We start from the raw sequence: 144,179 nt of genomic DNA, 5'->3' as shown, positions 1-144,179 counted from the left end.
CAATTAGAAATGATCCTTTTTTTTTCCTTTCTTTTTGGTATTCTTGCATCTAGTCTTTGTTTAGTGATTTTGTTGTTTTCCTCCCCCAATTATTTAATGATATTGACTTTTGTTATTCTTAATTGACTTAGAATTGTCAATGCAGTTTTATTTGTCCCATTATTGTTGTGGAAATTCTTGATGTTGATATGACACATATTGATAAAGAAATTTTTTTGTGTGTTTATTTGTAGTGTAACGAAAAAGTAAAAAAAAAATTAGTGTAATAATTTTGTTATTGTTGCACCATGTATTTGGTAAAATTCATTTTAGAAATCTTATGTGTTATTCTCAAATCCGTTTGTTATTTTTACTTTGGTCATTCTATTACAAATAACTGCCATCTCCACCATCAGATTTTTAGCTAATTTGAGCTTTTTTGGTAAGTTTTTACTTTTTTTTAGTTGATCATCTTTAAAGAAAATAACAATAAAAGAATAAGACAAAATTTAATTTACTCTAGAGTATCATTATGCTAGTAATGTTTTTATGTATAGATAATTAAGGAACTTGATTGTGTTGGAATTCCAATTATTCTTATGTCTAGCCTCTTAGATTAATTTTTGGAGGTGCAAATGATAGTCTGGCCATCCCCCCTCCACCACTATCTACCAATGAAAAAAAAAAGGGGTAAGTGTTTGCATTGGTTTGAATAATTCTCATTTTTTGCTTAAATCTTTCATATAAGCAATGCTTAGTTCATTTAACATTTTTTAATTAATCTTTTGTTTTTTTTCCACTTTTAGTTTCTTCGTGATTTTGAGATTGCACAAATTTTATTACATAACACCAGATTAAGTTTATGTTATGGGAACAACAAACGTAATGCCTAAGGTGCCCCCACTTTTGCCCAATTAAGCACAACACCACATAAACTTCTCAATAGGGTTGGTTTCTATGATAAAGTCATTAGTATTTGTAATGCAAGCTTTAATGAAGAATGAACTTTTAAATTTCATTAGTATGTACAATACATGGAACAGGAAAATAATGAATTTATCTATACAAGTTTTGAACAATAGTTTGTTGAATAGTTGTGTATAATTACTCAATAATTTTCGTAGTTTAAATATGTCAATGCCATCTTCATTCTGAAAAGTGAGAGATTGGGACCATCTTTCTACCATCTCTTCTTTGCACATGACCTCATTCTTTTTGGTCAAGATTCCTTTGTCAATGCATGTGCCATTGACGACGTTCTATCCAAATTCTACCAGCTATTTGGGTAAAAAGTGAGTACGTACAAATCTAGAATTCTCTTCTCCAAAAATACGCCTATAGAGGCTCAGTCCACTGTTTGCAATGTCTTAGGCATGATGGAAACCAACCAATTCAATAAATATTTGGGGTTTCCCCTAAAATTTGTGAACCAAGGTCAGAGGGACTTTGATTTTATTATCCAAAAATTTTAGAAAATGCTGGCTAGGAGGCAAGCAAACCTTCTCTCCCTTACAGGCAAAAAAGTACTCATCCAATCCTCCTCTTCTGCTATACCTGACTATGTCATGCAAGGAGCCCTATTACGAAGAAAGTATGCAAAGAAATTGACAAAGCAAATAGGAACTTTCTTTGGGCTCAACCACCGAGAAAAAGAAGTTCCACCTAGTGAAATAAGGCACTATCACCCTTCCCAAAGACATAGGAGGGCTAGGTCTTTAGGCAGCCAAACCTAGGAATCTTTCTTTACTTGCCAAACTCTCTTAGAGACTTATAAATGATGGAGACTCTCCTTAGGCTCGGGTTCTTAAAGCCAAGTACATAAACAACCTTCCCCCTCATCCTTGGAAAAAGCCAACCTCTAGCTCTAAAACTTGGGCTGCCTGTATGGCTTCAAAGTCCCTTTTAGACTCAAGTCTAAGGAAAGTTGTAGGTAATGGAAATACTACCTCCTTTTGGAGAGATCATTGGACCATCGTATGTCCTCTCTACTCTTGCATTCATGGCCTTCTAAATTTCAATGGAGAGAACCTCACAGTTAGGGATGCCCGAATTAATGATGATTGGAATTGGGACCTTATCTCCCTTGCGTGTCCCCCTAACATCAAGTCCATCCTACAAGCCACTCACATAAACTCCCTGGAATGACTTTGATTTAAAAGTGATAGGTAAACATAGAGCAATAGACCTATTTCATAAAATATTTACGTTTTTAGACCCTTTAAACACAACTAGTTTAACCTAGTTATTTAGCTAAGTGATTAACTTAGGTAAATTATGCAGATCTAGGTTAACACATATAAATCATATCATTGTAAAGTGCGAAAAATAAAGAACACAACAATATGATGACCCAAGAAAACCAAACCGGTAAAAAACCTGATAAGGATTTAACCTAGCTATCCTCAAGGTAAAACTGAATCCACTATGAAAGAATTGAAATTTACACAATAGCGACTTAGACCACTAACATCCTATTGCTACCTCAAGTAGGAAACTTACTACCACGACCACGTGACAACTCCGAGTCCATGGACTACTTCTTTCTTGAATTCCCAGTAAGCACAAGCACAAGCACTCCCGCTTGTATATCTTTAAGCTCTTGAATCTGCAACTGAATTGATCACCAAACTCTTGACATCAATCTAGATTTTGATAACCTTAAGTGTATGTGAAGGCAAACACCCCTAAATCTCACAAAAGATTCACACACACAGCATAAAGAGTAACAAAAGACTTAGAGAGCTTTTGGGTACAAAACCCTAAATCTACAAAAAAGGCACACTCTTCTCTCTCTTAAAAGTCTTCTAAAAACGTGCTTAGGGTTTCCTTTATATACTAGAAGAAGTAGACCTAAAACCCTAATCCTTAATGGGCTTGAACTGCTGTTTGGGCCGACTTAAAATTCTGCAGAAAATTTCTGATCCACGATTCTCGATCGATCGAGTCTATTCTTCGATCGATCGAGCCTTGTAGAAATAAAACAGTAATTTCCTGCAATTACTCAATTCCAAACTTACATTAAACCAAATTTTGAGCAAGTCTAAACCTAGATTAAATGTTTTGATCACGGTTTGCTAACATAACAAATTGAAGTTCTAATACATTTAAACCTAAAGTCTTAGAACCCAACAAAATAAATAAAAACAAATAACAAAATCAACAAGCATAAGAGCATCCGCATCAGTGGATGCAAATTTTTTGTAAATTTGCACATCTAAAACTTACTTTTTCTATTTTACACTTTCATTTTTACAAAACACCCACATCAGTTTATCTATTATACACATTTATTCAATAAAATATTCATTCTTTTAAAATTTTTTATTATTTCCTTCACCCTTCACACTTCTCTTGAAATCCTCTCACACATAACCCACACCATCAACAATCAATCCACAATCATCAAGCACAGCCATTGTAGACCGTGCACCATCATCAGCCACTGATCAAAACCCAGATCATCAAGCACCATCATCAAATTCTCCCTTCACCCATTGATCAAACAAAGAATAAAAACCATCAGAACCCCAAAAATTTCATCAAAACCATCAAAGAAGGCGGCGGGTTTGAAGTTCAGGGAATCGAGGATGTAGGAGACCATGAGGCCAACGGTTAGGACTGGCGAGCACGGCGATTCCACCGAGGTTGAGGAGGAAAGCAGCGTAGGGGATGAGGGCGATGGCGAAGGATGTTGCTCCAAGGCAGGGGTCGAGAGTTTTTGAGCAATCTGGAAGAGGATCTGAGTTTTTGAGCGTTGTAGGCAAAGGATGTTGCTCCGGCGACATCATTTTGGCTAGCCGAAATATCATATTGAAGAGAAGGATCTGAGAGCAACAGAGACAAGGAGAGGGACTAAGATAGAATGAGAGAGAGGTGAGAGAGTGAGGTGAAGGAGAGAGAAAACAAAAATCTAAAATATTAGATACAAGATCTACAATAACCATGCATGTTTGGCTTTGAGTTTGTAATGTTGGCAAACTATGATAAAAACTAAGTCTCATTGGTTTAGAATGGTTTACATTGAAGTCCAAGCCAAAAAAATCAAGTTCAGGATGAAAAAAAGTGAGTTGCAATTTGGTCCTCTCGATTGCTATTCGATTCCTCTCGATCAATCAAAAGTCACAGATCGGCAAAAATCAGCAAATGTAAAAAGGCCATAACTTATCCGTTTGAAGCCCAAATCGTGATCCGTTTTTTCCAGTATTTAAAGGACATTATAAGCTAACCTTAGAAGGGGTTTTTAGATTTTTTTTTTTTGAGAGAATAGAGTGCATCTTGTGCCTCTTTTGTAGATCTAGGGTTTTGTACCTAAAAGCTCTCTAGAGTCTTTGTTAAGTTGTGTGATGAATCTTTTGTGAGATCTGAGAGGTGTTTACCTTCATACACACACATTGAGCTATCAAGATCAAGATTCACATCAAGAACTTGATGGTTGATTCAGTTGCTGCATAAATAACATTTAAGAAGATCAAGATTCACAAGTAGGAGAACTTGTGGTTACTGCAGATCTAAGAAAGAAGTAGTCCACGGACTCGGAGCTATCACCTGGTCGTAGTAGTAAGTTTTCTACTCGAGGTAGTAATAGAATGTTAGTGGTCTAAGTTCTATTGTACAAACTTCAATTCTTTCATAGTGAATTTACTTTTTACCTTGAGGATAGCTAGGTTAAATCCTCCCCAAGTTTTTACTAGTTTGGTTTTCCTAGGTCATCAGATCTTTGTGTTCTTTATATTTTCCGTTGCTTTACATGATATGATTGTTTTGTTTTAACTTAGATTTGAATAATAAACCTAAGATTCACTTGGTTACTTAATTAGGTTAAACAATCTAGTTTTTACAGGGATCTAAAACTTAACAGTGCATATATGCATGATTACTGTAGCAAATGTGCAAATATGGACACTTTTAGAAGTTCTGATGTGGAGTATTTTCTAGGCAAAATGTGTAAAATTAGTGTCGTTTTTTATTATGCAAGACTTTGCATCCACTGATGTAGATGCTCTAAAAAGTTTGAAAGTTACTATCCTTCTACAGTAACATACATCTATTACGTATTATTGAATTGTCATGTTTGTGTTAAAGGGATGCCCCCTTTTACATATATAAAGCAAGCATTCTTAAATAAACAGCTTCCTTCTACATGGATTTATAGAATCCAACTCTCTTAAATGCGAAAGAAGACTTGAAAAGTTAGGAGTAGAGCATTTTAGGAGCAAACTTGAAGAAAGAGAAAAAGAAGAGTATGAAACGGTGACAACACAAAAATACTAAGGTTTGAGATTGATTTGTTTTGCCTTTGATTTTATTTTTGCTTTGGTTGTTGATAAAAAGAGAGATTTTTCAACCGTGAGAGTTTATGTTTTTTTTTTTTTTTTAAGGAACTATGATAGAGAGACTATGAATTCTAGAATGAACAAGACTTAGGTACAGTATTTAGGTGATATTCTATAGGTTCCCCTTTTAAGATTTTGCCATGTGAATTTTTTCTCATAGGATGGAAGTCTATTTTTTAGTTAAGTAGCCACATAACTGAAATTTAAGAGAGAAACCTAAGAAATAGTACCTAAGGTACTATACCGAAGTTTTTTCCTTCTAGAACTCCTACTCATTGAGAAAAGGAACAGTCAGAATTTTTTTTTTTTTTGTTGCATTTCTTGGTGTCACTGATTATATAAAAAAATTATTTTAAAATTTTATTTATTAGGTTGTTGAAGTGCACTAATTACAGTCATTGCTATATCAATTGTAAAAGTTTTGGTCTAAAATTTTATAATAACTGTAGCATTTTTATTTTTTTATTTGGGTATGTGTATATAGTTAAAAAAAATCTATTAGTCAATATTTGAGGCTTTCTTCCTTTTGGGAGCCATAAGCAATTGCATCACTTGCCACTATGGTAGAGCCAGCCCTGATAATCAGCTGTTCAAACTATAAATTCTCCATTATATGTTACTCGCTCAAGATCTTATTAGCTATATAGATGGTACTTTTGGTTTATAAGAAAAGATTAACAAATCGTGATTTTTATAAAATTATATCTAGACATATTATAATGTCATGATGGATAGGTTGGTCATATTTTACTATATAATCTAAGGTTGCGTTTGACAATATGTAAAATATTTTCTGAGTGTAAAATATTTTCAATTGTTTGTCTATGTTGTAAAAAATTCGTAAGAAAATTATTTTTCGTGTTTGGTTTAGCATGTAAAAACCTATTTTCATAAGCCTAACTACCACAACCACCACCATAAACCTAGCCTCCACCGACCACTATAAACCCAGCCACAATCAACCACCACATAACCAATAAACTTGAAAAAATCATAACCAACAAACCCACCACTGATCCACCATTGAAACCCACAACAAACCCATCATACACCCTGCAAAAACTCACCCCAGCCATCGTTGAAACCCACAACAAACTCATCACATAACTTGAAAAAAAAATCCCATCCTAACCATCGATCCACCATCCCCAAGAACAAATTTTTTTTTATTTAAAAGGCTAAAATTATAAATCCAAAGAGGGCAACGAGATTGATGAGGTGGCGACGGTGTGGGTGGGCGACGAGTTATAGATTGATGACATGCAGTTCAAGATTCAGCCTCGGTGGGTCATAGGGAAAGATAGAGAAAGAGAGAGGACAAGAAGAGGAAGAGATGGAAGAGAGAAGAGAGGAGGAAATGGTAGATTGGCGAGAGGAGGTAGTGATGGGTCGGCGAGTGGAGGCAACGGCGGAGGTGGATTAGTGGTGGCACGAGCTGGGTCTCTCTCTCTCTCGTTCCTTTGGCTTGGTGTGTGTCAGTGAGGACAGTGGAAATTGATTGAAGGTAAAATTACTATGTAACCCAATTTCCGAGTCTAAAAGGTTTGACTTACGATCAACTGAAATGGATTTTTAGTTTGACCGTATTTTCATGTGCACCCAAACACACTCAAGGGAGTAAAATGTTTTCCTAATTTCCATTTCAACCGAAACAAACACAACCTAAGTAATCATGTGATTTCTAAATTTGAAGAGTTATATATTGCGGGATTTATTCAAATGAAAAAAGGTTTGCTTTTTTCATTTCATTTTATTTTATATATCCACTTTGTGATATATGAGAAAGAAAGAAAGAGATGTCAATCTATGTTTTGGAGAAAAATATACCTATAAGAGTTAAATCACATACATTTGTATAGTAAATTACAAAATATACATGGTAACAACTAGGTCTAATAGTTCTCACACTATAAAATAAAAGAGAACTTTTTTTATTGAATTGTGTTTTTTTACGTATCTCACTATATATAATATCCAACCACAAAATATATTATGTTACACTACAAAAAACTTCTAAATTAAAACACAATTTCATAAAAAATATATTGACTTTTAAAAAATATACAATCTAATATATTAATTTAATAGTTATCCAATAAAAAAAAAAACATATCAAATTTTTCCACGCATTGAACAGGTCTGTGACTAATAATAATAATAATAATAATAATAATAATAGTATTATCTAAAACTTGGGTTATTTTATGTTTCATGAAATGGTTTTCTATCATTTTTTTTACGTGACCCTCACTTTATTCATAGGCTAGCTCCATTTAACAATGAAAATTTAACCTTAAATGCTTGCTACATAACAAAATTCGTAACTCAATTGTCTATTACATTTCAGCCTCTTGGAGTTATTCCTTGTCTTAGTGTATAAGGGCCCAAGCCCACCCTTGGGCCATTGTTCTGTGAGTTCTGTCTATTATACTTGTATTGTTGTACTATACCCTGCATTTACTACCTTGTACTCTGTTTTGATAACTTGATTGTTTGGTAACTTAGGACAGTATGGTAGAGGAGTTTGAGTAATGTTGTTTAGGTATTTTTAATATACGTGTGAGTGAAAATATGTGTGAAAATGTGTGTAATATTATTTAAAATGTGAAAATGTGTGTTAAAACTAAGCTACCAAACAGGACCTTAAAATTAAGAAAGTGAATATCGTACTGAAAAATGTATCGTACCAATCATCAAATTAATAGTCACACTCCTCTAAAATGTACTGAAAAAATACTGTGTTGTCCCATGAAATATTGGCATTTTGGTTGGTACCGTAAAAAATTAGAAAAAAATGTTAGAAAACTGTAAAAATTTGAGGAAAAAAAAAAAATTTAAGCTGCTATATTGGGTTTATGTACTTAGACTAATAATTAGTCTTTAAAATATGTGAATTTTTAAATTTTATGTTGATAAACATAAAAATTAATATCCAGACTTACATAAATAAATACAAACATATACATACATATATAGTAGTAATTCCAAAATAGTACACCAATAATATTTCATTCCCCTAGCCAAACCAAAACAATATCTGGTATAAAATTGACTTTCTTGATTAGAAACTTAAATGTTTTTTTTGGAAACACTAGAAGATAACAGTTGAACTACAACTTATAAGGCTCTTAATTTTACTTCCTTGTACTATTAGTCACATTTGATTCTATTTATTATTATTATACTAGCATGTAACACATGCAAATACATGAATACATTTAAAATTAAACACAATTTTTATTATAAAAATATAAATAATTACTCAAACTATTAAAAAAAATAACATGTAACATATGCATACGTATAGATACATTTAAAATTAAATACAATTTTTATCATAAAAATATAAATAATTAGTCAACTTATTTTAAAAAAATACACATAATTAGTCACGTATTAAAATTCTTATCTAAATTTAATACTACTTATAATTATTATTTTTTTCTAAATTTTAATAAAATAGAACATGTGGTTATTTTTATTGAGTATATGTGAATTGTGATTGATTTTTTTTGTATTTTTTAATTTATTTTATAGTTCATTCATATTAGATTCTTAGTATTTTACACTCATTAACTCACTAGGAACAAAGATTAAAAAACTTAAGTGGACACATGGCACAAACTTAAATGGATAAAAATAGTATGATCTCCACATAAATGTAGACACATGACAAAAAAATTGAATTCAAATTCTAATTGAAGTTTCTCTAAGCTTCACCTCTCTCTCTCTCTCTCTCTCTCTCTCTCTCTCTCTATATATATATATATATATATTTTTTTTTTTTTTAACTGGGTGTCCAATGGTTTGATACCATATTGGAATTGAGAAAGTATATTTCTATATTTGTCAAATGAATAAACTTTGAATGAAAATTTTCAGAATATTGTAGTTGCAATCAAATATAATGCGACCTAAAAAATAAAGCACATTTACATGCAGAAATTCGGAAGACGATTTCTAAGTGCATCTCTTGTCTAGTTATTATTTTGTAAATTTAGTTTTAAACAACTAAGAACCAACATAAGACTGAATATCATAATTATGATAAACAACAGTTGAACATTATGTAAGCACATTGAACTTATAATTAACGTACAAAAGAAGCCTGTGTCATTGTGTATGAAAACATCAAACAAGTACCAAGGGAAATTTCTTAATTATGATTCCTTATGAAAGAAAGAAAAAATCAAGGGAAGAACGCATTAGACCAAAGAGCATTGTGACTGTTATCTTTAATTGGCAACATCATCTCATCTCCACCAAAGAGCATTGAAGGTAGCTACAGCGCTCTCCAGGACAAGAGAGTGAAAGAAATAATATTTTAATCCAACCGGTATTTTTTAATACAGAAAAAGGTTTTGGAGTTGCTACAGCGCTCTCCAGCACAAGAGAGCTACTGTAGCAACTCTAGAAAAAAAAAAAGAAAAAAAAAGAAAAAAGATTTAAAGGTTACTGGAGTATGATTTTTCTGTTTTTACTCTCCGTTATAGAGCCTATTGGAGATGCTCTAATGTTATTTGATTTTCAACCATTCATATTGGTTTGGAAGTGTTGAATTATTGAGATTCTCTACCTACCCCTATTAGAACATCATAATTCATAAAGAGTACCTAGCTCCCCCGTAAATCCTTCTCAAAAAATAAAATAAAATAAAACTCCTCCTATAAATACAAGCTTCCCCTGCACTAACAACCCAAGTGAACACAACACATTCAAAACATTCTTCATACTTAAGGCTCTCATCACTTGAAAACTAGCTATCTGTGCCATTAATCAAGCTCGCTAGAGTCATGGCCTACAACAAGCAGAGAAAATCTCCATCTTTCTCTTTCTTCAGCATCTTCAAAGCTAGGAAGCCTCGGAGAGAAGATGATTCATATGATGATGCAAAGAGTACAACCAAGATATATCCAAGTGATTCTGACAAGAGCCATTACGTAGCTGACCGCAAGGTTGATATAAAGGCTGGAGTTTACATCGAAAGAATCCACACAATCCACAAAAACAATCTCGTGGCTTCTGAAAGCCAAACTATGGGTGGACACCAATCTGTCACGGTTTATGAAGCTGAAAATGAAAAGGCTTGATCAAATATGTCTATGTTTCTGGTTTCCTACTGTAATATTCTTTAGTACTCTTGCTTCCAGTTTGTCAATCAAAATCGTTTTGAAATAAATAAGATGAATATTTGTTTGTATATAAGCTTTTTTATTTTCCACAATATTACAGAGAACTTACTAAGTTACATGTAGTCTCTTCAATTCATTCTTGTGATTTTTGGATAATTTTGGTTCACTGGCTTTACACTCTCCTAATTAACACGATCTTTAGCTGTTGTGGAGAGAGATATTCTTTTTCCAGAAAATTACGACAGCAATATGCTTAAAGTAGTCATTGGGGTCAAGTTTCAATACTGCTTGAACTTCATCAATATGCATGAGTTTGGGCATCTTTGGGAACCTTATTGGGCTAACCATCATTGCCTAATTAGATCAATCTTGTCATTTAGTATATTGTTACAGGAACCAAGAAGCTTCCTAGCTAAAGCTTATAAAAATGTCAGGATATACATTTAAATTAACCAGTGTGGAACTCTCCAATGTATTCTTAAGAACACAGAAGAAGAGGAAGGTAATGAGAGAAAGCATGAGTTCAAGTTACTGCTTAAGAACTTCAACAATGAAAAAATCAGCATATTAATGGCATCTAATTTGCTATTGGGTTCACCAAGCTATAAAAAGTCGACCATTTGCAATCATGAAGAAACATAATAATTAAAATTTAAAGAACTTTAGTGCCTGTGATCTGGAATTTCAAATATCATATGACATTCTTTGGTTTGGCTTCACTAGATCTATGCTAGAGCAATTTAAATAATTAAGCTGCTGAATATTCTTGAGTTAACCATTTGCAAGCAACATAATGGCTAATACTACACAATTCACTGGTCAATAAATTAAGATGCGGTTTGTATTAGCCAAGTAGAATTTGGAATCGTAAGTACAATCCCATGAAGAGGGGTTGTGATTTATTCCGCACAATTATTGTACATGGGACATGTTATTGTTGTCAAGTTGTCCATTCTCTTTCTTTCTTTTTCTCCTTTCTTTTGGGTTTTTGTTTTATCTTTACATTACTCATTCTTTTTATTCAGTCGTAACTAGCACTTCATAACTTTGCAGAACAACACCACACATAATGTCTGTTCTGACTCCAGAATGATTTTTGCTAAAAACAAAAAAGAAAATAAAGAGAAGAATAATATACTACTAATGTCCTTGAATGATTAAAACCCATTAAATCTCGACCAGAAACAGAGAATGAAGCTCATGTTATAGGTCACACCTTAGTAATAATTCAAGACTAGAATTGGCCAAACAATTGGTGGGGGTTGTTTTGAAATCTCGAGTCACATCCAGGACAATCATGCGAGAGAATCTGCAGTTGGCATGCATCATATTACAGTACTGAAGGACTTGGAATGTCAAGATTTTAGTAGCTTTCCCTTGTGTGAGTTGTGACCCCTAAAAGAATCATGCTATATATATATATATTCAATATTCTTTACCTTGGTAAAAACTACAAAATTCTTCAGTACTTGAGCCTAATTCAATGTGTCATTCTTCAGTCATGCACTTAATTATTCAACTATTTTAGAGGTTGCTTAGCATATAATTTTTGGACATGCATTTCAAATTTTGGCCTGAGGTTGTATACATTGCATTGCTGTCTTCTACTAGGTCAAGACATATTAAGTACCAAAAATAAAGGATACATTCATGGTGAAATTTTAAAGACGTAGTAAAAACCTGCATGTGCTAATTTCAGAAATACTTTTTGTTGTGTCTTCTCTGTCTCTCTCTTTTTCTTTACCACTCTCTGAATGATTCCTCCAACAACATAAAACATGGTTCCCCCTATTATGAATGTCAATCAATTCAAAATATGAGAAAGTGAAACAAGTCATGGGGGATGCTGTGTGCTTTGTAATTTGAACAACCAATAGCTGTATGGAATGGTGACCATTAAATTAGCAAATAGTTTGTGTTTTCTTTTTTATGAGATCCCTGGTGAATTTGGATGGCTCTCAAATATAAATGTGCCGCCTTAAACAATTGACTCTTTTAAACCCTTCAAATTCGTCCTTTTGTACTCCACTATAATAATTAATTAATTTACAAGAAAAGAATCTGAATCCTATTTCTCTTTCCTATGATGTTACTGAAGATATTTCTGGAAGCCTCTTAGTTCTTTCTTTTGGCCACCCTCTGCTCATATATTATATATCACAATAAATTAAAAGCCTTCTTTTGGAAAAAATCTTGCCCTTTTCTTTTTCATTTTCTATGAATGATGAAATTTCAATAAAGAAAAAAAATATAAGATTCTTCTCATTTACAATCTGTTACAAAATATCTATGTGAGTGGGAAATATATATTTTGCTCTCCAGCTAAGGAACTTTATCTAATATTCAAATAACACAATCCATGGTCCATGACTAAATCAAAGAAAACCTCTTTACTATTTTTAAGCTAAAGTAATCGGGCAAGGTTTTACATGTATAGCACTATATTCAGGCGATATATACTTTTGTGATGCCCTCGTAAAAATAAATAAATAAATCAAGCAGCATGCCATGCAATTAACCAACAATAATGGCACAGTGAGAATGAAGATATATATATTGTGGTTCAAAGCATTGAATGTGCGTGCAACTGCATGCATGTCACCTGATGTATAGGTCATGCAATTGTAAAGCCATAGTCATATGGAACATGTTATTGTGTAGGTGTGGGAGCAAATTTCATATTTATAATGCAAAAAATACAGAGAATTTTCATATAAGCTACTCCATGGATATTAGGTACTTGCATAGTTGCTGGGTCTTCTAAAAGGTATTCCAAATTTCCAATGTCTTGGACTCAATCTCCTCCACCTAGAGGACAACTTTAAATCATGGACAGTCAATATGGCTATGGAATCTGGTATGTAGAAATGATGCCTCTTAACATGTAGTGATCCATAAACGCCAAGAAGTGGTTAGTCTATATAATATTATTCAATGTATTTAAAGTACAAGTATCATAGCCAGTAGCCACTAGCTAGGAAAGTAACTCCAAGTAATAAAGTTTTAATTCCTCCATTTACTGCCTTAATAATTGGCAAGGAGTCATGTTGAGTGCGCAATATGCATGTGGGATATTCTTCCTTTGAATTCAAGTCACCAAGTAGACTTCAACAATTCACAGAATCAAGTCAATAAACTCCCCCAGACCAATCCTTCACCCTACAGTTCCTCAACTGCATCTTTGAATTAGTATATGCAGAATTGATACCTTCATGCCCCCATCCTAAACACTTCTACTATCTACATGTTTGTTTTACTTATTCCTTTTTACTTTTCAGGCAAGTGATTCATTGAAACAAATCTACGAAACATTTAGAACACAAAATATCCTCACAAAGCAGCCCAATATATGTTGGAGTCACTTATTACAATTTACAACCAATACATATCACCTGTTTCATTTTGTTTTATTGGTATGTTACAGATGTACCTAGTAGGTTTTAAACTCACGACCTCACCTTCCAACTAATTATTATAGGAGAAGGAAGTGCCAATTGAGCTATAGCTCATTGGCACATTTCTTCTTAATTACCAAGAACTTGCCAATCCTTGCATATCATCATGAATTCTCATTCAACCCCTGCCAACCTTGCTGGCTAATTACCATCCGGCCAAAGGATTCAGACAACAATTTTGCTTCTTAAATTATACAATTTTTGAAGGCGACCATTAAATTTGAACAAATCTAAAATATGTGGATAATTACCACATGAAAAATGACAGAAGCATCATTCAGTTGGGTACAAATACATGGAAAGTATTGTATGCATCAGATAATTAATCAGTTGATCTACTTCATAATTTGGAAATTTAAGCTTGGATGAAGCTGTTGTTTCAAATCCACATCTAATTTAATTGATATTATTATATGCAATCTTCTTGATATCTCTAAATAGATTCACAGAATTGAATGGAAAGAACTACCTGAATAGGTCACAGATTAGATTCATATCAGATACTAACTTACAATGAAAAGGATGGATCAAAGGAAAACGCGTTCCAATTAACTTCTTACCATGTAGGCATAAACACATATAGTAAGTAACCTAAGTTTTTCATGTATTATGCAGGGGAACCAAAATAGGCATGACCTGGCTTTTGTGGCTCAGGTTTTTGTGCAATGGCACCATATGAATGCACTGGCTTAAGATATGAATTAAGTTTAGAAGGAGTGCAAACTTTTTCATGTTTCTTTCACTTCACTAGCCATTCTTTCTTCCAAATGACTAATAAAATAGTGCAAGAAAGCATGTAACATGAGACGTGTGAACTGTAATAATAATAATATTGTCTAAAACATGGGTTATTTATGTTTCATGCAAATGGTTTTCTATCATATATTTTTTTCTATTAATTTTTTTTGAACATATTTTTTTCTATTAAATAGTCACGAGACCCTCACTTTCTTATAAGGCTAGCTCCATTTAACAATGGAAATTTAACCTTAAATGCTAGCTGCATAACAAAATTCGTAACTCAATTGTCAATTACATTTCTGCCTCTTGGAGTTATTCCTTGTGTTTCAGGGCCCAAGCCCACTCTTGGGCCATATTAGTGTCTATTATACTTGTATTATTGTACTGTACCCTCATAATGCATTTACTACTTGTACTCTGTTTTGATAACTTGATTATTGGGTGATTTAAATCATAGAAGTCTATATCAAATCGGGAAAAATATATCATAACAGTTATTAAATCAATAATCTCTAAAGTGTAGCGAAACAATACCGGGTTGTACCGGGATATTTTGGGTTTTCTGCCGGTACTATTATTTTGGTTGGTACAATAAAAAAATTTAAAAAAAAAGTTAGAAAATTGTAAAAAAATTGGGAAAAAAAAACATGATCAAGCTGATATATTGGGTTTATGTACTTAGACTAATATTTAGGATTATAAAATATGTGAATTTTAAATTTTATGTTGATAAACATAAAAATTAATATCCATCCTTATATAAATAAATACAAACACACACACACATATATATATATATATAACAGTAATCCAAAAATGGTACACCGATAATATTTCATTCGTCTAGTCAAACCAAAACAGTATATTGTACAAAATTGACTCTCTTGATTTGAACTTTAAATGTTTCCATTGGAACTTGGAAATACCTTAAGATATCCATTGAACTACATCTTACAAGGCTCTTAATTATACTATTAGTTACATTTGATACTATTTATTATTATTATATTTTGTTAACTGGGTGTCCAATGCTTTGATACCACATTGAAATTGAGAAATATATTTCTATATTTGTCAAATGGATAACCTTTGAATTAAAATTTTGCGAACATTGCAGTTGCAACTTGCAACCAAATAAAGCGACGTAAAAAAGTAAAGCTCATTTACATACAGAAATTTGGAAGAAGATTTCGAAGTGCATCTCTTGTTTAGTTTTTATTTTGTTTAATTTAGTTTTAAACAAATAAGAAAGAACACTGAATACCTTAGATGGTCATTCAAATTATATGATTGAATAGAAAGATATTGACAAATTTAAGAACCAACATAAGACTGAATATCATAATTATGATAAACAACAGTTGAACATTATTTTAAGTACATTGAACTTATAATTAACGCACAAAAGAAACCTGTGTCATCGTGTATGAAAACACCAAACATGTACATAATGGAAATTGCTAAATTATGATTCTGTAAGATTTTTTATTTTTTATTTTAAATCAAGGGAAGAAGGCATTAGACCAAAGAGCATTGTGACTGTTATCTCCAAATGGCAGCATCATCTCATCTCCGCCAAACCCCATGTTGTTCTCTTGTGGGAGATTCATCATATCCATGAACCATTGCTGCCTCTGCATGGTGTCCATGTTCATCTCAAAACCTGGAGTCCTCTGATGATGATCATGAGGCTGCTGCACATTATTCATCTCTGATGGAGTAGTACTAGTACTAGTACTCCCCACCATCGTTCCTTCTGTTTTTGCAGCAGCTGGTTCACCTTGGACTTGCTTTTGAGCCACTTTGTTGAGTTGACCAATCCTTCTATATATATTCTTCAAATTCTGATCAATCAACCACCCAAGATCATTCAAGTCCATCATGGTTAAGTTGTGCAGGCTTTTTCCAGTCAGGCTTTGGAACATGACCTCTGTCATCTCCTTCTCCCGGTTGTCTTTCTGTTGTTTTTTCAACTGCTCATTAGCTTTGGCAATCCTTTGCTTCAGGAAACTCTCCTGGTTGACCATTTTTTTAGTCTGTTCCATTTCAGGCATGTTCTTGAATAGTCCAAGAACATGTTGAATGCCATGCTCAGAAGCCCAAACTTCAGGTTGAGAATCATATGGGCTATAAATAATGGCGCAGGACTTAATGCCACATAGAGTGCTCAGCTCACTTACTTTCTTCAACAGCCCCTTCTTCCTTTTCTTGAAGGTAGCTTTTCTAGCAGAGTCATTTGTGATGTATGCAAGCTTGACCTTCTTTCTAGTCATGTCTGATAGAAAAGGCGAACAATAACAAGAAACAATATGGAAGTTGAAACCTTTTTCTTTTTTGTGTATACTTTCTTGCCCCAAGCAGACTATGCTATATATAAAGCTGCAAGAGATTGTAGATTAATACAAGAAGATTTTTCTCTTGTATATCCTGGTTGGAGATATTAATGAGCACTTAATGGTTTGTGTTGGGTGCACACATTGCAAATCATGTTGAATTTGGGCTAACAATTGGGCATTTTTCAATAAGTTTGAGCTGTAAATATGAGGGTTGAGAAGGGATTTTGTCATTAATGATATTGGTGGTGCTCTCACAACAATTGTAATGCTTATCAATATAGGATATTATGAAATCTCAGCAGAGGATAGTGTTGCTGTAATGCAATATAGAGAATTTATTAGGGTGAGTTGGTTGGGGAATCTATGTGATTCTCTGTTTTGGATGAGAGACAGCTTATCTTATTTGCATTATGAAATATTGATTCACTCATAGTCATAACCGTTGGATTTTTGGGGATGATTGTGTAGACCTCATTGACACAATGAATTATCACAGTCTTTGCTGTGCCTCATTCATGCATCAAATGTGATATCTTTTTAATAATTATGGTAATGAAGCAATTTCATATATGCAATATATATAAATGAATGTGTATTAATGACTATATAAAAAAATGCGTAAGATGCTAATTTTAGATAGGCCATTTTGGATATATGTTAGTTTTTTTAAAACCTTCTCCTCTCTCCCCTTGTGTGTGTTAAAATACTTTAGTATTCTAAAAAAAAATGACAATTTTAAATTATATTTTTTGTAACGTGGAAGTGATATGATCTCCACCTGTTTATAAAGACAAAGTTTTTTATTTTTTATTTAAAAAAAAACACTAGCTTATTATACAAGGCATAAAAAATTATTATCTTATTATAGAGTGTTGAAAGTTGAAACAATGCATAAGATATATAATCATACTATAAATCTTTAGCTCGATCCACCAATAAACTTCATAATATGCACAAAGCACAATGACGAAGCCAAAATTTTAGTTCTGAGGGCAAGATTGAAAGAAAAATTAATTTTAAAAAAAATTAATTGATATTAATAACAAAATAAATAAATTGATTCTCTATTATGGAATTTTGACATTTCTCCATACATAAAAATAAAAGAAAACAAAAATAAATAGTTAAATAAAACCAAATGAATAGTTGATAAAAATATGTAGATTGAAACAAGTAATTTGATTTAAAAATAAATTAATGTTAAAATGTTAAAAATATAAAAATGTCTTTCAAAATTGTATCCTAACCACCTTGAAAATTGTAAATGGTAAATAATAAAATAGTGTAAGTAGTGAGTCTAAATAGCTAATTATTTGTATACCATATAAGACAATTATAACAAAGTGTTAGTCAATGTATGGTACACTCACTATACATTATTGTTCTGTTAAAACGCGTGAATAACAATGAAAACACAAATTTGAGTCTTATGCAGGACCAAACAAATTTATTTCAATTAGAAAAAGACGAAAAAATGGTATGTACTTATATGGCTGTTTGGCGTAAATGAAAAGTGTAAACAGCCATATAAGTACATTGGCAAGTAATATACATTGACAAGTAATATTTTCAAGCTATGAATGCAAACGAGACCATGTAAGATGTTAAACATAGACTAAGATGAGTTATATTATATGTCCCTTCATTTAATCACCCGTTTAGTTTTTTGAGAGAACTAAAGTAGTCAGTTGCCCCTTAACAAAATGGCAATATATATATAGTTGTGTTCAAGTTATATCTAGTGTAACTATAGGTAATATTACACCATTGAATAACTTGCTATTGAATTTATAATTTGAAAATCTCTCCGTTGAATTACTTGGTTTATATGTTCTTAACATACATGCCAAATTTTATGAGAATCAAATGTTATTTATAATTCAATCCATAATCTCATTTTCTATGTATTGTTTTAAACCATAAAAACTTAAATTTAAATAATTGACTGATGACATGGTTATTGATCTTTGATCATCTTGAAATTTTGCAAGCCTAGAGAATATACAAAGATAATGTAATTCAATGATGAATTTGTCAAAATTTGCATCCAATTAAAAAATATTGAATTGTGTAACATTATTTAAAGTAACACTAAGTGTAACTCTAAGCAATGTTACACCACTTAATAACTTGTTATTGAATTCATATTTTAAGAATCTCATTGTTGAATTATATGTGCTTAACATGCATGCATGCCCATTTTCATGCCAATCGGATATTATTTACTATGTGATTCTTAAACTCGTCTTTTATAAATTATTTTAAATTACAAAAACTTGAATTTAAATAATTGATTGATAACATGACTAGTAATCTTTAATTACCGTGAAATTCAACGGTAGATTTGTCAAAATTTACATCTAATAATAAGTTATTAAGTAGTGTAATATCGCTTAGAGTTACACTAGGTGTAACTTGAACTCAACTATATATATTGTAAATGCTCATTTTTTGCAAGCCTAGAAGAGAGGAAGGCCCAAAGTCATGGACTAAAGAAAGTATTGTGAAAGTGTCATTAAGCGAGTGGCAGGAACAACGAACAGTGGGTCTAACAAGCAAATAAATGGATTCTGAATAAATAAGTGGGCCTAAAAAGGCCCGGAAGAAAGTAACCACGGACCCATGAGTTGTATGGATGTGGAAAAGTGATAATGGGTCATAGTTGCTATGGCAAACCCAAAGTAGTGCAAGAAAAGAAACTAAGGGGCTGTGGAAAACCCATGAGCCCCAAGGAAAAAATGAGAAATACTTGGGCTGAGGAAGCCCAAGAAGTTTGTAAAAGCCCATGGGAGACGTAGAATTGAAAAAAGTCCGAGGACGCCCGAGAGAGTAAGTGGGTCAAGGACTCCCAAATGGAAGTAGGTGGGACAATAGGAGCCCGCAAGTAACAAAAGGGCCCAGTGAGATCATTGGGCCTTTGGAGAAAGAATGAACAAAAAAGGTCCAAAGTGGCCCAGCAGGCTTGGGGTCAAGTAGGCCTCATGGCAGGCGTGACAGAATTGTGTGGTAGGAAGCAAGTAACGGGGGCTGGGAATAAAGGCTTGGAATGGCCCACGAACAAGCATGGCCCAATCCTCAGAAGATGCAAGCCATTAATGAAAAGTCGGGCGAAATAGCTCATGTCGAAAGAAGCCAAAAACGAGCAGCAGGCTGGGCAGTTTGACGTTCAGACCGCGGCAGACAAATGAACAGCAGGCAGGATTTGAACGAGCATGGAGGTAAGGCACGCGCAAAACCCAAGCACCACCAACCTATACCCAGCCAATACAGGAAATGGTGAGGTCATGGGTTAGAGGTAAGGGGGTATGGTCTAGCGGTGGGGAGGAGGAAAAACCCATCTTTGTGTTTCCTAGTCAAGCCCTTTTGGAAGCAATGTTCTGCTGAGAAGGCATGCGAACCAAAAGAGGCAAGGTTGATTGGGAACCACCAGGTGCATGCCGTGAGGGGTAAAGGGAAGGGGAGTATTCACTCCATGGTAGGTAGGAATGCCTCAAGGAGTGAGCAAAACAAAAAAGCCTTCTCTGACTGAGGCAGGCTGACACTGGCTGGATGACTACCAGTCAGTGATGGTCGGCAAAGAAGCTCATGCTAGATAAAAACGGTCAAGGGCTAAAATGGTAAAAAGCCAAGCACGGCTGGCCCTATATAAGAAGCCCTACAGTGCACAACTAGGGGACGGGATGTGAAGGGGAACCTCTGTAAAATAGCGGCAAGAATCATAGAAAACAGGGGAATAAGAAAATGCAGCGGAGAAAGGAGAGAAAGGACAAAAAGAAAAAGAGTAAAAAAGAAAAGGAAAGGATTAAAAGAAACAGAAGCAAGAAAGAAACAGAGTGAATGAAGTGATTGGCATGCACCGAATGGATTAATCTCCCTCTCCCCTTCCAACCCATGCTCTCTGTTAACCAAATAAATAAATAAAAAAAAGGGAAGAAATCCCATTCAACCCAAGTCACTTAGGCCCGTTCCTTCAAAGCAACTAATTTCCCCTCAGAGAAATTAGTCGCGTTGAGGGAGTGGTTCCCTTTCCTGATGCAAGCTCTGTAAAACGGCCCATCGTGGCAGACTAACATTTGTTTCTTTAATACGCTCCTTACTCTCCATCTAACATTCATTATTCTGATACTATAGTGTAAAACGGTCACCCTTCATTGAGGCCCATTGACTATATTGCTTAAATCTTTATTATTGTCTTTTCTTATTTATCATATCTGCCTGCTATAGCTAACGTGATAATTCTGCCTGCTGTAAAGATCTAATCACCAAATGACATTGTTTGTGCACCAGCCGGGCCAGGAAGGTTTGTTCTCGGACCGGTCCCAACTCCTCAACCTAGAAGAAAATCTTGGGCCTAGTGTAGCAGCGAGCAGTCTAGCCCAACACTTGCAAAAAAGGCCCACACACACACACACACATATATATAACAGCATAGTAAGTTAGTGACAATTAGCAAGTCGCCATTACATATTTATTTATTTATTTTTATTATTATGATATGTTAAGTATATATCTATTAGTTTCTCCAAAAAAAAAAAAAAGAGAGAGAGAGAGTATATATTCTTTTATTTTATTCCCTCTCAGTGTAGGGTATTTGAAATTGAAATGAAAAAATAGGGTAAGGTTTTTGTCCAGTGGAAATTTCCACTGGACACGTCCAGATTCGGACACATGTCCAAGAGTGGACACGTGTCCACCATCCAACGTGTCTAGTGGAAACTTCCACTGGATACAAGCCACACCCGAAAAAATATACAACAATAAATAATCAATCATTTAGCCAACCTTTAAAAAAAATATATAAATAATCATTTATCCGAACCAACTTACGACAAGCCGTTTAATGATTGCAAGATTAAGGGCACCGTCTTGCACGTGAAGCACAACATTACAACAAAGCTCAAAAAAGTCCACACTCCTTAGTGAAAAAGAGTGGGAAATTTTATAAACACAAAACCCTTCAATTCAAATCTTGCAATTGCCTCTCAGATCTATACCTTTGCTATAATCCATTGTTGTCAATTGTCATCCTTTGCCGGTTTAACTAAACAAAAGGTAGTTTCTCTCTCTCTCTCTCTCTCTCTCTCTCTCTTGTTAGAAATTTTGAAAGTTCTTATTTCCGTTTGTTTCCTGAGAAAATGAGTAAAAAGCTTGAATCTTTATGTGCTGTGTTGCTCTATTTTCCCAAATGGAAAACACCCAGTTCTTAAATTTTGATTTATCTTTCTTTCGTACACTTTTTCAGCAACCAAATGGTGTTTTCTCTGGAAATTCCATTAAAAAAATTTATAATTTGGCACACTGTTTTCCATTATTCCGTTCAATCACCACTTGTATTACTCAGAAAATTTTTAATATCTGTGTTATTTGCATTTCAAAAAGAGTGTTCTTAATAATTGGCACTGTTTCTATTGTTCCCTTCAGTCACCTTTTGTATTACATAGACAATGTTTTCTTATTTGTGTTCTTTGGCACTGTTTCATTGTTCCCTTCAGTTTCCTTTTGTATTAAATAGACAATGTTTTCATATCTGTGTTTTTTGGCACTGTTTCCGTTGTTTCTTCAATCGCCATTTGTATCCATGTTTCCCTTGTCCTGTTATATAAGCTGCATTGTATTTTATCTGAAAAAGGGATTTTGGTTTTGTAGGAAAGGATGAAAGTCAAGATTTTATGTATCCTTTTCATGACATTGCGCTTCGTTGTATGGTTTTCACATATTAAATGATTGATGTTGTTTATATAGTTGTATAATTATTATTAGACTGTATGCTTTCTTGAATGTTTATTGGAGTAAGATGAATCCTCTGCATTGAGTATGGTAGATAATTGTTGGGCTTCTATGATTATTGAATTTCCCATATTGTACTTCATTTATGTGTATTAAGTTCACATTTAGTCGGTATGAATTCCAGATATTACAAAATTTTCGGTCCATTGAATTGTGATCATATTGCAAAAAGCCCCCTTGATGCTATAAATCAATTTAAGTTTGTGCATAAAATTTAAAAAATTTCCTTCTTATTATCAACTCTATTATCAAACTATAGGTTTTAGTTTACAACCCTAGCTCATTCCCATTTTGGGCATATAGGTTGGTTTGATCGTTCCACATGTGATTAGTTTTAGTATTTTGATAGTAATAGGACAATCCCATTTTACATGGTTGATATTGGAGCTTCTCCAAAGGGATCTAAATATCTTATTATATTGATTGTTACCTTATTGGTATAAACTTGAAGTTCATTTGTTGGTGATATAATATATCTTGAGCAATTTATGGAAGCAGTTTTCCCTTGATTCAATCTCTCTTGCAAATATTTTCCTGGGCTCTCAAATAGAGTATGTTCTCTTTCATATTTATTATTTTCTTAAATGAACTGTACATTTCTTAGTTACTAGCTGTTTTCTTTTTCTATTTTCCCTGCTCTGTTCTGTACACAGCTAGTGTATTGGGATTGCTTCTCTTATAATAAATTTATTTACTTATCAAAAAATAATTAATAATGTGATTCAGGTGTTAATGTGTAAATGTAAACAATTGAAAATTGAAGTTTTTAGGTTGGATAAAATATTTCTGTTATTTTAAAGATTGTTCAGAATTGTCATATTTTGGAACTCTTTATGCAATTCCATCACTGCGTACATTAGGTTCGTTTTTATTTATTTATTTAAAAAAACATTTTCCTACGGAGTCATAATTCTTTAACTTTGTATTTATGGTAGATGGCATGCTGTTGCTTCTTGGACTTGGGATGCCCAGGATGAAACATGTGGGATTTGTAGGATGGCCTTTGATGGCTGTTGTCCAGATTGTAAGCTCTCTGGGGATGATTGCCCACTAAGTAAGTACATTACTTATTTAACAATGTTCCACTTTGTCTTCATGTCTTGCCATTTTACAACTATTTCTTCTGCTGTTGAATTCCCAAAGTTTTTAGTTGTTGACCTATAATTTATAATTAGAAAATAAAATAAAATAAAAACCTGGATACCGTGCCTTCTTTTTTGTATGTTTAAACATTTTCTGATGGTCTTGCTTGAATCAGTCAAGCGGCATCATATACATAATATGAATTGCTTTATGGAACAATTGCATATACAATATATAGTGCATAGTTAGCCTAAATGCTTGAGCATTTAGATTTTCCTTACTTGGTTCTTTGAACTTCCTATATTTGAGTTTCAGACAACTACCATGGGATCTTATGCTGACCCTACTATGGCATGTTGCACATTGTTAGTAGTGCACAACCCCCAGATTGGTTCCCATTACTATGTGGTCTTTTTATAGTTTTTATAGTGCATGTACATTGGAGGTGAGTTTCGTAGAGCTATTTGAAAATGTGCTCTCTAAAATAGTTATGGTTTTGATAATTGCTTAATGAAAATGGATTGTTGAAAAAGTTGAGATAGTTTGGTAAAATCTTTTAAAAAGTGCAGTTTTAATAATTTTGTGTTTGACTAACTCTTATCAAAACTGCAATATGAGGAGTAAGTTACCAAAAAGGACAATTTTTTTATATAAAAAAATGTGATCAGATTATAAGAGCTAAATTTGGGGTCTTGAGAAAAAGAAGACAGTTCAGGAAAAAGGGGTGTAATTGCAATAGTAATATTTAAAACACCAAAGTTGTGTTTTGAAATGGAGCTCAAGACCACCATTTTCGCGGTCAAATGGCTTGCCAAACATCCAAATAAGGAAATGTGGTTTCAGTAAGCGTGGTTTTGTTCACAGAACACGCCACTAAATGGGCAACAGGTGGAAAACCAATTTGTTGTGGTGCACTATGAGTTAATTTCTCTTTCCACATTTTCTTTGATGGAATTCCTAGACTTGTTGTGTCTATGCCATTAATATCACAGCTTGGATCTTTTATCATTCTCATTTTTTTTTTCACTTCACTGTTATAAGTTTTGTATACTTCCTGCATACACATTTCAGTTTTAATAAATTGCAATAACTTATAAAAATAAAAATAAAAATAAAAAAAGAAAGAAAGAAAAAAAACTATGTTAAATTTGGGGGTATTGGTTAAGTTATGGATACTAGATCTCTGATTTGCGTATCAATTAACCTTGATACTACCATAAGACAAAGGATAGAATACGCCCTCCCCATGTCCCACACACACACACACACACACACAATGAAGGTGACGAGGTAGTATCAGACCATGTGTACTACTGTATAGTGATACATATCGAAAATCGGAGCTTCTCAACATTCAAAAAAGCCTATCCCTTTTGAAAGCCATTTATAAGTAAACAGCTTCTTAGGAGATATAAACTTCTGTCCAAGCTAAGTATCTTAAGTTATTTTAAATAGTTAAAATGACTTCAAACTAAGGCTTGCAATTTTGATTGTCTCTAGTTTCTAACAAAATTTGGTTGAGCCCATGTTCTTCCCCCAATACATATGGCATCTCATGAAGTAAAACTATCACAAGTATCTAATACTTACTTTTGTTGAACTTGGTTCGTAGTATATTTACACACCTGTGACATAATGCTTTTTTTTTTTTTTTCTTTATCTCTGTGGAGTTCACATAGCCACGAAGAATTCATCTTTTCTTTTCTGGTGTGTTTGTCATTGAGATATGAGAAAAAAATAAAAATCCTTCAAAGTCATGTTAAGTAACAATATTTCAAAGGTAGAGAATCACATTCATGATGTAGTTTTCAACTAGGAGTTGGGAATTTCTTCTTAATTTCCTTAATTTGATATTGTATGTCCTTAAAAGTTGTTAGTTGATTTGGTATATTAGTGAAAGATTGCATTCCTTTTCCGCTTTCATTTGTTCCTTTTGTATGTATTCTTCCTGTAGAAACAATAGAATCTTCTTATGGCAAGAAATAATAATGTTTGTTTTGATCCTATGATATTGCAGTTTGGAGTGCATGCAACCATGCATTCTATCTCCAGTGCATCCTAAAATGGGTGAGTTCACAGAGCTCTCAAGCACATTGCCCCATGTGCCGTAGGGAATGGCAGTTCAAAGAATAAGAGAGAAATTCAATGACAAATATTTGTTGTTTATTGTTAGGCGTAAATGCACTTTAGTTTTTACATTTTGGCTTTTTTTCGTTTTAGTCCTTACATTTTTATTTTACCACTTTTAATCCCTAAACCAATTATCGCGTGTTATTTTAGTCTTTTCCGTCAGTCAACAAACAGAAATAACTGAGGTGACTAACGGAATGATTAAAATATTATTAAAAATTTACCGTAGCACTCATCAAATAAAATAATAAAAAAAATCTAAAAAATATATCAAGATCTATGTTCAAGAACACAAACCCAAATTTTAAACATAAAAACACATGCCCAGATTTTCTTGCATTTTCTTGTCAACCAAACACAAACACAAATCGATCTCCAGCAAGAACACAAACACAAACCTAGCAACAGATCTTCTAAGATTTTCTCAAACCACAAAACTCAGATATATAAAATCACAACTGAAACCTAGATTTTTTCATCTTTCAATCAACAACGAAACCTCCAGCAAATAAAATTCATAAACCCAAAAACCAAATTCATAAATCCAAAAAATTCAACATAAAAACACCCCAATAAAAAAAATCATAAATTCCAAAGCCTCCATCTTTAAACCCAAGCAAAATCATTTCTCAATTCTTTTTCAGTCTTTGTTTGGTTGCCAAGAAAATGAAAGAATAAAAATTTGGATAGCACCATCAAAGTGAGGCAAATCTTTGATCTGGATGCTTTAGTTTTCAATCACTATAGTGTATTATATCTATGTTATGAGAAACGAAAAGCTTCGTTCTTGAAAATCTACTTTAGAAATCTTTAAAAACCATGAATACACCAAACAATTGAGGTGTTTGATAATCACAATAGTAAAATTATTAGTACAAAATGTCATGTTCCTCTTTTAGATGGGTGGGTGGATGTTGGTAAAGCTCATTTGTTTCTCAAATTGGTGAAACTACCATTTTGGCTGCTTATGACCTTTTGTTTTTGTCATTGTTGATTGATGATGTTAATATCTTACTACTACCCAATGTGGAAATAATTTTGCTTCCACGTGCCACCTTGTTGCTTTCTCAAGCTTTTTTTATATTTTACAATGTTGATGATATCTACTTGAACTATAGCCTTCCTATCATAACAGAAAATTAAGGTGGTGGTTGAGATCATGCATTCAAGACCGACCACCAACATCATATATAGTCTTAATCATAAATACCAAATACGAATTGTGCACAAACCAAACCAAATGGCCATAAATCAAATCCAAAAGTTGCAACACATCAAGAGAGAGCAAATCACCAAACCACAAAGCCAAGACCAAGTGGCAACAAAATCTCTCTCACTATCCCAATTTGCAACCCACAAATATCAAAGAACCAAACCAAGACACCTCTAATTTTATTAGTGGCAACAACCCAGAGAGAAAGCCTCTTTTTACACACGAATAACCAAAATTATGGCTCTCTAATTCTCTCCTCAATTTCCTCATAAGAGTATTAGCATTGAGGGGTGTAAAACCCCCCAAGTTGCCCACCAAACCCGTAAAAAGAAGCTCCATCCGAGAATTGGAACCTAAAAATATTTTGCGACATGCTACAATAAGTTTGGGTTTATAGAACTTGCCGTAGCAGGATGGGAACTTACGTTTCCCATTTTTTAATATATTTTCTCTTTCTTTCATTACTCTTTTCTCTCTATTTACTCTCCCTTTATTTCTTCTATCTATTTCGTGTTTCTTTCAGTCTTTCCTTTCACTTTTCTTTCTATCTCAAGTGGTGCAATGTTGGTTTGACCAATGGGTTGTGGATTTTGAGTTCTATGGGTCGTGGGTTTCGGTGAGGCGAGGTGGGTTGTTGGTGGGTCATGGGTATTGCGGTGGTGGTGGTGTGGGTTTGGAAGTGGATCAGTGAGGTGGATGTGTTGGTGTTTCTGAGGTGGATGAGTGGTTCGGTGGTGGCTAGAGTTTGGCCAGATCGTTTCTGGGTTTGCCGTCGTGGGTGTGCTCGCCTTGGATCTAAGTTTTGCTCACCATGGGTTTGCCGCCATGGGTCTAGTTTGCTCGCTGTGGGTCTGCTTTGCCGCTGTGGGTATTCTACCGTGGGTATGGTTGTGGGTTTACCAAAGAGAGAGAAAAAAGAAGAGAAAAATGAGAATTGTTTATATTATTTAACGTTGAAGTTTATATTATTTTAATGTGTTATATATATAAATAGAAACTATAATGTTGGATAAATTGTAAAATAAGATGGTAAAATAAATAAAGTATGTTTTTGAGGATGAAAAATAGAACTTTTTTGCATTCTCTAACGCTAATGCTCTAACATTTATATTTATACAAGTGTAAGTATCAAAAACCAAGAGAGGCTAGACTTCTTTTCCACACATTCCACACACAAAGGAGAATCACTCCTATTTCAATAAAACTCAAAATTTAGGAGACAAACTTTTCACCATTTAAGAGAATCAAATCAGTGTGCTAACCATATAGCATATCTTAGACGTCATTTGCAGTGTAAGAAAATGAAACTCCTCTAAAAGTTCTAAAAACACACATGTGAGCCACAATTTGTCTACCAAGAGGTACAAGACTTAAATTTGTGCTTTCTTCTCTATTTTTTTTTTCAATCTTACAAATTAATTGGTTTCATTGTTCTAGATTGAAAAATTTAAAAAAAAAAAGAAAACCAAAGGCCATGCTGGCCAAACCTTTTATTTCAGCCGATATCGGATTTATAAATTAAAAAAAAAAATCATGTGCGACACATAAATCTTTAAATTTATTTATATAAGTTTAATGGAGAAAGGAAAACTTTTTTTTAAGAAAGAAGATTGATAAAATTTTATCCAATCAATTGGGAAAATCAACAAGTACAAAACTAGCAATTTCTAAATACTAATAAAGGAGAAGAGAACTTTGCTCTCCTAGCTAAAGCATGAGCAAAACATTAACCTAATGGAGAAAGAAAAATTTAAACCAACCAAATCAAACATTACCCTAATGGAGCAATACATCAACACATGGCAAATGTATTGCATCAATAAGTTAGAAGGCAAATTATATTTGAATCAAGCACATTTTGCAGTGCAACATGGCAAGCCTGCTAGTAAAATGTGAGGAACATACTTGTTTCTTAAATTCAAAAACAAAAAAGCCCCAATCACATTATAGTTACCAACATTTTCTTAGCTTCCAAACAGATTATTAACATATAATTGAAATTTAAAGATAAAAACTAACATATTTCTTTGATATCAAAATTAAATCAGTGTGCTAACCATATGGCACATCTTGGACATCGCTTGTAGTATAAAAAAAATGTAACTCTAGACAGAATCCATTCCAAGGGGCTAAAGTGTTGCTTAGAGGCGAAGCTATTACCCAATACTATAGAAAAGATTTCTAAGGAGATGAAACTAAAGAACATGTGACCTACAAAACGATTAAGGCAGTTGACACTAATGCATTAGTCATCCATCATGACAACTTGAATATGCTATTTGGTTTTTATTTTTTTATTTTTTTTAATCTCAACAAATCTTCTCTATGTATACTATAGTTTTTATGGATAAAAACACACCCTAAGAGGAAAAAATAAAAAAGATTTGTTGACATAAAAAAACCAAATAACACATTTAAATGACCAATGCATTAATGTCAACCACTTTAAACCTGTTATAAGTTACATGTTCTTTTTTATTTAGTCTCCTTAAAAACCTTCTCTACAGTATTAGGTAGTAGCTTCGCCTTTATGCAACACTTTAACCCCTTGGAATAGATTCTGTCTAGAATTTCATTTTCTTACACTACAAGCAACATGCAAGACGTGCCATATGATTAGCACACCAATTCAATTCAATATCAAAGAAATATGTTATTATCTTTAAATTTCATTTATATGTTGATAATCTGTTTAAGAGCTAAGAAAATGTGGGCAACTATAATGTAATTAGGGCTTTTTTGTTTCTGAATTTAGGAAACAAGTATAATACTCTCAATTTAAAAAGATAAAAAATTAAAGATATATTCCTCACATTCTACTAGTAGGATCACCACACTACACTGCAAAATTGAATCTCATATGTTTCCATAAGCAGTATTTAAGATACAATTATCTATGTTCTACCCTAATAAGATGATAAGATGACTTGGGGGCTAAAATCACAAATTAAGCTAATTGCAATACCATGTTGATTTAACTGAGTTTAAATTAGAAAATATGTGTATGATCCCTGCCATCTCACAAAAATTATTCCTAAATTTCATCATTAACACTTAACCATTTCCTTTCTAGCATTGAGAGATACCATTTAAATTCAAAAGCTGTCTACATCAATCCATATATAGAAAAAGTCTATCTATAGAAAAAGTGTAAAATCAACACATTTAAACTCAAAACTCCATCAATAAACTAGTGTTAAATCTTATCTACATCAGTCCATCTATAACTACATATTTAAACTCAAAATCATATCTACATCAGTACATCTATAAACTCAAAAAGGCTGGTTGAAGATTAGAACATTCTTACCTTGCAAATATTAAAATAAAAATAAAACATGTTATTTACAAGATTAAACAAACAAATCAAAAAAAAAAATTAAAAACATTTAATTTGTTTTTCCTTTGCGGTTGTACTGCATAATCCGCATCCTCAGGTATGTCGTCAACCTTAGGATAAGATCTTATCCCAAGGTTGACAAACCTGGGGATGCAGAGTATGATCTTATCCCAAGGTTGATGACACACCTGAGGATGCGGAGTATGCAGTACAACCCCAAAGGAAATACAAATTAAATGTTTTTTTCTAAAAAAAATTTTGTTTGTTTAATCTTGTAAACAACCTGTTTTATTTTTATTTTAATATTTGCAGGGTAAGAATGTTCTAATCTTCAACCGACCTTTTTGAGTTTATAGATGGATTGATGTACATAGGATTTTGAGTTTAAATGTGTAGTTATAGATGGACTGATGTAGATAGGATTTAACACTAGTTTATTGATGGAGTTTTGTGTTTAAATGTGTTGATTTTACACTTTTTCTATAGATAGACTTTTTCTATATATGGATTGATGTAGATAGTTTTTGAATTTAAATAGTATCTCTCAATGCTAGAAAGGAAATGGTTAAGTGTTAATGATGAAATTTAGGAATAATTTTTGTTAGATGGCAGAGATCATACACATATTTTCTAATTTAAACTCAGTTAAATCAACATGGTATTGCAATTAGCTTAATTTGTGATTTCAGCCCCCAGGTCATCTTATCATCTTATTAGGGTAGAACGTTGATAATTGTATCTAAAATGCTGCTTATGGAAACATATGAGATTCAATTTAAAAAAAATAAAAATTAAAGGTATATTCCTCACATTCTACTAGTAGGCTCACCACACCGCACTGCAAAATGTGCTTGATCGATATATAATTTGTCTTCTAACTTATTGAAACTAAAAAGTTGATGCAGTACATTTGACATGTGTTGATGTAATAAAACATTTGTGATATTAAAATATTTGCAATTTTATCACAAATTTCTATATTTGTACATTCACATATTTTTGTCATGTTTGCAATTTAATACTTTTTGTCATATTTATATTTTGATACGTATTTCCCACATTTGCATATTAGAGAGACTTGAGAATTTTTGGATTAATATGCATATGTGAAAAATACGTAATAAGATATAAATATGAAAAAAAAAATGATTAAAATGCAAACATAACAAAAATACGTGAATGTGCACATATAGAAAAAGAGATGGCATTTTATTTAATTTATGAAAAACATGCATGGACCCTTTTAAAGAATGGGCAGAAAGTGTGTCAAAACACGTGAAAGTGATTAAAACTAAAGTGGGCTGGCAGTTTGTAAAGCAAGAGATTAATTTAAAAGAGAGTTTGGGCCAAGTGCAAGAGTGCAGTGATTTTAGGCCTAAAGCCCAACCTTCAAGCCACAATGAACCTAATAGGGTCCAGCATCCGGGTCAGGCCCATTTGATCTAGCACTTTCTCTCTTCCTCTTCCTCTCTCATCTCTGAAACTCTCTCAGCTCGAGCTCTCTCAAATGGACCTCCATGGCCGACCCTTCAGGCTCCATCTCGGAGCATCACGCCACCACTTCACGGTGGTCTTTCCTTCAAACACCTCAGGCCCAAGCCCCAAGCTAAGTCTATTTCTCTCTACAGACCTCGATCACGAGGGTGGCCTATCATCTCACTCTAAAGCCGTGACCCAGACCCAGCTCTCCTTCAAACCCGAACCAAGGTCTTAAAGTCTCTCTACTCTCAAACCCAACAACCACTCTCCGATCTACCACCTACAAGGGCACTAGATGGCGCGTGAACCTTAAGAGGGTTATTGTTACGTGCAAAAGAAGTGGAGTTGCTGTTACAGATTTTAACGTTATGCTTGCTGCAGAATATTTGGATGTTTGCTTACTTTTAGGATCAGAATAAGTTGTTGCATAATGTTTGGATTAATTGCATTTGTATTTGCATTTTAGTAGGATAAGGGAATTTGTGTATCAAGTGTTTGGGGGGTAACGGCTAGTGGAGCTAGTGTTTGAGTTTTATTAGTTTGTTCCTAAACTGCTGGGCTTATCTTGTATAAAAGGAGCAGTACTTGAATAAAATCATCAGATAAGAATTATTTATGCAGAGTAATCTGTAGAGATCAAGGATTCCTCGATCAATCCTAATTTCTTTTTATTGTTTATCCAATATCCATTAATTATCAAAATAGGTCAAGGTCAAGTCTTGTACGTACTAGTTATGTGCGTGAACCTTAAGAGAGTTATGTGGAGGCAGTAGCGGAGTCAGGATTTCAATTTAGGGGGGGCAAAATTAAAAGACAAGATTGAAAATAAAATTAATCTAAATATTATTAATCGATGTTAATAACAAAATAGATATAGAATTATATACTATTAATGCAATTGTTGTACAAAATCTAATATAATATAAACTCTAATTTATTTTTTCATACATAATTTAATTTGTTAAATTGGAAGATTAGTAAAATACACCTCGATATGAGTTTGTTTAGAATTTGAATCTAAATCATTATTATAATTTGGCTTCTCCATAATCTCAATTGATTATAAGTATATATTTCATATCATTTAAAAAAAAAATCATAGTTAATAACAATCAAATTAATAGATTATTCTAAATATATAGAATTTAAACATGTAATTTGATTCTTTAAAATAAATTGAGAAAATAAATCAATATAAAAGATTTATAAAGTTGTATTTACATTTATGCAAAATTAAGTATTTCTTACTCTATTCTTTAAGTAGTAAGTAGTTAAAATTGGTTCTATAGTAAAAATAAAGTGTTTCAAAATTGAAATTATGAAAAAGTTAAACTAGAAGAGAAAAGATTAGGGAATGCTATGGTTTTAGTTTGATATACAAAGACCTAAATATATATATATATATATATATATATATATATATTTTTTATTATGATTATGTGGGAATACCTTATTTGAGGAACAAATTGCCTTAAAAAAAGCACTCCAGGAAAAAAAAAAACTTCCAGTGCTTGAGAACATGTGGCAAGGAAAAACAGCATGGGTGTTAAGTAGGACCCACAAAACTTTGTTTTGTTTGGAAAAAGACAAAATAATATTACAGAGAGTTGCACCTAATATTGCTTTCTTCTCTAGTCTCTAGGTGTGGAACGTCTGTGTCAAGGTCAAAATACTTGACAACTTAATATTTAGGTTGCTACTCTAGATTTTTTTAAAGAGGTCAGGGGGGGCACTCGCCCCCTCTCGCCCCCCCTTGCCTCCGCCCCTATGTGGAGGCTAAGGGAGTCACAGAATGTATGTGTGTGTGTGTGAGACAAAGAGATTCTAGGAAAGGAAAGAGATAGAGAAATGGGAGAGGATTTTGGGTTTACCAGTGGATGTATTCTCCACTTTTCCTTTTTGTTCTTTTTTGCTTTGATGCTTATGAGTTGTTGTTTTTGTTGGTTCCGATCTGGTGCTTATGGATGCCTCAGTTGGGGTTAGGGTTTAGCTACAAAGAGAGCACAATAAACAAGTTAGATTCAAACTAAAGCAAAACCCAGAAAAATGAGTAAAGAAATGAGAGAAGTATTTTCAAACAATTGTTTGGATTCTCTCATCTCTCCGCCTCTTTTTCTATTTTTCTTTCACAACTCAGATTGTCAACCAACAAAAATTTAGCAGTTTTTTGCACTAGAGATTCATACATGAGAGAAAGATTTAAAAAAAGAAAAAAGAAAAAAGAAAAAAAGATGAAGAGAGATTAGATATTAAACCAAATTTGGGGGTAGTGGACTGATGGTGGCATGGTTTTGATCTATTTCTTGCTTCTGCTATTGCTCTTTTGTGTCGTGTCGTGTCTGTGCTTGTTGTGCTGCCGTTGCCCAGCCCTTCCCACTCCCAAGTCTCACTTAAAAAGTTAGGGTTTTTTTTATTTTTTTTTATTTTTTTTTTTTAGTGTCTTGTGTGTGTTGGGTTTTGGGTTAAACCGAGATGTAGAGAGGAGAGGAGCATCACTGAAGTGATGGTGGTCTGGGTGTCACGGTGGAGCGAAGCTGGCTCGAACTCAGCGGGCGAGTCCGGTTGGGGTCTAAGCCAGGGCTCGGAGATAGGCTTTTGGGGCTTGAAAACGGCGAGCGATGAAGGTTGTGAAGGGTTTATATCGAAAAGGGAGTTTGATTTCCATTGGATAAGAAAGTCTTCATGCGAATCGGTGACCTGAAATGTGTTTTTCGCCATTAGATTGTTTGAGAATTGATGGATGTGGCGTGTTGTAGAATACGGAGTTTGGGGTAGTGACGTGGTTTTTGTGTGGATCGATGAATTGGATGATTTTTTGACCATTGGATGATTTTCAAGCACATTACACCAACCTTCTCAAAAAAAAAAAAAAAGCACATTCCACCAAAAATAAATTAGATTTAAAAAAATCGACACATGCATTAACACAGATTAATTAAAAAAACAATAAATCAACCAAAACCATTATTGCCAACATAATCAAATTAAACTTCATTAAGAGTGAAAGATCTCAATTGTATGGCTCGTAATGCCATTCGAATTAGAGCTCAGTAGTTCATTGAGAATAAAAAATACACAATCTCAAACTAAGTCTACAAAAATTAGGTCTACAAATTGCACAATACAGACTTAATCCACATACAAGTCTAGAAAATTTAAGTTTACAAATTGCACAATTCAAATAAAAACACTATCATTTGCCCAGAATTTTCGAATTAAATGAAAAATGAACCTTCTCAGTAACAAATTTTCAATTTCACAATAACGAATCTAAAATGACTAACCTTCCTTCGTTTACGGCTTTTTTTTCTTAATTTTTCAGTTTTTACCAATAAGCAAAATTAGCTCAAGAACTTTGAACTTTGAAATTATCCGAGAGGCATGTTGGGAAAATAAAAAGTGAGAACACTTATATTATATGAATTTTGGGCTTGAACCGAAAGATTTGTAGGGGCCTTTTTTTGGTGGGACCCTTAAATTTCTTAGTGAGAGAGAGAGTTTGAGGTGGCGTCAATGATTGAGGAAATGAACTTGAGAGGCTCGGCCATGGAGTTTCTGTCAAAAGCCTCAGGGAGTAGAGAGAGAGTCAGAGAAGGTTCCAAAGAAATGAGGTGTATGGCTAAGGTTTTTTGAGGGATTTTAAGAGGCGGGTCAGGCTTTGTGACCCAATCCGTGTGGTCTGGTTCTTACCGATTTTGGTCCTAAATCTAGGGCCTTAAGCCAGACTCGTGGGTGGCCTTTTCATGAGCCTTTCTTAGGCTTGACAACCTCTGCGAGTTAACCCATCTGTCTTTCCCCTTTCAAATGTTTCGGCCCAAAATCATGTTTCTATCCCAAAATTCCCTAAATCATATTTTAGTACATAAATTTCCCATAATCACATTTTGGCCTCGGCCTTTCTCTAAAATTCACATTTTGACCCCAAAATTCTCAAAATTACATTCGGTCCCAAATCTTTCCAAAATTGCAATAAAGCCCTCCATCTTTTCAAAATTCACAAAGAGGTTCCCAAACCCTTTGGAAGTTGTTTGAAGTCATTCAAACAACATCCAAGGTCTTTCCATCATCTTTAAATCCACACTTTTTGCTTACCTTCATTTAGAATAATTAATTTGCACCTTGTGTGATGTTTGCATGACATGTCCAGGTTTAAATGCTCACGTGTTTGCTTCCATGTTTCTTACCCCATCTATGCTTAGACCTACATGCTTATATGCTTGTTTCCTTGCTTATATGTTCTATCACTACAACAAAATGTATTTTTAGTGACGAAAATTAGTGAGGAAATATTTTTCGTCACTAAAAATATAGCTTTAGTGACGAAATATAAATTTTGTCACTAATAATGAAAAAAATTATAACATTTAGTGACGAAAAATGAATTTCGTCACTATTGTGATCTGAAAAATGGGCGCCAATAGAGGGAAACTTTGACGCGAGTTTAATTAGTCTATAGTGACGAAATATTTCGTCACTAAAAGTTGAAATTTTTAGTGACGAAATATTTTGTCACTATAGGTATTGTTGTGGATAGTATTAGTGACGAACATCTTTTCGTCACTATAAAGAAGAATTAGCGACGAAAAATATTCGTCACTAAAAATAATAATAATTTTGCACTTATATGTTTTTAGTGACGAAATCACAATTCGTCACTAAAAATATAATTTAGCAACGAAATATGAATTTCGTCTCTAAAAATCTTAACAAAGCCGGTCTTTAGTGACGAAACTCGAAATTCGTCACTAAAACCTTAAAAGCCTAATTTCAAAACCCATAAACCACAAAACATTTCACTACCCAAAAGCCATTTCTGTAAAAAAAAAAAAACTAGAGCCATTTCAGTCAAAAACCAAAAAAACCCAAATCACATGTGAAGCCACTGTCGCCGATCAAGCTCAACAGCGACGCTTCAGGTCGCCGGCGATCGGCGATGCTTCAGCGACGCAATCGGCGACGCTTCAGGTCACCGATCGTTGGCGACGCTGAAGCATCGCGATCTGCGACCTTGAGCGTCGCGATCGGCGATGCTTCAGGTCGCAGATCGCGACGCTTCAGGTCGCCGATCGTTGGCGACCTTGAACGTCGCGATCTGCGACCTTGAACGGCCACGACCGCGACTCCGAAGCGTCGCCGATCGCGACGTTCAAGGTCGCCGATCGCGACGCTCAAGGTCGCCGATCGGCGTCGCCAACGATAGTTGGCGACGCTTCAGCTCGCCGGCGACGCTTCATCTTTCATCCGGCGACGCTTCATCCTTCATCCGGCGACGCTTCATCCTTCATCCGGCGACGCTTCAGTTTGTGACGCTTCCGGCGACCCTTCGCCTTCCACCCAGCCGGCGACCTTTCGCCTCCCACCCTCAAGCCTGGGTATTTTTTTTCCCCTTTTGAGTTAAATTTTTTGTTAATTTTTGTTTAATGATTCTAGTTTTTTTGGGTATTTCTTTGTTTGATACAGTAATGGGTATATGCATTTTTGTTTAGTTTGGGTATTTGATATTTACTGTGTAATGATTGTGAAGAAAGTTTCTTATATATATGTACTTATCAATTGCTGTAATTCTTTTTTATTTTTATGGTTCTTATTGTTTGGATGATTCTAGTTTTGGATCCTCACTCTCTTGGTTTGGTTTCCACATTGATACCAGTGTTAGATATATGTAGTGTACAAGTTTCTATACATTAGGTGTAATGTTTGAACTCAAAATGAGATTACCCATCTTCTAAATTTTCTTATGTTGATTATTGCTTAGGTAATGATACTCTGATTTCACAATGGGATTGTGTCCTTTGATTGTTATTTGACTTGATTTAATGGGGGATTGTTCTCTAGATTATGTTTTAGATACGTTGTGCTACTCTATTAATATTTCTTGCAAGACAAATGATGAGATTTTTTTCCCTAATTGCTAGTTTTTTCTATCATCCATTTTGATGATAAAATGAGTGTTCAATCGAGAAAGGAATATTAGGATGGCATTGTCTCTAAAAACCAGGTTGATGAAGGTTGTTTATTTTGGGGGGTGGGGTCCTTTGTTATCAATTATCATAAGATTAAATTCAAATCTTTTGGGATTAGCATAGAATGAGGATATAGACTATAGAGATATATGAATGACATGTGAAGTGAAAGGTGAAGTGAATGGTTTTGTGGAATTAGAATTTAACACTAGTATTGATGAGGATCATGATGACACTGGTTAGTTTAAACAGAAGCACTTTAATGTTACTTTAAATACTGTCAATGCACTTTAAGGTAGAAGTTTAAGGATTTTGGTATATATGTACTTAACATAAAAGTTTAAAATTGATGCAAAATAGGTGTAATTTGACCTTTCCATCTTGATTGAAAGGTACTATGAGATTTGGTTACGGTCTAAAATTTATCTAAATAAATGAAAAGTTATAGATTTAGGTAATATACATACACCCCCACATGGGTGTTCATTGTGATTTTAATTTATTGGTGTGGCTACTCTTAATGCATTGTTAGAAATGTTTCTTATAACATAGTTAATGTTTTTACTTTTCGATTTTAATGTAGTATTGTTTTTATATTTGTGCGTATTTCTTATTGGTGGCTTTTAGGAGATTTACTTTTGGCATTACTTGAAGACATATGAAGACATCTTCCGTTAGTTTTAATTATATTATGCTAACATTTTTGTATTGTTATAAAATATGACGAATTATTGTATGTATTGCAAACAATTATTGTATGGAAGGAGTTTGAATTGGATACTTGTTTTATTTTTTACTTGTGGAATGTATGGATCTTTTTTTTATAAATGTGTTGAAATAAATGTATTATTTAAATGAGAGGTTTTAGTAATGGAATAATGTTACAAAGGTTAATATCAAAGCCATGAAAAAAATAAAAATAGAAAATAAGTTTTAGTGACGAAATATTTCGTCACTAAATGTAGCAAAATTTTGTAAGAAATGGTTTTAGTGATGAAAATTTTTGTCACTATATGTGCATGGATTTTCTTAAAAATAGTTTTAGTGACGAACTTTTTCGTCACTATATGTATCGGAAAATAGTTTTAATGACGAAATTATTCGTCACTAAACATGATTTAATAAACTAAAATGTTTTTAGTGACGAAATATTTTCGTCACTGAATGGTGTTTTTAGTGAGGAAAACATTTAGTGACGAAACGTTTTCGTCTCTAAAAATATATATATTTTTAAATCAAATCGGACTTTTAGTGACGAAATTTTTCGTCACCGGGACTTTTAGTGACGGGGTTTTAGCGACGAAATGAATTTCGTCACTAAAAGTCCGATTTCGTCACTAAAGGTTCTTAGTGACGAAAAACTGGACTTTTAGTGACGAATTTTTTCGTCACTGAAAATACATTTTGTTGTAGTGTATATGTCTTCTACATGCATTATGCCACCATCTATGTGCTTGTGCGCTTCACGCCTCGCTTATGTGGTTCAGCCTAGACCTTGTTTGTCATCTCATGCAGTATTGCAATCCTTTTGTTCCTTTTATCGCACCTTCTTGTGTTTTGGCCTATTGGTCCTGATCCGATCTCAACCCCATGATTTTGGTCCTCATCTGTGCACCTTGGCTCATATCAAAGGGTTTGGATCATCCTTTTTGCATGTCTATGTTTGCTTGCTTCTATACTTTATGCTTGTGTTAGCCTCTCTTGTTCTAGGCTTTACCATGTTTGACGCCCTTTGTAGGCTTGATCTTTTTTGGTTACATCCAATGCCCATAAGGCCTTGTTTGGGTGTAACCACTTGGGACGCGTCTCTGAACGTCGGGTTGCTTCATGCATACCTTTTCCCTTGTCCACTCTGTGCGATGATACGTTTGCCATGCTTGTTTGCACCATCCATTGGCTTTCTTTGTATCTTTACATGCTAGCTTACATGTCCATGCATGAGTATTGCTTACATGTCTATGCATTATACTAATTCATGAGCTACCTTGTTATTCTCTCGCTAGGTGTGCTAGAAACTGGCGAATTGGAAAGCCTTGAATAATATGATTAACTGACCACACTTCTTTTTAGAGTTTATGGCTTGATTCATAGTTAAAGCATCACTTTCAACCATTGCTTTTGAAACTCTGATTTCTCGGGCCAATGTCACCATAGATCTATGTAGTTTTTTTTTACACAAATCCAACTAAAACCATAAATCTAAGCTCCTATCAATGAGTAACAAAAAGATCTAGTCAAAACAACAACAACAACAACAACAATCAAAACTCATATGAGTTGCTAGGTTCGAAAGGGGTGGAGGTGGGTGGGTCAACCACAACGGACTTGTTCCTGAACAAGGGATACAAGGGTTTTACAAGTGGTGAACGTATTGCGGCCGTCTAGACTGGTGGTGTTGGTGGGGCAACAATGGCTACTAGGAAGAGAGAATGAGATATTAGAGGAAAGAGACGGAGAGGTTAAAGAGAGAAAGATCTGGATTTTTTTTTTGTTGCTTTTTTAAAGTTGATATGGCATTTTTTTAATGTTCACTAAATTTTTTAATATTATTTTAGAAGCCACATATGCATTCCATTTGTCACATAGGCATTTATGTTAGTGAGCCAACGGTATAGACCAAATTGATTTCAAGTTAAAAATAACAGTGACCAAATTGACTGTAACTCTAAAGTATTGGGACCAAAATAATGTTTTTGCCATTTTTTATTTAATAAATACTATTTATAAATAAAGAAAAATTTCTATATATAATTATATGGGTTTTACTAATGTGTGCCCTTAGGATATACAATAGTAAATCATGTTAGGAAACTTTTTATGGAAAATATTTCTAAAAATGAATAATTAATGTGTGTCTTAAGGGCATATATTTACCGGACCCTAATTTTATTTTTGGTAATACACGTAAGGCATAATTGACTATCGTGTGCTTGTTCATTTACTTACTAACCCCTCCTCTATTTATCTCATATTAGAACCCCTTTTAAATGGTTGCAGGATCCTAATCGGAACCTTCTCTAATTGCACATTGACTCACATCTTTAGGGAGACTAATAAATGTACTGATAAACTTGCTAAGATTGGTGTGATTCAGCTAATTGACTTTCTTATTTTATATGAACCACTGCCTATGATGGATAATCTACTAGCTTTATCTAAAGCTGAGGTCATTTGTAATATTCTGGTTGTTGCCTTGTGTTATATATTCAACTTGATTAAAAAAAAAAATGATAAAGTAAAAAAAAAAAACAAATTACAAAACAAAACTTACATAGAATAGGTTTGCACGTCTCATCAACTGTGATAAGACTATCACTCATTTTACCTACCATTCACACATGAATACTGTAATAAGAATAAAAGTGCGTGAACTTTTTCAAGTTGTGACACCTGTGTCAGTTCAAACTTGTAAGTCTTAGTAGCATTTAAAAACATTTTAATTTCCTCCCTCCTCTCCTTAGAAGTATTCTTGCTAAAGAAAATGGCGGTTTTTTCACAGTTCGCCTTCTGTCTAGAGGCCATCTCATATATATAAAGGATCTCCTTTATAGTCTGACATTCTTCAATGGAAGCATAGCAAAATAGAAGGTTATCATCAGCGAATATACCAATAAAGGTAATGGATTTGATTTGGTTCTTCTTCAATAGCCAACCCCTTTATAAAAATATGACTCCATTTTCAACCTCTTTATTTTTACATTGAAACTATTTTCCATTGCATCATCCTTACATTGAAAATTCACTCCTATGTTTTGCCTTGTTTGATTTGCATCTTTGAGAGTCTTTCTCATATTGTTGTTGAATTCTATCTCTTGTGATAACTCTAAAAATGTTGATGATAACTCTATTGACACAGAGCTCGCACCTTTACTACGTCCTTTCTCCACTTATAATGGTTCACAGATGGATCATGGCGGTTTCAACGGACTCTGATGCAGCAGTTCCTTAATGTCCTCCGGTTCTTGAAGACACTAGGTGCTTTCCCTGACATTTGATTCAATGGATATAACAAATGGGTTTGACGAAATTTTGGTATTGACTCAAATCAATGGGGATGGGTTTGATTTGGGTTCTTCTTCAATGGCCCATCCCTTTATAAAAAGTTGACTTCATCTTTAATCCATATCCATCGTCAAAGAAACTGAGAATCTCTTAAGAAATTTTCCCAGGTATTAATTTTACATTGAAACCATTTTATCTTGCATCGTCTTTATTTGATTTTTTTCTTTGATGTTGAATGCTAGAGTATGTCTCCTTTTGAATTGTTTGATTTGTCACTACCCAATCTCTTTCTCTAAATTAATAGGCTCTTTCATACGGGGTACTAAATTATATGGTCCACTCATAAAGTCATTGCCCTGTTAATTTGGTACGATTTCAAAATTGTTTTGAGGGTTAAACAATTTTACAAATTTGTCTAGTATGTAGGATTTGACAGAACTAAGAATTTCACCAGGAGTGACTTAAAATCTCAAGAATAGATTTTGCTCCCGTTGATTTTACAAGGGGAAAATCATGGTTCTTATTTATATGAATATTTATAATTTTAATTTTCTAAAGCAGTTGAATAGGAACAGTATCTTCTCCAAGGTCCAAGTTTTATCCTGCGTAAGCTGTACAATACTAAGTGGCCAACTTGGAGTACTTTTGTCGACACAGGCCATTAGTAGCAAGTAGCTGCTCATGTTTGTGTGGATCTCAAACCTGTTTCCAATGTTTGAAGGTGGCGGGATCCATGTATTCAGTGGCCGCTTCTTCAGTGCATTCGAGTATTCAGATGGTCTAATCAGGGATATGCCGGTTATTGCTGACTTGAACATAACCAGTGTTTCAGAGATTATACTAAACCAAACCAAGCTATATATATTGTTATAATTAAAACATATATGGTAAATGTATGTTGCCTTTATTGTTAACAAGCTACCACACGTGTTTTCCCAATACCCGTCCCAGGTCCTAACTTTCAGAACAACTTTTTTTCACTTTTAATTTCTATTATCACATCTTTTTCCATTATCAAAACGACGACGTGGTTTGGGCTTTAATTGTCAATATGATTCAGCAGCCCATCCCCAGTTTCCTCAGTCGTTTTCCTTCTCTCCTCTTCACTCATCCCTTATCTATTTCCCTCTCCATCTTCATCTCTTATAGATGAGAAACTATTGGAGAAATTACCATTTTGTTTGACCACAATGACCCGGTATGGTGCTTAGAAAGTTCCAAGATTTATTTTAGATTTCACATGGAAACTTGCATGCTACTACAATGAAAAAAAGCATAGGTGGATCTTGCAAAAGTTCTGGGAGTTTCTAGATATACCGCAAACAAGCCACCTTTAAAGGCTCCTCTTGCTTTGCATTCACCCTCTTCCTAATTTCTCATTCACTTGCCTGACTTATATTGCAATCCCTTCACAGTTTTTTTTCTCCCCCTTTCAGATCTTTACAACTGTTTGCTCATAAATCTCGATGGCTCTTGTGGCCTGCGAAGGAGCCTCATCTTCTTCTTTCACCCATCAACTCAAGAAGTTTGATGTTTTCTTGAGTTTTAGAGGTGAAGATACCCGTTTTGGTTTTATAAGTCATTTGTATGACGCTTTGCGTTTGAGGGGTATTCACACCTTCATTTATGATAAGCTTTCAAGGGAAGAAGAAATTTCTATCGAGCTTTTCAAAACCATTGAGAACTCAATAATGTCAATAATTGTATTTTCTGAAAACTATGCATCCTTCACTTGGTGTTTGAATAAGGTTGCCAAGATTGTTGAGTGTAAGAAGAATAACCAGTTGGTGCGACCGGTTTTTTACAAGGTGGATCCATCAGAAACACGGAACCAAAACAGAAAGTTTGGAGAAGCCCTTTCTAAACATGAAAGAAAACTTAAGGATAGCAAGAAAGTAGAAAGATGGAGAAAAGCTCTTCATGAAACCGCTAATATATCCGGTTGGCATTAATAGCATAGGTACGTATTTAATGACAACTATTGTACATTCTCTTACTTTCAGTGGTTTGATTACTAATTTTATTGTTAAACAACAATTACCACCAATTTATCAGTGTTAAGTCTTTTGGCCAAATTATGTATGCATTTTTTTTTCTTCATATCTATATGACTGTAGATGTTAATTAGCTAGCAATGTTGAAATAGAATGATTTAAAAAAAAAAAAAAAACCTTACTAATTAAATAGGAGTGTCATATATATATAGGAGTTTCTTTCTCCCACATATTAATTATTTAAAAATTTTCCCAAAAATATCCTTAATAATTTAGTTCTAGTATTAAAAGTGAGTTTTAACAAGTTTCAATTATCAGTAACTTAGATTTTCCCTGAAAATTCATTTTAGACGTATTAGTACTCAGAATTGCACTGAATCAAGGGTTGAACCTTCAAACTGGTAAACCATATGAATATCCCGATTGTAATGACAGAAACTTTAGCTTTAGTTTCACAACTAAAAAAATGTTTCACAACCAAAAAAAAACCTAATTAAATCATGAAAATTTGACTTTTAAAAAAGAAAATCAAAACACATGGTTTACTCAAACGGTTTTGTTTTTAATGTTAAGTCATTTTGATCAAATAACCATACTTCCTTCAATTTCACACTTTTATTTATTGTCTTTTAAGTCTTTAACTTTCAAACTTGAAAGAAGTGGGCAAATGATCAATTCAAGTATCTTATTATTTAGTCATTTTTTAAAATATAAACACATAAATTCTATATATGAATAAATTTTCTCAACAATAATATCCTATTAATTTCAAATTATGTTATGCCTGCATATTTATGTTTAAATTGAATGTCATATATATGGGAATTAATACAAGCCACTTACTTTAATGGACAAAATTTAGATATAATACCTTAGGTGTTGTTTCTTAAGTTCCACTCTTAAGATTTAGTCATATGACTACTTAACTGAAAAATGTACTTTTATCCCATGAGAAAAAATCCACATGGCAAAATCTTAAAATGGGAACCTAAAGAACAGCACCTAAGTATTGTACCTAAGTCTTGCCCTACTTTAATTGTCAATATTTAAAATTTTTATGCACAAGCCAAACATCTTAAATTAAGTTGATCTTCACATTTCTATTTTCTAGTCTAACTCGTTATATATATATATATATATATATATATATATATATATATATATATATATATATATTTTAATGTTATGCGAATGACAGTTGCAATGAGTTCAAATTTATCCAAGGAATTGTTGAAGAGATCTCAAATTCTAAATTTAATTGAACACCATTATTTGTTGCACGATACCTTGTTGGAATAAATTATCTTGTAAAGACCATTCTTTTAGATATTGAGTTAAATGATGGTCATATAATATGTATCTATGGCCCCGGGGGAATAGGTAAGACAAATATCGTAAAAACTATTTTTAATAGAATTTGTGATCATTTTGATGGATTGTTGAGTTCACTTAGTGCAAACTTGTTGCATATTTCCATGATCGACATAAAGAAATTACTTCTGATCTCTCTGAAGGTAAGGTGTGGAGTGATTATGCCATGGAGATCAATACCAAAAATGTGCACAAAGCTTCAAGACACACTATGAGGGCATTTAATCATGAGCTGCTATATATCATGTTCTTACCCCGTACAACGACCATAGAGGTGAAGGGGTAAACCACAGTCATGAAATAAACATATTCGCTAAAACATGTGGTTGTGAAAAGTGGCAAAACATTACAATCCCTTGTTCACATGCAATTAAAGTTTGTTAGAGTCTGCGACTTGATGCGACCAGCACACATATTCACACATATTACAGTTTGGACAACGCCATTCACACATTCACATCAATTTGTGGTGCCAAAATTAGAGTCATTGTGAAGGGACGTTAGTAGGCCACGATAGGTGTCTAACCCAAATCTGTTGCGGGCCAAAGGTCGTCTTGTGAAGTCAAGAATAAGGAGTGAAATGGATAGGGTACGGCGAGAAGGGGGAAGCCAGAGGCAAGATTCGGACTTGAGGGAGATTCAATTGAGGTAGCGATGCGGAGTGTGTCATGAAGAGGGACATAATCGAAGAAGATGTCCCATTTCCTGTGGGGCTTCGACAAGCGGTGGTGTTCCAAACTACACAAGTGCGATTTTTATATAATATGCTCAGAATTTCATTTGCTTTTTGTTCTTCGCATTTGGAAACTAACGAACGTATTTAAAATGTTTGTTAGGCGAGTGGAGACTTGATTTTGGAATGGCATTGTGCATGGAAGTTGTGGTTATCTTGAGTATGGACAAATGCTAGGCGACTATGTTGTATCAGTATGGACAAGTGCTAAGCAACTATGTAGACTATGTTGTATCGACTTAATTGTTATTTTGTTTATTGCTGAATGTTATTGTAATTGAACTATTCTCAATCCATTGTACTCGTTACTTTAGTTGTGTTGTGCAGCTTTTTATTGCAACTGACTTCAAAATATGTACTGATTTCATCTGCATCTTCTTGGGTTGGTTCTCTCATCTTTATATATATTCTTCAATTCTAACTAGAACCTCAGAGATGCAGCACCATCAGGCTCTATCCAACAACCACCAGCAGTCCACCAACAATCTCCAACAAGGTAATGGGATCTAATCATTAAGGTTGCTACTGCAAAGGATCGAAGAAAACAAAGAAAAGCTTTTGCCTATAATGCCAACAATATGGAGGGAGTTTGTGTCTTTTCTGGTGTAGCTAGTACTTTGGCAAGTTCAACCACAGGGGCCTTGTTTGAAGCAATGATAGTTGCTGCTACTATAGCTAGGGATCATGACTTTCATCATATTTTATTTTTAACTGATAATAGGAATGCAACTCAAAGTTTTTAAGAAGGAAAAGACAACAGATTGGCTAGATATCACCAGGGTGGCTGATCTGAATTTTCTTATCCTTCATGGTCTGATTTGTAATTTTTTTTGTGTGCCTCATGTTATGGTTAAATCTGTCTGGTCTGTAGCTAAGAGGGAAATTATAATGCCAATGAACAATAACTGGTTTAATCCAGTTTTTTTGCATTTGATGTACTCTCCCCTTGACTGGTATCAAATATTTATATATATTATGCTTGTATCTAGTTGATTACTACTACCCATGTGATGTGTTCTGAATCTGGTTTACAGCACGTGAGGGAAGAAAAAAAATTCCTTGCAAAAATTGAGTCTTTTAAACTCGATTTCCATTTGGATGGCATGTTTCTAAATAACTGCCAGTAGAAATTGAGTTTCAAGGGCTCGATTTATACTGTATTTATTTACCTAAAAGCCACTGAAATGTAAATTGAGTTTCAAAGACTCGATTTTCATTGGAATTTTTTCCAGTGGCATTTGGCTATAAATAATTTTGAACTCTCGGCCTGGCATACTCACTGCTGGTGAACTCAAGTACTAATGTCTAATGCTCAATTTAGCCTGTTTTTTCTTTTTTTTTTATAAATAATAAAACTCAAGTATGATATACTCGATTTATACTTTTTTTTTCTTTTGTTTAATAATGGAACTCAAGTATATAATACTCGAGTTCCACTATAATTTTTTTTTCTCACTCCTGTAAGACCTTATCCTCACCTTGCAGTGCCAAGGAAAGAATGTGTCATTTGAGGTAGAGCTCATTGGCCATATTCTTGCCTAACTCCTATATATAAAATGTAAAATAAGCCTGCCTAACCCAATATATATCATAACATTTTTTTTTTCTCTTTATAATCTCAGAGGACCAGCAAATTGGTCTTCCCTAATTCATGAATTTGTGGCAACCAATTCCCTTGTTCCTATATCTGTTCCTTATTTCTTTATTACCATCCATACAATACCAACCCCAAACAAATGCCCATAAGAATTCTAGTGAGGGGGAATTCACTTACCATCCATACCATGCTAACACGTCACCAACACTTTCAGCCTAAAAAAGAAAATCTGCAAAATATTTTTTGGGGAGAGTTAATGAACACTGTATCCTTGGCCATTATTCAAGCAACTCTAACTTGTTTTTCTTATAAATTAAAACATCAATTGTTAAAGTTACTATCAAATTAATTATGAAAGATTTCATTTGCAACCAAGACCATGATAATAAATATATACTACTAACTATATTATAATTCAAGTACAATAGTTAATTTTTTTTATAGTAGCAACCAAAATCATTTTAGCTACTCAGGAAGCATTTTTGACCTTCTCTCTATCTGAACTGTGATTGCACTTACTGATGCAAGTAAAATTATGAGGGAAAATTATTCAGGCACAAGACTGGTACCAAGTGACAACTTTGCAAAGTTAGTCGCTGTTATTGAAGCCATTTTTTTCAGAACAAACAAGAGAAATGAAAAAACTAGTTCAGACAAGAGAAGAAAATTATTCTATGCCGCATAGATTGGTATTAAATGCAAGCTATTAGAATTTTCAAAATACAAACTTTAGCACAAATTCTTTGTCAGATGCAAGCTATTAGTATTATGTCATTCTTACCTTATTGATGAGCAGCAAATGCAGAAGCCACAGTAACAGTTCCATCATTGGTTTCGACCACTAAGAGGTCAGAAAAATATTTAATTAAACAAATATTAAAGTTCTTCAAACGCCCTTAACTGCAACAATGTAAAAGAAATCTTATGCTAGAGATTTCCCCTAGAAAATAATGGGAGGAGCAACTGCAGCTAAGATGCAAACGCCAATGTGTACCTGCATTGAAAAAACCAGAATAAAGGTTATCAGATTAGAGGTAATCCATATGTGTACCTGCATTAAAGTCAAAACAGAAATGAACTTACCAGGTAAACCAAGAAAAACAACCCAAACTTAAGAGCACTATCACTCTTGTAACAAGAAATGGCACAAAAGCAACTATAAAACCCTTTGTATTGACAGATATCTGTAACAGTACAGACTGCAACACCAAGAAGGACTAATATCAACAGCATAGCCCCCTGATATCCACAATCAAACATTATCAACTTTCCAAAAAGGCATTTCCATTCACAATCAAACAGATTACAAGGCATTCCCTTTATATGAAAGTTTTATAATCAAGCTATACATATTCAGAACCAAAAAGGCATTTTCTATATATCATTTCAGCTTGTTCACAAAATATACATGCCTAACTTTGTACACTTGTTCTTCACAAAATACTAGACTACCCTATCCTTTCTTCACATCAAAATGCTTGTTCACAAATTCTGTCAGCTACTTTTTTTGAACCTTATGCTATCTCGTATAAAGTTTACCATGCAGAGCAGGAAGTCTTGCATGTCCTTCGTCAGATGCCTCGTGCCTAGCTCTATGTTTGTGCCCCCTTGTCCCACAAGGAGGTGCCTTTGATATGCGTTTCGGCCGACCTTCTGGCTCTGCAGGTAACCCAACAGCTTACTCAGCCTGAACATGGGGTGGATCGATGCCCGAAGAAGGGCCAAGAGACGTACTATGGAAGGGTGGCTCCTACTGCATGTCAGGAAGGTATCAATACCTAGGTCAAAGGATGGAATGGGTGACAACTCAAGAAATGATCGTGGGGTGGGTGGACGGATGTCAGACCTAGGACATGGATGTGGGGTGGGCGGAGGGATGTTGGGGGTAGGAGATGGATGTGGGGTGGATAGAGAGGGATCAGGGGTAGGGACAACTTGAGGGGTAGCAACAGGTGAACAATGTGCTTTTACCTTTTGCAATGCTAGGCTGCCCCAATTAGCTCCTCTGAAAAAAGGATGTGCTTTTACCTGTAAGAATAAGTCAACACAGTCAAAATGGCAAATCTATGATAAATTAATATTAGTTCTTGTTCAAGTCTTCATAGTGCAGAGACTATGCTTATTGCACTTTTTTTTACTAAAAATAAATAAAAAATCTTCTTGCTTGGTCAATGATAAGAGTCCAGAAATTGGAATACAACCTCTGCTGATCCATATGCTCCTGACCGCTCCACTGGATCATGCATAAGAAACCTAAAGAAGAATAGGATTGAAGTCGAATAATTATTTGACTACACAAACAGACATGAACTAAAATGAGTGCTTCGCCACTGTGAATGGTAAAGTATAGTCTAAATACACACCAAAATGGTAGATCAAGTTGTCTAACTGATCCAATTTGTGGGTATGACGCAATGTGAAGAAAATGACAATAATCTGATTTTGCGCGAACACATGTAGCTACACCATAAACTTAGGAAATAAAGGGAACAGTAAGTAAATTACCCAATGTAAAAACTATATGTAGGAAGGCATGTCTGTATGCATGGTGTTAAAATTACATTAGAAGAAGATATGTTATCAATCTCAAAAAAATCTGTTAGTAACCTCCAAATTCAAGGCAAAAATCATACCTTCTTTTTTGCTTATTTAGTAATTTTTAAGGTTTTTTTTATAAATATTTTTTTAAAGAACTTTCTGTTTCTGACATTCATACTATCTGTTTGTGCTCACAACATACAGTGAATGAATAAAGCAAGACCTAAATGCGCGCGCATGCACACACACACAAAATTGATAAGACAAGCAATTACAAGCCAATATCAACACATTAAAGGCACAAAGCATAACTGATCTATTAATTAAGTCTTGGGCCTCATAGGACATGTCGCTAGGAATAGAGGGCCAGGGGATTTTTCTGTTAAGAATATTGTCAAAAATTATCTGCACACCCATGAAAAAAAGTGTAAGTGTTAAACATTTAAGATCTCCGATGGAGAATTTTATTCAAACAAATATAACATATATTATATTTTGAGAGGCATTATCTTCCTCACTTTCCTTTGGGAGTGAATGCGTAGAGGTTATGCTCATTTTCTTCCTCAGCTAAATCCTTGACTTCCTGATGGGATTTTCTCTTTGAGATTGATCTTCATTATCTACCATAAATAATCTATACGTATTGTATAAGTTAATTTGTTGACAAAATGATTAAAATCTAAAAGGCTTTGTCTATGATCTGAATCATCTGTGACAAACAAATGAAGATAGTTTTGTGATTTAATCATAGATTACACTAGGAGATGAGCTAGATATGACATTGTTAATGATTTTTGGAAGTCCAGTTACAAAAGCTTTTGTGTATACTCCAAATTTCCTACAGAGAAGAGTATTCTTTAACACAAGTTTCAAATGTATAAATTATACATTTGTAGCAACTTCTTGATATCACATAGTCCAGTCCTTTCAAAATTAGGGAACTCAAAAAACTCTAATTTATACTCCATAACACAAAAAACCAATAAAAATGGTTAATCAAATTGCATTGATTTTAGCTTAAATAGCTTGAGAAACACAAAGACTTGTACTGCACTGGTATAATCAATATATCCATTGGGAAAACCTATATTATAGCTGATTTTCAATAATTAACATGCACATAGAATTTTCAAAATCAGCATCAAACTCTCAGATAAAATAACAAACATAGCACCACCAAACACCTCATAGATCCAACCCATACTTAAATTGATACTATTGTTACACCACACCATTAACACTTAGAAACTTCTTTTTAAGCATTTCTTCAATATAATATGTTCGTGCCTCTTAGATCCAACCAATACTTCAGATTCCAAAGGACATGTAATCCAAACCCTAGCCCCAAAATTATACCAAAGGACATGTAATCCAAATCATAGCCCCTAAATCATACCAATGGTGAGGAAGAGATATATCTACCGACGGAGAGAGAGAAAACGAGAGAGAATACCAAAAATTGTTTGGATAGTTTTGCTATGTAATTTCCATAATTTCTCGGGAAACAAACAGAGAAAGACAGACCAGTAATCGGAAAATGGAGTGGCCAAGAGTGCTCAATCTATCAACGGCTCGCTTTTCGTCGGAGATGAGATAGCTGACCATCGCAAATCAACCCGTCGGAGATGAGATGAGCTCCAATCTTTGAGTTTTTTAAATTATAATTTTCTTTTAATTGAAGTCATTTTTCATACTTTTTGAAGTACAAAATTACTAGTTAATATATTTTTTTTGGAAATCAATTAATATTTTATATTTAAGTTTTGTTAACATCTACTTTTCAATAATAATAATAATTATAATATTCATGGTCAACCGTACAAAAACAGTAAACAAATAACAAAAAATGATAGTGGTAGAAGTACACAAAAATCCCCACTAAGAAATGAAAATGCCCCAGCTCCACTGCCCTGCATAATCCTAGAGCATGTTCTTCAATCCAATCATTGCCTGCTTCTATTCTTGCCCGCATAGCCCCAATACAATGACACCCGCCATCACAGATAGCCACTCCCAAAACATGCCCCCAAGTTTCTTGTAGTTTTTTAACATTCTAAGTTTTAACCATATTCCTTCCATTTGAAAGCCAATGTTTCATACATCCTTCATGACTGCTTGAACTTTGCCATATAGGAAGCCTTGTATTCTACCATTTTCTTCTTTGCAACAATCTCTTTCAACTTTAATTCTTTCTTTCTGTTTTTTTACTTTTCTTTTCTTCTTCTTTTTTTTTTTTGGGGGGGGGGGGGAGATGGTCATAGTGGGTTAGCAAAAAGCATTAGTAGTAGCAACACGTAAGAACCTAAACCGAAAAACAAAGACTCCGTTTCTGCTACAGCAATCTCTTTCAATTTGCCATCTAGGAAGCCTTGTATTCTTAAACATGGACACAGCTTTAGATTTAGTAGAAGAATAATAAGCTTTAAAATCCTTTGTTTCATGCTGCCTCTAAAGCTTCTTCGACAGCCAGACAGATGATTGTCTGCTAGTCCTGAGTTTCCAACTATGGCAGCCAGCTACGATCCTTTTGCCGTCTCAATCTATGAAAGCAAAACCTCACCCTCACCCTCCCCATCTTATATTCTTTGATACCAGGCACTAACAAAATACCTTGCACGCATTCAGTACAGCCTCGATCTATTGGCATATTAGAGACTTGCAGTAGAATAAGATCTATGAATCTAGTCTCAAACTGGGACTCTTGAGTAACCACCTAAGAGGGCAGTATAATACACCCAATGCCTGGTCAAAAGTTTGGCAACAACATCCTTGCACAAGAAAATTGTGACAAAATATCAAACAGTAAAAGGAATAAACAAAATTGGGCACATAAATGAAAAGAAATACCATCTCATAAAAAGTATAGAATTTTACTCAAAGCAAATATACCACTCACATAATGACAATTGATAGGTTAAAATATAAAAGGTTTCTTTGATCTTGAGAAACTAAATAACCTTCACACAAACTTTGAAAGCAGCTCTTGAACATATTCATCCACTTGATTAGACAACTGCAAGTCAATAAACATGGCAACAGTTGTTGCGTTTGCTGAAAATCCCTTGACAACCATCATTTTGTGATATTTTATTGCCTTTGATGTCTCTCTATGTTGCAAAAACCCTTGGATTAATGTGTTATATGTGTGATGGTCAGGTGAACAGCCGTTGCTATCCATTTTCTCAAGCAGCTCACTCGCTTCATCAACTAGTCCGTTCTTGCAAAATCCATTGATCATTATATTGTAAGTCCAAACATTAGGATGCGATCCTTTTGCAGGAAGACCACTAAAGATTTCTCTTGCAGTTGTAAGTTCCCCAACATTGCAGAAACCATCAATCAAGATGTTGTAAAACACAATATCATGGTCCAGCCTTTTGTCTTCCATCTCTAGAAACATTGTCATCGCCTCACCAATTTGTTTGTTCTTACAAAATCCATCTAACAAGATGGCATAGGTTTGGGGATTTGGATGTTGACCACAAGCTTGCATCTTATGGAATAGCTCCAATGCAGCTTGGGGTCTCTCTGCTCGACATAACCCACCTATAAGAGTGTTGTAAGTCACTACATTAGGAATCATTCCCTTGTTGGACATTTCATGAAATAGACGCATTGCCTCATCTAATTTTTTACTTCTACAATATCCATTTATCAATATGTTATAGCTACGCACATCGGGAGAACAACCCTTCTCAACCATCATATTAAACATCTTAACTGCCCCATTTCTTTTATTTTGCAAACAATAACCATCAATCAAAGAATTGTATGAGACTATGTTAGGATCAATGCCTTTTTGAATCATCACTCCAAAAACTTTTTTTGCTTCACTCAACATCCCTTCCTTGCATAGAGCGTCCACCAGTATATTGAAGGTTCGTACATTTTGCATGACCTTCCTTTGCCCCATCTCATTCAACAAGGTAGCCGCCTCCCTCCACCGGCCAAACTTGCATAGTCCTTGACAACACTTGGCTGAATGTCTTTACTCATCATTTCAGAAAAAAGGTTCAAAGCCTTAGTTTCCAATTTGTCCTTACATAAACTGTCAATGATTGTGTTATACAGCACCACATCGGGTTCACAGCCCCCTTTCTCGATCAACCTGAGCAACCTAATAGCCACACCAGTCTGGCCAATCTTACACAGACCATTTACTATTGTTCCACAAGTAATCACATTAGGCTCATACCCTTTCTTCACCATTTCCTCTACCAACCTCACAGCTCCAAAAAAATTACCTTTAAGACAGAGGCCGTTGACAAGAGTGGTTAGAATTATACAGTTTGGCAGATAGCCAAGTTTCAAAATTGTTGCTAAGACAGAGAATCCAAAATCGACCCGATTCAAACGACAGTAGCAATTAATCAAAACAGTGAGAGTATAAACATTGGGAGAGATTCCAAATGATTCCATTCGTTTAATTTGAGTAACGACTACAGAGTAATGCTCCATTCTTGCAATGGCACCCAATAATAGATTAACATCTGGTAATAGGTAACAGTTTAGTGTGTAATAGGTAACATCTGGTAAACCTCTCATATCACATAACGCTTAAATACCTAAAACTTAATGTTCATCATATAATATAAGTTTAAAAATCTAATTATATTATTTCATATAAATTATATTACCATTTTCATTTAAATCTAACCTAAACACATGGCCAAATTTTATTGGTTATATCTAATTTCTCAAATATAAGAAATACACTTAAAATCCTAGCCAGTTGTCATATTAGCCCAAATATTCCCCTCCAATTAGGGGCGGCAATTCGTGTTTGTCAGGTTCATCAAATAGCATCCTACCACTATTATTTTCTAGTCAAATTAGAGAGAGTTTTCATCAAATAGTCCCCATAATTCCCATCCAAACAATGAATTCGCTTAAACCTTCTGAAATGTAAAAACTCAAAATTGGAAATCCCTACGGGGCAGATTTGTCATTTCAAAGTTTAGGGGGCAATTACAAATCAGGTGATAGTTTAATATATATATCTATATATATATTTTACAATTTCCCCATACATCCGAATGTACACAAAATGTAGGAAAGAAAAAGTTCTTTATTTAATCTAAAATAATTGTCTTACCATAAATCCTTAATCCGAAATTCCTAAAATGGTAGGGGTTTACCAAAATTGGCCAACTCAAACTCAATCTAATTGTGATTTAAGGATTTGTTGACTTGACTCTTGGGTATCGACATTACCAAATTGTATCAAAACTTTATACAGTCAAACCTAAAAAAGTGTGAATTATAAAAGAGATCGTATGTTTATGCCTATGAATAAAGCGCGGAGAGGTTTGACAGAAGTTCATTATTTTTTACAATACCGAAAGCAATACACATCTTCTTCTGCTCTGCTATTCCACCCACCCAATCCTTCTCATCATGGGTTTAGGTTGTTGGGGCCACAAGAAGTCCATCATGATCATCCATCCACATCTGTTGATCATCATCTCAATATCAAAATCAAAGACCCCTTCATAGATTTATTGCTAAGTGGCAGCTTTGATAAGGAAAAATTCATGCCACCTATACCTTATTTAAAGCGTTATCAATTTCAATTTTGTCGTCCTTGCATAGATCTTTACCAGTGGGGGAACGATCATCAGAGTCTGTATGCTCTGAAATTCCTTTTAGAGAAATCTTGGAACCACAATTCACTTACCACCCTCAAAATTATTTGCTTCTTCCTAGGAAAGGTGGCAAAGCAAATTTTTTTGCCTCACTTTTATGGCTCTACAAATGCCACCCTAAATCACTAGCATACAATCTCGAGGTGTTTGCCAAATTCGGTTATTTGAAAGACTTGCTCGAAATTCTTTACCGGCTCCTCTATGGCTATGAAATTCGGAAATATGAATTTTATGAGAGGAGAGAAATTATTACGGTGAAGAATTACAAAAAAGTAAAGCTGAAATACTCAAAAATAATTGAAGAACCATCAGGGGAGAAGCAAATGACAATGCGGTTGAGGGACCAGAAAAGAATTCTAATGGCAAAAAAGGCCATTGAGAAATACAATAACGACGAGGATTATCGCTTTTTATATGAACGTATATCCGATATCTTTGCTCGACTGTTAAAATCCGATCTTGAGTTCTTGAATATTGGCCAGATTGACAAGATTAGTTTGGCTGCATAGTGGTGTCCTTCTCTTGAGTCTTGACTCTTCTTATGATCGTTCGACTCTCATTTGTGAGAGTGTTGCTAGAAAGCTCTTCCCTTATGATTCTGATGCTGAGTACAGAGGGATTGAGGAGGCTCACTATGTTTATCGAGTTCGAGAACGTTTGCGAAAACAGGTCCTTATCCCACTTCGCAAAGTCTTGGAGCTGCCTGAGACTTACATGAGCCGTCGCGAGTGGGACAGTCTTCCATATGATCGAGTCCCCTCTGTTGCTATGAAAACTTACAAAAAGTTATTCTTTAAACATGATGACTGGCGAATTCGTCGTCACCTTCGGTATCTGAAGCGGTCGGTGAAGCCAAAATTCAATTTCAGCAGATTGCTTCCTCACGAGATTTTAAGTTTGTTGAACTATGCATTTGGGAGGAAATCGCAGAGTATCATTGGAGGAGAGTAGTTGAAGACTTCTCTAGCAAAGGATGCTTTCACAACTGCAATTCAATCTTTAGTACTGCACCATCTTATAACTTCTCAAACTTGTGCTATGCTTTTAGTCTTCTAACTTCTGAATTCTGTGAGAGCCCATGGAAAGGAAAAGTGGCTGTACGGAATACCTCATTTGATGTGGACTTTATAAAGATTGAAGGAGAAGATCTTCGATCTAAGCTCAAGACTTTGAAATCTCATGATAGCATCTTTTTTGACGTTTTGGATATTTTGGATAAAGTCATAAATTTGGCTCTTGAATGCAACCTGAGCACAGATAAGATGATAAATAAAAATTTTATTTTCACTTATATTGGCAGTTCAGTTTTGTGTAGCTGGGAGACTAATGAAAGTGAATCAATCAGAAAGAAATTTGAAATGAATGGCTATGTGATCCCAGATGTAGTGTGCTGGGACTTGAAATTTCGCTTGATTCCTTTTGTGATTTCATCAGCTGATGTGACATTTATATTTGGTTGCTCAAATGATATTTTTAGAGTATTCCTTGAGGGAGATGGAAATTTGGATCCTGTGGCCATAATGGATGTAGAACTATCAGGTGAAGAATACAACAAACTCGTTGTGCATGATTGATTCTTGGGGGGTTTTCTTACTAATCCTGTGTGCTAGATGACTGAAGGTACTTACTCTACATGAACTCTTGTTTATTTTCATTTCTTAATTGAACTTCTTGTTCAAAATAGAGTCCATGAAGTAATGTTCCTCATGCAATGCTTCCTACCTCCTATAATCTTTCTCGATTAATTTTACTTATTATGTTATCCCATTGTTTGATATGTCCATAAAGGCCTCTTTAGATATGCAACACTAAGATGATCTAATTTAAAGTACATGTTAGAATTCTTCAATCTAAAATTATATATAAAAAAAATTCTTAAATTTAAGAAATTTAAGAAATTTGCAATGGAGGGGGTAAATTAGATCATATATAACTTCTAATATAATCAAACAATGGGATTAATTTTACTTATTATGTTACCCCATTGTTTGTTATCTTTAAATTTTAATTATGTATAACTTCTAATATAATGAGTTAACAGCTGTTATAAAAACTGTCATTTGCCCCTCGCCACTATCTTAGTATATTTGTAGTTATGAATTGTTTGATTTATCCGAAAAAAAAAAAGAAAAGAAAAAAAGAAGAGAGTTGTGGATTGTTTGATTTTAAAAGATAACCACCTCTCCTTTACCCTATTTTTTCTCACTTTCTTGCATTTAAGGGTTTTTTTTTTTGGGTGTATATCTTTACTTTGACAATTTTACACCTACTTGATATGTGCTGAGTGGTATGCAATATTCATTTCCCTTTTCCATTCAATGATAAATGGGTGTTTTTACTATCCATTTTAGTGAGACCTCCATCATTATTGTAGAAAGTTCTTGCTGCAGCGCTTGGCTGGTTTATAGTTATATTAGCATGTGGTGGTGGAACCACGTTCAAGGGCTGCAGTGCTTGGCTGGTTGTAGTTCTTACTTTTTTAAATGCTGTACCCCAAAAAATAAGAGTTGGCCCGCTAGAAGAAATTATTGATGTCATCTAATGATCCCAAAAAAAAAACTGGTGTAGGTGGTTTCCCTAACAAATTTTTTTTAAAAAAAGTTCTTATAGTTGATATACTCTCGTAATAGACTACTTTCAATTACAACAATTAACAGATTTGTAAGTAAATTGTAAAACTCAAAGTTTTGAATTTTGTTCCATTCCAGCAGAAACGGCCAGAAAATCTCATACCGGTATGCAAATTAGAACAATATACACTGAACCCCTAAATCCCTTTGTGCCCGAGCTTACAGAACTATGGTACAATGGTATTACTCTATAACTGCTTCTAACTAACTAACTAACCACCCAATCACTCAACAGCTGTAACTAACAGAATAATACCCATTACAACCATTAACTACTCCATTAACTAACTACACAATTACTTAGAACAACATATACTCTAATGCACATGGTAGCAGCAACCCTTGCTCACTGGCATAGGCAGCCCTTGGCCACATCGGCACCCCACGCACCAGGCATCAGCACCCCAGGCACCAACAACACCGAATACACTAGAGCACTCCTATCCATCCTTAAAAGTTGTTAGTATATTTGGTATATTAGTGAAAGATTGCATTCTTTTCCCCCCCTTTCATTTGTTCCTCCTGTACGTATTCTTCCTGTTTACCTTTGTGCTTAAATAAATTGTTATACTTATCAAGGAAAGGAAACAATTGAATCTTCTTGTAGTTGTTGCTAAAATCTTGTGACAGGAAATAATGATGTTTGTTTTGAACCTATGATATTGCAGTTTGGGGTGCTTGGGTGAATTCAGAGACCTCTTAAGCACATTGCCCCATGTGCCATAGGGAATGACAGTTCAAAGAAAAAGAGGAAAGTTGAATGAGACATAATTGTTGTGTATTGGTCAATGTAAGGTGAGGCAATTAGGCAAATCTTTGATCTGGAACTGGAAGCTTCAGTTTTCAATCACTGTATTGTATTATATCCATGTTATGAGAAACGAGAAGCTTCCTTCTTGCTAATCTTCTACACACCAAATAATTGAGGTGTTTGATAATCACAATGGTAAACTTTTAGTACAAAATATAAATTACTCCCAATCAAAACAGAGGGGAGGGTGGATGTTGGTAAGCTCATTTGTTTCTCAAATTGGTGAAACTACCGTTTTGGCTGCTTGTGACCTTTTGTTTTTGTCATTGTTGATTGATTGATGATGATGTTATCGTACTACCTAATGTGAAAGGAATTTGCTTCCACATGCCACCTTGTTGCTTTGTCAAGCTTTTATTTTTTTAAATGGATAATTCCCTTATTTTTATATTCTAAAATGTTGATGATATCTACATGAACTTTATAGCACCTTCTTATCATAACAGCAATTAAGGTGGTGGTTGAGATCGTGTGTTCAAGACCTACTAGATGCGTGTATGTATAAATTACTCCCAATCAAAACAGGCAACCATATTGATGAATGATGACAAATCTCTAAGAAAATACTTTTACATTCATAGGTTGGCCATGGAGGAAAAATACTCAGAATTAGCTACTATGAGAGTACATGTTAATAAATAACAAATACTTATTAGTTACACATTCTTAAAAATGAAAAAGTATATTTGTGAATGCTTAATTGGTTGCACTATAACGAAATTTATGGTGGATTAAATGTGTACAACTAAAACTTTCTTTTGAGAAAAGTAAATGAACATCAATTGCACTTTAATTTAAAAGACTAAGGCACTCCTTCACAAGTTTCTTAACAGCTTCAAAAGCTGTATGTCTATAAAATTGTTTAAATTTAAAGTAAGATGCATGCCTTCTTCTTTGGTTTTTTATTGAGCTTGTGCTTTAGTTAGATGCATGTCATCTTCCTTTTCTTGTTCTATTCTCCTCCTCAGCTCTTGTCCAAGGAAGCCATCATTGTTAACAAAGACTAAATCTATGGTACAGTTTGCTGTATTAGATTGTCACCTAGTACTATTAGCATCTAAAATTCTAAGAGTGACTGCTTTTTTAAGGCATCCCATAAATTCAAGTAAATTAAATAATATGAGGACTAGCTGTTTTGCTTACCAATAACGCAAATGTAAAAGAAAGACAGATCACTCAAAATAAAAAATCATTCCTCCATAGACAAATTGGTTGAAAAAGAACACAAATCACATTAAAATATGAATAGGTTTTAAGAAACACTAACATGACGAATGGTACCCACCATTCGTCAAAGTCTTAATCACATAACCAATATTCCACCTTTACATCAGATTAAAAAAAGGAGGGAAAAGAAAAAGAAAGGAAAAGAAAATCTTAAACACTTTGACACACAGAAAGAAGAATCAACTGTCCATCAACGGCCATAAACGAACCCCAAATCAGAAAAACAAAAGACATATTGGCGTTCACAGGTCACACCTCCACCTGCCCAAAAAAATATGCAAAAACTGTCAAAAGCTTAGCCCAGCTCAATCATAAATAATTAGAGGAAAAAGGCAGTCCACTTAGTCACAATTATTAACTTGAAAAACAAGAAGTATAGAGCAGGTTACGTCAAGATCACGCGGGACCTATGCATTAAACGCTGTCTATTGAGTCTATCCAGCCCCATGAGTCATGAGTGAGAGAGAGAGAGTGACATTTGGGGCCTCTCTGCTTTTGTTTTTACTTTTAAGAATTCTCTTTACAAATACATTGTAAGAGCATTCTCATTGATAAAAAATTTAACATTTAATCTTTTAAAAAGTTATTTTATTCATTTTAAAGTCTCACTTTACTATACACTTTACTATACACTTAACAAGTTCTATTATTTTACCACTTCATTTAAATATATATTTTTTAATTTTTTTTTTATGTTTTCAAATAAATACCATTCATACTATATTTTTTGTACCAAGTAACTACCATTAAACAAATTTTTTTTTTTTTTTTACAATCTTACTACAGTGGACTGCTAGATATAACTTGTAACTAGATTGCAAAATTAATAGGATTTACAATTTTTGATGGAGCATATTTTTTACAAACTTGATATTAAAATTTAGCAGCATTTGCAATTCTTAACGGGAATACTCTTAACAATTTTTTTTTTTTTTTGTTGATGTGAAAACTGCCAATAATACAACTTCTGTCAAAATTTGTTATACGGAGAAGGAGAATGATGGAATGATGGAGTAAAAGTGATAGTTCGTGTGAGTTTACAATTTCACCCTTTACAATTCTCCAAGTAAATAGATTGGGTGCAAAGTTGTGATTTTAGCTTCTTTTTTCTTTCTATTTTCTTTTTAGATCAAGTTGTGATTTTAGCTTCTTTTAGTAGTATCAAATCATCTAGTTGTTAGCCCCAAGAAGTTTTTAATTCAAACTTGTTCAACTTAGAAGAAAAGATCAAAATGCAATTTCAAGTGAGTTATTCTTCCCATGTTATTTTCAACAACAAAAAACTGCAGACTTCTTATACAACAACAGTTTATCTTCAAGGTATCGATGTATAAAAAGTAACTCATGCATCTCAAACGTTTTATCTTTCGTATTCAATTGCCACATATTACACATCAAGTGGAGATCGGTTATTCTAGTCTAAAAATATATTTATATAACATTTTGTTTTAATAAATCTTTGATTTATATAAGAAAAAGAAACAGAAGCAAGGGGGAGAGAGATAAGTGGATGCTTACAAAGATTGAAGTTCACTTGGTGATGGCATAGACAGCATAAATAATCCCAGGGATATAGCCGAAAAGGGTCAGCAACAAACAAATCCAAAACTCGATCTGAATTATTTATCAACCACATGAAAAATGAATAAGAAAGAAATATAAAAATTAAAGAAATATGAAAAGAAATAAAGAAAATGAATGAATTAGGTACCTGGCAACCAAACTTGAGGAAAACCCCAAGAGGAGGCAAAATAATGGCCAAGATGATATCAATGCAGGTAGCTGTGCCTTCATCAGCCATTTTCTATGTATGTAGCTTTTTCTTTGGTGGTGTTGAAAATTGAAGAGGCTAAAAGGGGTTTTTGAGGGGAGAGAGAAGAGTAAATGAAAATTGGAAAGTTATTATATATGTGTGTATATTTGTAACTAATCCAATGACTACTTGTGTGTGTGCTGTGTGAATGAAACTGCAACGGAGAAATAGGTGAATATATAGAGAGTCAGTCACACGGACCACACGTGTCGTCACATGAAAAATGAAATAATAGACGCGGTTCCTTAGTTGTGTTAACAAAGTGTGTAATAAGTCTATCTATCACATTCGCATTACACTTTTGGGTTGAGAATTCAGATACGAATCATAGTCATAAGTCATAACACAGCTAGCTTAAAGTCTCATAAATGGAGGAACGTGGCGAAACCCAAAGTTTCCCATGTGCAGCCTTTTTCATTCTTATTGGACAGACACCTTAATCTTTCCCTCTTCGCTCCACGCGCCTTTGCAACTTCCCTATCCTATTTTTTGGTTCTAAATTATCACTAGTAACTTATAAAATACTTAACTATTTCAATTCACAAACTCTTATCTTATCTTATTATTTCAGACTTAATTCGAATATTGCATTGTACCAAAACAAAATCCTACCTTGGAATATTTGTCTAATTTTTTTTAGTAAACAGTAATGCTTATTAGAACACACACAAAAATAATAATATTAGTGTTTTAAATCAGGTTTATAATACATTATTTAACTAGAGTACAACTACAAAAGGGTCTAACCATTATAGTTGTTGGCATCATAGATTTTAAATTTTATCTTGTCTATTCAAAATAATTTAAAATGCTAATGGACCATAGGGAATGGATAATGGTCATGTTTGGCGTTTTATTTTAATTTTTGACCTTCCATGTGATCTTAGGGTAGTGAAGTTTTAGGCTTACTATGTAAAGTTGGAAACGAGAATGTTTAATAGTTTTATTAGTGGCATAAGAGTTGTAATTTAGTTTTTATTAGTGGCATAAGAGTTGTAATTTAACTAATTGACGTCTCTTAGTATTTTTAAGAGAAACATCTTGTATCAAAAAAGAGAACTAGCTATTATTTAAACCCCCTTCTTATTATAACTATCAAAATAATAGTAATAATTTTACTAATATAAAAGGTTATTTCTACTTTTTTTTTTCTATTGAATCTTATTAAATTTTCAATTATTAACTGTAGTGCACGTCTGTCAAACCTAAAATTGCATCTATCGATGATTCAATAGGGGTAGGCACACATAGTCAACGTGGTTGAGCATTTTTTGCTCCTTAGTCCACCAAATCCCTGTTAGAAAATGGCTTGAATTAAGGGTGTGCAGTGAAAAATGGCTTGAATCAGGGGTGTGTAACCAACCCCTAATTAAACATCAAAAATCCACATAAGCATTTTAGTGAAGAAAAGAAAGGCCATGTCAGATAAACAAAATCTTTAAAAAAAATTGAAAGAAAAAAAAATTAAAGAAAACGATTTTCTTTTTTTTTGTAAATCCTCAATTTCTTCTATTTTCTTTTGTATTCTTGCACTTTCTTAGGTACCAAACACAGTACCCAGCAAAACAACAATCAGAAAAAGTTCCTCTATATCTTAAACAAATATTAAACACAAAAAATGTAAAGAAACTGCAAAAAACTTGGACAAGAAATAATTCAATAAAATTGTCCAAGCTATGAAAAGACTCATTCCTCAAAACCCAAGCGCTGAAAAGATTCAATACAAACTATATAGTACATTATTAAACATTCTAAAGTTGACCCAAATCCTAAAGCATTATATTGAAACAATTGGAGAAAAGTTTCAATTTTTGTAACGTTATTGGTCTCATTCCGAATAACAAAAGTCATAGAATCATTCCCAATGAATTGCACTTCGATTAGACAATCCACACCAATAGACAGCCCAAATCAAATTCAAATGGCTTTTTTCCTTCAAATTCTTTGCATCAACGAAATCCACGATGGAGGCTGATTCACCTTTGTCCTCAACCCAAGCATGTCGCACCACCGCAGTTTAGCCTAGTTTAATTGTTGGGTTTTCATGTCGTCGTTGGTGGCTGAAGCAATCTGAAGTTGCCCTTTCTCTCTTTGACTTTGGGGCGAGGGTTTGTGCAAGTGATGTGGATTTTGTTTTGTTAGGTTGTATTTAAGAATTTGGGTGAATGGTAAGGGGTCAGGGTGAATCTGTGCAGCCTAATATTATTATTATTATTATTATTATTATTATTATTATTATTATTATTATTATTTCCAGATTGTTGTGTTTCTGGGTAAGCTTTTGGTAGCTAAGGCCTCGTTTGAGAGGAGGGAATGAAATGGAATCGAAAAGAATGAAAAGAATAATTTTAGAATATTCTTCTCTTCCCTTATTTGGGAGTTTAAGTGGGAGGAAATGAAATGAGTAGGAGGAAACACTCATTCCTCTCTATTTCTTTAAAACCTCAAATTTTCATTCCCTTCAAAATTGGGAGGAATGGGAGGGAATGAAATTAGATTTAATGAATTTTTTACTAAAACTCCTAAAATACTCCTATATATTCAACCATTTATTTTAAAATATGGGTCTAATGGTAATATTGTCATAAAATGATTCCATTTCATTCTCTCTATGTTACTCCCAAACAAGATTACTTACATTCCATTCATTTTCATTCATTTACATTCTTTTATTTTAACATCCAATCAAGGTTACTTAATTCCATTCCATTCCATTCTTTTCCCTTACTTAAATACATTCAATTCCATTCTATTCCTTTCTATTCATTTATGATCATTCCATTCCATTCCCTTATGAACTCCCAAACGAATCCTAAGAAACTGGAAGAGTATAAAAGAAAATTAAAAAAACTGAGAAATTTTGTTTTGAATTCTTTTCTTTTTTTTTTTCTTTCAATTAAATTTTTTAGATTTTTTTTATTTGACATGGCTTTTATTTTATCTTTAAAATACTTATGTGGATTTTTGATGTTTAATTATTTGATTTTATATTATTATGTTAGCCATATGTGCACCAACAATGCAAACTGTTTGTCATCTAAGCATTTTTTGTTAGTGAGTTAATGATAGGGACTAAATTGATTGGAAGTTGAAAATAACAAGACCATATTAACTGCTACCAAAATGTGGAAATCAAATTGATCATGATCTCAAAATATACGGACTAAAATAGTGTTTCTGTCTTAAAATAAAATAAAATTTATTTAACCTATAGGTCCAATCTAATCTAGGTAGGTTAGATTAGGTTGGATTGAACCCATGTGATAGGTTGATTTTTTGTTTAACCCGAATATGATAGGTTGGATTTGAAAAATATCATCAACCCAACCTATACACACTCCTACTTGATCCCCTACTTGAACTGAGTGCACTAACAAGTGCACTGTAGATTGAAATCACATAGAAACTAACCAAATCAAATATGGCTTTGTCAGCTAGGCTAGAAAATCTAGCTCAGCCAACTTGGATTGTAGCCACCTTATTTGACTATGGAATTGGCGAACTGCTAATTGAAAAGGCACTGTAAGCCAAATTGTGCTTGCATGTGTCCTTCTCTTTTTTGCATGCATCGTCAACACAAGTTATTATAGGCATAGCTCTAGGTGCATGCCAAGGTCATATTTGCCTCTTGAAGGTTGTGATTTTGATGCATTGTCAAGAAGTGGTATCACATCTCCATTAAATGCATACATGACTTTCTTGCATGGATGCACAATAGTGCTTACAGACGCTTTGGTTATTTTGCTCTGTATATATGTGCCTTTGTGCATGCAGAATGTGTGGTGTGGCAAAATGTAGGAGTGAAAGATAAAAGATCCCTTTGAAGGAGACTTTGTGCAAAGTTGAGAAAACTTCTCTTTGACAATGGTTCAACCATTAAGGGTATGTTTAGTAAACTGTAGTAGACACTGTAATATAATAAATATTTTTATGGCATAACTATTCAGTTGTTTGGTTATATTTTTATTACAATGAATAGTTATTCCTTATGAATAGCTATTCTTCAAAATGAGGAATAATTATTCCTTATCAAAAGTACTGAATATCTATTCCTTCACCTTATGTAATAACTTTTTTTTTTTTTAAATTCCTAAAATGCCATTAGTTGCCACATCTTCAAAAGGAAAGAAAATAAATTTTTCATTGTTGTTAATTATTAGCTCTATTTTGAACACCCTAAAATACTTATTTTAGGAAATTTGACTTAAAAATGATTAAATTACACTTTCTTTTTATACTCTACTAAATTGAGGATGCATATTTAGGATTTTGTTCCTAAATGGTCATCAAACTAATGAATAGTAATACTTATTACATTCTAACTTAATGTATTCTTTGTAATACTTATTCCTATTCCCATGTAATAATCATTACAGTGTACCAAACGTGCCTTAACTTTGTATTCAACCTCAACCTTTGACTGAGAGAGAACTATTTATTTGTGTGAGAGAATAATTAGGATCTATTGAGATTTGAGTATTGTGAGAGTACCATTACACCATTTTTGTATTTTTTATTTAGTGAAATTTTGCCAGAAACATTAATATATTCCACTTAATTTTTTATTTATTTATTCAACTAGTCACCGAGCTACAAGGTTAACTTTGTTATCGACAATATTGGTTTTTGTTGAATTTTACTACATGGCCACAAATGAATAATAAAAATTTTATAGGTCGTTAATTAATTCACTTGAGCTCTCTAAAACTTACAAATTAACCCATACGGAACTTCTGCTATTACAACATCTCAACCTCCCCCCCTCCCTTCCTTTTTTTAAGAAGATAACCTTTGTCACTTAAATCTTACAATCAAAATGTTTTAATAATATACATATTTTTAATTGAAGTTTACACAATTGTTTGTAACGAGTAATGATATAAATGCTCCTAAGACCATCTTTAAAATTTTAGTAGGGGCTTCTTCAATCTTTTAGGATTCATGGAACAATGCATCATTTTCTTGTTTAATTGTAAATGAAGAACTTTGATTGAAAATTCATGATATCCTACCAAATTATTTTTAATTTAAGAATAATTATTTTGGTATTGTATGTGTTTACTGTTTACACTATTATTTTAGAAGATTTGACTTCATACACATCTCATATTCTATTATTCATTTATTTGTAGGAAGCTAAATAAAAGTGATGGGTAATCTTGACATTGTATTTTTAAACCTAAGTATAGTTTGAGAAGAATATATACTTATTAGACAAAACTTAGGTATAGTACTTTAGATTCCTCTCTTAAGATTCAGCTATGTGATTACTAAATTAAAATATATACTTCCATTATAAATAAATAAAAAATTCATATGACAGAATTTTAAAAGGAGAACCTAAAGAATAGCACCTAAATACTACACCTAAGTCTTGCCCATAGTTATTATAGGACTCCTAAAAGTAAATCAAATATAGGGATTTCATGTTCAAGGAATCATAATCAATTTGTAATCAATTTAAACATGAGTATAATTACATTCCCAAGTATCCAGATTCATAAGCATTATATTTCCCAGGAACTTGCATGCTGAAGGGCACATGTTAGATTTGCCGAACCAAGCACTTCATATTAAGCCCCACAGTCATCATTTTGTCGTCAAAAGCACCACCCATACTATATACCATCATTATGAATTGTGTTATTTACCAAGTTTGCAAGGAAAGTCACTAGTTTTGTTAAATTGTGTTGTCAATTAACTCTCAATATGTAATGATTAAAGAGTTTTTTTTTTTAACCCTGCAAAATGTTGTATATTATTTACTAAGTCATTAATCATTTAAAAAAATATTTAAATACAATTGGAGTTCATGTTTGCCCTAAGTTGGTTATGAGTGGGATAATAAGAGTCTGTTTGGATTGGGGGGAGGGAGGGAGAGTAGGGTACATTTGGCTAAAAATAGACTAATTTTGAACTAATTTTACTCTACTCCCCCTCCCTCTCTCTCAATTTAAATAAACCATAAGGTAATAAGAGAGTAATAATGTTTAAATCCAATGTTCTAGGAACAAAAATGAACAATTGAAATTTTGAGTTTAATTTATTCAACCTGTCAAAGCTACAAGATTATCACTTATCACTGTCATCACTTATCATTGTCATTGAGAATACTGGTTTGTTGAATTGTATCATAGGAAAACTAGCCTCAAAGCATACACGTTGCGTGTGCTCAAGGGTTCTTCTATTTTTTTGGATAAATATTAATAATTTGCATTTATTATAATTTGAAAAAAATTCAAACAAATAAAAATGATAAACTATTAAAAACAAGGTAATTTTAATTTCTTTTTTGAATTTGAAGGGAAAAAATCCTAAATTTTAGGAGTTTTCTTTTTAAATTCAAAATGAAATTTGTTATTTGTTATTTAACATTTATAATCCTATTTTTAAATAAAGTTATTCTTCATTAATGAGAGTATTTTTGAACCACATTCTAGTCCATTTCAAATAAAAGAATCCTATTATATAAAATATAGATAAATGAGTGTTAGAAATTTTGTAAATCTTTAATATTCCATTTAAGTCATAAAGTACCACACATGGAAATTAATCCCATTGTGAAAAAAAAAATTCACCACTACCAAAAAAGTATCTATTCTATACCTCTCCCATTTTCTGTTAGTGTGTTTATACTTTATTCAAAATTTATATAATTTTTGTTTCATGCTAAGAATCATATTCTATATTGGCTTCAAGATTTACCACGATGTCCATGGAAAATCCAAATTTCCGAATAAGACTATAGAGGCTTGACATTGACCCTATAGATAACTCCAATCTTGCATTGTCTTGGATGAATGCATTGATATTTCTAGCGTTGGCTTCTACATACCATATGTAAGTGCACAATTGCACCTGGACCCAAAGACAACTATGGGCTCAGGCCCAATGAGCCTTAAACAATGAAATTTGTAGAGTGTGGGCTTGAAATCTAGGTTAGAGGTACTGAGAACTTGATAACAGGCTAAGAGTTACAAACACTTGTGAATAACAAACGATAATTGCAAATAGACCTCCTTAGACGTAAGCCGAGGACCACCTCTGTATTATTTCTCTTTTCTTCTTAAAGATTACAAAAAAATCTCCTCTTTTTCTGTTCTAGATTCCCCCTTAAATACTTCTTTTTCTGATACTTTATCCACGTGTTGCTCAAACACCCTTCCCCCTAGATATTTCTTTTCTTAGTGCCTTTGAATAGTGACCAGAAGTTTCAGTTCTACTGTTTAGGGGTCACTTCCCCATTAATGCGGCCAGGGAGGTAGGTGCAGGGTCTTTAATGTGGAGATGGCAGCCTTTGCTCTTGGTATTTTTTTAACACCGGTGTATCTAGAAGGTTCAGGGTTTCCCCCTTTAACCAACAGTCTTTTCGGAATATTGCCTTGACCTTCATAGTGAAGCTCCGAGTTCTCTTGGGTCTATCCGAGGAGAAACTTACCATCGGATGTGTCCTCGGACCCTCGGCGTATGGGCCGATTTGCAGTACTAATAAATTCTTAACTTAAGAGCAGGTCGGCCCTCCTTGTTATAGCCCAAAGACCCTTATGCCCACTTGGGTCCTTTTACTCCCCACACCATATTCATTTGAATTTGTACCTGCATACAAACAAGAGTTTTTTTTTTTTGGAAGAAAACAAACCAGAGTTGTAACTTTCATATATTATTGCATACCATTGATGTAATGGTCACTTCGTAAGTATAAATACTTGTGGGTATAGAAGGTAAGAGTCGGAGTTCAAATTTTTAAGAAAAAACTTCACACACATATATCTTTAAATTAGGTTAAAGTAAAATTTCTATCTTGTATAAAAATAAAAAAAATAAAATAAAAAAAACTTATTTAGCTAGGGAGTATACACATGACATGAAAATGGAATGCAAAATGATAAAAAAAAAAATTATGCATATCAAAAACTAATACTTGTTATCTCAAAAAAAAAAAAAAAAAAAAAACTAATACTTGGTACAACACTTTAATTTGTATTTTAAAAATAAATTTGGGTTTTTGGGCTATCATGAGATTGTCTTGTTTCCCACGGGTATAACAAAGCGCGTGAAGATGTGGACCTGACAAATCAATTCGGCCAGAGTGTCAAACAAGCGGCGGTTCCTAGGTGCCACGTTAGGAATAAGGACGGCGGAGATGGATACATAAACCAAAAATAAATTGCCAAGTGTACCCACTGTGCTCTGTGCACGTGTTCCCTAATCACTGTTCACAGTTCACACAGATCTCAATAGTCAACAACACAAACTCAAATCAAATACTCAAACTCAAACCAAACCCAAAAATAATAATAAAAAAAAAAGTGGAAGATTCGTTCAGCCGCCCTCTCACGTGTGACAGATATAATATATAGGGTTAATCTTACTTTCATCCAAATCAATTACTACAAATTATTAGTTTTTTAATAATCCAATTATCAATATCCGTAATGGTCTTTTTTTGTCTTCTTTTAACTTTGAGGGAACATCTTTTGATTTGATTACTTTAAAAAATAATCCCATTTTATTAGTCAAAAGACCACGTTCTGTCATCTTTTTCTACGGATCTTCTATTTATTTTATTTAAACTATTCTTTTATATTGTTTTGAAGTTATGTATTTCTCAATTTGATATTGTTTTGTGTTATACAAGACAACGTATTGATGAATGGTGATTCTTATAAATATTGATTGGGTTTTCTTTCATCCATATAAAAATGTTAAGGTATTCATTTGAAACTTATTAATGCATTCGTTGAGAAAACAAACTATTTTATAACATTTTTTAATTATATAAAAATTAAATATGAAATGTTGTTAAATTATTCATACTTATATAAAACTCTAGTTGATATAATACTTGCAATAGGACAAGAAAAGAACTCTTTTTCACCCAAAAATTTAAAATTGGTATTCTAAATAGCATTTCTAAATGTGAAAGGATTTGTTTGTGATTGTTATTATCATTTAAATATCATATTTTAAATGATGGAATTTTTCTTCAACCTAATTATTCACGTGACATGTTTAAATAATTATATGGCCACGTGATTAAAGAATACATGAATAATTATACGAATCTCTGTCAATCTTTCTAATCGTGGAATTTTAGCTCTAATACCATATGTTAAAAATAGATGCAGAGGAGAAAGCATAAAATAGAGAACATATGAACACAAGAGTTACATGGTTCAACCTAAGCTAAATATTTACGTCCATAGAGTAAACTTAAGGGTTACATTTTTATTATGTGAGAATGTAGTAGAAAATTTGTGTTACAATGAACCCAACTCATACTCATATATAGTAAGCTAATTAATCCTAGACAAACCATTATAACTATGGTTAATAGACATTTAATACAAATATGAGACTTAGCTTGCACACAAAGTAGAATTATGCTTAAGTCAATGTTACAGGGGTAATGTATTTCTAACACTAATAAGTTTGAACTTTTATCTTATTTATTATAACGACAATTATTTACAAAACATGTGATAATAAACAAACTAGACTGCTAATTGTGAACGATAGGCCAAAATCATTGTCATGAAAATAGAGATCACTAGGATTGATTGACATTGGGCCATTGGGTTGGGACATTATTTTGATAGGGACCCCTCCCAACTCCCAAACATATGAATATGATGATGTTATATCTTCAATTATGTTACTAGGAGGCCCCACACACACACATATATACATATATATATATACATATATATATATATATATATATATGTTTGTGTGATCATGATGGAAGAATATAATGTTTCATTGAGTTGAAAGCATCACATGGTTTGTGATCATCCAAAGCATATAAACAACAAATTTGCAAGATAAAGATTGCATAACGTAACCAGATCATGCTCACATCACAATTCACATGTGGTATTATTAGAGTAGGAAGGGACCATGTTAATGTTGTCCTTTCTAGTGTTCCTACTTCCTTTCCCTTCACTAGTCTTGCCCCAAATATGCAAGGGACCGACATCGACACTGAGGTTGTGAGTCACTATTTGGCTATTTGCCTCGTAGACGTAGTTTGTTGATTTTATTTTGAATCATTCTGTTTACATAAAGAACTGCACAGCAAATTTCACAAAATATTAATATCATAAATGCACTTTTAGTCCCTACATTTTACACTTTATTCATTTTGGTCTCTACATTTTATTTTTATCATTTTTATTTCTTAAACCAATTAACACTTGACATTTAGGTCCTTTCTGTCACCCAACTAACGGCAAATCTGACGTGGCTGACGGTGGAATAAAAAAACAAATTAACTTATGAGGATTAAAATATATATATATATATATATATATATATATATATTCTTTTCTTTTTATTATATTTTTGGAAGATGTGTTCTTCACTAGAACATGATTGTTCATGTTCTTCATTGCCCAGAAAATTTTATTTTCTCATTGTTATCTATTTACTTATTTTCTCATATCTTCGTCTCTATCATCTCGAACTCTCTCATATCTCAAACTCACTCAACCTGAAGACTCGAAACCTTTCTCTCTCTCTTAGATAAGTATTGAACAGTGGGTCTCTGCCTCAAATCGGTGGGTGCTCCGAATCAGTGGGTGGTTTTTGTCTCAAATCGGTGAGACTTTCTCTATTTCATCTCTCTATCTCTCAACTTAGTGGTGGAGATTCCGAGCCCATAGATCGAGTTCAAAAGGTGATACACCACTTGGTACCAGCTTTCAACGCCGACGATGAGCTGGCCACTCGAGGCGGTGAGAGGATCCTTATCGAGAAAGGCAATGGAGTCAGCGTTAGCATCGGAGGAGGTCGTAGCTGACATGGCATAGGGGTGGTTGTTATGGTGGTGGTGGTGGTGGTGTTTGGCGGCGGCGAAGGCTTGGCGGGTTTGGCGGAAGGAGGAGAGAGCTACAAAGGCGCATGTGGGTGGGAACCACTCGTGGGTCTGGAGGAGGATATCGGATCCGTTAGCGGGTTTGGGAGAAAGAGCTAAGCAAGACATGGTGAACAATTTGGATCCGTGTAGGGTTTGGGTTTGGATCTGAGTGAAAATGAGAGGAATTGGGTGGGTTTTTTTTGAAGGAAATGAGATTGAGATGATTTGTGTTTCATTTTGATAGATGATACTTCTATTTCTATTTGGTGTAGACCATAGAGAAAGGAAGTGAGAAAGAAATTAATTAAAAAATAAATAGTGTTTGACTAATGGTAAAAATAAGGCCATTGATACAAAGTGTGCGTTTGGGTAGAGATTAAAAATTAAAATTTTTTTACTATTCAGCTTGTATTTGCTACTATTTATGGGTCTCATTGTACTTTTTGACATGGTTCATAAGTCCACGATACTATTTCAACTAACTTTTACCTGTATTCAAATTATTTTTCCTCCAATTAATCTAAGAAATGGCCATGGAAACACTCCACCGATACTCACTCCGTTTCCGCCCTATATCTCTCGCCGATAAATGCCTAAAACTCGGCTCACCTGAATATTTCGAAAAACCCGAATACCCATTTTAGTACTCGGATCTTCCAACCTAAAACAGCTATTCGGTACCGGTTTTGTGACTCGGAAACCTTACAGCTCAGCTCCCAATCCCATTCTCAGAGCATGGTGGCTCCTGGGTCTCGGAGACAAGAAGAAGACGAGCTTGCCTGATATCGTGAAGGCGAGCGACCCGGTTCTCCACAAACAGGCCCGAGAAGTTGGTGTTGAGGAAATTGGGTTGGAGTGGATCCAAAAGATAGTTGATGATATGGTTTGGGTTATGAGAAAGGCTCCTGGGGTTGGTCTAGCTGCTCCTCAGATTGGAATTCCTCTAAGGGTCAGTTTCTATCTTTTTTTTGTTTGATTTTCTTTAATGGGTCAGTTTCATTTTTTTGTTTTAGTTTCTATTTGGTTAGTGAGAAAGTGTGAGGAAAATGTGAAGTGTAGGAGAATTATGGGTTTCGTAAGTTTTGTCATTAGGTTCAGTTGTGTGGCCCATTTTAGTTGCATAACAAGTTATCAGTAAGTCATTAACTGTATGGGAGTATGGTGTTACTGCTTTGTGTTCTGTGTCTTTGGCTGAATTAGAGTTGCATTTGTTATTTATTTTGAGAAATGAGAGTGTGTGATGTCTAAATTGAAGCTACATTGGTGGATAAGGTTGTCAATTTCATATGTTTTTATTTTGGACTGGATTTTTGTATTTTGTAAGAGGACTTGATCGTGTTTTTTTTTTTTTTTTTCTCTTAACTGGAATTTACCACATGGAGAAGAGTATTCTTTACGATTGAACTAGATATCTTGAAGTATCATATAACAATGTAAGACAAATGGACCCCCAAAAAAAAAGACACAGTTAAGAGAGATATGATATGAGTCTTGCAGTTAAAGGCTTACGGCTTATTTTACTTTACCTGCTTCTTAATCTAAAGGAAATGTATTTTCTTATCGTTTTAAAGATTACTGTTTTGTTGCTGCTAACTTTATGCGTGAATGAAGGGAAATAGAGGGACCATTCTATCACCATATTTTGTTGCCATTTGCTACACTAAAGATTGTGAGCGAATTTAAATCTTTTTATAAAACCTTACGTCTTGGCAGAACCTACTTTTTAAGTAGGGAGATTAGAATTGTCTTATTGACTATGTTGTTATTATCTCTGTAGATAATAGTTTTAGAAGATACAAAAGGATCTATCAGTTATGCACCCAAGGAAGAGACTAAAGCATGAGATAGACGGCCTTTTGATCTTCTGGTATGTCAACTTCGATGTTCAAAGACAACATTCAAATGATCTTGATATTTGTAGCATCCAAGAACTTTCACTTGACAATTACAATTTATTAGTTCTTTTGGGGCAGATCATTTTCAACCCAAAGCTTAAGAAGAAGAAGAGCAACCGGACTGCACTATTTTTTGAAGGGTGCCTGAGGTAAATTACAAACAGATAATGTGTAATGTGTTTTTTATTTTAAACTTATGGTAGAGTTTTCTGTTCCTTTGGGATCCTTTGTTCCCATTGTGTGATGCATGAGATGAGACAAATCTTTTATTTCCCATCCTTTGTTCCCATTTCAAGCTTTATTTCAATGACCATCTTTTCCTGTTACGTTGTGATCAATTGAATAGTTGGCATTTGCATATTTTGTATTCTAGTATTTTATCTTGCCGAACAAGCCCTGTTAAGAGGATACAAAACATAACATATCACAGAGTGAGAGTAAATGAAATAAAAGGGAGTCCTTAATGGGCAATGGCAGCATCATTTTGTGAGAACCTATGACTTGTTCCATTAATTAATGACCATGGCTTCATTTTATGAAAGGCCTATCCTTTGAACAATAATTGTTATGATACTTCTGAAGGCTCTATTGCATTTTGTGCTCCACTTTACATATGATACATTTGATTGGTGTAAAAAATACTATCAGGCTTGGGTGGGTTAGTCAAGTTGTTATCCGATATAAATTTAGCCTTAAGTTCCCATGCGTGACTGTCTCTTTTACCCCCATAAACTTATCGTCAAAAGTCATATTAAAGGTAAATAATTTTTTTTATATACTTTATATCTAACGCCTTACAATTAATTAAAGTGGAAAATTATAGCCTTAATTTGATTTTCAGTTGTGGGTTCTAGTTAACTCAACTGGTAAAGTCTCTGATAGTTGTATAAGAGATCTAGAGTTCAATCTTCGCCTACACTAAAAACTGATTGGTGTCTTGGTCTGATGATAAAAAGCTATCATTAGGAGCGGACGCTATAAGTTAAACCTCTCTCAAAATTTTTTTTTTTGATTTTCAGTTAACCAATTTTTCCTTGTGAATATTGAAATTATTGTAAATTCAAAGATTAAGTGAAGCTTCTGCGGGCCTTTTGTGCAAGTGTTGGGCTGGGCCGCCTGCCACTACACTAGGCCCAAATATTTCTGGATCGAGGAGTTGGGACTGGTCCGAGAGCAAATCTTCCCGGTCCGGTTTGTGCACAAGCAATGCCCCTATTAATCAGGTCTTGATCATACGCTTATGGCAGGCAGAATTGTTACGTTAACTACAACAGACAGATATAATAAAGACAATAGTGAGAATTTAGATAAAATAGACAATAAACCTTGATGAGGAGTGCCCGTTTTACACAATAGTAACAAAAGAATAAGTATTGAATGGAGAACAACGAGCGTATTAAAGAAATAAATGTTAGCCTACTGCGTTAAACCATTCTGCAGAGTCTATGTCAGGAAGGGGAACCACTTCTTCAATGCTACTAATCTCTCTAAGAGGGAAATTAGTTGCTTTGAAGGAGCAGGCCTAAGTGACTTGGATTGGGTGAAGTTGTTTTTTGTTACCAGAGAGCATGGATTGGAGGGGGAGAGGGAGATTAACCCATTTGGTGCATGCCAATCGCTCTGTTCTTTCCGCTCTCTCTCTTACTTCTCCTCTCTGTTCCTTTTAATTCTTTTCCTTCTTTCTTTTTCCGTTTTTACCCTCCTTTTACTTTTTCTCTCTTTCTCATTTTTTTCTTACTCCTCTGTTTCTATAATTCTAGCGATTATCTCATAGAGGTTGCCGTCCCCCTAGCCGTGCATAGTAGGGCTCCTTATATTGGGCCAGCCGTGCTTGGCTTTTACCATTTTAGCCCTTAACCGTTTTTGTCTAGCGTGGGTTTCTTTGCCAACCATCACTAACTGGTCAGCCATCCAGCCAGCGCCATTCTGCCTCACTAGACAAAGAAGACTTTTTTGTTTGCTTGCTCGCCGTGGCACTCTTACCTGCCACGGTGTAAATACTCTCCTTTTCTCTATCCCTCATGGCATGTACCTAATGGTTCCAAATCAGTTTTGCCTCTTTTAGGTAGTATGTCATCCCAGTAAGACATTGCCTTCAAAAGAGCTTGAGTAGGAAACACAAAAATGAGTTTTTTTCCCTCCCCACTGTCAGACCATACCCCCTTACCTCTAACCCATGACTTCACCATTTCCTGTATTGGTTAAGTACAGGTTGGTGGTGCATGGGCCTTGCACGTGCCTTGCCTTCATGCTTATTCAAATTCCGCTTGCTGCTCATCTGTCTGCCACGGTTTGAAAGTCAAACTATCCAGTTTGCCGCTCGTTTTTGGCTTGTTTTGGCGTGGGCTGCTTTCCCCGACTTTGCATTTATGGCTTGCTTTTCTCAGAAGGCGGGCCTTGCCGGATTGTGGGTTGTTCTTTTATTTCCAGCCCATTGTTACTTGTTTTCTGCCACATCATTCTGCTATGCCTGCTGTAAGGTTTGCTTGACCCAAGCCTGCTAGGCCTCTTTGGGCTTTTCTGTCCACTCTCTCTCTGAAGGCCCAATAATCTCATTGGACCCTTTGCCACTCGCGGGCTCCCTTGTCCCACCTACTTTCGTTTGGACATCATGAGCCCTCTTATTTTCTTAAAGCATTCTTGGCCCTTTGCAATTCTGTATTTCCCATGGGTTTCTACTAACTCCTTAGGCTTTCTCGGTCCAAGTACTTCTCACTTTTTTCTGGGGGTTCATGAGTTCTTCATTGCCCCTTACTTTCTTTACTTTACATTACCTTGGGCCTGCTGTGACAGCCGTGGCCTATTCTCACTTTTCTACATCCATACAGCCTATGGGTTTGTCATTTCTTTCTTTCGGGCCCTTTTAGGCCTACTTACTTTCTCAGGGTCCATTTATTTGCTTTATAGACCCATTATCCATCATTCCTGCCACTTAGCTTAATGACATTTCCATACTACTCTCTTTTGCCCATGACTTTGGGCCTTCTCTCCAGCTGGGCTTACAAAAAATGAGCATCTACAAAGCTATAATAGTTTTTTATTTTTGTGGATAAATTAGGATTTTCAGTTGTGGCCAGAATAAATTCCACCGCTGGGTGGATTCCATCCAAGACGGTTGCTGTATTTGCTCCGACACGTCCATTACAAATGTACTAGCGATACTAGGATCATATAGATTATATGTAAAATAAGTCTCTTCCTGATTGGATGTATAGCTAAAGTTATATATATAATTAGATTTCATTTCAGGAATAAAGCTGAACAACTTCCCATCCCAAGGCCCGCTTGTCCAATACAACCCATCTGGCTTCCGCATGATTAAAAACTAAGTTATTCCCTTAGGATCGAGCTCCAATGAAAAAACTCCAGGACTAGGGTCATGAAGATTTCTCCAAGATACCAATGACCAAGTCTTTCCGCTATTTTTTTTATACTCAAGCTTCATTCCAAGTAAAAAGATATGGGAAGGAAAATCGAAGCTCTGCCACAAGATATTTGAGTTTTCATCTCTTGAAACAAGGTTTCCCGAATCCAATAGCGTAGCACTTACTTTTGCATTTCCATTGGACGGCATGTTGGATACCGAGTAAGACAACTGACCATCGACAATCACGAGATTCCCATCTTTACTAATAGTGAGAACTGCAAAACTGGCAATTGAGGGGTAATTTCGGTTGGCTACCCATGTGACAGTTTGCTGTGATACCTTTTTGAAGCATATTCCCACGTATTAATATGTGGAGTTTCCAGGACGAAAGAATCCTAGTTCAAATTTTGCATCAGTCGATGCTATAGTTTCCGTAATTGCAATAGATTGTCCTTGCGATATAGACATATAGTATCTCTGGTAGCATGAGCGTGAAAGAAGGGGTATAATAGTAAAAGCATCAGCTAGAAAACAAGATGAGTAGACTTAGAAGTTAAAATATCCATGCTACTCACAAGAAATCCATGCAAAGTCACCAGAGCTTGTTCAAGCATCAACTTGTTATAAGAGCAATTCCAGCTCCGGTAGTGAGTTTTCATATGTTTGACTCAGACCTTGAGTCGTCACACAGTTTCTAGCCAAAGATATTAACTCTAGGCATATTTTTCTTTGTTTAGTTTTCAGGTAGCTATCAGAAGTTTAGGTGGGGGACAAGTCCACTTAATGCAGTAGACTACTAGAGCCAATTTGGTCTATTGCTACATTTTCTTGATTTCCAACAAATAACCGTTTGAAAATGTATAAATTTAAGGAGGCAAAACAGTATCGTTATCTTTTTATACACCATTTTCAATGGCATTGTAATGAACACTCCTCAGAAAACATCTCTCTTATTGTCTCTCTACCATCAATTTATATTTGTGCATTTAGATTTTAGATTGTGCAAAGTATACATTTTAAAAATTCAGGAGCCTTACTAAGTTTTGATTAGGGCCCGTTTTGCCTTGCGCAGTAATCAAGGATAGCCTTAGGCCTAGGCCATTTTGGCCATTATCTAGGATCCCTAAGAGCATTCTCATTGGCAATTGTAAATGGTATATGTAGAGAAAATTTAGCATAAAAGCACAAAAATAGCCCAGCAGCCGAACTTGTAAAATCTTACAATTGCAAATTTTTTTGCAATTGTGCTATAGTGCCATCCTAAATGTAAAAACAGGATAATTGAATTTGTTTTCAAGGCTTGACTTTCACGGTTCAAGGCATTTCATTTATAGAAGAGTTTGTTACAGATTCAAATTCAAATACAATTCTGACTTATATAAAAATTCAGATATACTTCTATCTAATCAATTAGATACAAATTCAAAATACGATTCTATCTTATCCTAATCCTATCTCATCACGATCTGAGATTTGCATTTTGAATACTACAGCTGTGATCCATCAGGAACTCTAGCTGCATATGAATTAGCTGTTATCCTTGATTGGGTTCGCCAACTGGGTTCGTGTGGTTTCTGCTTTGATCTCTTGTTTGTGTTTGTGTTTGTGTGGGTTCGTGTGGTTTCTGCTTGGGTTTGTGTTTGTTTTTGTGTTCGTGTTTGTGTGGGTTTGCCGCTGTTTCTGCTTTGTCCCTTGTTTGTGGATTTTTATCAGAGGGGAGCAAAGGAAGAAGAAGAAGAGATTGGCTCTTTGGCTTTCTCATGTGGAAATCGAGTGTTTAAAACTCGAGTTTCAAGTGAATTTTCGTTGAAATCGAGTATGTGATACTCGATTTGCTACAGTGATCTCAAGTCCCTTAGCCTCGAGATATTAGTTTGCTAAATAGTTTAGAATCGATGCTAACTAACAAAATTGTTTTAAAATTAGTGTTATTTTGAAAAAAAAAAAATCCAATTTTCAGGGATAAAGTTTAAAATATGGAAAAGTGAACATCTCTTATTTGTTCTCTTGATACATAGAGATATCAAAATATGATAAATGAAATATAAAATTAAATAAAAACAATAAAAAATTATTATTTTTAGGTACAAGAATAAAAATTCTTTGCATCCATATTTCATCAATCATAGTTTTCCAACTCTTGAAATGAAATAAAAATAACACCTCTCATATTGCGATTGGAAGAGAACATCCAATGAGACGGCATCAAATTGAATTCGTGGGTCCTCTTCTTGAATGCAAATCCTCTATACCACTTTTTGTGTACCACTCTATATTCCACCAATCATTATTTATCATGTGTATAATTGCTTTCCATTTTAAACTTCAATTATTTTATAAGGAAAGTAAAATGAAAACATGACAAGTAGTGATTGGTGGAACATAGAGTAGTACACAAAAAGTGGTACAAAAAATTAGAGGGCTGTTTGGATTTGCTGTTTCCATAACTCATAATTTTGTTTCCATAACTCATAACTAAAAAATGGTGGGACCCATGGCTGAGAAGTCCGTTTGGATTTTGTTTCCATCACTGAATTCTCTGATTTTTGAGTGATGAGTTATGGAAACTGAAAACACATTTTAGGTGTTTTCAAAATGTGTTTTCAGTTTCCATAACTCTATTTTTAATGGCATTTTGGTAATTAAACACATATTAAGGGACCCACTGGTCAGAGGTTAGCCGCAACTTTTGATTTTTTATTTTTTCACTGGGTTCGGTGAGTTTGGGTCTTCTTCTTCTTCCTTTTTTCTTTTTCTTTTCACACAGCTTCATATCCAAAACCAACATCATACCTTCATCCAAAAATGCAACATCAACCTTCAATTTAACATCAAAATCCATAATCCCCTTAAGGAAATCCAAAATCCAAAAAGAAAAAAGGGGCTGAGAAAGAAGAGAAGCAGAGAAAGATGAGAGTCAGTCGTCGGTGTCATCGGCTTCCATTGATTTCCGCTTCCGATCTTCACTTGCCGCCTCCTCCTTTTGACTCGCCTCCACACTTGTGCTCAAACTCCCTAGCGATGAAGTCACCATCATCTCACAAGTCATCATCTCCACCTGTAATACCCGAAAGAAAGAAAAAAAAAAAGAATTAAAAGGAGGGGTATTTAAGTAAATTTGTTTATGGGGTCAATTGTTATAATTAAAATTACTAAGGGGTTTTTAGAAAATAAGGTTGAAACCCTAGTTTTATATAGTCTAATTTAAGTCAGCGTATACTGACAGATGTTTTGAGGGAGGAGACTAGCGAATATACTCAAGTAGAGAAGGTTTGACTGCACAATTGAGGTAAGAGCCTAAGAATCTCTCTCTCTTGTCAAAACTAAGCGTTATTTGGAATTAGAATATATTTTATGTTGGTATTTTGGATAGTAGCGAAATTATCCAAAAATTTATACGGAAAAGTTTGGAATTTGGGCGATAAATCCTTTTTTTTTTTCACTACATGTCTTCTCTGTAATATCCTTAATTCAGGTGCTTTGTTGGTCATGGAATTGCTCTGGGCGCATACTACTTTTTGTAAACATTTAATATAAGAAACAGTGGACTATAGGTTAGACCACCAATAGTCCAATAGCTTATTAGACTTTAGAGTTTATGGAGATAAGAGGTAGAGACTTTTTGGTTAAAGTTTGAACTCAGCTTTACAGAGCATTCAATACCTATATATATGCTTTGACTTTTCAGCTCAAATGATCATGTGAGGAGAGTCTTATATTTCACAGTGCCTTGGATTTTTTTTTTTTTTTTTTTTTGCGCGAAACAAATTTTAAACAAGTCAATGCAAATGATAGAATGTGGAATATAGCCATAGAGAAACCGTAGGAGAGTCAATAGTGAGAAATTATTGGATAATTTAGAAGTTTCTCCTTTGGTCAAATATCTTGCAAGTTATTCTTATTATTTGATTATTATGCAAATGGTGCTTTAAAATTGTTAGGTGATATCTAAGGATTTTAGAGAAAGTGTTAGGGAGAAGTTCTTTGTGGTGAGCTAGCTGAGGTAAGTAACCTTATCCTAATTGGGTTTTATTTTGCTTGTATTAATGTATTTTTAACTACTGAAAATTTGTTTATAATTGTTAAAATTTTTATTTCTATTGTATCACTAATTTCAAGTAAATAATTTCCACAAATATATATGAGCAAGTGGACCTGGGGGCAGTGCCTGGTGTGGATGCCTTATCACATGACATATGTGTGGAAACCTCGCCTATGCCCACAATTGCACTAATAGTAGTGCACCGCCAATTTTCTTGGTTGTCTTCTCTGATGCCTTACAGAGGTGTCTATATAGCCAACTTAGTGCTGCACTACCCTAATTATAATTCTTTCCGTTGTTGATTGGATTGAAAAATTATAGATACATGATTGAGAGCCGTTCGCCAGACTTGTCCATAAACAACATACTACCCAACATTTGGAGTATGTCAACTCGAGCACACTGCTGCATACGCACCTCAGTGGTGTCAACAGGGAGAGGGTTGATAAACTGCTCCTCGAGCCATTTGGCTTTTATCCTTGGCCCTTCCAACATTGCAGTGTTCTTTTTCGTACCGACTGGTCTTTTTGGTGGACGGGGGGTACCTAGCAAATCGATGCATAAGTCATGCCAACGCTTCATATGGGTAAATCCCACCACCGGCAAGCCATGTATAGGTACCCCCATTATGACTGTTATGTCTTGTAGTGTGATGGTCATTTCACCGTATGGCAAGTGGAATAAGTGCATCTCTGGCCGCCACCTCTCCACTAAGGTTGTGATCAGTGCATGGTCAAGGTCCATATGTGGGACCCGAAGTAGCCCATCTAACCCCGCATCTCTGATATAACTGGCAATCTGTGGATCTAACTCACCTTCCAACAGACCTTTCTCTCGGTGACGACAAGTTAGTAGACCTGACACTTCCTGCAATCAGAGTAGCTTAGTATTAATAATAGCATTCACTAAGCACGTAATAATTACGCCTCAAACTTATATTGACTACGATTTTGGACAAGTGCATACCTCGCTTTCCAATGGAGTATTCCAAAGCAAACTTGAACGATGCACATCCTGCCTCGTCAAGACAGTCTGTATAGAGGGTCCCGCTCGATGTGGGTCCATATCTAGCATAAATTAAAGGTGATTAAAGGCCCATTAAGTGACTATTGTCCCATTAGGTCAAATGAAAAGCATAAAGTTTCTTCTTCTTCTTCTTATTTATTTATTTTTAATTATAAACATATTTGAATGAAAATGACAATAATATATATCTAATGCAGCCTTCACTCATATCATAAGAAAAAATGAATTACACTTTAGAATGTTAAGTAGTCCAAGCATCCTACTCATTATTCAACAACATCAACCCCTAAAAAAATTTAGGCTCAGCTATTACATTAAGGTCATCCTAGATCTAAATCATATTCTACATTGGAAATAGCCCTTTCAGATTTGGCAAAACCTTTTTCAAAATAACATTGTGGGTTTTTTTTTTTTATAAAAGCAAACTTGTCAATGATAGATTTGACAATGTAAACTTGTCTCAAAAGAGAAAAACAGTGCATCGTTCCCACATCGACAAATTTCAGGGAAAATACATTGTTTTTGGGTAAAAATGCATGCATTTGCTCAGCAAAAGTGTTCGGGGCAACAAATTTCACAGAGTGTGCTTTGTGAACTGTTATCCCACAAAAGTCACGACCATATGTTTCCTAATGAAATAGCTTGGTCTTTCTAGTTTGTACTACAGTCTAATGAATCATGGATGTTTGCTGATCCAAGCAACAGTAAAAATTTCCAAAAAATCTAAAACCCAAATGTAATAATCCACCCAAAATAATATAATTTCATTATGTAAAGGCATTTCCAAGCAACAAAGTCAGCCATATACCAAACCAAAACAACTTTCACTAAGTGGTTAGTGCAAACCCAAATGATACAAGAGAAAAACAAAATAAAATGCAGTGGTAAAAGAAATTTCCTTATAATCCAAACACACTTTTATAAATTGTTTCCGTTTGGTAGTTGTGTCTATGTCCTACAATGACTAATTGCTCTAATAACACATGAAAATGTTCATTAAAAAACAAAACATTCAAAAATTACACCACAAATACCCACATATACCCACAAATACCCATAGATACCCAATGCTCAAACAAATATTGAGAGACATGCCTTGTGAAGATGTAGACCGAGAGAGAGAGTAGAGACCATGAGCAAGAGGAAGAGAACAAAGTGAGACCAGGACTGAGAGGGAGAGCGAGAGAAAGAGGGAGACTGAGAATGAGAGCGAGAGCGAGAGCGCGAGCGAGACTGAGAGGGAGATTGAGAGCATGTGGGAGAGTTAGAGTGAGAGGGAGATTGAGAAAGGGAGTAAGCTAAGTGTGGGTGGGTGTTTAGAGAGTGTAAGTATGGGTAAGGGCCGAGATTGATGGAAATGGTACTTGAGTCCAAGAAACTCGAGTACCAAGTGGAATTTTTAAATTCACATATTGATACCCGAGTTTACTGGACTTGAGTACCACAGTATACAGTACTCGAGTCCGGTAAACTCGAGTATAAAATGGCATTTTTAAATCCAAAATGCCATGCTGGATTGCCACAGTGGAACTAGAAAATCTGGTACTCGAGTTTGGTGAGCTCAAGTACTAGAAAAGGTGGTAGATCCCCATTTATTTCTGAAACAGTGTTTTTTGGCTAAAAATTTTGTAGAAAGGTGGTATTGGGCCATTTTGGCCTTCCCTCGCGGGCCCAAATATATCAATCACAGGTTTGAAGTTGGGTCAGGCCATTGTAATGACATTGGAAGTGGAAGAGAAAGACCGAAACAAAAGTAAAACCAAAGTAGTATTTTAGGGCTTGGCTATAGTTGTAAGAGAGACCTTTTTTATCTTTAAAAATTATTTAAATCGTATTCATTTAACTTTAGATGTAGTTTTTTCTTCTTCTTTTTTTCATTTACAATCTCTTTTCTTACTTTTTGAAATACAAAACTATGATAATTTTTTTTGTCGGTAATATGGTTACCACTTAATCTTTTTTGTAATATAATTAACATTAAATTTAATTTTATCAAATTTAATTTTGAAAAACTTATTTTTACTGGCACAATTGTAACATGTGTTAGTGATTTTTTTTCCCCATTTTATTAATTTCTTCATATCTAGATGAATATTTTTTTTAACCAACATTTAAAAGACATGCCAAAAAACCTAATTTATCCAAAAAAAAAAAAAACTATTATAACTTCACTTAATCTTAGAATTTACAATAATTTCAACATTCACAAGGAAAAATTGGTTAACTGAAAATCAAATTAATGCTATAATTTTCCACTTTAATTAATTGTAAGGCATAAGATATAAAGTGTGTGTGTGTGTGTATATATATATCTAATTTACCTTAAATATGACTTAATATATAAACTTTTTGAATATTAGAAAAAATAAATGTTAAAAACAATTATAGGAAAATTAGAAAGAAAAAAAAAATAATGATGTAAACACTGATTGGCTAAACTAGAGTGTAGCAACAATAAATGCTACATTTCAACTTTTAGATATACTAATATTATGTCCGTGCAATGCACGGCTTAAAAAAAGAATTATATATAAATTTTAAAAAATATATATTGATAATGATAGTGCAAGGAAAATCAGTAGGTTGGATGCTCCGGATTCAAAATGACCACTCGCTCTCTAATGGCCTGAAAAACAAAGGAAAACGATCAAAGGTGACCGGGATCGCCGGCCAAGAACCCTCCAATGGTAAAGTCAGTTTTCCCTCTATTTCTTTGGAGTTCCAATTTCTTGGGAAAAGTTCAACGTACCTTTCATTGGTCTGAACAGGTGTTTATATAGTGTCCTAGGAGCAGTTATTGGGATTGTAACCTCTCCTGGATATCAGGAGGTCCGAGGTTCTTGGATAACTCCCATAACCACCTGACAGTTGCATTTTTTCATACAACGTTCATCGGAAGTTATGTGTGTATTGCAGAATGGTAAAGTGTACTTTAATAATTCCCGTGTACGTCCTCGTCCAGGGGTTCTCGTGTGGACGAGTCTAGTCAGGACGAGTGGTCGCCTTCAGGACGGAAGATGTGGCCTTAACTTCGTCCATGGACGGCTATGGCGTTAGCTCCGGTCTTGATGCTTTCTTCTGGACAGCTGCTAGTGTGGATGACCGTGGACGTTCTGGAGTACTTCATTCCTCATCAGATAATATAATTAAATTTAACAACATATTTAGTAAAAATATTTTAAAGATTATGGCAAGTTTTAAATTTCTAAAAGCTTTTAGTAGTAAACGGGCTGAGCTTTGCTCAGTTTTGGTCATAAACTTATAACATGAATAATTTTATTGAGAAACACTAATTAATGATTGAAGAGAAATGCTATACCTGGTCAGACTAAGACATAACTTTTACTTATTCGAATAACAATTGAGGTGAAGTAGGGTGCGGAACAACAAATAATAATAATTATAACATACTAGCATAATAACATTTATATTTAATTATAATGAAGCGCTTGCATCTCAAAGTTTAAAATTAATATCAACATCGAACACCCTACTATTGCATTAATTATGATTAAATTTGACCTAATATTTTTACTTTAACCCCAAGCAATCATCTTGAATTTACAAATTAAAACTACCCAAATTTATAAAATTTAAAAAAAAATTGAAAGCAAAATTCACAATAACACACACAAATATATAGACACAAATAAACACTGAATTCAATAATTACAAAAAATATTAATTTCTAAACATTTAAGAAATTTTTTGGAATTGGAGTTAAAGTAAAGATACTCACATGAAAATTGAATTAACTTTGACAGCCCGGGGTGGGGGGGGGAAGGCAACGAAGTCATGGAGATTTCACATTACCTTAAATATCCATTATTTTTTACATCACCCTTTTTATATTTGATCAATTTTCTGTCTCCATTCTTTGTGGAGTAATGTTCCTTATCATGGTTTTGGATGTTTAAATCTTGGTCTCATTGCTGCCTATGGAATCTACACATATTGAAAACAAATCTTTCAAAAAGTGAATAAGATTTTTGCTAAATTAATATGTTAGTTTCCATGGAAGATATACAAATTGATTCTGAAGAACATAATAAGCATATAAATTAGATCAAAGTTAACAAAAATAACTTAAACAAAAGGCAACCCGCACACAAAACATTTTGAATTTGATAAAAAGAAGAAGAAGGGAATTTTATGAAAAAACAAAAAGAAGAAGGCAAATACATACATGCAAGTTTCATAGGTAAGGTAAGTATGAGAAGAAAAGAATACATCGAGAAATCGTATGGTAGGAAAAGGGAAAAATATACCAAACCGTATATATATCCCCACTTTTATATTAGATAATTTTAAGTTGTGAAGAAGTTTTTTTTTTTGAGTAAAAAGTTGTGAAGAAGTTGATAACTTGATATGAACAGAAAGTAAAAGGAGTTTACGTAATTAAGAAGTTTATGTTAATTAGATATTAGTTTTTTTTTTTTACTTTATCCCAAAAAAATAGTTAATGTTATTAGATTTTTTTTTTTAGTTTACGTTAAAGTTAAATCATTATTAGCAATTTTTTTGTTATTTATTCCAAAAGAAAAAAAAAAATTGAGAAGAAAAAAATAATACTTTTAAATTTGTTACCTTATTATTAGGAAATAGATGATGTAGGATAAAAGTTTATCCCAAAAAAAAAAAAAAAAAGGTTCATTAGAACACTTATTGTTACTGTATCAAAAAAAGTTGATAAATATCAACATTTTTTTGTTTTTATCTAAAATCTTAAATGAATGAATTTATTGAAAAATCTATAAAAAAAAATTCTACAATTTGGTAAAATCACTTGGCGTAACCATTGCTTCTAAGCCCAACTTTTATTATATAAATATAGATTATAGGTGGAAAATTCGGTGGTAATTAAATTAGGAGGGAATACGCGAAGAGTATTTTACACTAATAAGGAAATAAACTAGATAGAGAATATATTCTGGAGAGCCTTAGAACAAATTCCATCATAGAGAAGCTAGGATGGATATAAGATTTTTTCCACAATTAATGTACTCTGTCTATTGGCCTGGATCAATTTGCACACTGAATCGAAGTTTCTACTAGCCTAGCTCCCATCAAAATGAAATAAATTTGGCTACCATTTAAATCTGTGACAACGCTCATTTTTTTAACCATTTTAATAAAATAAAATGTTAATTCTAACAAGCCCGTCATTTTTTAACTGACTGAGTCAATGCATGACCTTGCTTGACCACCACTTGGTTGAGGCAATGCATGACCTTCTATGCTTATAATGGGTCTAACTTTAACTTGTTGGCTAAGAGCTCTAAGGAAATAAAGCAATGGACATCTTTGCTTCTGTGTTTTTGAGTTCCAGTTTGCTTGTTTTCTCCTTTGTATCCTCGGATGCTGTTGACAGCATTACTCAATCCCAATCCCTCAGTGACAGTGAGGGCACAACCTTGGTCTCTAAAAATGGACGCTTTGCCCTGGGGTTCTTCAGTCCAGGTAATTCCAATAACCGTTACTTGGGAATTTGGTACAACAATATCCCGGTTAAAACAGTTGTTTGGGTAGCAAACCGGCTTGACCCAATCCCAGACTCGTCTGGCCTGTTTATGGTAAACAGTGCAGGTAGTCCTGTTCTTCTCAGCTCGAATAAGGCTGTTTATTGGTCTGCAAATTCAACAAAACAGGCCAGGAATCCAATAGTACAGCTTTTAGATTCAGGAAATCTAGTATTAAGAGAAGAGAATGAAGACAATTATTTGTGGCAAAGCTTTGACTATCCTTCTGATACTTGGCTGCCAGGGATGAAGATTGGATGGGACTTAAGGACTGGTCTGGAAAGGCGTCTAACTGATTGGAAGACTCTAGATGACCCCTCTCCTGGAGAAATGAGTTGGGGGATTGAACTCCATAATTTCCCTGAATTAGTTATGATGAAAGGCTCCCAGAAGTACTTCCGGTCCATCTTATGGAATGGCGATTCTTTCGTTGGTATTTATGAGTTACAGGGCACCCCGCTTTACAACTACACGTTTGTCTCCAACAAGTACGAGGTACACTTCATTTACGAATTGATTAATAATTCTGTAATCATAAGAGCAGTTTTGAACCAATCAATGTATACGGCCTACGTGTGGGTTGGAGAAAAAGAAGGATGGAGCATGTTCTTAAATTCGCCGAAAGACAAGTGTGACGTTTATAATTTATGTGGTGCGTATGGAAATTGTATCATTAGTGAGTCACCTATCTGTCAATGTTTAGAAGGATTCAAGCCAGTGTCGCTAGAAACAGGGGACGCGGAAGAGAGGTCTAGGGGATGTATACGAAGTACGCAATTGAGCTGCCAGGATAAAGATAAAACTAGGTTTGTTAAATTTGCTGGACTCAAAATGCCAGCTAACACTTATTCTTGGTTGAACGTAAGTATGAATCTTGAAGAATGCAGAGTCAAATGTTTGAACAACTGTTCCTGTACGGCTTATGCAAACTCAGATATTAGAGATGGAGGAAGTGGCTGCGCCATCTGGTTTGGAGATCTAACTGATATTAGACAGCTGGAAGCTAACAGGCGGAATGCTAACGGTCAGGACTTATATATTCGAATGTCTGCTTCAGAGCAAGGTATGGGCCTAGAGTCTTCATTGCTCTCTTATTCGTATTTTGATGTACCATCAAAGCTAAAATATTTTTTCCCATCTGTTTTATTGCATTACTAAAATATTTTTTCTTTTCTATTGCAAATTAAAAATTAAAAAAAAAAAGAGGTGAAAAACAAGCAAAAGACGAAGGTGGTAGTGATAGTTGTGGTTGCCATTGCCATAGTATTTGGGGTGCTCATGATTCCTTACTGCATTTGGAAAAGGTCAAACTTCAGAGGTAATATTACGCAAGTCATTTTACCAAGGTTCTTTGATATAACTTCTATGAATGTATAGAGTAGCTAATAAGATAGTTGAACAAGAAAAGCTGTGATGTATGGCCATTTAAATTTTTTTTTTTTTTTTTTGGGAGAGTCACTTTCACTAGACCAGTTTTTTGAAAGAATCACGCAATTCAAACTGTGTTAGTTGAACAAGAAAAGCTGTGATGTATGGCCATTTAAATTTTTTTTTTTTTTTTTGGGAGAGTCACTTTCACTAGACCAGTTTTTTGAAAGAATTACGCAATTCAAACTGTGTTACTAGACCAGGATTTTGTGCAAAATTGAATCACTTGTAGTACTTGCAGCAAGTGTGTTTATTTGATGAAAATTTTGCACTTTGAGGCTACGTTACATTCTATCCTCGGGGGCTAAGTAATTTTCAATATGATAACTAGGACTAAGTGAAGAACTTAAAACAAGCATTTTCAAGACTAAGTCAGTATGCTCTATTCTACTTCAAAGTATTCATAGTTGCGAAGAAAATAAACTCAAGACTACAATTAACTAATTGCATGAGAAGTAAAACATTGGAAGGAAACTTACTACCATTAACGTAATGACGCATATACAATGGAGTCTAATTCCAATCTAAAAGATAAATTTAAAGCATAACAAGCAAATATGAGTGTTGGTAAATCTCTTGATAAATTAATGTACTTGTGGTTGTTCAAAGTATTGCTGACTAAAGAGGCTCACTCAAGCAAGTAAATACATGCGGGCTCAAGCAGCTCATTAAAGCCTGCTAATTGACCACCCTAATGCTCGCTTGAGTAAGAATCGTAGAAACGAAATCTGAATCCTATTATGAATAGAATTCTAACCCTACATGTAACACCCACTTATGCACGATTTTTAGTGGGGTTAGAGAGGAACAAACCCAATGCTTTTAGAGAGAAACCCCATCTTTTCATCTCGTGAGCTTTCATGAGAAAATCCCTTTAGTTCTATAAAAAGCTTGCAATCCAAATTGCCCCTAAAACTTATAAAATAATTAAAAATAATATAAAACTAAGATTGACTTCCCGCTGCCTGCATAAGAACGCTTTAAGAATGTCAACAAAACTATTAAAAGCTTTTGAAATTAGATGCATATATTCCTCCGCAACCATGTGACAGATCCCAGTTATTAGTTAAGCCATGACGGCTTTTATGAATCATTTTAGGATTAGAATAGAGGAACCATCTTAATGATCAAGTAGGGGAGCACTCGTTATAATTTGATTTGAGAAACAGGACCACCATCTTCATGATCAAGTTAGGGAGGACTTGTAACAATTTGATTTGAGAAACAGGACCACACAGGTTGGACTAATTGGGACTATCTTCTTGATCAAGCAGGGGAGGACTTGATATCATTTGATTTCAGCAACAGAGCTACACAACGAGGACTAATCAATAAGAAGAGGACTGGGAAAGGTAGAAATAACGAAATGGAGCTTCCACTCTTTAGTTTTTCTAGTGTATCTATTGCTACTAATTACTTCAGTGCCTCAAATAAGCTTGGAGAGGGGGGTTTTGGACCTGTTTACAAAGTAAGTTTCAATAACTAACCACATTTATCTTAGAAGAGAAATTCTGAAGTAATATATAATATTCCACAATCTAACCTTTAACACAAATGTTGAAGTCCTAATACTTGCATGAAACTGATGCTAGGTGTTAGAGGTATTAGGTATACATGGGCGAGGCCTAATTATATTGTAAGCCTAATACCTCCAACACTAGGATCCAACCTATAATAATTGTTTGATGTGGATTCTTCCCAAGGTTTAATCAAAAACTAAGTTAAAAGAATTATTTTCAGGGATCCTTGCTGAATGGACAATTAGTAGCAGTAAAAAGACTTTCGAGAAAATCTGGACAAGGATGGGAAGAGCTAAAAAATGAGGCAATGCTTATAGCCAAACTCCAACACAACAATCTTGTGAAACTGCTTGGCTGCTGCATTGAAAGAGATGAAAAGATTTTGATCTATGAATATTTGCCCAATAAAAGCTTAGATTATTTCCTTTTTGGTATGTAGTTTTACACAATCTTAATTACTTTCAGAGTTATCTGCTTACATTATGCTTGTTCATAGTTCAAAATCTGGTTGTAACCAGGGTATCATACACATAATGCCCGCCAATTCTTTCCTATCTTCTATCTAACTATTTGTATGTGGTATTGAGACAGATCCAATTAGACATGGGATAAAAGATTGGGCAACCCGAACTCACATCATCGAAGGGATTGTTCAAGGGCTTCTTTACCTCCATCAGTATTCCAGGTTACAAATCATTCATAGAGATTTGAAGGCCAGCAACATCTTGCTAGATAAAGACATGAATCCTAAAATATCAGATTTTGGATTGGCAAGAATTTTTTGTGGGAATGGGTCACAAGCAACCAATCGAATAGTGGGGACTTAGTAAGTATACTCTATAAGTATGTATGCTCTATAGCAAATATTAGTAATATATACAAAGTGTTCACAATGAAGCTACTAACTAGTTTGTTTAACAATGAAATACAGTGGCTATATGTCTCCGGAATATGCCATGGAAGGCCTCTTCTCAGTCAAATCTGATGTCTTTAGTTTTGGAGTATTGTTGTTAGAGATCTTGAGTGGCAAAAAGAATACTGGTTTCTATGAGAGTGACTCTATCAATCTTATTGGATATGTGAGTAATGGACCCTCTACTTTTATGTTAACAAAAGCTTAGAAAATGTGTTTGCGTTTGACCATTTTAGTCCGTGTCTATGTGTGTGAATTATACCATCTCTTGACCTTTCAAAGGATTACATTCTGAGTCAGTAATGTTGATTTAAAAGTTATATACCAATGTCAAATTAAGTTTCCTCTAAACTTATGTAGCTACTTCTCGGTATTTTACCCAAGATCATTTCTAATGCTCAGTTTGCAATTCTTCTTATTTGTGACGTATGCTATGCTAAGAGCATAATGAATTGCACTTACTTTTAATTTTGGTACTAAATTTTCTTCAGGCTTGGAATTTGTGGAAAAGCAATAGGTCGTTGGAGTTGATGGATCCAATCCTTGGAGATACTCCTCCTACGAATGTCCTTTTGAGTTACATAAACATAGCACTCCTTTGCCTCCAAGAAAATGCTGTTGATAGGCCTACCATATCAGATGTGATCTCGATGTTCAACAAGGATTCTGCACTTCTACCTTCACCAAAAAAACCAGCGTTTTCATTTGGCAGAGGTATGGAGGATTTGGGTTCATCTAAGAGAAAGCCAGAAATTTGTTCTCTAAATGACATGACAGTCTCAATTTTGGAAGCTCGGTGACAATTTAGACTTTGTTGATCATACCTCAATTATTTATCTTGTTACCTAAGCATGTTTTAAATAAACAATAATATTATTGTCCTTGAGAAACCAAAATTTAACATTAGTGATTGGCTCATTGCCATGTTGATGTCTATCAAGTGCTACATTAAAAGCTTCTTCTTCCTGTTTCTCCTGCTTTCATTATATACCTCCTCTTCTTCTTCTTCTTCTTCTTCTTCTTCTTCTTCTTCTTCTTCTTCTGTTTTTAGCATAACTGCATAATGATATTCATGGACTGATATCAAGGAGGGACTTAGGGCCACTTTTGAAAGCCTACACTCAAAAAAAGCCAAGGCCCAGGCAGATGCCCTGTTTTGGAATAAATATAATAGTAATAATAATTTAGCCTGAAAAACTTGGAAATCATGATTAAGGTTTAAATAGTTATATTGACTATTGTGACAAATAATGTTATCCTTTTTTAAAGAGAATAAATTCAACCAAGTCATTGGTCAATGCAACTATGTGGTTGAATTTGATTGAGAAACTAGTTATAGTAGCATTTAAGAAATTGTATCTAAGTTTTTCCCAAATATATATATATATATATATATATATATATATATATAGAAGGAATTTAAACTATTAGTTTTACTCCACACCTTGGGAGAGAAGAACAAATAGAAGCTGCTACCATCCACCTTGACTGGTTTTGTTACTGAAAAATATATCCAAGTACTTAATTGAAACAGGCTACCATCCATAAATAGGCCTTGAAAGCAAGAAGGAAGACAGAATTAGCTTTAATTAGTTTGGCTACAATTGCTACTGCTTACAAATTTTTATCACACGATTAGTATGATTAGAGTGAGACAGCAAAAGGCTTTGCTCCTATAAAGAAATATCAAGTTTTTTATTGATCACTAAAAGAAAAGGCTAGAGAAAATAAACAAATTTAAATGTTATTTCTTTTAGATTTATGAAAAACGAATCTGAATGGATGTTATTAGAGACAAGCATATAAGATTGATATTAGTTTGTAAGGGCAAACCAACTTTTTTATAATTAAAAAAAGATCTGTCACAACAATATATAAATAAATAACTCATATTTTTAAAACTGATCACAAAAAATTTCATGTAAGTGTTCAGAACCTGAGTCTGACTGTGTGGAAATGTGTTTGTGAAAGTGGCTGGTTCAAGGTAGCCAGGATAGGTTTTAAAAAAAAAACAGAGGTTAAGACTTAAGAGGGTCACTACTTTGGGCTCTGTGCCTGTGGCCATGTTTGAGGTTCGGCCATCGACTTTTGATGTGGGTTGCTTGGTTCGACTACTTTGGACTTGTGGGATTCGTACCAGCACAATCATTTTGGGCCCACAAGGTTTTTACCTCTCAGAGATCAAATATTAGAGATTAACTGCATTACACTTGATAAGAAAACCCACATTTAGAGAAAAAACAAAAATTGAAATAAATAGCCGACCAATAACAAAAGAATAGAAGTTGAGTTCTCTACACCAGCCCAGCCTACAAGCGAAGAAGAAGATGAGTTGCATCGTAGCATGAAAAAATTCAAAGAAAGCAATGGTGCAAGAAGCTTCTTGCAACCTAGGAAATTAGTGAGCTACAAAGATAGTATCGTGGGAGATATCCCTGGGGCGTATGAGCAGGCTTTTAAGTTTAGCAAAGACTGGGAAGAAGGATATGAGTTGGAAGTTGAGATAGAGCCTTTAACAGAAGGTATGGCTGAGGTGAAACTTTCCAAAGAAACAAAAGCCCGTATCAAAGCGCCTTGGTCGAAAGCCTTAATAGTGAAAGTGTATGGTAGGTCTGTTGGATTTCACTACCTCACTTTCAAGATCAATACTTTATGGAAACCAACGGCGAAGATGGACTGTGTGACCTTGGGCAGAGGTTTCTTCCTGATTCGATTTAGTTGCAATGATGATTTTGACAAAGTTCTTCGGGGCGGTCCATGGTTTATAAGGGAGCATTTTCTTGCAATCAAGCCTTAGGAACCTTATTTTAAAGCTTTCGAGGCCAAGCTTGCATCAATGGCAATTTGGGTTAGATTTCCTAAATTGCCAATTGAATTCTATGATGCTTCTGTGCTGAAGGAAATTAGGAGTGTCATTGATCCTGGTTCACGCATTGACTCTTACATGGCCTCGGAGACTAGAGGAGGTTATGCAATCTGCATTCAGATCAACTTAGATAAACCTCTTATTAGCTTTATTTGGGTGGGAAGGCTAGTTCAAAAATTTTTATATGAAGGTATTTCTTCTCTTTGTTTTTGTTGTAGTAAGCTTGGACATAAACAGGAAAATTGTGGACTGAAAGTGAGGAAACGAAGTGGAGAAGATGAAGCTCAGGTCTTGTTGAAAACCAACGAGATTAGTGGGGAAGTCCAACCTGAGCCTAACTATGGGCCCTGGATGGTAGTCATAAGGAAAAAAGGTTCGGTTAGGATGGGAAAAGCTAGTGGGCCAACTAAGTCTGAAAATCCATCTTAGGTTAGAGCTAGGAGCAATTCGGACCTTTTGAAAGTCTCAGCTTATGTGGAAGCAAGAGAGGATTTTGACAAGTCAAATCAAAGGGGTTCAGCAGATTCAAGAGATGAGACCACACGTGCTGTGGCAGCCCAAAACCTGCAAAATGACTCAGCAGACTCTAGAGAAGAGACTACACGTGTTGTGGTAGCCTAAAACCCGAAGCTTTAACCTTGAGATGAGGAAGGATTGTGTGATGGAGGATTGCATTGAGAATCCATATGCAAAGTGCCAGCAGGATACGAAGCAAACTTTAGGAAACAAAAGGAAAGCTTTACCCAAAAATAAAGGTAAAGGAAGTGAAGGTTTGGAGATTAGAAATTCAAAAAGCCATAAATGGCTATCTCATAGCACCGAGGGAAAGAGTGACTTGATTTTGTCAACAAGAGTTTTGGGGAATGGTAATCTAGTTGAGTATGGAGAGGATTCTGATCGGGTTAACCCCTCTGCCATGGTCCGAATGGGCCATTCGGTACAGGAACCGTGTGGTGGCTATTCTAGATGAGATAATATCTCAAATATAAGCAGCGCCAATAGAGACTCCAGGATGGTTCGAGGAAGAGTTGGGGCAGGCTTGGAAGCATCTCTTCCCCATAATACCGGAAAGCATCAGACTGGGGAACCTTCCATTAAAGCACAATGCGTGGTTTCTCACCCCCAATCCGTGGTGGAAGTTCCTTATGGATGTTCCGAAGGTCTCGTGGGAAACGGCAGAGGAGCTAAGCAGGCAAAGGAGGCCATCAATCATACCCGATTGGGACGAATTCGGGTGGATCATTCAAGAGAGGAAGCTTGTGGATTTCAGAGGGATGGCCACGACACACATAGGGAATCATCCAAAGCTAAAATTAATCCAAATTATGGCTCCGGTGAAGAAATGTGATGTACTCTGAATCGCAGAGAGGATATCTTAGGCATTTTGAAGCACATGATAATTTGGAAGCCGGAATAGGGGGTATCCAAGGATCTTTTGAGGAGGATGGGGTGGAGTATGGTGGAAGCAGCTATAATGAATACTAATCCACCAGAGATCGAGGTGCCATTAGGTCAATTCATCAAAATGAATGTGTTACTTTGGAATTGCAGAGGAGCTTTGAATTCGGATTTCAAAAGGAGGATTTTTTAAATGGGAATCAATCAGCGGCCTGCTATCTTTGTGGTGACTGAAACAAGAGTGGGAGGAGATAGGGCAGCAAAAATTATAGAAGGGCTGCCTTTGATGGGTTTATTACAACAGATATAATTGGCTATGTTGGGGGATTTTGGATTCTCATGAAATCAAAGGAGGTGGAAATTCTTCCTTTATCTTCTACTGAGCAGGAAATACACGCTATTGTTGAGGTGCATTCATCCAACCTTACCAGGCTTTTATTTGCTATTTATTAAAAGAAGAATTTTATTGGAAAATTTAAAAACTGTAGCTCATCTCCATAATTTGCCTTGGCTGATGCTGGGAGACTTTAATGAAGTACTTTGTGATGATGATAAATTTGGTGGCAATCATGTAAATTTGAATAGAACCCTAGAATTTAAGGATTGTCTAGATGAGTGTAATATGTTGGATTTGGGTTTTGTGGGTCCGAAGTTCTCGTGGACAAACCGTAGACCCATATCAAGTTTGATATTAGAAAGGATAGACAGGTGTTTTGCTAATCCTGGGTGGTGCATTTTTTATCCAGAAGCCTTAGTGACCCACCTCCCTAGGACCTTCTCGGATCACTGTCTAGTCTTGATTGAGTTGTGTAGAGCTAGTGCGAATCAACAGAATAAACCTTTTCATTTCCAAACCATGTGGTTATTCCATCAAGATTTTTCGAGGGTTGTCTAGCAAGCTTGGACTGAGGATAGAGTTTTACAGGACGCAATTTTGGAGTTTGTAGACAGAGCTAAAAGGTGGAATTTTGAGGTGTTTGGGAATTTGTTCGCTAAAAAGAGGAGAATATTAGCTAGGCTTCGTGGTACACAAAAGGCTCTAGCTAATAATCCTAATGACTTCCTTTTGGATTTGGAGCAGCAGTTGATTTCAGAATACTCTCTAAGCCTTATGCAGGAAGAGAAGTATTAGGCTCTTAAATCTAGATTAAATACTGCCACTTTTGGAGATCGAAACACGTCATTTTTTCATGTCTCTACAATAGTTAGGAGGCATAGGAACAAAATTAGGTGCCTTAAGGATGTGGAGGGAAATTGGCTGATTGATAAGATTGAAATAAAGGATTACATCATAAATGGCTTTAAGAAATTTTATATGACTGAGTTGAATGTGTTCTCCATGATTTCGAATGTCTCTAAATTCTCTTGTTGTTTTTTGGAGGAGGATAGAGCTAGAATTGAAGGGGGTGTAACTGAAGTGGAGTTCAGAGTTGGTTTATGGGTTCTTAAGCCTTTTAAGGCATTAGGGCCAGACAGGCTGCATGCAGGGTTCTATCAACGCTTCTGAATGGTGGTAAAAAATTCTGTGGTCAATGAGGTAAAAGAAATTTTTGAAAAGGGTTGTGTGCCAAGTTATCTTAATGAGACTTTCGGATTAGGCCGCTACTAAGCAGTCTGATAGCGCCTGTGCAAACTGCCTTTGTTCCTAGTAGAAGAGGCACAGATAATGTTCTAATTGCCAAGAATTGTTTCATGCCTTGGATAAAAAGAAAGGAAAAATGGGCTTTATGGCGGTGAAGTTGGATTTGGAAAAGGCTTATGACAGATTAGAGTGGAGTTTTATCCATAGAGTGCTTTAAGCCTTTCATTTTCCCCCTAAAATCTCCAAGATAATCATGAGCTGTGTTACGTTCTCAAGTACCTCTATATTGGTGAATGGGCCTCAGAGCGTTTTGAGCCATCTAGGGTCATAAGACAGGGGGACCCTTTGTCCCTGTACCTTTTTATACTCAGGGCATCACATTAAGCAGAAATGTGTGAAGGGAGATTGGACACCGCTAAAGGCTTCGAAGGACAATTTGAGTTTTTCCCATATCCATTTTGTGGATGACAAAATCCTTTTCAGCAAAGCTAATGTGCGTGGGTGCGAAGCAATTCTAGATGTGCTTGAAAATTTTTGTAGCGAATCTGGCCAAATGATTAGCCCCAACAAGTCTAGAATTTATTTTTCTCCTAATGTGAGTGATGAGTTGAAGGAGGAAATAAGTGAAAGATTAGGCATCAGGGAGATCAATGATATAGGGAAGTATCTCAGTGTTAGAAACCTAGAGGTTCTTAATGGGAATGGGTATGAATTATAGGAGGATTGATGGGAATTGTAGGGAAATTGACTTAATTCTAGGTAGTCACCCTCCATAGAGAAATAGAGATTAAGAGAGAGAAAGAGATGCACTAATGCACTATGAAGTTGGTTTATTCTTCAATTGATATGTCATATTGGATTACAATCATGTATTTACAGGAGACTAGCTCTAATCTCATTGGCCCACATGGACTTATCCTATTGTAACTATTATTCCCCATATGCATTAATAACTCCAACATGTGCTAAATGTGATTAACATTAGTTCTATTATTTCCCATGTGTATTAATAATTCCAACATGTGCTAAATGTGATTAACATGCTTGGAATTGTATCTAACTAACTAACTAACTAACTAAATCTCAATACAACAATTATTATCCATATGCTTATAGCATTCCTAACATTTTCCTCCCCTTGAAAACACCTTACCCACAAGGTGTTGTTGTAAAATGACTCATTCATTAGGGGAAACCAGCCACTAACCCAATACGCCAAAGCATCTTGACTGTTGATTACATGAATAGCTCCAAAGCAATTAATCACAGCTCATGACATAGGAGCATAACGCAAAGCAGTCGTATTGAACTTAACCTTCAGCAATATAGAACTCAATTTCTTATAAAAATTGTGATCATCTTGGCTATAGAATCCATCATTTATCCCACAACTACCACCAAGAAAAGAAGCGTCTAATTCCTTGGTTTTGTGACAGCCATTAATGAGCAAGATGTGGCCCCCATAGCAAAGTCCAAATTCAATGGAATTGCCACCAACATGCATGACTGTTAAGTCCACGCCTTCATTCATGATTATATGAGCAGCCTCATTTGTTGAAGCATGAGTTTGGCCAACATCAAACCCTATTGGATCACTTGTATTCACACCAATAGTGTGTTCTTGCTCCACACCAACAGCAACAGGTTCATGTATTGTGGATTCTTGGTCGGTCAAATCAAGAGATTGTAGCGCCTCTTCCGTCAAATTCTCAAAAACAACTTGCAATATTGAGAGCTCTTAAGCATCAAGGGGTCTTTAGGAATCCATATATTTCATTGTGGAGAGGGTAATGAATAAGCTTGCGAGATGGAAGGCTAAGTACCTCTCCTTTGCTGGGCGGGCTATGCTTATTAAGTAAGTTATGTCAGCCATTCCAAATCATGTAATGCAAGGGGCTGTGTTACGTGTGCATGTTTGTGAAAAATTGGACAAAATCTACCGTGATTTCTTATAGGGATCCACAAATGAAAGAAGGAAGATGCACATGGTGGGTTGGAGTAAAATAGTGAAATCTAAAGATGAAGGGGGATTGAGAATACAAGAGGCAAGAACTAAAAAAATAGCCTTGTTATCCAAGTTGAATTGGAGGATGTATCATGAACGGGATGCTTTGTGGGCTAAGGTAATACTGAAAAAATACTATGCCAATTCGACAATAAGGTCAAGAGATCCTGAAAAACTCCCATCATCCCCCAATTGGAAAGCCATCAGCTTGGGTTTCTCTATCTTCAAAAAAGGGATTGTTTGGGGGATTGGTAATGGCTCTGGGGTGAATGTATGGATGGATAATTGGATTAATGGTGATTCATTACGGGCTATGATTGAAGCCCTTGTTAGACAAGAAGAGCTAAATTTGAGGGTCTCGGACCTGTGTTGTTGTTAAGAATGGAAATGGGAACTTATTTCCTTCGACCTACCTCAGTCCATTAAAGATAAAATTAAGGCAATTCCAATCCAAATGTATGGGAGTAGGAGAGACACGGTGATGTAGAAGTTCTCCAAGAATGGAGAATTCACTACAAATTCAGCATATAGACTTGCAAATCAAGGTAAAGAAAATACCATGCAATTCAATGGGCAGTGGATCTAGAAATTGGACATTTTACCTAGAATTACTAACTTTCTTTGGCTATGTTTACATGGTAGCATCCCAGTGAAGGAAGTGTTAGCAGTTAGGGGCATTAATTGTGATAAACTGTGCCCGATATGTAGAGAACAAGATGAATCCATTATTCATCTCCTCCGTGATTGTGTTTATGCTCATGATTTGTGGAGAAAATTAGAGGTGCCTCCAGCCCACGTGATCTCCTTTGCTAATGGTCTTGAGGCTTGGTTAAAGACCAACTATTTGAGTGTTGTGCTGCATAAATGATCCATTCCTTGGTGCATGCTCTTCCTTTTTACGATCTGGTCCTTGTGGAAAAACATAAATTATGTTGTGTTTGAAAATTCTATTCCGAGCCCAACGCTTGATAAGGTGTGCTTAAGTTAAGCTAAGGAATTTCATTTTTGCGTGAGTAAGGCCAAGCAAATAGCTCCCAGGATTGTTATTCCTGTCAAATGGTCCAAGCCTCTCTCGGGTTGGCATAAGCTCAACACTAATGGAGCTTCGCTAGGGAACCCAGGCAAGGCTGGCGACGGAGGGCTAATCAAAGACAGTGAAGGGAGATGGATCAAGGGGTATTCAAGGTCTATTGGGCACACAACAAGTGTAATGGCTGAATTATGGGCACTGAGAGATGGTTTAAATCTTGCTATTTAGTCGGGAATTGAATGTTTGGAAGTGGAGCTTGATGCCAAGGTTATAGTGGAGATGTTAAAAAATGCTAATAGCGCTAACATTAAACTTTCTCCATTGCTTTTTGATTGCAGATCCCTCATAGAAAGATTCACACAGATTTGGGTAGCTCATGTATATAGAGAAATGAATAGGTGTGCTAATTTTTGGCCAAGAAAGGATGCTGCATGAGAGAGGATTTTGTTATATTTGAAGCTTCCCCCTTAGATAAATTAGATAGATTTCTTATATCTGATGTTAATGGATTGTACTATTATAGACAGATAGCCACTACTTTGGCTTCTGTGGCCAGCTTGTAGCTTTCTTTTGGTGTAAAATATATCATGCCTTTTAACCCAAAAAAAAAACCCACATTTTATTTTGATGATCTTTTTTTTTTCTTTTTTTTTTTTTCTGGGACAAGATTTTATGGTCTTTTTTTTATATGTGTGGGATTGTAACTTTGAGCCAGTGAGATACCAAATGAAGATGATTAAAATTAGAGAATGTGATTTTCGTTTGGTACATGGTATCATAATTTTTTGTTTTGTTTTTTTTTCTTTAAAATGTATTCTTACTGGATTAGGAGTCCACATTAGTGAAATATTCAATGCAATCCTATGAGTTTTTTTTTTACCTCTCTTTTAAGAAAAGATTAATTATCAACAAAAGCTAAAATTATGTAATAATTATTCAATTAGTGATGGGTTTATAGTTAAATTGGGAAAAATATGTAGTTTGTATGAATTTATTTTTATGCCTCAATTATATAGTATATAAGAAATAATTGGACACATTATGAAATTGACACTATAATTATTAATTTATTTTAACTTATTTATATCTCTTTTTTATATATATAAAATGTGATTAATTAAATTGGCAAAAAAAATATTAAAAAATAAAGAAAAAAAAGTCTCAAATGAAGTGAACGTTTGGATTGACGTTTTTCAGCAAATCCGTGCATCTGCATTTTCTTTTGTGGATCCATGGGTACTGTTCATGGATCCACAAAAGTTAGCAAAACACAGTTTTCTCTCTCTCTTTGGGTCTCACAGCACTATTCACACATTTAAAAATTATTTTGCTATAATGTTTTCAGCAATAAATTTTCAATTTTCAGCAAATAAGCGGTATCCAAACACACTCAAATTGTCGAGAATGTTGAAACGTTGGTAGTTTGATCATTTAGATTTTGGATAAGACCAAAATAATAATAAAATAATAATAATAATAAAAAGTTGTGGCTGAAGTCTACTAACGTGAAAAGGGGGGCAAAATTGATCTGCGCAATAAAGCTCTGTTTTCTCTCTCATTTTTGCTTCGAATTGGAGATATTGATTTTGGTAGGCCTAGGATAGAACACCTGGTCGCACCAATTTTCCTTCATCTCCTCTTTCCAACAAAACACTTACAAAAATCATTTCTTCTTTGTTATTCTCTCATATTTTATCAATCATCCCTTATGCTCCATTCATAGTTTTTTGTGTTTTCTAGTGTTTCATAGCATTAGAAAAAATGAGTCAAAAGAAAATTATTTTTGATCAACATAAAAATATGGCTTATTTTTATAGATGGTATTCCACTAATTTTTTTTTTTTTGAAAAACAACTCTATCTCACATTAAGCTAAATAAAAGAAGTTAAAATTGTTTTTAAACTCATTTAAGATTACTACCGAATATAGAAAAATAAGATAGTTTTATAAAAAATATATTTTTTTAAATGATTTATTTTCTAGAAAACATTATTGCCATAAACAACCAGAGCCTTAAATTTTTCCAACAGACTAATACTAAAAGAGGTCCCCACGTTTAACATATATCAGAAAAATAGAAAGTACAGTGCTGTTTGAATTAAAAGTCATTCACGAATATCGTAACATCATCATAATTTACAATCACATATGAGAATATTGTAACATCATCACAATTCACAATCACATATGACTAGAATTTACAAACCCATTAAGTCCTCCAATTCTTTGTTTCTAGAATCGTGATGAATGGGCTAATAGATTATTTAAATTTAAGCCCTTCATCACGCAATTCTTTTGTTTGATTTGCAGCTACTAACTGCTAGTATTTTTGTTGTTCTCTGCTATTAGCAGCAGTTAACTATTTTTATAGTTCGGACTGAATAAGGTTCTTTCATTCAACCGAAAAAAGAAAAAAAAAATGAGGGGCTTGTTAATTGAGACACTTGCTCTTCCCTCATTCTTTTACTGTCTCATTGCTTTCGCATCTACCTTGTTGCAATTTTGTATTGCAGCTGAAACCATAAGTCCAGGGCAATCAATTAGCGGTATCCATACTCTAGTTTCCTTAGACCAAAGTTTTTGAGCTGGGCTTCTTCTCTTCAGGCAACAACAGGAGCTGGTACTTGGGCATATGGTACAAGAAGACCCCGGGCGTAGTTGTGTGGATAGCGAACCAGAACAGCCCAGTCACAGATCCTTCTGGAGTTTTCACCATCAGCAACAATGGAACACTTGTTCTTCTCAACCAAAGCAACCACACTATCTGGTATTCAAATCCATCCAGGCCAGCACAGATTCCAGTTGCTCAACTTTTAAGTTCTGGTAACCTTGTTCTTATAGAAAAAGACAATGTAACTTCAACCTCTGAAAGCTATCTGTGGAAGAGCTATGATTACCCAATAAACACGTGGTTACCAGGCATGGTGATAGGAAAGGACATGAGCAATGGTCTAAACCGATTTTTGACATCTTGCAAAGACTCAGATATTGCATCTCCAGGAGACTCTACATACAAATTTGATTACAAGGGGTTGTCTCAAATATTTATAAAAAGGGGAACGATGAAAACATTTCGCACTGGACCATGGAATGTAGTTCAATTCAGCAGTCTTCCTATGCCTATAAATCAATTTTTCTTTCCCATATTAGCATCCCAAAATGACATGGTGGGATATAAGTATGAACCTAAAAACAAGTTGGTTTCTACAAGGATAACACTGAGTGAGTCAGGCATCCTCCAACGCTTTGTATTGACGGAGGGAAGCACTGAATGGACTAGCATGGATGCAGTACCGAATGACATGTGTGACAATTATGGGCAGTGTGGCGCTAATAGCGTTTGCAGAAGTTACAAGGAATCAACTTGTGAGTGTTTGGAAGGTTTCATCCCCAAATCACCAGAAGAATGGAAACTGCTCAATTCTTCAAGTGGATGTGTAAGAACCCCACTGGAATGCCAGAGGAAAGATAATTTCATGAAGCTTGAGTGGTTGAAGTTGCCTGACTTGCTAGAGTTTTGGTTAAACAAGAGTTTTGGTTCCACCACACCTTTTGGTGCGACAAGTCAATCTGCATTTGGTGCAAGTAGTACTCCAGCTTTTGGGTCAACCAGCACTCCTGCATTTGGTGCTGCAAGCACCCCAGCCTTCGGTGCTACAAGCGCTCTAGCCTTTGGTTCAGCAACAACTCCTGCATTTGGCAGCACAGGGACTGCATTTGGCGTGTCAAATGCTCCTGTATTTGGATCTGGCGGAGCATTTGGAGCTTCAAGCAGCCCTATATTTGGTGCCTCGAGCACTCCTGCATTTGGTGCCTCAAGCGCTCCTGCATTTGGTGCTTCAACTACTCCAGCTTTTGGTGCCACAACGTCTGCATTTGGTGCTGCAAGCACTCCTGCTTTTGGGGCTTCTACTTCCCCGTCCTTTAGCTTTGGGTCCACTCCAGCTTTTGGCCAATCAAGTTGTTGATAAACCTGCTCCTGTCCGAATATCATCCTTATTGACTTCTCGACACCTGTCACAAAGGCGGATTAGGTTGCCTGCGAGGAAATATCATACTAAGAATGATGGGCCAAAGGTGAGAATGATGCTTCTGTTAAACTTAATCTTTGTTTTAAAACGATTATAACCTAGCTATGCAGTGTGTTATGTTAATTGGTACTTTTTGTATATAGGTTCCATTCTTTAGTGATGATGAAGAAACACACCAAAGGCAGATGCTCTTTTCATTCCTAGGGAAAATCCAAGATCACTGGTCAATCGTCCCATAAAGCAGTGGCCTATGAGAGCTAGTGTTGAGAGAGCATCTCCATTGAAGGAATCCACTTCTGTGCATGACAATGGTTACTTCTTAATAGCATTTAAACTCTTTATTCTGCTTTATGCTTGTCCCATAGTGTTAATCCTCATCCTTGGCCCCTTTCTGACATTCAAGATCTAATTGTAACTTCAAATATAATGACCACAAGCAGTGGCGGAGCCAAGATCTAACTTGAGGGGGGGCAAAAATTACATTTGACAAGAATATCTTTGTCAAATCTATACACGTGCAAGCGAATATGTACATATAGTATTTGAGATTAATTTGCAAAGTAACACAATTCACTCGTGTATGCTAAAGCCGTATTTAAATGCAAGAAAATTTCCAATAAAATAACAAATTCATTATATTATATTTATCTATTTAGGAATTCATTTACATGAATAATCCTTTTAAAATTTTAATTATAAAAAAAGCTATAACTATACTTATGAATTGAAAGATTTTTAGTTGTTAGATAGACATAAAGCTCAACTTAGGTAAATTTCTATTATTTTTGTAAAGCTATATGTTATAGGTCTATTTATTTTAGCTTAACATGTATACTTAATTTTGAAAAACCATCCTATTTATTAACCATTTATTTATTCTGCAATACAAGAAATGCATTTAAAAAGTTACCAAAGAAAGAGAGTAGAAAAATCAAACAATATGAGGTTATAAGTTAGACATGCATCAAGGTAACTGTTTGTTTGTTTTTTGTTTTTAAAATTTTAATAATAGAATTGGGTTATGTTAATATAGAATGGACTTATATTTTAAGATGGTATAAGTGGGCTATGCTCCCAATCATCTCATGCAAGTAGTTGGTTGTATTGTCTACAGTTTTATAACTTTTCATTTGTAATAGTACTATCTTTTTACCTCAAATGCATTTAAGCAAGTTAAGTGAATATTAACATTTTTTTTGGATGGGGCCAGGGGGGGCAAGTGCCCCCTCTCAACCCCCCTTGGCTCCGCCCCTGACCACAGGTCGGAGGTAATTAATCACATTACATAAAGTGCAGTGCATACGAGGTTTTTTGTTTTTGGGGTTTTTTTTTCTTTCTTTCTTTTTTGGTACAGTGCGTACAAGCTTGTTAGAACCAGAGCATAGTGCTAAAGTTTGTAAGATATAATTTAAAGTGGTACCAGTTGAGTTGCCTTGAAAGAGTTACCAATTCGTTTTAATAAGTGATCTCTGTGATACATATATTTATTGAAAATGACATCCGTTTATTCATACTTCTATAAACTCGAGAGTACCAAAAAAAAAAACCCTCTATAAACTCGAGACTTGCATTAAAAAAAAAAAAAAAAACTCACGAGACTGTAGATGATTTGTAAGTAAATTCACCCGAGCCTTACTCCAGTTTACTAGACTCGGGTACTGGTAACACAGTACTCGAGTCCTATAAACTCAAGTACTAATCTGTATGAATGTACACATTTTATTATTATACCCGAGCCATACTCAAGCGTACTGGACTTGGGTACTTCTAACACAATACTCGAGTTCTTGAAACTCGAGTACCAAGTTCCATACTTATTACATACACCTACTTCCTGGCGGCAACCACTACAACTACTATAATGAACTCAAAATGAATGGTACTCGATTTCAAGGAACTCGAGTACCTCTTCAGAAGACGTACCCCATCAGCTTTCAGCTATTTTTAGTAATCTTTGTCACTCATTTTCAGTTCCAACTCCATGTGGCGAGTCAGAATGCTATGTTGACGCAAAAGCTACTGGTAGTTGGGTCACCATCTGCAAGTCTTTGAGTCTTTTATTTATGTCTACATTATATAGTGGATGATTTGCCATTTCCATGTAAAGCATATTTAGTATTATAATTTGTAACATCAAGCTCCCATGGTCTTAGGGAAGGCATATTTAAATCGCTCTTTTAACATGTTTGTGATGTCAACATAATGTCTGTTGAATGGAAGGAGAGCTTTCTTCTGCTTTGTAACACCCCCCCCCTCTCTTGTCGTCCTCAAGATTCTTCCTTTGCATGATAACAGAATCAAGATTTTTCCTCCATTTCTTATGAGCAATGTTATCGATAATACAAATTTTACTATATCAACTTACAAATTGATGAGTAGCCAATCACAAAAATTATTAAAATACTCATTTATTATATTGTTGAAGTGGGCACCAATTACATTCCTTGTCATGTTAGTTTATAAACATTTTGCAGTAAAATTACCATTCCTTAGTTTATAAACATTTTGCAGTAAAATTATTATTCCTCCTCTCTTGTGTTGTGGATCTTGATTTTGATTCTGATGTGGCTGCACAGCTTTACTTTGCATGACATGTTTGGTGACACAACTTTGTCTTCTGAAGCCATAGATCAACTCAAAGTTCACCCTGCTAGTAAGGCTCCCTTATCTGATATCTGCTTCATTGAAGGCAATGGCTCCTCCCTAAAATCCCTGTTCTTTCCGAATGTATAGATTTACCTGAACTTGTTTGTTTATGAGCTTTGGGTTCCCCATGAAGTTGTGCCTTTTGTGGCAGTAGTGCTGGAAAAGCAGGATGTAACTGTTTGTCTTCTTTCACCACAGAATAACCTTCACCTCCCCTCCAACCACCCAGCACCTTATTCACCTTTTTCTGCATGATCCCAGAGACTCCAAGATGGAATAATAACAAACAAACCTTGCTGAATATTAATTATTTGACACTAAGGTCCTTTCGCTAGAACCACATATCTTGTTTCTAATTTTGTTGCACTTTTTTGCGTATTATCAAGGGGCAAGGATTGCCTCCATTTTCTACATTCTACCGTTGGACATCCCATTGTGACATGACATGGTATTGAGAGGAAAGTGAAACTACAATCATTAGATGAAAAAGTGAAGTGGAATGATTTGGCTACAGATGTGTTATTAATCAGTTTATAATTTTCATTATTTGTTGCTCTGTCACGTTCAGATTTTATCTCCCTGTTTCTTTCAAAACTTAATGCTCTTTACAGCATGAAATATTTTTTTTTCTAAATGCAGTGATTATATGTTGGTGAAAATGTATATTTATTCAACCTGCATTTATTTATGATTACAACATGCTGAAAATTTGACTTGTCCTGTTCTTTTTAATATTATGATTCCCTTCTAAATAAATGGTCTTTTTTTCCCCCTGAGGAATCAAATGAAAATCTGGAGGATGCTAGCAACGAACTGATTCTCACTGATGACGATGTGATTCGGTTCCAAATACAGGAAGTCTTTGCCCATGTGTCAAAGGATGAAGTGGAGGCCAGGATAGAACAGATGAAAGAGGTGACTAGCAAGACCTTGGAAAAACTGGAGGAAGAGAAAGATTCTGTAGTTGCACAGATGGCCAAATTGAAAAAGATTTTGTATGGGAAGTTCAATGACTCCATCAATCTAGAGGAGGATTGATTTGGATAAGTTGTAATTTTCCTATAGTTTGGTTGCTTGTTCATGTTGGTGACATGATTCCCCTTGTTGCTATGTAATTAGATAAAATGACTTGCTGAAAATTCTATTACCCCGGTTGTCATCACCATTGTCTTTAGATAGTTCAATTAATTAGTGAATTTATTAGTCTTTTTGTCATGTAAAATGACTTGGTTTCTTATGCTTAAATTTTAAACGTATTTTGTTTCATGAAAGTATTTTATTAGTAGTTTTTATTTTCAATTTATGTATTAATTATTTTGATTTAGTTTATTTATTTATTTATATCCTCTGCGGGAGGATGCCTTACATAAAAAAGATAAACAATCAACTTTTTATGTAACTTTGAAATTGTTTGTTGCAAATCTGCAATTGTTAAAATGGTGGTCGCTGCAATATAAGCCATTTTTAGTTATGGAGGAAAACCTTGTGCATTGTTTCACGGGTCTTGTGACTCTTGTCCATCGAGCAGATTCAACCCATTCGCATGAAGTTCTAACTTCATTCACCAAAATCAACTTATAAACAAAAAAAAAAATGTTCACTAAAAAATCAAATGGATTTTAAGAGTGTGTAATAAGCGAGAACTTCATGCAAATGGATGTAAAGATTTTAAGTGCATGATTACACTGCAAAAATTGGGGCAACACAATACTCGAGTTTCATGGACTCAGGTACTGTGTTAGAAGTACCTGAGTCCATGAAACTCGAGTATAAATTGGCATTTGGCCCAAATTTGTTGAGTGCATGCAGATTGATACTCGAGTGTCATGGACTCGGGTACTTCTAACACGGTACCCGAGTCCATGAAACTCGAGTATTGTTTTGCCCCAATTTCTACAGTGTAACCCAGATTGATACCCGAGTTTACTAGACTCGGGTACCACAGTATACAGTACTCGAGTCCAATAAACTCGAGTACAAAGTGGCATTTTTTAAATCCGAAATACCATGCTGGCATGCCACAATGGAACTAGAAAATCTGGTACTCAAGTTTGGTGAGCTCGAGTACTGGAAAAGGTGATACATCCCCATTTATTTCCGAAACAATATTTTTTGGCTAAAATTTTTGTAGAAAGGTGGTATTGGGCTATTTTGGCCCACGAGGGAAAACAAAGATTAACAAAGTAACAACGCCACAGCCCCATAACCATTTCACAAGTAGAGTACAATGTTAACTGAATTGAAGAACATATTTTGATCCGCACACAAAGTCGCGGTTCTGACTGCTGAGCAGTCCATGAGGCTACACTCTTGATGGTCAGTAGCTTTATTTAAAAAATGGTTAAAAATACTCTTAATTTAATCAGATAGTTCTTTTTTTTTTTTAAATGAAAAATCAAGTTATAATCGTTCGTAACTCAACAAAATTTTTTTAAAAAAACTAGTAGTTAAAATGAATGTTTCTCTACAATTGAAATGTACAGATTTTCTAGAAACTTTCTATGAATAAATAATGAATAATATACATCAATATTATATATTTACTAATAAAATAAAAGTTATATCCCAAAAATAGTCGTTGCGCGCAGTGAATGTCTTTTACAACTAATGGAGAAGATTCTCATGAGACAACTCTCACAACATGAGACATCAATGCATGTTTTGAGAGAAATATCTTGAGGATCATTTTTCTTCTTCTCATTGTGTAATATTATGCAAAATTGAAATGAATGTTTTTCTACCATTGGAATGAATGTCATAGATAAGAAATCAGGAAAAGGAGAAGAGAATTATGAAGGCATCACATTTTAATGCATGGTTGAAGGCTAGTGTATTGTATCACCCTTTTGAATTAATGTCGTTTAAAAATTATCAATTACTCTATTTTTTTCTTAATTTTCCTTTTTTTTTTTAATACATTGCTTGGTTATATAATTCTGGGTTTAATTTTTCTTCTCTTATATATTCTATTGACATGTGTTACAACATTTCATCTAGATCAAATTGTTTTTTGTAGGATGGAAAAACCCCTCATTGGAGGGACCATTTGGGTTTGTTTTATGTTTTACTCTTGAGGATTGCCTGTATATACAGTATATATTTAGCTTAGAATCTTCACCTCAGCAAGTGGTTTTCAAAATAAGTAACAATTATACTAAGTTTTGAGTCATGACTTTAAGGGTTCATCAGGATTAAAGGCTATATGGATTATAATTATGTAATTTACATCTTAAATATGCAATTTATATGACTACTATACAACCTATTATACATTATTAAAGATCCATAGCCAACCCCAAAATTTTGGGATTAAGGCTTGTTAATGTTTCTGTTGTTTACTTAAGTAAATTCATATTCTCACCTTTAAAACCATTTTATCCACTTTTGGTGCAATTCATTGGTGGATGCTTAATAAGTACTTATTATTTAAAAAGGGAAAAGAAAACCAGTAATAAAAATAACAACCAATTTGGCATATGTTTTTTTTATTATTAATGTGAGGTTGAGATAGTACGCCATGATTTCATCATCTCAATGTTTAAAATGTTGGGTGCACGTGGACACCAATGTCCAGCCCACACCGAAGTAGTGCTCATTTAATTAGCTTATGTTTGTGTGACTTTCAAGTCACGTGAAGTTGAAAGCTCTTGAAGAATTTTAAGTAAAGTAGAGTTAGGATTCCGTATAATCCTAGGAAAAGATGTGAGGCAGCAGACTTATTATATGAAGCAGCAAGGAGTGGGTGCCGCATAAAGGTGTGCCAGTAAAGAATATCACAAAAGTGAATTGAGACAGCAGCGAATCTGTGAGCAAAGTATTGCTGACTTTAAGAAAGGTAATTTATGTGTGTGAGAGAAAAAAATAATAATAGAGATTTTTTTCATTAGCTATGAGAGATATAAAAAAATTATTTTAATTGATTTGATAATAGTGAAATTATAAGAAATTTGTTTTATAATTTTTTTATTTTCACGTAAATTGTGTTCTTTTATGTAATTGTTATTTTAGATTGCTAATATTTGTGATAATATTATTTGAGATCTAATATAAAGATGCGTGCATGGTAAATACCTATCTTGCTTTTGCAAACATTGTGTGACAAGTATTGAAGCTTAAGTATAAAATTCTACACTACACATCATGTGACAAGTTCAATAATTATCTGCTTGCAGTTAAGGCTAGGAAACCCTCCTGTAATTGATTGATAGTGACATAGGTTCTGATTGCACAAGGGACTCTACTATTATTGGACCTAGGTTCTTAAAGGATGGATGTGCAAAAAGAAACCAATCCGCTTATAATTATATGGCTATCCAGCAACAATAACTTTAGAATCTATGCAAAGTTGTTTCTTACTTATTTTCATTTTTCCTTTTGTCTTTATTTATTTATTTATTTATTTATTTTTAAATCTGCTCAGATGATGCTAGAAAGCTATGGATTACAATTCAAGGAACCGTTGGATGTTTGTTGGAGAGAAGTTGCAGATGAAAGGAGGTCACCATTGTCTATTGAATTTTATATTGCTAAGAACTTGGGAGACAATTTACATGTTACCGAAGTTCATCAATTTTCTACCTTGCATGCTCATTTAAAGCACAGACTTGGAGGCATGAATACACAGTTTCAATGGTGAGTGAATTCTGCTTTCACAAAGTTTACACCTTTTCTCAAATACCCATCATGGGTTTAAGAATATTTTCACTTGGACCTCGCTTATTACCCAATTATCACACTTTAACAAACCCTTTTACGGCCTTTGACATTTTTTAACAATATGAGGTGCACTGGTATTTATCCAAACCACTTTAATTTCTCTGCTATTTCAAAACAGACGTGTTTGTTGGTACTGCATTGGTTGATATGTATGCTAAGTGTGATATGTACCCACCACCACCATCATACAAAAGTAACAAAACCAATATTCCACCTTTATATCAGATTATAAAAATAAAAATAAAATAAAAAGAAGGGAAAAGAAAAAGAAAAAGGAAAAGGAAACCTTAAACACTTTGACACACATAATGAAGAATCAACTGTCCATCAACGACTATAAGCGAACCCCAAATCAGAGAAACAAAAAACATATTGCGGTTCACAGGTCACAACTCCACCTGCCCAAAAAAAGCAATAATAATAAGATGCAAAATTGTCAAAAGCCAAAAGCCTTAAAGCTCAAAAGCCCAGCTCATTTATTACTTATTAGTCACAATTATTAAGATGAAAAACAAGAAGTATAGTGCAGAGAACGTCAAGATCACGCGGGCCCTATGCATTAAACGCTGTCTATGACCATGAGTCCATCCATAATCCAAACTCGCAGCCAGCCCCATGACTCATGACTCATGAGTGAGAGAGTGGCATTTGGGGCCTCTCTGCTTTTGTTTTTACTTTTACAAATACATTTAACAAATCATCTACTTGTTACCATAAAAGAAGTTGTTAATTCAAACTTGTTCAACTTAGAAAAACGGTCAAATTGCAATTTCAAATGAGTTCCTTTTTCCATGTTTGATTTCTCATACCCACAACAATTTACCTTTATAAATTTTTTATTGATAATTTTTTTTTTCTTTTTTAGGGACACAAAATTAAATCATATATAGCTTACCCACCCTTCGATACAAAAAGAGTAATTGTATCAATATATATATAAACTAATGCATCCATTATATATAGTCTTCAACTTGACTTTTGTCTCCACATTTCACAAACAATTATACTTGTAAAGGTGATTATCGTACCAAAAGTATGTAATGACTACCTTGTATATTCAATTATGCACAAAGAACTCATCAAGTAGATATTGGCTATTTTAGACAATTAAGTATTATCTAATAGATAACATTTTTTTTGTTTTAATATATCCTTCTTTTAGAAATATTTTACCACTTTCAGTCAAAAAGGAATTTAGTTTAGTATTAAAAAAATGGTTATACGAAATATAAAAATAAAACAGAAGCAAAGGAGAGAGAGAGAGAGAGAGAGAGAGAGAAGTGAATGGGCGCTTACAAAGAGGAATCTCGATCCCCAGACAATTGGTCCCTGAAAAGATACACAATACTTAAATTCTTAAACATAAACAAATTGCTAGGAATTTTACCTGTCAGATTGTTCTTTGACAAATCCAAATGCACCAAAGCTTCCATTTCTCCAATCTCTGGCCAATCACCGCGGTGGGAGGAGTTTAAGGGGTTCAAGTGGCTTGGAGATAGTGGATTTTGCCAGTGGCCACCATTTCTAAGCCGCTTGAACTCCTTAAACCCAAGTGGCTTAGAGAAAATCCAATGTTGCTTTAGTTTGAGTAGGACTGTTTCAAACTTTGTTCAACTTAGAAGAAAATATCAAAATGCAATTTCAAGTGAGTTCTTCTTCCCATGTTATTTTCAACACCAAAACTTGCATACTTCTTATACAACAACAGTTTATCTTCAAGAAATTTTTATTGATAATTTTTTATTAATATTTAATACACACAAACTTAAATCATAATGTACCCACCATCCTATATACAAGAATAAACATATCGATGTCTAAAAAGTAACTCATGCATCTCAAACGTTTTATCTTTCATATTCAATTAGCACATATAACACATCAAGTGGAGATTGGTTATTCTAGTCTAAAAATATATGTATATAACATTTTGTTTTAATAAATCTTTGATTTATAATTAGTAAAAACAAATTTTTTTTTTTTAAATTGTTTTATATAAGAAAAAGAAACAGAAGCAAGGGGGAGAGAGATAAGTGGATGCTTACAAAGATTGAAGTTCACTTGGTGATGGCATAGACAGCATAAATAATCCCAGGGAGATAGCCGAAAAGGGTCAGCAACAAACATATCCAAAACTCGATCTGAATTATTAATCAACCACATGAAAAACGAATAGGAAAGAAATATAAAAATTAAAGAAATATGAAAAGAAATGAAGAAAATGAATGAATTAGGTACCTGGCAACCAAACTTGAGGAAAACCCCAAGAGGAGGCAAAATAATGGCCAAGAGGATATCAATGCAGGTAGCTGTGCCTTCATCAGCCATTTTCTATGTATGTAGCTTTTTCTTTGGTGGTGTTGAAAATTGAAGAGGCCAAAAGGGGTTTTTGAGGGGAGAAAGAAGAGTAATGAACATTGGAAAGTTATTATATATATATATATGTGTGTGTATTTGTAACTGATCCAATGAGTACTCGTGTGTGTTGTGTGATCATGATGGAAGAATATAATGTTTCATTGAGTTGAAAGCATCACATGGTTTGTGATCATCCAAAGCATATAAACAACAAATTTGCAAGATAAAGATTGCATAACGTAACTAGATCATGCTCACATCACAATTCACATGTGGTATTATTAGAGTAGGAAGGGACCATGTTAATGTTGTCCTTTCTAGTGTTCCTACTTTCTTTCTCTGTTTGGATTCTTATTTTTTTAGTTCAAAAATGCCCCTATAGTCTCATGCTTAAATAGAGACAAAATTAAAGGACAATCCGGTAAAAACTCATTTTTTAGTTCAAATATGCCCCTACAGTCTTATGTTTAACTAGAGACAAAACTAAAGGACAATTTGGTAAAAATGCAACTCCAACTCCCACTAAAATATTGCCTAAACAATAGGACAACTCTCCTATTAATTTTTAAATTGATTTATCTATACTACTATTTAAGGGGCTTCCCCTGTTTGGATTCCTATTTTTTTAGTTCAAAAATGCCCTTATAATTCCATGTTTAAATAGAGACAAAACTAAAGGACAATCCGGTAAAAACTCATTTTTTAGTTCAAAGATGCCCCTACAGTCTTATGTTTAAGTAGAGACAAAACTAAAGGGCAATTCGGTAAAAATGCAACTCTAACTCCCACTAAAATATTGCCTAAAAAATAGGACCACTCTCCTATTAATTTTTAAATTGATTTATTCACTTATAAATTATATTTTTAAAATAAAAATCATATATATATATATAATAATTAAATACAATTTTTTCCTACAAAAAAGGACCACTAAAAAAGAAAAGTCTCATCGCACACGCGAAGCGCGTGTGATGAGACTAGTTCACTTATATATTAGATTTTAAAATAAAAATCATATATATATATATAATAATTAAATACAGTTTTTTAACAAAATAAGACCACTAAAAAAGAAAAGTCTCATCGCACGCGCGAAGCGTGTGTGATGAGACTAGTATACCATACGCGGTTCCTTAGTTGTGTTAACATAGTGTGTAATAAGTCTATCTATCACATTCGCATTACACTTTTGGTTTGAGATACGAATCATAGTCATAACACAGCTAGCTAAGTCTCATTCATAAATGGAGGAACGTGGCGATACCCAAAGTTTCCCATGTGCCACCTTTTTCATTCTTATTGGACAAACACATTAATCGTTCCCTCTTCGCTCCACCCACCTTTGCAGCTTCTCTAGCCTATTTTTAGGTTCTAAATTACTTACTAGTAACTTCTAAAATTCTTAATTATTTCAATTCACAAACTCTTATCTTATCTTATTATTTGAGAGCTAATTCGAATATTGCATTGTACCAAAATGCCTTGTAACTGAATTGACACATTCTCATGCACAAAGTGCTTGGCGGTCTAGGGGAGAAAGGGTTTAAGCTGCAGGGTTAGCAGCATGTTGTAATTATCTCTCTAAAAAAAATTATTAAATTTTACCAATAATTTTACTAATATAAAAGGTTATTTTTACTTTTTTTTTCTATTGAATCTTATTAAATTTTCAATTATTAACTGTAGTGCACGTCTGTCAAAATGGCTTGAATTAAGGGTGTGCAGTTTTTGCTCCTTAGTCCACCAAATCCCTGTTAGAAAATGGTTTGAATTAAGAGTGTGCAGTAAAATATGGCTTGAATTAGGGGTGTGTAGCCAACCCCTAATTAAACATAAAAAAATCCACGTAAGCATTTTAATGAAGAAAAAAAAGGCCATGTCAGATAAACAAATTCTTTTAAAAAAAAATTTTGAAAGAAAAAAAAATTAAAGAAAATGATTTTTTGTTGTTGTAAATCCTCAATTTCTTCTATTTTCTTTTGTATTCTTGCACTTTCTTAGGTACCAAACACAGTACCCAGCAACACAACAATCAGAAAAAGTTCCTCTATATCTTGAACAAACATTAAACACAAAAAACGTAAAGAAACTGCAAAAAACTTGGACAAGAAATAATTCAATAAAATTGTCCAAGCTATGAAAAGACTCATTCCTCAAAACCCAAGCACTGAAAAGATTCAATACAAACTATATAGTACATTATTGAACATTCTGAAGTTGACCCAAATCCTAAAGCATTATATTGAAATAATTGGAGAAAAGTTTCAATTTTTGTAACGTTATTGGTCTCATTCCGAATAACAAAAGTCACAGAATCATTCCCAATGCCTTGCACTTCGATTAGACAATTCACACCAATAGACAGCCCAAATCAAATTCAAATGACTTTTTTCCTTCAAATTCTTTGCATCAACAAAATCCACAATGGAGGCTGATTTGCCTTTGCCCTCAACCCAAGCATGTCGCACCGTTGCAGTTTAGCCTAGTTTAATTGTTGTATTTAAGAATTTGGGTGAATGGTAAGGGGTCGAAGTGAATCTGTGCAGCCTAATATTATTGTTTTGTTTTTTGTTGTTGTTGTTGTTGTTTTTTTTTTTTTTCTTTTCCAGATTGTTGTGTTTCTGGGTAAGCTTTTGGTAGCTAAGAAACTGGAAGAGTACAAAAGAAAATTAAAAAAAAAAAAGAGAAATTTTGTTTTGAATTCTTTTTTTTTTCCTTTCAATTAATTTTTTTAGATTTTTTTTATTTGACATGGCTTTTCTTTTATCTTTAAAATGCTTATGTGGATTTTTTATGTTTAATTATTTGATTTTTTTTTATCTTATTTATTATAACGACAATTATTTACAAAACATGTGATAATAAACAAACTAGACTGCTAATTGTGAACGATAGGCCAAAATCATTGTCATGAAACTAGAGATCACTAGGATTGATTGACATTGGGCCATTGGGTTGGGACATTATTTTGATAGGGATCCCTCCCAACTCCCAAATACATGAATATGATGATGTTATATCTTCAATTATGTTACTAGAAGGGCCATATGCACGCGCGCGCACACACACACGTGTGTATATATATATATATATATATATATATATATGTTTGTGTGATCATGATGGAAGAATATAATGTTTCATTGAGTTGAAAGCATCACATGGTTTGTGATCATCCAAAGCATATAAACAACAAATTTGCAAGATAAAGATTGCATAACGTAACTAGATCATGCTCACATCACAATTCACATGTGGTATTATTAGAGTAGGAAGGGACCATGTTAATGTTGTCCTTTCTAGTGTTCCTACTTCCTTTCCCTTCACTAGTCTTGCCCCAAATATGCAAGGGACCGACATCGACATTGAGGCTGTCAGTCACTATTTGGCTATTGTAGACGTAGTTTGTTGTTTTTATTTTGAATCATTCTGTTTACATAAAGAACTGCACAGCAAATTTCACAAAATATTAACATCGTAAATGCACTTTTAGTCCCTATATTTTGCACTTTATTCATTTTGGTCTCTACATTTTATTTTTACCATTTTTATTTTCTAAACCAATTAACGTCTGACATTTAGGTCATTTCCGTCACCCAACTAACGGCAAATCTGATGTGGCTGACGGTGGAATAAAAAAATAAATTAACTTATGAGGATATATATATATATATTCTTTTCTTTTTATTATATTTTTGGAAAATGTGTTCTTCATTAGAACATGATTGTTCATGTTCTTCGTTGCCCAGAAAATTTTATTTTCTCATTGTTATCTATTTACTTATTTTCTCATATCTTCGTCTCTATCATCTCGAACTCTCTCATATCTCAAACTCACTCAAGCTGAAGACTCGAAACCTTTCTCTCTCTCTTAGATAAGTATCGAACAGTGGGTCTCTGCCTCAGATCGGTGGGTGCTCCAGATCAGTGGGTGGTTTTTGTCTCAAATCGGTGAGACTTTTTCTATTTCATCTCTCTATCTCTCAACTTAGTGGTGTAGATTCCGATCACATAGATCGAGTTCATAAGGCGATACACCACTCGGTACTGGCTTTCAACGCCGACGATGAGCTGGCCATTCGAGGCGGTGAGGGGATCGTCGTCGAGAGAGGCAATGGAGTCAGCGTCAGCATCGGAGGAGGTCGTAGCTGACGTGGTGTAGGGGTGGTTGTTATGGTGGTGGTGGTGGTGTTTGGCGGCGGCGAAGGCTTGGCAGGTTTGGCGAAAGGAGGAGAGAGCTACAAAGGCGCGTGTGGGTGGGAACCACTCGTGGGTCTGGAGGAGGATATCAGATCCGTTAGCGGGTTTGAGAAAAAGAGCTAAGCAAGACATGGTGAACGATTTGGATCCGTGTAGGGTTTGGGTTTGGATCTGAGTGAAAATGAGAGGAATTGGGTGGGGGTTTTTTGAAGGAAATGAGATTGAGATGATTTGTGTTTCATTTTGATAGATGATACTTCTATTTCTGTTTGGTGTAGACTGTAGAGAGAGGAAGTGAGAAAGAAATTAATTAAAAAATAAATAGTGTTTGACTAATAGTAAAAATAAGGCCATTGATACAAAGTGTGCGTTTGGGTAGAGATTAAAAGTTAAAATTTTTTCACTATTCAGCTTATGTTTGCTACTATTTATAAGTCTCATTGTACTTTTTGACACGGTTCATAAGTCCGCGATACTATTTCAACTAACTTTTACTTTTATTCAAATTATTTTTCCTCCAATTAATCTAAGAAATGGCCATGGAAACACTCCACCCATACTCACTCCATTTCCGCCTAATATCTCTCGCCGATAAATGCCTAAAACCCGGCTCACCCGAATATTTCGAAAAACCCGAATACCCATTTCAGTACTCGGATCTTCCAACCCAAAACAGCTATTCGGTACCGGTTTTGTGACCCGGAAACCTTACAGCTCAGCTCCCAGTTCCATTCTCAGAGCATGGTGGCTCCTGGGTCTCGGAGACAAGAAGAAGACGAGCTTGCCCGATATCGTGAAGGCGGGCGACCCGGTTCTCCACGAACAAGCCCGAGAAGTTGGTGTTGAGGAAATCGGGTCGGAGCGGATCCAGAAGATAGTCGATGATATGGTTCGGGTTATGAGAAAGGCTCCTGGGGTTGGTCTAGCTGCTCCTCAGATTGGAATTCCTCTAAGGGTCAGTTTCTATCTTTTTTTTGTTTGATTTTCTTTAATGGGTCAGTTTCATTTTTTTGTTTTAGTTTCTGTTTGGTTAGTGAGAGAGTGTGAGGAAAATGTGAAGTGTAGGAGAATTATGGGTTTCGTAAGTTTTGTCATTAGGTTCAGTTGTGTGGCCCATTTTAGTTGCATAACAAGTTATCAGTAAGTCATTAACTGTATGGGAGTATGGTGTTACTGCTTTGTGTTCTGTGTCTTTGGCTGAATTGGAGTTGCATTTGTTATTTATTTTGAGAAATGAGAGTGTGTGATGTCTAAATTGAAGCTACATTGGTGGATAAGGTTGTCAATTTCATATGTTTTTATTTTGGACTGGATTTTTGTATTTTGTAAGAGGACTTGATCGTGTTTTTTTTTTTTTCTCTTAACTGGAATTTACCACATAGAGAAGAGTATTCTTTACGATTGAACTAGATATCTTGAAGTATCATATAACAATGTAAGACAAATTGACCCCCAAAAAAAAAGACACAGTTAAGAGAGATATGATATGAGTCTTGCAGTTAAAGGCTTATGGCTTATTTTACTTTACCTGCTTCTTAATCTAAAGGAAATGTATTTTCTTATCGTTTTAAAGATTACTGTTTTGTTGCTGCTAACTTTACGTGTGAATGAAGGGAAATAGAGGGACCATTCTGTCACCATATTTTGTTGCCATTTGCTACACTAAAGATTGTGAGTGAATTTAAATCTTTTTATAAAACCTTACCTCTTGGCAGAACCTACTTTTTAAGTAGAGAGATTAGAATCGTCTTATTGACTATGTTGTTATTATCTCTGCAGATAATAGTTTAGAAGATACAAAAGGATGTATCAGTTATGCACCCAAGGAAGAGACCAAAGCACGAGATAGACGGCCTTTTGATCTTCTGGTATGTCAACTTCGATGTTCAAATACAACATTCAAATGATCTTGATATTTGTAGCATCCAAGAACTTTCACTTGACAATTACAATTTATTAGTTCTTTTGGGGCAGGTCATTTTCAACCCGAAGCTTAAGAAGAAGAGCAACCGGACTGCACTATTTTTTGAAGGGTGCCTGAGGTAAAATACAGACAGATAATGTGCAATGTGTTTTTTATTTTAAACTTATGGTATAGTTTTCTGTTCCTTTGGGATCCTTTGTTCCCATTGTGTGATGCATGAGATGAGACAAATCTTTTATTTCCCATCCTTTGTTTCCATTTCAAGCTTTATTTCAGTGACCATCTTTTCCTGTTACGTTGTGATCAATTGAGTAGTTGGCATTTGTATATTTTGTATTCTAGTATTTTATCTTGCCGTACAAGCCCTGTTAAGAGGATACAAAACATAACATACCACAGAGTGAGAGTAAATGAAATAAAAGGGAGTCCTCAATGGGCAATGGCAGCATCATTTTGTGAGAACCTATGACTTGTTCCATTAATTAATGACCATGGCTTCATTTTATGAAAGGCCTATCCTTTGAACAATAACTGTTATGATACTTCTGAAGGCTCTATTGCATTTTGTGCTCCACTTTACATATGATACATTTGATTGGTGTAAAAAATACTATTAGGCTTGGGTGGGTTAGTCAAGTTGTTATCGGATATAAATTTAGCCTTAAGTTCCCATGCGTGACTGTCTCTTTTACCCCCATAAACTTATTGTCAAAAGTCATATTTAAGGTAAATAATTTTTTTTATATACTTTTTATCTAACGCCTTACAATTAATTAAAGTGGAAAATTATAGCCTTAATTTGATTTTCAGTTGTGGGTTCCAGTTAACTCAATTGGTAAAGTCTCTGATAGTTGTATAAGAGATCTAGGGTTCAATCTCTGCCTACACTAAAAACTGATTGGTGTCTTGGTCTGATGATAAAGAGCTATCATTAGGAGCGAACGCTATAAGTTAAAACTCAAAAAAAATTTTGATTTTCAGTTAACCAATTTTTCCTTGTGAATATTGAAATTATTGTAAATTCAAAGATTAAGTGAAGCTTGTGTGGGCCTTTTTTGCAAGTGTTGGGCTGGGCCGCCTGCCACTACACTAGGCCCAAAGATTTCTAGATCGAGGAGTTGGGACCGGTCTGAGAGCAAACCTTCCCGGTCCGGTTTGTGCGCAAACAATGCCCCTATTAATCAGGTCTTGATCATACGCTTATGGTAGGCAGAATTGTTACGTTAACTACAACATGCAGATATAATAAAGACAATAATGAGAATTTAGATAAAATAGACGGTGGGCCTTGATGAGGAGTGCCCGTTTTGCACAATAGTAACAAAAGAATAAGTATTGAATGGAGAACAACGAGCGTATTAAAGAAATAAATGTTAGCCTGCTGCGTTAAACCAATCTGCAGGGTCTGCGTTAGGAAGGGGAACCACTTCTTCAATGCTACTAATCTCTCTAAGAGGGAAATTAGTTGCTTTGAAGGAGCAAGCATAAGTGACTTGGATTGGGTGAAGTCTTTTTTTGTTACCAGAGAGCATGGATTGGAGGGGGAGAGGGAGATTAACCCATTTGGTGCATGCCAATCGCTCTGTTCTCTTCGCTCTCTCTCTTACTTCTCCTCTCTGTTCCTTTTAATTCTTTTCCTTCTTTCTTTTTTCATTTTTACCCTCCTTTTACTCTTTCTCTCTTTCTCATTTTTTTCTTACTCCTCTGTTTCTATAATTCTAGCGATTATCTCATAGAGGTTGCCGTCCCCCTAGCCGTGCATAGTAGGGCTCCTTATATTGGGCCAGCTATGCTTGGTTTTTACCATTTTAGCCCTTAACCGTTTTTGTCTAGCATGGGTTTCTTTGCCAACCATCACTAACTGGTTAGCCATCCAACCAGCGCCACTCTGCCTCACCAGACAAAGAAGACTTTTTTGTTTGCTTGCTCGCCTCGACACTCTTACCTGCCACGATGTAAATACTCTCATTTTCTCTATCCCTCATGACATTCACCTAATGGTTCCAAATCAGCTTTGCCTCTTTTAGGTAGTATGTCATCCCAGCAGGACATTGCCTCCAAAAGAGCTTGAATAGGAAACACGAAAATGAGTTTTTTTCCCTCCCCACTGCCAGATCATACCCCATTACTTCTGACCCATGACTTCACCATTTCCTGTATTGGTTAGGTACAGGCTGGTGGTGCCTGGGCCTTGCACGTGCCTTGCCTCCATGCTTATTCAAATTCCGCCTACTGCTCATCTGTCTGCCATGGTCTGAAAGTCAAATTATCCAATTTGCCGATCGTTTTTGGCTTGTTTTGGCGTGGGCTGCTTTCCCTGGCTTTGCATTTATGGCTTGCTTTTCTTAGAAGGCGGGCCTTGCCAGATTGTGGGCTGTTCTTATATTTCCAGCCCCTTGTTACTTGTTTCCTGCCGCATCATTCTATGCCTGCCGTGAGTTTTGCTTAACCCAGGCCTGCTAGGCTTCTTTGGGCTTTTCTGTCCACTCTCTCTCCTAAGGCCCAATAATCTCATTGGACCCTTTGCCACTCGCGAGCTCCCTTGTCCCACCTACTTTTGTTTGGACATCATGGGCCTTCTTACTTTCTTAGAGCATTCTTGGCCCTTTGCAATTCTGTATTTCCCATGGGCTTCTACTAACTCCTTGGGCTTCCTCGGTCCAAGTACTTCTCACTTTTTCCTTGGGGTTCATGGGCTCTCCATTGCCCCTTACTTTCTTTACTTTACATTACCTTGGGCCTGCTGTGACAGTCGTGGCCTATTCTCACTTTTCTACATCCATACAGCCCATGGGTTTGTCATTTCTTTCTTTCGGGCCCTTTTAGGCCTACTTACTTTCTTAGGGTCCATTTATTTGCTTTATAGACTCATTATCCATCATTCCTGCCACTTAGCTTAATGACATTTTCATACTACTCTCTTTTGCCCATGACTTTGGGCCTTCTCTCCAGCTGGGCTTACAAAAAATGAGCATCTACAAAGCTATAATAGTTTTTTTTTTTTTTTGTTGATAAATTAGGATTTTCGGTTGTGGCCAGAATAAATTCCACCGCTGGGTGGATTCCATCCAAGACGGTTGCTGTATCTGCTCCGATACGTCCATTACAAATATACTAGCGATACTAGGATCGTATAGATTATATGTAAAATAAGTCTCTTCCTGATTGGAAGTGTAGCTAAAATTATATATATAATTAGATTTCATTTCAGGAATAAAGCTGAAGATCTTCCCATCCCAAGGCCCGCTTGTCCAATACAACCCTTCAGGCTTCCGCGAGGTTATAAACTGAGTTATTCCCTTATGATCGAGCTCCAATGAAAAAACTCCAGGACTAGGGTCATGAAGATTTCTCCAAGACACCAATGACCAAGACTTTCCGCTATTGTTTTTATACTCAAGCTTCATTCCAGGTAAAAAGGTATGGGAAGGAAAATCGAAGCTCTGCCACAAGATATTTGAGTTTTCATCTCTTAAAACAAGGTTTCCCGAATCCAATAGCGTAGCACTTACTTTTGCATTGCCATTGGACGGCATGTTGGATACCGAGTAAGATAACTGACCGTCCATAATCACGAGGTTCCCATCATTACTAATAGTGAGAACTGCAGAAGAACTGACAATTTGGTAATTTCGGTTGGCTACCCATGTGACAGTTTGCTTTGATACCTTTTTGAACCATATTCCCACGTATTGATATGTGGAGTTTCCAGGACGAAAGAATCCTAGTTCAAATTTTGCACCAGCTGATACTATAGTTTCCGTAATTGTAATAGATTGTCCTTGCGATATAGTATCTCTGGCAGCATGAGATGAAAGAAGGGGCATAATACTAATAGCATCAGCAGGAAAACAAGATGAGTAGACTTACAAGTTAGCATATCCATGCTACTCACAAGAAATCCATGCAAGGTCACCAGAGCTTGTTCAAGCATCAACTTGTTATAAGAGCAATTCCAGCTCCGGTAGTGAGTTTTCATATGTTTGACTCAGACCTTGAGTCGTCACACAGTTTCTAGCCAAAGATATTAACTCTAGGCATATTTTTCTTTGTTTAGTTTTCAGGTAGCTATCAGAAGTTTAGGTGGGGGACAAGTCCACTTAATGCAGTAGACTACTAGAGCCAATCCGGTCTATTGCTACATTTTCTTGATTTCCAACAAATAACCGTTTGAAAATGTATAAATTTAAGGAGGCAAAAAAGTATCGTTATCTTTTTATACACCATTTTCAATGGCATTTTAGAGAACACTCCTCAGAAAACATCTCTCTTATTGTCTCTCTACCATCAATTTATATTAGTGCATTTAGATTTTAGATTGTGCAAAGTATACATTTAAAAAATTCAGGAGCCTTACTAAGTTTTGATTAGGGTCCGTTTTGCCTTGCGCAGTAATCAAGGACAGCCCTAGGCCTAGGCCATTTTGGGCATTATCTAGGATCCCTAAGAGCATTCTCATTGGCAATTGTAAATGGTATATGTAGAGAAAATTTAGCATAAAGGCACAAAAAGAGCCCAGCAGCCGAACTTGTAAAATCTTACAATTGCAAATTTTTTTGCAATTGTGCTATAGTGCCATCCTAAATGTAAAAGCAGGATAATTGAATTTGTTTTCAAGGCTTGACTTTCACGGTTCAAGGCATTTCATTTATAGAAGAGTTTGTTATAGGTTCAAATTCAAATACAATTCTGACTTATATAAAAATTCAGATATACTTCTATCTAATCAATTAGATACAAATTCAAAATACAATTCTATCTTATCCTAATCCTATCTCATCACAATCCGAGATTTGTATTTTGAATACTACAGTTGTGATACATTAGTAACTCTAGCTGCATATGAATTAGCTGCTATCCTTGATTGGGTTCGCCAACTGGGTTCGTGTGGTTTCTGCTTTGATCTCTTGTTTGTGTTTGTGTTTGTGTGGGTTCGTGTGGTTTCTGCTTGGGTTTGTGTTTGTTTTTGTGTTCGTGTTTGTGTGGGTTCGCCACTGTTTCTGCTTTGTCCCTTGTTCATGGATTTTTATTAGAGGGGAGCAAAGGAAGAAGAAGAAGAGAGATTGGCTCTTTGGCTTTCTCATGTGGAAATCAAGTGTTTAAAACTCGAGTTTCAAGTGAATTTTCGTTGAAATCGAGTATGTGATACTCGATTTGCTACAGTGATCTCGAGTCCCTTAGCCTAAAGATATTAGTTTGCTAAATAGTTTAGAAACGATACTAACTAACAAAATTGTTTTAAAATTAGTGTTATTTTGAAAAGAAAAAAAAAATCCAATTTTTAGGGATAAAGTTGAAAATATGGAAAAGTGAACATCTCTTATTTGTTCTCTTGATACATAGAGATATCAAAATATGATGAATGAAATATAAAATTAAATAAAAACAATAAAAAATTATTATTTTTAGGTACAAGAATAAAAATTCTTTGCATCCATATTTCATCAATCATAGTTTTCCAACTCTTGAAATGAAATAAAAATAATACCTCTCATATTGTGATTGGAAGAGAACATCCAATGAGACGGCATCAGATTGAATTCGTGGGTCCTCTTCTTGAATGCAAATCCTCTATACCACTTTTTATGTACCACTCTATATTCCACCAATCATTATTTACCATGTGTATAATTGCTTTCCATTTTAAAATTCAGTTATTTTATAAGGAAAGTAAAATGAAAACATAACAAGTAGTGATTGGTGGAACATAGAGTAGTACACAAAAAGTGGTACAGAAGATTAGGGGGCTGTTTGGATTTGCTATTTCCATAACTCATAATTTTGTTTCCATAATTCATAACTAAAAAATGGTGGGACCCATGGCTGAGAAGTCCGTTTGGATTTTGTTTCCAGTTTTTGTTTCCATCACTCAATTATTTAATTTTTGAGTAATGAGTTATGGAAATTGAAAACACATTTCGGGTGTTTTCAAAATGTGTTTTCAGTTTCCATAACTCTATTTTTCATGGCATTTTGGTAATTAAACACATATTGAGGGACCCACTGGTCAGAGGTTAGTCGCAACTTTTGATTTTTTTTTTTCACTGGGTTTGGTGAGTTTAGGTCTTCTTCTTCTTCCTTTTTTCTTTTTCTTTTCACACGGCTTCATATCCAAAACCAACATCATACCTTCATCCGAAAATGCAATATCAACCTTCAATTTAACATCAAAATCCATAATCCCCTTAAGGAAATCCAAAATCCAAAAAGAAAAAAGGGGCTGAGAAAGATGAGAGGCAGAGAAAGATGAGAGTCAGGCGTCGATGTCATCGGCTTCCATTGATTTCCGCTTCCAATCTTCACTTGCCGCCTCCTCCTTCTGACTCGCCTCCACACTTGTGCTCGAACTCCCTGGCGATGAAGTCACCATCATCTCACAAGTCATCATCTCCACTTGTAATACCCGAAAGAAAGAAAAAAAAAATTAAAAGGAGGGGTATTTAAGTAAATTTGTTTATGGGGTCAATTGTTATAATTAAAATTACTAAGGGGTTTTTAGAAAATAAGGTTGAAACCCTAGTTTTATATAGTCTAATTTAAGTCAGCGTATACTGACAGATGTTTTGAGGGAGGAGACTAGCCAAAATACTCAAGTAGAGAAGGTTTGACTGCACAATTGAGGTAAGAGCCTAAGAATCTCTCTCTTGTGAAAACTAAGCGCTACTTGGAATTAGAATATATTTTATGTTGGTATTTTGGACAGTAGCGAAATTATCCAAAAATTTATACGGAGAAGGTTGGAATTTGGGCGATAAATCCTTTTTTTTTTTCACTACATGTCTTCTCTGTAATATCCTTAATTCGGGTGCTTTGTTGGTCATGGAATTGCTCTGGGCGCATACTACTTTTTGTAAACATTTACTATAAGAAATAGTGGACTATAGGTTAGACCACCAATAGTCCAATAGCTTATTTGACTTTAGAGTTTATGGAGATAAGAGGTAGAGACTTTTTGGTTAAAGTTTGAACTCAACTTTACAGAGCATTCAATACCTATATATATGCTTTGACTTTTCAGCTCAAATGATCATGTGAGGAGAGTCTTATATTTCACAGTGCCTTGGATTTTTTTTTTTTTTTTTGCGTGAAACAAATTTTAAACAAGTCAATGCAAATGATAGAATGTGGAATATAGCCATAGAGAAACCGTAGGAGAGTTAATAGTGAGAAATTATTGGGTAATTTAGAAGTTTCTCCTTTGGTCAAATATCTTGCAAGTTATTCTTATTATTTGATTATTAAGTAAATGGTGCTTTAAAATTGTTAGGTGATATCTAAGGATTTTAGAGAAAGTGTTAGGGAGAAGTTCTTTGTGGTGAGCTAGCTGAGGTAAGTAACCTTATCCTGATTGGGTTTTATTTTACTTGTATTAATGTATTTTTAACTACTGAAAATTTGTTTATAATTGTTAAAATTTTTATTTCTATTGTATCACTAATTTCAAGTAAATAATTTCCACAAATATATATGAGCGTTGAATATAAGATTTATTTTATTTAATTGTTTTTTTTTAGCTATATTGATTTAAAGTAAGGAATATAGAAATATAACAAATGTATTGAAATATTGAATATATGATTATATGTATATGCATTTGAATAAAATATATTTTTGTCATAAATTATGATTTCATATATATGATTATGGACAGTCTGACTATGAATTGATTTTGATACCCAAACCAATGGGGGTTATTCATTGGTACTCTAATACCCAAAACAATGGGAGTTATTCATTGGTACTCTGATACCCAAACCGATGGGAATTATTCATTGGTACTCTGATACCTAGCCAATGGGGATTATTTATTGGTATTCTGATGCGTAGTCACGAGGATATAGTGTGACCATAGTCATAAGATTGTTAAGAATATGAATTACGTTGAATATTTAACTATTTTGAGTCATTAAAACTGCTTATGTATTTTTGGAATTTATTGTAAGTTATAGCTTTTGATATATGGAAAACTAACTACCTTCTAAATCATCTATGATATAATTGTAAGATTAAAGTATGTGATCTATTTGCAACGTATATTTTAAGATTATGAAATTTCTTTAGTTATTCTTGAAAACCCATAGCATATTATAACTTTTGAAGATTCATATTACATCTTATTATTTTACAGATCTATTGCTGGATAGAACTTATTAGAATTTTGGTTACTTATTGAGTTGTCAACTCACCCCCCCCCCCCTTTCTCCTTTCAGATTTTGATCAAGAAGAGTAGCATATGTTTGAGCTTCCACTGGGATGTGCGCATGAGTGAAGTTTAGGAAATCAATGGAATAAGATTTGAACTTTTATGTTTAATATTACCTTTTTTGTGTAGACCTTTAGATTTAAAGGATTTAGTTATTTCATATTGATGTTGGAAGATTATTATTTGGAGATCTTTTGAGAGGGCCTACAAGTGTGTGGCTGCTGTCACGTGCCTAGCTCTTACTTGAGTTTGGGGCGTAACACCACCTTGCTCCTATCACCACCACCGGAAGATGTAACTGCCACTTTAGTGCCACCTCCGCTCATGGTAATGCAACCCTTATCCATCACAGCCCAAGTCTCGGGAGTCTCATTTGAATCCACCATTGTACTCGATTCCCTTACCACCACTGCCGCCATTCTCTTGTTTTTGTTGTTGTCGTTGTTCTCTTGTTCCAATTTCGATGGTGGAGATCTTCTTATAGATCTTTGGTTCATGAGGGTTTTGGCAGAATAAAAGGGCTGAGAAAGATGAGAGTCAAGAGAAAAAGAAAAAAAAAAAAAAAGGAGAGAGAAAAGGAAATGACATTGGGTCAGTGAATGAGTCCTTGTTTTTTTAGTTTTTTGGTTGAAAACATAAACTGAGTGATGGTGCCAAATAGACTTCATGTAGGGAGTTGGGGTATTTTAAGTGATTAGTGATGAGTGACGAAAATTGATTGAGGAGTGATGAGTGATGAAAAAAAAATCCAAACAAGGCCTAGGACTCCCTCTTCCCTTTCTCCTTGTTTGGTCCCCGTCCCATTCTCGCTCCCATGAGTATCTCTCAACTCTCTCCCTCTCTTCTCCGAGCAGCGTCTTGGATTCTCTATCTTACCTGTTCGGGTGGGTCTTTGGTTGTGGTGCATTCAGCGTTTGACAACCATAAAGGTTAAATTTCTGTGGGTCTTGGGTTGGGTGATCTTGGTGAATTTGGTAGAGGTTTCAGCCAAGGTGGTTGTTCTGGTTCTTCGGCCGGTTTGGAGTGTTAGAAATACTGAATTCAATAGTATTGTATTTCTCACTGAAAGAATATACATGAGTGCCTTTATATAGAAGGCATATGAGTGCAGTACAAGTAAATATGAGTGCAGTACAAGTAAGAGTATAGTACAAGAATGTGTGCTATACAAGTAAACTAGTTGGGCCTAAAGCCCACAACACTATACATGTTAATAGCCCCCCTCAAACTCAAGATGGATGTAAGACCAACTTGAGGTTGTCAACCAAAGTACGAAGGCATCCTTTAGGATGTGACTTGGTGAAGATATCTGCAAGTTGATCTGTAGAGGAGACTGAGATTAGCTTGAGAGCACCATGGATAATATGATAACAGATAAAATGACAATCGATATCGATGTGTTTAGTCCGTTCATGGAAGACATCATTGTGAGCAATATGAATGACACTCTTGTTGTCACAATAAAGAGGAGTATCAGAGGATGTAGACACACCTAAGTCTTTGAGAAGTCATCGTAGCCAAAGAAGCTCAGATGTGGTATCAGCAAGGGCACGATATTCTACTTCAGTACTGGAACGGGCCACATGAGTTTGTTTCTTGCTTCGCCAAGAAATCAGAGAAGAACAAAAAAGAAAGCAATAACCAGTGGTGGACCTGTGATCAGTGGGATCTCTTGCCCAATTAGCATCAGAAAATGCACAAAGAACAAGAGGAGACTGAGCAAAGTAGAAAAGACCATGGAAGAGAGTGCCCTTTAGGTACCGAAGAATGCGCAAAATAGCAGCATAGTGAGTCGATCGTGGAGCAAACAGATATTGGCTCACCTGGTGAACAGCATAGGAAATGTTTGGACGAGTAACAGTGAGATAAACTAGGCTGCCAACTAAGCGTCTGTAAAGAGAGGGATTAGACAATGGTTTCCCCCTTGAGGGAGTCAGATGCGCATTAAACTCAACTGGAGTGTCAACAGTCTTGCTATCAGTGAGTCCAACTCTAGACAAGAGTTCAGAGGCATACTTGGCTTGAGTAATGTAAAGTCCATCTGTAGAATGAGTGATTTCAAGTCCCAAGAAGTAGCTGAGATGTCCAAAATCTTTCATCGCAAACTGCTGACTGAGAAAATCCTTGAGTTCTTGAATGCCACTGAGGTCATCACCAGTTATGATCATATCATCCATATACAGGAGAAGTAAAATAGTGCCTTTGTCAGTGCGACGAAGAAATAAGGCAGAATCATAATGACTGGCTATGTAACCCAAGCGAGAGATGATAGAGTTGAATTTGGCAAACCAAGCTCGTGGAGCTTGTTTAAGGCCATAAAGTGCACGTCGAAAGTGACAAACCTTGTTTGATTCAACAAAGAGACCAGGAGAAGGTTGCATATAAAATTCTTCACTTAAATCCCCATTAAGGAATGCATTTTTAACATCCATCTGGAAAAGGTCCTATTAACTGGCAGTAGCAATAGCTAAGAGGGCACGAACAGATGAGATACAAGCAACCAGAGCAAAGGTCTCTTCATAATCAATTCCATACTCCTGTGTAAAACCTTTTGCAACAAGACGAGCTTTGTAGCGCTCAATGGACCCATCAGAGCGAGTCTTAATCTTGTAGATCCACTTACAACCAACCACAGATTTCCTAGGGGGGAGAGTGACCAAGTCCCAAGTATGGTTTTTAGATAATGCATCAAGTTCCTCTTTCATTACAATCTGCCATAAAGGGTCAGTGGAAGCCTCACGATAGGTGTAAGGCTCGTGCAGTGTAGCAAGGGCAGTGTAACAATGATAGTCAAGTAAATGTGCAAGAATAGACCTTACCCGAGTTGAGTGACGAGGTGGAATATCTTATGCATGATCTTCAAGTGGAGCAGGAGCAGGGAACCCAAGATCAGGGTTGGGTTGCTCGTCTTCGACCTGTTCATCTTCCACCTGTTCATCTTCCACCTGTTCATTAAAGGGGGAACTAGGAAAGGGATCAAGGATATTTGGTGGTTGGACAGAGAAGTCTAAAGGAGAATCAGGAGCAGCTATAGAAGGGTCAGGAGCAGCTATAGAAGGAATATGTGCTTCATCTGGAAATAGATCTAAGATAGAAGATGAAGATAAAGAAGCACGGAAGTGAGAGAGCTCGATAAAGAAGCGATGTTCCCAAAAGAAAATATTGCGGGAGATACGAAGGCGATGAGAAACAGGATCATAACACTGATACCCCTTTTGAGTTTCACCATAACCAAGAAAACAACAAAGCCTTGACCTAGGCTCAAGTTTGTTATGCTTATGTGGCTGAAGAAGAACGAAACAAGCAGAGCCGAAGGAGCGAAGGTGGTGATAGTTTGGAGGTGACCCAAAAAGGCGCTCATATGGAGTTTGATTTTGGATGACAGGACTGGGAATGCGATTAATAGCATGAACAGCATGAAGAGCAACTTCGCCCCAAAAAGGAGCAGGAACTTTGGCAGAGAGAAGGAGAGCACGAATAGTGTCAAAAATATGACGAAATTTTCGTTCGGCTCTACCATTTTGCTGAGAGGTACCTGGACAAGTTAGTTGATGAACAATGTCATAGGAATGCAAAACAACTTGGAAAGCATATTGAGTGTACTCAAGAGAATTATTAGATCAAAAAATTTTGATACGTTTGAAAAATTGAGTTTCAACCATTATTGCAAAATTAGAATATACTTGCAATAATTTAGAAAGATGTTTCATATTAAAAATCCAGCTATAACGAGAGTAATCATCAACAAAGACAACAAAATATCAAGATCCACCAATACTAGAGACGGAGGAAGGTCCCCAAACATCAGAATGAATAAGGTCAAAGATATCAGTGGATATTGATCCATTAGTATTGAAAGGCAAAGCTGGCTGTTTTCCTAACTGACATGAAACACAATCAAAATTTTCTATAGACACTGAACCTAACAAACCTCTAGAAGCCAATTGTTGTACACGAGAAGAAGATGCGTGACCAAGTCGAGCATGCCAAAGTGCAAGGGAAGGAATAGAATAAACTACAGCAGCTGTGGCAACAGAAACAGAAGCAACAAGTTGAAGACGAAGGTTGTCAACGGGAAACATACGCCCAACTCTAGGACCGGTCCCAAGCTCCTGTCCCATCCTTGGATCCTGCACAATACACCCAGAATAATCAAATATAATGCGATAACCCAACTCAGCTAACTGTCCCACGGAAAACAAATTGTAAGAAAGGTCAGGAACATTAAAGACCCTAGGAACTGAGAGGTTGGAGGTCGAAACTGAACCTATATTATGACCAGACATTGTGGAACCATTTGCTCTGCGAATATTAAGAGGGTGTGGTGCGGGTTTAAGTTTAGAAAATAAGGACAAGTGAGGTGTCATGTGATTGCAACAAGCAAAATCCATAAGCCAAGAGGAAGGAGACACACTAGATAAAGCTGAGAGAGAAGAAGAATAAGATACATTACCAACCATACGAATGACATTGACGATGATGTTTTTAAGGTCATCTGTGGATATGGTGAAAGTGCGACCTGAAGACTTAGACTATACAGAGATGAGAGCCATTGGTTGGACACTCTCAGTGTTAGCAATAGTAGCAGCAGAAATTGAAACATCTGATTTGTTGCGATGATAGCAAGTCTCAATATTGTGGCCAAAACATTTACAAAAATTACAAAAACGTTTGCTGGATTGGCGGCGACAATTATTGCAATAAGAAGAACACCTGTCCCTATTATTCATTTAGAAGCAAAATATGCAAAACTGGACTGCAAAAATGAAATCTACGCGAAAAACTGGGTAAGGAGCACCTGGACTGCAAAAAGTCAACCCGGAGAAAAGTCAACGGTCAAAGTCAACCTTCAGTCAAAGTCAACGGTCAAGTCAATGCAGGTCAACGATGGCGTGGCGGATGACGTCAGCAGCGAATGTATGATGATGTTAGCTGATGACGTGGCAGTGCTGACGTCACTTAGGGCTGACGTTAGCAGGTGCAGACTGGCGCATGCAGCGCGTGAAGAAGGTTGTCGGCGCATGGCAGCACATGGGCGCGTGAGCTCTAGCGCAGGATCTTTTGGCGGCGTGTGAGGGCACGTGAGGGTTCCGATGACTTCAAGTTTTTCGCGATTGAGTAGATCAGTGTGAGACGATCAGTGTGGTACCTGAAAAATATTTATCGAAGCAAGATGCACGGCGAAGACAGTAAATGCAATGGTCTGTGTGGTGCGAGACTCCTCAACGACAGCGGCTGCAGGTCCAGAACCCAAGGACAACGACTGGAAGACATCGGAGGTTCTACGGTGAAAGACTGCGTCAGCTGCTGTGATGGCGGAAGCGATGTTGAAAATGGAGTAACACCAAAAAAGACAGGATTGCTAAGAAAATGTCAGAGTAGTGGCTCTGATATCATGTTAGAAATACTGAATTCAATAGTATTGTATTTCTCATTGAAAGAATATACATGAGTGCCTTTATATAGGAGGTATATGAGTGCAGTTCAAGTAAATATGAGTTCAGTACAAGTAAGAGTGTAGTACAAGAATGTGTGTTATATAAGTAAACTAGTTAGGCCTAAAGCCCACAACACTATACATGTTAACATGGAGGACTAGGTCATGCTCGTTTTGTTGTGATGAAGAAGCAAGATATTTGAAGTGGCTACATTGAAAAGCTTCATGGGTATTCTCTTTTTAGCGCAGTCCTTTGTCTCTTTCAGCTTACGTAGATGTTGATTGGGCTGTTGATACCCTCTAAACTCTAAAGACACCACAACAGCTTAGATTTTTTGTCTTGTCTTGGCATTAATCGCATTACTTGGTCTGCCAAGAAAAACACTCACACTATCTTACTCCTCCACTGTAGTTGAATACCAATCATTGCTTCCACTGCTACTTTAGTTATGTTGGCTTTATACAATTTTATAGGGCTTTGGGTGTTTCATTCATCATATTCCTCGGATTTGGCGTGAAAATGTTTTGGCACTTGCCATTGCCACAAATCATGTCCAGGGGTGGAACATGTATAAAAATTCGAACCAATTTAAAAGTGTCATACAAGAAATATGAAAAGTTAATAACATTCTAGTACTGATCATGTCTGATATTTTTACCAAGGGCTTATCTTCTCCGCGTTTTATTCAATTAAAGAACAAACTAATGCTTACTTATATGCCCATTAGTTTGAGGGGAGATGTTAATATTACTGATGACACTTGCACCACTCAGCCAGTTGACACTCACAACACAGTCAAGATTGTAGTAGCTGCTGAGTTAAATTAGTTGCATGGAACTGGCAATTAGTTATGGCTTGTACTCCCATGTGTTTTTATTAAAATGTGTTTATATACCAATAGTGTGCAAATCACATGCTCATGTGAATAGAATCATTCTTATGCGGTTAATCCTCCCTTCATTTTTATCTTTGTTTTCTGCTTCTTCTGGTTCTGCACTTACTTTGTGATTCAAAATCTCTGTGCACTTTAAATAGGATCCATGGTTTATATATCAAGAAAATGCCAGAGAAGCCCATAAGCAAACGTTTTAATTATTTAGATTTTAGATAATAGTCCATCCATTCAGTTAAAGAAAATAAAGAAAAGTTCACTAGTTTTTCACACCCAAGCAAGTAGCAACTATGAACCCCCATATGATAGAATTTAAATCTGAAAACAAAAAGATGCCAAAGAATATAGTCCCAACTCCCAAATGCACTCCTAAATACTTCAAAACTTTCACATATAACATCTCATGTAGGCTATTTATGAATTCCCTATCTAGCTTCTGGCAAAGTTATAGTTACTGCATTTTCTGTGCTGGATTCTTCATTTCTTGATAATGCACCTGCATTGCCGGAACTTCTTTCTTTGAAAAAACCAGGCTGTTTAGGCTGAGGCAGAATTGCTTCCTCATTTGTTAACATAGAAAGCACACAAGACATTATCGGCTTGTCTTCTGCGAACTTTTGAACACATAGTAAACCAACATGAGTACATCTTAGTACTTGAGATCTTAAATGTGAATCCTCCATACATGTATACAATAGTTCCAAGGCCCTGCCCTCCTTCCACAGCAACCATGCCTAAAAAAACAATTAAATTATAGATGCTTACATAATTTTCCAAAGGGGGGAACACGAGAGAGAGAGAGAGAGAGAGAGAGAGAGAGAGAGAGAGAATTTTGAACTTACATGTCCTAGTAGGTTATGATGGTGATCAACATGAAAAAAGTTTCGATTTTTCGTGCCACTCACTATCTCTAACATGAGTACACCTAAGCTAAAGACATCAGATTTCATTGAAAATGTTCTATCAACTGCATACTTAGGAGATATGTAGCCACTACATGAAACTATAAAATATTAGTTTTAATATTCTTATTGTTGTTGTTGTCATTATTGGTAGGTTACATGAACCGATACATTTCTAACTTTAACCCATGATATCACCCTTCATACCATGTTTATGAGGGAAGGAAGGTCATTTGGGTCAGAGACTCAGAGCACATTGATGAAATGTTGCTACTGTTTGACAAACAAAAATATAGTTCCATTTTATAACACTTACTGTGTTCCAACAACTCTTTCTGTTTTCATTTCAGATTCATCTCCTCCAAAAGTTCTTGCTAAGCCAAAATCTGATATTTTTGGGTTTAAATTGATATCTAATAAAATATTACTCGCTTTTAGATCCTTATGGATAACTTGAAATTGAGAATCCTGGTGCAGATAGAGAAGTCCTCGCACAATCCCCAAAACAATGTCAAGACGCTTTGGCCATGTCAGAAATGCACTCCCATTTTGTTCTGCATATAACTTTTGCCCTTATTACCATGATCAATGATTATTTTCAGTTCTTTTGTGAACTTGTTTTGAAAATCATTTGGAGGACTCTATTCAAAGACATGAGAGGTAATACACTCATGTACACAACCTATCAAAGAAGGAAAGCAATAATAACACATAAAAGCTCATTAGAGTTGTACCAAAAATGAAATAATTCAAGCCTTTGTTGGACATGTATTCATAGATTAACATCTTTTCGTCTCCTTGAATGCAGTAGCCTAAAAGCCTGACAAGATTCCTATGTTGAAGTTTGGCAATGAGAACAACTTCATTCTTGAACTCTTTGAGACCTTGTCTTGAATCCTTTGACAGCCTCTTCACAGCAATATTTTGTCCATTACATAGATGTCCCTGCAAATCATCACATAATGATGCATCTTTCCTATTGAATTTGCATAATATCACCATACAATTTGTGACCGTATAACAAATTCAGAATCCTTTTTTCCTTATAAACAGGACCAAATCCACCAGCCCCAATCACATTTTCTTGAGAGAATTTGTTTGTTGCAGTGGCAACCGTTGTAAAATCAAATAAAGGTACCTCTACATCTTCTTTCTTTCTTGGAAGACCTACTGAAAGCATATATTACCTTATCAGGAACAGCTTTTGCTTTTAGTCTAACTAAGCTTTATCATGATCGCTTCAATTGATCTAGCTTTTTGCATCATTTATTATTGCCAAGCATGGAAGTTTATACTTTTATTTATTTATTTTAATAAAATGGATAACTATACTTACATCTTCTACTTGTTATCTTCCAAGTTATACACCAGAAAACAAACCCCAAAGTAAGCATTCCATAAATGACTGATACCATCAGGACGACGACCGGGCTTTCCTTCATGTGTGATTCCCGAATTGATCCTAGAACAGACAACAATTAAGATATTTGTTCATTTTGCTTGAATCCTTGTTCATTAGGGTAATAGTATTAGATCTTTGCTTCCTCTGGTCTGGATTTATTATAAGTCTGTTAAGAATGCTAATACAAGCATAAATAAAACTATGGCTTGAGAACTTATACTGAACTCTATCCTGCTATAGATTATAAGACCCTCTGCACCATGCTGGCCAAGGTCTTCGTAGATGAAGACTGCATATGCTAATATGTTAGAAGTGAGTATTAGAGAGCAGAAAGTGCACTTAGTTCTGAAGCAGCCAGTCGTATATAGAGATCTTGCCCGGGATTTTCTTGGTTATACCCTCTAATATCAATCAAATTCCCAAACCAGATCAAACAGCCATTGCCTCCCCCATTAATATCTGAATTTGCATATGCTGTACATGAACAGTTCTTCTAGCACTCTGCCTCGCATTCCTTGGTGCTCATACTCTTGTTTAACCAAAACTCTAGCAAGTCAGGCAACTTCAACCACTCAAGCTTCATGAAATTATCTTTCCTCTGGTATTCCAGTGGGGTTCTTACACATCCACTTGAAGAATTGAGCAGTTTCCATTCTTCTGGTGATTTGGGGATGAAACCTTCCAAACACTTGCAAGTTGATTCCTTGTAACTTCTGCAAACGCTATTAGAGCCACACTGCCCATAATTGTCACACGTCATTTGGTACTGCATCCATGCTAGTCCATTTAGTGCTTCCCTCCGTCAATACAAAGCGCTGGAGGATGCCTGACTCACTCAGTGTTATCCTTGTAGAAACCAACTTGTTTTTAGGTTCATACTTATATCCCACCATGTCATTTTGGGATGCTAATATGGGAAAGAAAAATTGATTTATAGGCATAGGAAGACTGCTGAATTGAACTACATTCCATGGTCCAGTGCGAAATGTTTTCATCGTTCCCCTTTTTATAAATATTTGAGACAACCCCTTGTAATCAAATTTGTATGTAGAGTCTCCTGGAGATGCAATATCTGAGTCTTTGCAAGATGTCAAAAATCGGTTTAGACCATTGCTCATGTCCTTTCCTATCACCATGCCTGGTAACCACGTGTTTATTGGGTAATCATAGCTCTTCCACAGATAGCTTTCAGAGGTTGAAGTTACATTGTCTTTGTCTATAAGAACAAGGTTACCAGAACTTAAAAGTTTAGCAACTGGAATCTGTGCTGGCCTGGATGGATTTGAATACCAGATAGTGTGGTTGCTTTGGTTGAGAAGAACAAGTGTTCCATTGTTGCTGATGGTGAAAACTCCAGAAGGATCTGTGACTGGGCTGTTCTGGTTCGCTATCCACACAACTACGCCCGGGGTCTTCTTGTACCATATGCCCAAGTACCAGCTCTTGTTGTTGCCTGAAGAGAAGAAGCCTAGCTCAAAAACTTTGGTCTAAGGAAACTAGAGTCTGGATACCGCTAATTGATTGCCCTGGACTTATGGTTTCAGCTGCAATCCAAAATTGCAACAAGGTTGATGCTGAGACACTAAAAGAATGAGGGAAGAGCAAGTGTCTCTATTAACAAGCCCCTCATTTTTTTTTTTCTTTTTTCGGTTGAATGAAAGAACCTTATTTAGTCCGAACTATAAGAATAGTTAACTGCTGCTAATAGCAGAGAACAACAAAAATACTAGCGGTTAGCAGCTGCAAATCAAACAAAAGAATTGCGTGATGAAGGGCTTAAATTTAAATAATCGATTAGCCCATTCATCACGATTCTAGAAACAAAGAATTGGAGGACTTAATGGGTTTGTAAATTCTAGTCATATGTGATTGTGAATTGTGATGATGTTACAATATTCTCATATGTGATTGTAAATTGTGATGATGTTACGATATTCGTGAATGACTTTTAATTTAAACAGCACTTTCTATTTTTCTGATATATGTTAAACGTGGGGACCTCTTTTAGTATTAGTCTGGTTGGAAAAATTCAAGGCTCTGGTTGTTTATGGCAATAATGTTTTCTAGAAAATAAATCATTTTAAAAAATATATTTTTTATAAAACTATCTTATTTTTCTATATTCGGTAATAACCTTAAATGAGTTTAAAAACAATTTTAACTTCTTTTATTTAGCTTAATGTGAGATAGAGTTGTTTATTAAAAAAAAAAAAAAATTAGTGGAATACCATCTATAAAAATAAGTCATATTTTTATGTTGATCAAAAATAATTTTCTTTTGACTCATTTTTTCTAATGCTATGAAACACTAGAAAACACAAAAAACTACGAATGGAGCATAAGGGATGATTGATAAAATATGAGAGAATAACAAAGAAAAAATGATTTTTGTAAGTGTTTTGTTGGAAAGAGGAGATGATGGAAAATTGGTGCGACCAAGTGTTCTATCCTAGGCCTACCAAAACCAATATCTCCAATTTGAAGAGAAAATGAGAGAGAAAACAGAGCTTTATTGCGCAGAACAATTTTGCCCCCCTTTTCACGTTAGTAGACTTCAGCCACAACTTTTTATTTTTTATTATTATTATTATTATTATTATTATTATTATTATTATTATTATTATTGTTATTATTATTATTATTATTTTGGTCTTATCCAAAATCTAAATGAGCAAACTATCAATGTTTTAACATTCTCGACAATTCAAGTGTGTTTGGATACCGCTTATTTGCTGAAAACTGAAAACTTATTGCTGAAAATATTATAGCAAAATAATTTTTAAATGTGTGAATAGTGCTGTGAGATCCAAAGAGAGAGAGAAAACTGTGTTTTGCTAACTTTTGTGGATCCATGAACAGTACCCATGGACCCACAAAAGAAAATGCAGATGCACGGATTTGCTAAAAAACATCAATCCAAACGTACACTTCATTTGAGACTTTTTTTTCTTTATTTTTTAATATTTTGTTTTAGCCAATTTAATTAATCACATTTTATATATATAAAAAAGAGATATAAATAAGTTAAAATAAATTAATAATTATAGTGTCAATTTCATAATGTGTCCAATTATTTCTTATATACTATATAATTGAGGCATAAAAATAAATTTATACAAACTACATATTTTTCACAATTTAACTATAAACCCATCACTAATTGAATAATTATTACATAATTTTAGCTTTTGTTGATAATTAATCTTTACTTAAAAGAGAGGTAAAAAAAAAAAAAAACTCATAGGATTGCATCAAATATTTCACTAATGTGGACTCCTAATCCAGTAAAAATACATTTTAAAGAAAAAAAAAAAACAAAACAAAAAATTATGATACCGTGTACCAAACGAAAATCACATTCTCTAATTTTAATCATCTTCATTTGGTATCTCACTGGCTCAGAGTTACAATCCCACACATATAAAAAAAGACCATAAAATCTTATCCCAGAAAAATAGAGAAAAAGACCATCAAAATAAAATGTGGGTTTTTTTTTTTTTTGGGTTAAAAGGCATGATACATTAACACCAAAAGAAAGCTACAAGTTGGCCACAGAAGGCAAAGTAGTGGCTATCCGGCTATAATAGTACAATCCATTAACATTAGATATAAGAAATCTATCTAATTTATCTGAGGGGGAAGCTTCAAATATAACAAAATCCTCTGTCATGCAACATCCTTTCTTGGCCAAAAAATTAGCACACCTATTCACTTCTCTATATACATGAGCTACCCGAATCTGTGTGAATCTTTCTATGAGGGATTTGCAATCAAAAAGCAATGGAGAAAGTTTAATGTTAGCGCTACTAGCATTTTTTAACATCTCCACTATAACCTTGGCATCAAGCTCCACTTCCAAACATTCAATTCCCGACTAAATAGCAAGATTTAAACCATCTCTCAGTGCCCATAATTCAGCCATTACACTTGTCGTGTGCCCAATAGACCTTGAATACCCCCTAATCCATCTCCCTTCACTGTCTTTGATCAGCCCTCCGCCGCCAGCCTTGCCTAGGTTCCCTAACGAAGTTCCATTAGTGTTGAGCTTATACCAACCCGGGAGAGGCTTAGATCATTTGACAGGAATAACAATCCTGGGAGCTATTTGATTGGCCTTACTCACGCAAAAATGAAATTCCTTAGCTTAACTTAAGCACACCTTATCAAGCGTTGGGCTCGGAACAGAATTTTCAAACACAACATAATTTATGTTTTTCCACAAGGACCAGATAGTAAAAAGGAAGAGCATGCACCAAGGAATGGATCATTTATGCAACACAACACTCAAATAGTTGGTCTTTAACCAAGCCTCAAGACCATCAGCAAAGGAGATCACGTGGGCTGGAGGCACCTCTAATTTTCTCCACAAATCATGAGCATAAACACAATCACGAAGGAGATGAATAATGGATTCATCTTGTTCTCTACATATCGGGCACAGTTTATCACAATTAATGCCCCTAACTGCTAACACTTCCTTCACTGGGATGCTACCATGTAAACATAGCCAAAGAAAGTTAGTAATTCTAGGTAAAATGTCCAATTTCCAGATCCACTGCCCATTGAATTGCATGGTATTTTCTTCACCTTGATTTGCAAGTCTATATGCTGAATTTGTAGTGAATTCTCCATTCTTGGAGAACTTCTACATCACCGTGTCTCTCCCACTCCCATACATTTGGATTGGAATTGCCTTAATTTTTTCTTTAATGGACTAAGGTAGGTCGAAGGAAATAAGTTCCCATTTCCGTTCTTAACAATAGCACAGGTCCGAGACCCTCAAATTTAGCTCTTCTTGTCTAAGAGGGCCTTCAATCATAGCCCGTAATGGATCACCATTAATCCAATTTTCCATCCATACATTCACTCGAGAGCCATTACCAATCCCCCAAACAATCCCTTTTCTGAAGATAGGGAAACCCAAGCTAATGGCTTTCCAATTGGGGGATGATGGGAGTTTTTCAAGATCTCTTGACCTTATTCTCGAATTGGCACAGTATTTTTTCAGTATAACCTTAGCCCACAAAGCATCCCGTTCATGATACATCCTCCAATTCAGCTTGGATAACAAGGCTATTTTTTTAGCTCTTGCCTCTTGTATTCTCAATCCCCCTTCATCTTTAGATTTCACTATTTTACTCCAACCCACCATGTGCATCTTCCTTCTCTCATTTGTGGATCCCTCTAAGAAATGACAGTTAATTTTGTCCAATTTTTCACAAGCATGCACACGTAACACAGCCCCTTGCATTACATGATTTGGAATGGCTGACATTACTGACTTAATAAGCAAAGCCCGCCCAGCAAAGGAGAGGTACTTAGCCTTCCATCCCGCATGCTTATTCATTACCCTCTCCACAATGAAATATATGAATTCCTAAGGACCCCTTGATGCTTAAGAGCTTTCAAGATTGCAAGATGTTTTTGAGAATTTAACGGAAGAGGCGCTACAATCTCTTGATTTGACCGACCAAGAATCCACAATACATGAACCTGTTGCTGTTGGTGTGGAGCAAGAACACACTGTTGGTGTGAATACAAGTAATCCAATGGGGTTTGATGTTGGCCAAACTCATGCCTCAACAAATGGGGCTGCTCGAATAATCATGAATGAAGGCGTAGACTTAACAGTCATGTATGTTGGTGGCAATTCCATTGAATTTGGACTTTGCTATGGGGGCCACAT

The 144,179-nt window shown here is 34.9% G+C and overlaps 9 protein-coding genes, 1 long non-coding RNA gene and 4 pseudogenes across 10 annotated transcripts; 7 read left to right on the top strand and 7 right to left on the bottom strand.

Moving 5' to 3' along the window:
• Positions 1 to 16,142: 16,142 nt before the first annotated feature.
• Positions 16,143 to 16,913, bottom strand: LOC142626844 (agamous-like MADS-box protein AGL80). Its single transcript, XM_075800552.1, has one exon. The coding sequence runs from the start codon at positions 16,911 to 16,913 to the stop codon at positions 16,143 to 16,145; it is 771 nt and encodes a 256-aa protein (XP_075656667.1).
• A 5,752-nt stretch (positions 16,914 to 22,665) lies between these two features.
• LOC142627825 (anaphase-promoting complex subunit 11-like) lies at positions 22,666 to 26,041 on the top strand (the record flags this gene model as incomplete). Its single annotated transcript, XM_075801721.1, has 3 exons — positions 22,666 to 22,676; positions 23,699 to 23,817; positions 25,864 to 26,041. Coding segments are annotated over 3 exons (246 nt in total), but the record flags the coding sequence as incomplete, so codon positions are not given.
• A 15,409-nt stretch (positions 26,042 to 41,450) lies between these two features.
• On the top strand, positions 41,451 to 42,870 carry LOC142627426 (uncharacterized). The gene is made up of 3 exons (XR_012842840.1): positions 41,451 to 41,559; positions 41,828 to 42,140; positions 42,535 to 42,870. It is a non-coding gene; the product is annotated as an uncharacterized LOC142627426 (long non-coding RNA).
• A 569-nt stretch (positions 42,871 to 43,439) lies between these two features.
• On the top strand, positions 43,440 to 43,925 carry LOC142627824 (disease resistance protein RPV1-like). Its single transcript, XM_075801720.1, has one exon. The coding sequence runs from the start codon at positions 43,440 to 43,442 to the stop codon at positions 43,923 to 43,925; it is 486 nt and encodes a 161-aa protein (XP_075657835.1).
• Positions 43,926 to 53,032: 9,107 nt separating this feature from the next.
• On the bottom strand, positions 53,033 to 54,625 carry LOC142630069 (uncharacterized; annotated as a pseudogene).
• A 46-nt stretch (positions 54,626 to 54,671) lies between these two features.
• Positions 54,672 to 56,802, top strand: LOC142627823 (uncharacterized). The gene is made up of 3 exons (XM_075801719.1): positions 54,672 to 54,706; positions 55,799 to 56,296; positions 56,361 to 56,802. Exons 1-3 carry the CDS (start codon positions 54,672 to 54,674, stop codon positions 56,800 to 56,802), a joined length of 975 nt encoding a protein of 324 aa, XP_075657834.1.
• Positions 56,803 to 60,504: 3,702 nt separating this feature from the next.
• On the bottom strand, positions 60,505 to 62,492 carry LOC142627999 (hydrophobic protein RCI2B-like). Its single transcript, XM_075801918.1, has 3 exons — positions 62,231 to 62,492; positions 62,038 to 62,133; positions 60,505 to 60,780 (listed from the first exon to the last, which is right to left on the bottom strand). The coding sequence occupies exons 1-2, from the start codon at positions 62,318 to 62,320 to the stop codon at positions 62,050 to 62,052; spliced, it is 174 nt and encodes a 57-aa protein (XP_075658033.1). The 5' UTR covers positions 62,321 to 62,492; the 3' UTR covers positions 60,505 to 60,780; positions 62,038 to 62,049.
• LOC142628000 (hydrophobic protein RCI2B-like) lies at positions 60,505 to 115,598 on the bottom strand. The gene is made up of 3 exons (XM_075801919.1): positions 115,413 to 115,598; positions 115,220 to 115,315; positions 60,505 to 60,780 (listed from the first exon to the last, which is right to left on the bottom strand). The coding sequence occupies exons 1-2, from the start codon at positions 115,500 to 115,502 to the stop codon at positions 115,232 to 115,234; spliced, it is 174 nt and encodes a 57-aa protein (XP_075658034.1). The 5' UTR covers positions 115,503 to 115,598; the 3' UTR covers positions 60,505 to 60,780; positions 115,220 to 115,231.
• LOC142629956 (peptide deformylase 1A, chloroplastic-like) lies at positions 73,714 to 75,423 on the top strand (annotated as a pseudogene).
• Positions 81,370 to 83,559, bottom strand: LOC142627820 (serine/threonine-protein phosphatase 7 long form homolog). The gene is made up of 3 exons (XM_075801716.1): positions 83,461 to 83,559; positions 82,912 to 83,361; positions 81,370 to 81,510 (listed from the first exon to the last, which is right to left on the bottom strand). Exons 1-3 carry the CDS (start codon positions 83,557 to 83,559, stop codon positions 81,370 to 81,372), a joined length of 690 nt encoding a protein of 229 aa, XP_075657831.1.
• Positions 88,718 to 93,857, top strand: LOC142627393 (G-type lectin S-receptor-like serine/threonine-protein kinase At4g27290). Its single transcript, XM_075801243.1, has 7 exons — positions 88,718 to 90,102; positions 90,244 to 90,357; positions 91,742 to 91,935; positions 92,208 to 92,418; positions 92,579 to 92,813; positions 92,919 to 93,066; positions 93,392 to 93,857. Exons 1-7 carry the CDS (start codon positions 88,815 to 88,817, stop codon positions 93,698 to 93,700), a joined length of 2,499 nt encoding a protein of 832 aa, XP_075657358.1. The 5' UTR covers positions 88,718 to 88,814; the 3' UTR covers positions 93,701 to 93,857.
• A 4,667-nt stretch (positions 115,599 to 120,265) lies between the features above and the next one.
• Positions 120,266 to 123,914, top strand: LOC142627819 (peptide deformylase 1A, chloroplastic-like; annotated as a pseudogene).
• Positions 123,915 to 124,672: 758 nt separating this feature from the next.
• On the bottom strand, positions 124,673 to 130,278 carry LOC142627818 (G-type lectin S-receptor-like serine/threonine-protein kinase At2g19130). The gene is made up of 3 exons (XM_075801715.1): positions 130,103 to 130,278; positions 124,915 to 125,487; positions 124,673 to 124,742 (listed from the first exon to the last, which is right to left on the bottom strand). Exons 1-3 carry the CDS (start codon positions 130,276 to 130,278, stop codon positions 124,673 to 124,675), a joined length of 819 nt encoding a protein of 272 aa, XP_075657830.1.
• Positions 130,279 to 136,614: 6,336 nt separating this feature from the next.
• LOC142627171 (G-type lectin S-receptor-like serine/threonine-protein kinase At4g27290) lies at positions 136,615 to 140,123 on the bottom strand (annotated as a pseudogene).
• Positions 140,124 to 144,179: the final 4,056 nt, after the last annotated feature.

Source organism: Castanea sativa, chromosome 3, assembly GCF_040712315.1.
Source record: "Castanea sativa cultivar Marrone di Chiusa Pesio chromosome 3, ASM4071231v1".
NCBI classification, from domain to species: Eukaryota; Viridiplantae; Streptophyta; class Magnoliopsida; order Fagales; family Fagaceae; genus Castanea; species Castanea sativa.
Note: the sequence above shows the minus strand (reverse complement) of the source record. Positions and strands in the feature narration are given on the sequence as shown.

Bases quoted from the DNA above. Each gene is read 5' to 3' on its own strand.
- LOC142627393 (XM_075801243.1), top strand. From the start codon at position 88,815: ATGGACATCTTTGCTTCTGTGTTTTTGAGTTCCAGTTTGCTTGTTTTC. The intron at 90,103-90,243 runs GTATGGGCCTAG...AAAAAAAAAAAG, and splicing joins AATGTCTGCTTCAGAGCAAG to AGGTGAAAAACAAGCAAAAG. The intron at 92,419-92,578 runs GTATGTAGTTTT...GTATTGAGACAG, and splicing joins CTTAGATTATTTCCTTTTTG to ATCCAATTAGACATGGGATA.
- LOC142627818 (XM_075801715.1), bottom strand. From the start codon at position 130,278: ATGGCGGCAGTGGTGGTAAGGGAATCGAGTACAATGGTGGATTCAAAT. The intron at 125,488-130,102 runs GTAAGAGCTAGG...TGATGCTATTAG, and splicing joins GTGTTACGCCCCAAACTCAA to TATTATGCCCCTTCTTTCAT. The intron at 124,743-124,914 runs GTATTGGACAAG...GTATCGGAGCAG, and splicing joins TCGCGGAAGCCTGAAGGGTT to ATACAGCAACCGTCTTGGAT.
- LOC142628000 (XM_075801919.1), bottom strand. From the start codon at position 115,502: ATGGCTGATGAAGGCACAGCTACCTGCATTGATATCCTCTTGGCCATT. The intron at 115,316-115,412 runs GTACCTAATTCA...TTAATAATTCAG, and splicing joins TCCTCAAGTTTGGTTGCCAG to ATCGAGTTTTGGATATGTTT.
- LOC142626844 (XM_075800552.1), bottom strand. From the start codon at position 16,913: ATGACTAGAAAGAAGGTCAAGCTTGCATACATCACAAATGACTCTGCT.
- LOC142627999 (XM_075801918.1), bottom strand. From the start codon at position 62,320: ATGGCTGATGAAGGCACAGCTACCTGCATTGATATCATCTTGGCCATT. The intron at 62,134-62,230 runs GTACCTAATTCA...TAAATAATTCAG, and splicing joins TCCTCAAGTTTGGTTGCCAG to ATCGAGTTTTGGATTTGTTT.
- LOC142627823 (XM_075801719.1), top strand. From the start codon at position 54,672: ATGGCACCCAATAATAGATTAACATCTGGTAATAG. The intron at 54,707-55,798 runs GTAACAGTTTAG...GTCCTTGCATAG, and splicing joins AGATTAACATCTGGTAATAG to ATCTTTACCAGTGGGGGAAC. The intron at 56,297-56,360 runs GTTAAAATCCGA...TTGGCTGCATAG, and splicing joins TCCGATATCTTTGCTCGACT to TGGTGTCCTTCTCTTGAGTC.
- LOC142627824 (XM_075801720.1), top strand. From the start codon at position 43,440: ATGGCTCTTGTGGCCTGCGAAGGAGCCTCATCTTCTTCTTTCACCCAT.
- LOC142627820 (XM_075801716.1), bottom strand. From the start codon at position 83,559: ATGGACCCACATCGAGCGGGACCCTCTATACAGACTGTCTTGACGAGG. The intron at 83,362-83,460 runs GTATGCACTTGT...CTCTGATTGCAG, and splicing joins ATACTCCATTGGAAAGCGAG to GAAGTGTCAGGTCTACTAAC. The intron at 81,511-82,911 runs GTGCGTATGCAG...CGGGTATTACAG, and splicing joins TCCCTGTTGACACCACTGAG to GTGGAGATGATGACTTGTGA.